Raw genomic sequence first — 144,179 nt, 5'->3', positions numbered from 1 at the left:
CATACGTGCTCCCACTTTGCCTTCTGCTCTGAGTAAAAGCTCCGTAAGCCCTCACCAAAAGCTTAGCAGATGCCAATGCCATGCTTCCTGTACAGCCTACAGAATGGCGAATCAATTGAATTTATTTTCTTTATAAATTACCCATATAAATTATGGACAGTTCTCAAAAGAAGACAGAAAAGTGATCAACAAACATATGACAAAATGCTCAACATCACTAATCATCAGAGATACAAATAAAAACCACATGGGCCAGAATGGTTTTTATTAAAAAGTCAAAAAATAACAGACATTGGCAAGATTGTGCAGAAAAGGGAATACTTATACAATGTTGGTGAAATTGAAAATTAGTTCAGCCCCTGTGGAAAGCAGTTTGGAGATTTCTCAAAAAATTAAAAATTGAATTTGACCCAGAAATCTCATTATGGGTATATACACAAAGAAAAATAAATCATTCAGCCAAAAAGATATCTGTCCTCCTATGTTTATCACCACACTATTCACAATAGCAAAAACAGAATCAACCGAGGTGCCCATTGAAGGTGGATTGGATTTTTTTAAATGCAATACATAGATACAGTGGAATATTATGCAATCATGAAAAAGAATGAAATAACACCCTTTGCATAAACATGGATGTGCTGAAGGCCATTACCCTAAGCAAATTAATGGAGAAACAAAACCAAATACCACATGTTCTCACTTACAAATGGGATCTAAACATTGGGTACACATAGACACAAAGAGGAGAACAATAAACACTGGGGATTTCAAAAGAAAAGAAGGGAGAGGAGAAAAGGTCAAACTATCAAGTACTATGTTCACTACGTGAAAGACAGAATCATTACAAAACCAAATATCAGGATCATGCAATATATCCATGTAACAAACCTGCATATGTACCTCCTGAATCTAAAATTTTAAAATTAATAATTTAAAAACTTTTAATATTGTTAAATAAAATTCTGTCAAAACAAAAAAATCTATTCTATGTCATAATTTCCAATTTAATGAGACTTGGGATGTAACTTTTTTTCTTCTTTTCCCCTATGATTTCCTCCAGGCACCAGAGACTACAATGTGCATTCCTCTTGTCTTTACTGAAGGACTACAGTGTGCATACTGTCCAATTTGAAAACATTTAAGAATACAGTATGTACTAAGAATATATAACTGAGAAATAATATTTTTCTTACCATTGTCTCCACTATTTTTACCCTTAACTTCAATGGGTTAAATCTAATTTCTCAATCATGCTGAACATTCATATGTGTTTGGCATATTAATTTTCAAATATACAAAATATCAGTAATAAAACAAATATGCTTTGCAAATTTGCAAAATATTAAGTATTGAAAGCATCAAAGAGGTAGCAATTTTGATTCTAAAGTTCTTGCATTTTCACTATGACACAGCTTCCATAAACACCATAATGCTTCTTTATATCCCTATGGGGTACCTTTCAATGAATGGTTCATTTATCAGCTTGTTTCCGAATACAAAAAATATTGCCATGTATAGTACTAAAAAATGTTATTGTGTCTTACAAATTGTGAGCATTTTTATAAAATAATATGTAAGACAGTGTATAATGAGTGCATGACTTATTCTTAAAATAGTGAACTGAGACTCAAAATGTCAACTTGTGTGAATGACAATTGTTTGGATGTGGAGTAAAATGTTCTCTCTACTTTAGTTTCACTTGGTTGCTCTGTACTAGAAAGTGCTGAAGGAATCCAGCAGTATGATTAAGAAGGCTGTCAGATGGAATGTCTTTAGAGGGAGCCTAAACTATTATTTAGGTTGAAACAATGGTATTAAAATCACAGTCATTAGGGACAAAGCAAAGAAAGAGTGAACGGCAAAATGTGCAAATCTGTATAAGGGATGTGAACGGAAAGATGTTTTCCTGGCTACTAATATCTCAATTCTAAGACTCTATAATTGATATACACTTGGAAAAGTGATGATGAGACATTTTCTAATAATGACATAATTCTCATCCATTAGGGCTGGGCATCCATCAAAGCTTTGTGATGCTTTGATTGATGAAATGAGAAGAAAGCAAGCATTCCCTGTTTTAGCTAAAGGACAGATTCATTTTAAAAATTGCACTCTGCTTTCAAGATTAAAATAAATATCTCTTAATCAAGTGGATGTCATCAAATAAATGGCTAACTAGTAACAGATCGTTAGATCTTGTGATAGCAATTAATACTACCATGAAAACAGGCACACATAAACACTACCATTAGATTGCAAGAGTTAGCCCTTCCTGTTGAAGCCGTCTTAACTTATGGGCCTCAATGCATTAGTGCCTGAGGTGCCTTGGATGCCTGACTGTGGGTCACTGTTGGGCAAAGAAGACATTCACAACCATGAGAGACAGAGTAGCATGTGCAGAAAAGTATCCTGAATAAAATTAGTGCCAGGAGCTCAGGTGGGGAAATAAGTGGATTAGAAGAGGCAAGCAAATCAAAGGCAAGGTTATTTAGGCTAATTTTGAAAAAGGCTGTGTGCAGTAGGACAGGGACAATACTCATGTGTATGGAAGTTCTACTTAAAGTAAGTAGGATGAAATGAATCATGTGTGGATGTTTACTGACTCAATATTGGGAATTTGAGGAGAAAAACAAACATATATTCCTAAGAAAGGTCAAATCCGTGAGAGAAATTTATCCACTTAAAGATAAGGTGAAATAGTTTCTGATGAAGTATAGTTATTCTTTTCAAACAATTTTAGAATAAATGAACACTGAAACTGGAATTGATAGGTAAACATTGTAATTTATAGAATCACAGACATTTTTCTACTTATTTTATTTAGAATTAGATTATATTAGTGGACACATAATGATAACTATATTTTAAAATAACAAATTATATTTAAATAGGTTCTTAAAATACATGATTGTGTCACCAAAATCAAATAAACATAATAGTCCAAAATAAAAAGACAGAACAAAATGCTAGGAAATATTTATTTTAATTACATGATCCTTTGTCAAAATTGAGAGTATAAAGGGTCAGGTTACTGAAGAGTGCGGAAGAGTTTCTTTGGAAAGTCTATTCCACATGTCTGATCTTTTAATCCAAGTGTACAGGGAGCGTTTGATGCATCCTCCACACTGGAGGAGTGGAAGTGGAGAATACCATGAGTTTGTATCTGTATCCACCACTACCTAAATGGCCAGAGATGAAGTGGCTTTGTGGGGAAGGCTGCATTCTCTGAGCATATAAAGGCAGAAGAAGAGTATGTCATTTGAAACTGATATAGGGAAGAGTAAGATCGAACTTGAGTAAAATTACCTCAAGTCCTGACCAAGCGGGTTACTTAGAAGAGCAAACTCAGCACAAACATGTTGAATTTGTATTGCCACTCCGATGGGTTGAGGAAGATAAATAAATGAGATAAGTGAATGGCCCAAATCAAGAATACTACAAGTGAGGGGTCCTTAAAAATTGGGGTAGGACAGAAGGCTGAGGAAAGAGAATTGCTTGAACCTGGGGGGCTGAGATTGCACCACTGCACTCCAGCCTGGGCAACAAGAGCAAAACTCCGTGTCTCTCTCTCTCTCTCTCTCTCTCTCTCTCTATATATATATATATATACACACACACACACACACACACACACACACACACACACACACATATATGTAGGATCAACAAATATGCTTGCACAAATTGAAGCTAGCTTTGAAAAGTGTCAAGGTCCAGAAAGTATAGAACCAGCTATGACAGTAACAATCAAATACAAACGTCCTTTCCTCTACTTAACTTTTCTCCCTTCTTATGCTCCAACTTGATTGAGAAACTATGGTTGGTGATATAGTGGAGGAACACAGAGAGAAGGAAAAAGCTGAATAGGACTTCTTCTTTTGTTCATTTATTTTTCTATCTGTAGACCCTAGCTGGGAGCAGAGTAGCTGTAACTTTGAATGAAAGTAGAAGCTTGGATTATTACACTAGTCTGGACATTCTAAATAATGAATCAAATCTATGTATTTGCTGCTTTACAGACACTTTGTGTTATCTAAGTTTTGAACACTAAGCTTTTACTAAGGGTAGAAAAATTTAGCTTCCCTGAATAAAGGTTAAAAAAAAAAAAAAACATGGAAGAAGAAAATACATTTGCTTTGGGATTGGATTCCACTAGCATGACTTGTTCAATATATTGATTGTGTTACATGCAGGGGCCATTCAGAATTTTTGTAGCAATCTCTATATGTTACCAAAAATGCATGCTGGATTTTCCTTAAAAAATCCTTATACACAAAAATGGAGCCAGGATGTCCAATGAAATTTACATGAAGACAGATTTTTAGTGATTATAGACATTCTAACATTCTGAGTCATGCTGTGCTTGGCAATTTAAAGTACCATGGCTGTTATCTAAGAGTCACCACATAAGCCCTGGCAGTGCCTAAATTTTCATTCAATAGCAGCAAAGAACTTACCTGAGTGGATGAAATTCAAAGAGAAATTTGGAGATAAAATGAAGTCTCTTCATGAGTGTACACATGTGTCATGGTATAAGAGGAAAATAACACACCAAGCAAGCAACCAACCAACAAAACAAACTCACCTCCTCAGAAGCTGAGTTTATATTCACCAGGTGATTTAGGCTCTGGGAGGTTATGTTCTTCCTTCCTACAAAAACTTGAATAAGCTTCTGGATGCAAAATTATGGTTATTTGATTAAAAAAATGTAATTCTGGTCAAAATCAAAATTACATAGAAAACTATGTTTTTCATGCTTGGGATTTTTCTTTATCTGTACCTCCAGGTGACAAGTCTATACTCAGTTCAATGCTATTTTAAATTTTGGGGGGAAATCATGGACCCCTTTTAAAGTCTGAGGAAAGCCTTTCCTTTTTTGCTCTTGCTCAAAAACATGCATATATGCACTTACGGCACATCTGTTGCTTTTGGTGGCCCGTATCACTCCCTCTTTATTATAGTAGATTTCCCCTCTTTTCTGTCGAGGAACACATTGAATTAGGGTGCATTTGGAGCTGACCTCACCCTCCAAATGGAAAGCACTAGACATGTTACCCAGGCCTGACTCTTTAGCTATGAACCTCCCTTACCATGGTGGTTCATTCAGGTATGGACACATGACCTAAGCTAGACCAGGTACAGCTCTCCATATAACTCTTTCCTGAAACTGTGGGGAGAGTGCCTTCTTTCCCTGGGGCTCTAAGGTGGTGGAATGTGAGACTTGGGCAGAGGGAAGACATCATTTCTGGCACATTTCAAGGGTCTGTCTTGATGGTAGGGAGAGATAAAGTCCCAATATCGTTTAAGCTTCTGGAACAAGAACTTCTTGAAGCAAATGGTATCTTGACTTTTGGGTAATATGAACTGAAAAATTCCCTTTCTCATTTAAACTAGTTCACATTAGGTTTCTATTTGCTGTAACATATGCCCCAAATTGCTAATGTTTTATTATAATTTTATGTGTTCCTGAATCCAATAGATCCATTAACCTCTCAACCCAAGTTAAGAAAGCCTCTTTTTGTGTGTCTTCTTGAAATAGACTGTTGAGAGTTAATGAGGGAAAGAGAAAACATTACCAAAGCAGAGAGAAAAAAAAAGACATGCATATCTCCTAATTCTTGAGTGTTTCCCAACTCCCTATTTCTTGTTTACCTCCATTACTTCTGGGAAAGAAGATACATGTCTCTTTTGAACAATAAAAATCCAATAACATGTTAATGTTTATGGGAGGTGGGATATGATGGTTAGTATAATGCAATCATTGAATTTGTTATAATTACAGGCAATTGTTCACTAGAATGTCAATTTATTTATATATCTGAAAGCATTTAGTACATAATAGGTGATCAAAAATAATTATAACGTGTGAATAAATTATCAGTTAAGGGTGGATAAAATTTGTAGGTAACTATGACTAGTCATGAATACCATGTGTATTTTTACAGATTTGATCCTAGTTCATTATTCTTAAAATGCCATGACATATTTATCTTCATAAGAATATGAAGTATTTTTCCTTGAAGACTAAAGTTATTGGCCATAATAATAAGAGTTTTGTGTGTATGTGTGTGTGTGCATTGTATAGTGTATGTATCTGTGTTTCTGTTTCTATTTGTGTGTTTATATTTATGCAGTAAAAGAAGAAGGTGATAAAGGGATTTTTTTTTTTAAGGAAAGAACTATGCCAAACGATGGAAGAGAAAAAAAAAATCTCATTTCTCCCTTAGTTGCAAAGAAATGTCACACACTGAGAAACAGCAGGTAAACAATGGCATAACAAAGAAAAGTTACATTCACACTATGATTGTTATCTTAGCTGAAGATTTTAAAATATTTTCTCTATAATTTAGAAATGACTTCTGTTTTTCCATGTTTGAATTGTTGAGTTATGGTAAGCTTTCCATTGAACACTTTTCCTTCCTTCTTGACTATTATGCTTCATATATTGTCTAATTAAAAGCACCATCATCTCTTTGCAGAGCTAATGCAATGGCCTCCTAAATTGATCTTTCTACTTCCACCCTTGCTTTCCAGTCTATTTTCCACCGATTAGGCAGAGTGGTCCTGTTAAAACGTAAATGAGACTGTCATACCTGTGCCCTATCTCTGAGAAAATTCAAACCTTTCTATTTCTCATAGGCTTTATATTACCCGGCTCCTTGCAAATTCTCTGACTTTATCTTCTGATATTCCCCTCTTTGCTCTTACTCTCGCCTAGGCTAAGAACAGTGGTTTCTTTTAAATTATGTTCTGCTTAGAACACTCTTCCTGCTAGATACCAATGATTCATGTTCTAACTTCCTTCAGGTCTCTGCTAAAATGTCATTTTTTCAGAGATACCACTCTGATCACTTTATATATAACAGCTACTTCCCACCATTATCATTTCTTATTCTTTTATCTTATTTTTTCTAAATCTGACATTATTTATTTATTTGTTTGTTTATTGTCTATCTGCCCTCTATTGAAAATAAACTCCGGGAGGACATGGATTTTTTTGTTCACAGCTGTATTTCTAGTTCTTGGAAGAGTGTGAAGCCATAATGAAAATCTGTTGAGTTTACAAATTTTCTTAATGAAGAAGTAACATGCACAGATTTCACAGTATGAATGCTGAGACAATCACAGGCAGATTAAAATAGTAATATCTAACTTTTATTAATGCACCTGAGACAGAGTTCAAGGGATATGCAGGATATTAAAAGATAGAACCAAGGCCAGAGACCCTGTCTTAGAAATTATTTCTTTTTCTGTTTTTCTTGCACCTTGTAAGAGAGAATCAGCTCGATATACTTCTAACACATAAATCAGTAAAGCTTCTGACACCTGACAAAAGGGTAGAGTGGCAAGTTGCCTTATTTATAAGAAGTTATGCTCAAAGAATAAAAATCCATGCGGCAGAGACTAACTGTGAGTCTAACGTAAGAAAGCTTGGGGGAGCTATCACAACAGTCAGAATCCAATCTTCAACTTCTTCTAGAATGTCATGAGGCATAATGCATTGCTAAAGAGCTGCCAGCTCCTTTCCAAGCCGGAGATGCCTTCTCTGTGACAAATGACGTAAATTTTCTCTGCTAATCTGTGAGGATTCTCCAGCCCTTGAGTTCTTGAGAGTATGAATGCAAGATATTGTGGGTGTGAAATGTTAAATTAAAAAAGAGATATTCATGTCATTCACAAGTAATTTGTTTTTGGGAAAGACCTGACTTCTTTTCTGAAGTGGTATATTAAGGTTTCAAATTAAATACTTATAGCAAGAAATATGTTATTTTGTATGCGTAGTTGTAGATTACCTTACTTCACAATTCTTTTATTATCATTCATTAAGAACGTTCAGTATGATTCTTTATAGCCTATATTTGAACACAGAAAAGGTGTTGAAGTGTATGTCACTCTAGGGTTCCCTCTGGCTATACCCACCCTCACCATTGTTTCATAGGGCCCAATTTACAGAGGAATATGGTAACGTACAGAGTCCAGTTTCCTTCTATTTTTGTCGTCACCTTTTATTTTTAAGCTCTATAAAATAGAAATAAAAACTATCTTTCAATTAAAAAGTTCAATTAGAAAAGTATTATTATTATTATTATTATTATTATTGTTATTTTTTGAGAAAGGTCTCTCTCTGTCACCCATGCTAGAGTGTAGTGGCGTGATCATGGCTCACTGCAGCCGTGACCTTCCTGGGCTCAGGTAGTCCTCTTATCTCAGCTTCCTGAATAGCTGGAACTCCAGGTGTTGCACCACCATGTCCCGCTAATTTTTCTATTCTTTGTAGAGACAAGATTTTGCCGTATAGCCCGGGTAGGTCTTGAACTCCTGGCCTCAAGTAATCCTCCCACTTCAGCCTCCCAAAGTGTTGGGATTATAGGTGTGAGTCACGGCGCCTGGCTAGGAAGTAATTTTATTTAAAGGAAGTTTAGCAAGATAAAAGGGAACAATAGAGAGAAAAAGAAAAGAGTGCAAGCATTGGAATTGGGAGAAGATTTATAGTGGATAAGGGGGATAGAATGGGAGAAAGAGAAAAGAAATGGGAGAGAGTAAAAAGAAGAGGAGAAATGTGTAGGTGAGGAATAAGGGATGTTTGCCATTCACCTTGCCAAGGAGCACTTGCTTGGGTAGACTTCTTCCCTTCCTGGGTGTTTTTTTTCTCTAAACACCCAGAGCTTCCTCTGTCTCCACAGGGCCCACCACCCTAGAACTGTATCAATGCAGTTTTGTTTTAGAAGGTGGAACACAATGAGAAGAAGCAACGTAAGAAAAATATGACGGAATATTTTCTCATTATTTAAGAAATTGTATGAGGTAATACCTGATATTGTTTTCTACTTGTGGGTTATGAAGTTATGACTGGTACTTTTAACTTGAATTATTTTTACCTTAAAGCAGTTCCCTTTTCTCTACTTTGTGTTATTAACTCACATCATTGAAGCATGTAGCTCTGTAACTCACCAATGCCTTTTTTTTTTTTTTTTTTTTTTTTGCTTTGAACGGCACCTGTGAGGGACCTGCCAACCTAAACTTCTGGCCTCCTTGTGCTTTCGTTTTATTGCAATGAGCATCAGTAGAACTGGTGAGGGGATGTTTGATAATTTCCTGCTCTGGGTTAACCCAGTATGGCTACTTTATATTTTTCTAGGACCTAATCATAGGGAAGGCATATAATGTTGACAAGACATGACAAGGCTTCTATGATGACAAAGTTTAAAATCTTGTAGAGGAGACAGACAAACAAGAAACTGTTTAAGTCAGATTTCTGTGGTAAAACAGAAATGCACAATATGTGTGTGTAAAAGACTAGGGGTCCTGAATAAGCGATGTTTAAAGAGAGATCTGAGAGTTATTAAGAGTTCACAACGAAGGACAGAGTGGGAGGAACATTCTAGGCAAAGCAGGCAAAACGCTGTGAGGGGAAAAATTATAATGTATTAAGGAATGAAGAAAAAGTTGCTGGAACAACAAGTAGGAGAGGGAGATGGCCTCTAATTCAGATGGGAGATGTGGGTAGAGGCCAGAATATCGAGGTCTTAGAGGGCATGGAAAAGATTTTGGATATTACCCTAATTGCAGTGCAAATTCACTGAAGTTATTCAGTAGATGGCTGGCATGACTAATTTAAATATTTTTAAAATTTCTCTATACAGAGTGTATCAGAGGAATTCAAAAAATAAATGTGGAAACCTAGTTAAAGGGTGATTGCAGATAATAGTCAATGGTGGCTTGAGCTGGTAGGTTCAAGTTGGTTTGGAGAGAAGTTGTTAGCTTCAATGGATGTTATAGAGTGACTTAAATACTAAGTAATTTAAATACCATTGGAAGAAAGGGTGGATCAGTGGCATAGCTGAATTATCTAAATTCAAAATTGAGATGTATTGCCTGATGATTCTCATAATATTTATGGGAAAAAAGATAGAATGCTTGAAATAGATGCTATATTTGGAATTAAGGTGTTCTATGTTCATCTCCTCCAAACTTCATGTTGCAATTTGATCCCCAATGTTAGAGGTGGGGCTTAATGGGAGGTCTTTGGGTCATGGGGGATGCAGATCCCTCATGAATTCATTAATGCCTCCCTTGGAGGTAAATTCTCACTCTATTAGCTCCTAAGAGGTGGTTGTTTACAAGAGCCTTTACCTCCCACCTCTCTTGCTTTGCCTGTTACCCTGTGATCTCTGCACCTATTGGCTCCCTTTCACTTTGAAAGGGAGTGGAAGAAGATTGGCCCTCTCCAAATGCAGATGCTCAACCTTAAACTTTCCAGTCATCAGAATTGTGAGCCAAATCATCCAGCCTTAGGTATTTCTTTATAGCAGCACAAAACAGATGAAGACATTAGGTGTATTTCAGAAAATTAGAGAGGTATGGTGACTATATATGTCTATATAAGGGTCCCAGGAGGTTACACTATTATAAAGAGAGTTTTCATGCCAACTTCTTACTCTGACATAATATTTATGTTTACATATTATGTTTAAATATTATGTTTATATCTCTAAACATAATAGTTACCAATCGTTTACTACTGGTCTAATAATTATTAACAGCTTCACTTATACCATCTTGATTATTCTTCCAATCCAAGTATTAAAATTTTTTCAGCATCAGTTCTTTTTCTAATATCAAATGATTTAAAGTTATTAAGTAATTGCCCTTTTCTGAAAAACAGGAATAGAAGGTAAACTATTTACATGTCTGTCATTTTTATAAATACATATAACATATCAGTCTAGATTTTGTTCTAATGCCTGCACATAGCAATAAAGTGGTCCAAAAAGAGAATTTTTGTAAAAAAGGTTGACGTTTTCTTCTATCATGATGATAACATTTTAAAACCATTTGAGTAGAGACTACTTAGTGGGAATTAAAATCATGTATTAAATAATTTTTAAAAAGTTATGGGCATTACTAAAATGAAATAGGATGTTGTAACTTAAAATTCAACAAATTAAAAACTGCCACTTTTAGTGAGTTATTTAATCTCATTAATGTATGGTAGTTAAATTCCATATTTCAAAAATATCCTTTTTTAGAAAACTTTTTAAGTTAACAACAAAGAAATGATTGGCAGCTTATTTATGACTAATAAAATGTTTTCTTCATAATTCACCTTCCAACATTCTAAACTAATTGCATCATTCAGATTAAGCACTTTTGGATTGGCTCTATTTAAAATCCCATTGCATTAATGCTTTACTATTAAAAAGTTCCAGTATTAGTTCAAGTACAGTGGGGAGGTTTTTTATATCATTTTCTTACCTGGTGTTTCCTTAAAGTGTCCTTGAATATTTTTAAAATTCTACTTTTACCCCAAATCTGCAATATCGATACAGGATATCCTTCATAAAATAGACACATAATTAGTGGGAGCAAATCATGAAGAGAAATACATTCATTTGTTCACACAGCTTTGTTTTCACTCACTTTACATCCTCCCACAGACTCATCTACTCAATATTTCCTTTGACCAACATTGAGTAAGCACACCATGTGAGTTTTAACATAGAGATAAACACACAGAAGTTGACCATAAGAAAAATAATGCAACATAGACATCTGTAGAGGGAACTGTGGGAGATAGAGAATCTCTCTCTCTTTTTTTATTTAAAGATAGGAGTTTTGCTATATTACCCAGGCTGGTCTCAAACTCCTGGCCTCAAGTTATCCTCCTGCCTGAGCCTCCAGAGTAGCTGTGAAAGACTGGCTAATTTATAATAAACAGAAATGTATTTGGCTTATGGTTCTGGAGGCTGGGAATTTCAAGAACATGGTCCTGGCATCCTCATGCGGTAGCAATCCATGGCAGAAAGAAGGAAGGCAAGAGAGAGTGACGTCTTATCTGGAAGCTGCTATCACCAGTTTCAGGTGTCTTCAATGTATTGGGAGATTGCCTTTCCTTGGTGCCAGTTGTGAACAATTACTATTTTAGAGAGACAGTTAATAACGGTCTGATCATCACGTGATGGTCATCTGACATTCTGGGGTGTGTGTGTGTGTGGAGTGGGGCCATTTCCTGCCCTGCTCATGCCTGAGTAGCTACCTACTATAACAAAGCCTTGAATCTACTTCAATGTTTTTATTATCATTTCAATGGAATGCAAAATAATGAATTAAATAAATAACATGCCAAGTATTTTAATGCTTCCATCAATTTATATGTTTTTGAGGTTTTGTAAGGATGATAGACTTATGGCTACTATATCAGTTATATGTTTTACCTATCATACTCTGTATAATCATTGCTGCGTTATAGTTTCTATCCGGTTTATTAAGCATGTGGCTAAGTGAGAAGGAAAGCTCTTAGATGAAATCCACTACTCTTTTCTGTCCATTTCTTTCATTAGGAGTAGATTAGAGCATGTTTTACTGGAAAACCATTGCTGTACTCAAGGGCAAAATTACTTGTGATATGATTTGGTTTCAATTAAACACATACTATAGCTTCTTTTTATATTTCTGATTTCTATGTCCTTTTTAATAACCTTTAAGCTTTATTTTATGAAATACAAATGCAGGTTTTTTACATAGGTAAACCCTCACGTGTCATGTGTTTCTTGTGATTATTTCAACACCCAGATATTAAGCTCTGTATCCATTGGCTATTTTTCTTGATCCTCTCCCTCCTCCACCCTCCACCTTCTGAAAGTCCCCATTGTGTGTTGCTCCCCTCTGTATGTCCATGTGTTCTCATCATTTAGCTCCCACTTATAAGTGAAAACATGTGGTATTTGGTTTTATAACTTCTTAAGACTGCTGATATTAACAAGACATTTTTATTTATATGTATGTGTGTGTGTGTGTGTATATATATATATATATATATGAAAAATATGTGCGGGTGATTTTCTGTGTGCCAATCATGAGACTGTCTATAGACAGCATGCACTGCTGCAAGTAGAAATTCAAATCACACTAAGAAAATATAAAAACCCTAACAGTCCTAAATTGTGCAATGTTATTGTTATTTCATAAGTATGCTTATATAAATAGAGAAATGATGGCATAAAACTGTATTTAAGAATTCTTAATTGTTTTTTTTTTTTTACCTGAGCCTATTTCTAAACTCTGTGTCTTCCAGTTTTAATAGTGAGGCATTTTCAATATGCACATTTCTGCATCACCTTCCATAGCCTTATTATTATCTGAGTTACTTTCCACTTGCCAAAGACATTCACTGTATTTTCTCTTTTAAAGTTCAGTACTTGATTCCTTTCTTTTCTCTATGGAAAATAGACTATCTATCATTTATTGAGCAAACATTATATTTCTAGTAGTGAACTAAATTACGTTATATTCAGTATGTCACTTAATCCCCAGAGCAACTCTGAGTTTGCTATTATTATTTTAACTAATTGACTTAGAAGATAAATGGTAACACAGTGAAGTGTCTGACTGTAAAGTAGGTGTCAGAACCAGGATTTGCATTCATATCTAGACTCATATGAATCCCAAGCATTTACACTTAACCTCTTCTAGACTATGCAACTTCAAACTGATGGGTCTTGACTCTTTATCCAATTTGCCAGTCTGTGTCTTTTAATTGGACCATTTAGTCCATTTACATTTAAGGTTAATATTGTTATGTGTGACCTTGATCCTGTCATTGTGATATTAGCTGGTTATTTTGCTCGTTAGTTGATGCGGTTTCTTCCTAGCATCGATCTCTTGACTGTCAAGGGTAAGGTTCTTAGATTGAGTCAATATTCTGTTCAACTTTGTATTCAGTGATACTTGGAGAATTAGAGAACGGGCCCATCAAAAATCTATTTATATAATACATCTTAGGTAATTAGTTATACTAAGGAAAAAGTCAAAATCCATGCGTCTGGCTACAGAGCAATAGGTATGTATAGAAAAAGTATTATCATTAAGATAGGCCTATAACTTGGTTCTATAAGAGCTCCTATAAACATATGGCAGCTTAAAGGTAAATGAACTTTTCTTCTCTATACACTGTGGTAGATAATGAAAACAGAATTCTCAAGTAGTTCTGGTACTGGTAACAACGGCTGGAGTCATTTTGGAAATGATATTGGCTATTGTATTTCCAAAGGATATCAAATATTTGGCAGGGGTAGCACTAGAAGTTGTCAGGCTAAGAACAGTAGGTGGCTAATGATAATGTCAGGCTAAGCTCTTGGTAGCTCATTTAGTATTTTTATCAGTAGACATTGGTATTCTTGGATGAACACTGCAGCGTGTGCTATTTGCAACTTCTATGGTAATTCTTGGAATTGCTGCCTCCTTTGCTAAGTTTGCTTATAACTGTCCTCCTATCTTTCTTGAATTTCTCTCTTTTTACTTCATTTATTTTCTTTCTTTTATTTCTATCCTTACTTGGGGAGGAAACAAGGAAAAATGTCATTCCTGATTTTAAGAACTTAGAGCCGAGAATATGCCAGAAGCCAAATTCAAAGCCATGATTTTAGCCCTATTAGCTAAACTCGACTCATTCTAAGATGTAGTACAGTGTCCCTATTGGGCAAAAGTTTACCCTACTGTTCAGTAAATATTAGGATCAATTTTAAATAATGCCAGGGAAACTCTCTCAATGCTACTTCCTTTTGATTGCAGCTCAGTTATTAACTTCTTCACCACAAAATTTGGGAAACATGCTATATGCATAATACTATGCAAGACCATATATCCCACAAGCACTACTGTTAATTTTTTGTTTGTTTTATTTTAAAAAATTCTCCTACTTCTGTCATCTAACTTCTGGATTATCACCATACATTTTAAACTAATCGTGTTCTGTCTAATGTCCCCGCACAAAAATTAAATCTGCAGAATTAAGCATGTTTAATCCTCTAAGGATCACTGCTTTTTTGGGCCATATTTCTGTATTCAAAAATCTTAAAGTTTACTTTTATCACACCATATTATCCATTTTGAAGATGAAGGCAAGGCTTCTAAAACTGGAATTGAAGGCACTTCACAACAGGTGACTGACGGCTGACTCTTTAAAAAACCCATTCTTTTCTATTATTTTTATTAACTTTCAAATAAGTAAGTTCTTAAAGCAGACTTGATAAATTGCCATCTCCAGTCCTTTGATGTTACTATTTTCTCATTAACTGGCCATTTTTCACTCATAATTCAAGATGCAGTCTAAGGTTGACCTCCTCTACAAAGTCTTTCTCTAGTCCACAGCGACCTTCCTCCTGCACCCCTGTAATTCTTTTCACATTTGATGTTATCTATCCTCTCAACACTTAAATAACCTGCAAGTGTCATATGTGTACTTCTCCATATTTCCTATAACACCTAAATAGTACTCACACACAGTAGATTTTCATTTTATGTTTATTGGTTGATTGACTAGTTGATTTACAGTAGCAACATGAGTACTATTTATTGATCTTTAAGACTAATTACACTATTGCATTTTTTTTTGCTGGATATTCATCAAGGGATATAGAAATATTCTTAAATCATGACTCACAGGGTGAGTCATGGTTAACATGAAGAATCTTTTTCCCCAAAAATGAAAGTGTTGTTGTATAGTATCCACCAGAGTTCTTTCTGCTTTCATACTAAGTTCTATAGAAATGCAGAGAAAGAATATATTAACCCAGAGAAAATGAAGCTTCTTTTAAGGTTTTGAAGAATTTAAAAGGTCACAGAAGAAAAAAGATGGGATTCTATGTGGTGAGATCCCCAAAATAAATAATTGAGCATAGTTCATGAATAGTCTATATTTAGGGTATTATAAGGAAAGTAACCTTGTGTTGATACAGGCTTTTTGAGTTGGCATGATGGGACAGAATCCTGGAGAAGTAAGGTTGGGACAGATCCATATACTGCTTCCATCAAAGACATGCAAAGGGGAACTACTTAAGGTGTAAAGCCGAAACAATTAAAAGGAAAGGTTGCTTCTAGGTCATAGTGCTGCTGACACTTTAAAAAAAAAAAAAAAGCTTCAGAAATCACTGTGTGGCTCTCTGCTTTGCAAGCCTGTTAAATGTGGCTTTTGTATGTGTCTGAATATAATTTTTAACAGTCAGGTTTCTTTTCTTTTTCTCTATTGAAGTTCTCCAACTTACTTTAAAAAAAGCTCACAAGTTATTTTAGAAAGTACACAATATATCAGAGGTTCCCAGAATTGACTTAAAGAAAGCTCTGAATATGACTTCAACTAAAAGAGAAAAATTTCAAATATTTTATAAATGCTTTCTATATTTCCTGTATCAGTAACACAGCTGGAGAGAATTACTGCAGAAACAGTGTAAGACCTGGTGGTACAGCGAATGGTCTAAAGCTGATCATCCAATAGTTCATGCAAGTCATATCATCTGTGCCAGGATGAACTTGCTCTGGTAAGAAGAATATTATTGAAAGCCAACAGACTTGTTATATCCATTTCTGTGAAAAATGGAATACTCAGATGTAGGGCCCATCAGGAATGGCTAAAAACTGAAACATAAAGTTTGCCTCCTGAAGCTGCTTACTGACTAAATATGAATAAAAATATTGAAAAGTTATCAGGCTTTACTGATGCCATATCTTAAACAGTGATATATCCAATTGGCAGAATTAATTATAGCATGTTCACAATTTTACTTCCATAGAAAGAAAGTTTTACATTTTCAGGTAATGAAATATTTGTTAATATTTGTTAAGTAAATATTTCTGTGCTCATGTAATGCCTGAGGAATAGCAGTGCTTTTTAGATTCCCTTAAGAAAATGCTTAAAAGAAAATTCTCTTTGAAAAAGAAGATGGAAATGTCCATTTAGTTTCTTTGCCTCAGCATGTCCCTCTTCAATTTACTCGCTTTCCCCGAGTGGTTGTTCATGGCATCCAAGCACAGTTAATCTCTCTGTTTAGTGGGCATGGCTATTTTTGCAGTGCCTTAAGAGTTTTGTTGGTTGCCAGATCATTAATGGGCTATGAATTATGCAATAAACTTCTACTGCACCAATAAAGAAGAGGCCAGCAGTGAAGTCTGGCCTGAGAATAGATGAAGTAGAACAATAAAAGCCATAAACACATTTTTTTCAATTGGAAGTACTATTAAGAATTAGAAATAATTCATGTTCAGATGGCTTTGTATGGCAGAGATGCTGCGATGAAAGAATTTGCAGGACTTTTACAAAATTAAAGAAGAAAAAGGAGAAGATCCTTGGACTTGAAACAGAGGTTGTGACTAGGAATTAGGGACACACTGTCCTTGTTTCCTTCTTCCTATTAAAGTTTCACGCTAGTAAAAGTTGCATTTATAATCACAAGATTATATGCAATTTATCAGGCAGTTATTTTTCTGGAAAAAAATCACAACTTTCTGTTTCGTGAAGTACTTTCATGTAATGTCATTTTAAATTAATGTTAAAGATCTAAAACTGTTTTTTATATTTGAAACTACTTCTCTTAATAATACAGTTCTTCCTAGGTCTGAGAGTAAAAGCATGAGAGGTGAATAGCATTTCTTCCTCAGAAAAATAACAATTAGGGATGCTTTAGCCAGGAGTTGCAGTTTGTTTTTAAGTGAGTCCGGCATTATGTGAAATTTGGTCATTTACTTTTGGGTTTCTATGTAGTGAAAAACGTACTTGAAATAACTATGTATAGTGTTTAGAAGCATGACATAAAATATGAAGGCATGGTTCAGGTACTCTGGTTGCTTTTTCTCTTACTAATTGAGCATGGGACAAATTAGTCTTTTTTTTTTTTTTTAATTTTTTTGGAATCCCCCTACTCTCCCAATATGGTTGGAATCTCCCTACTCTCCCAATCATATACTGTGGTTTTAACCCCCAGGACTACACAGTGTGACTTTAGAAACAGGGTTAGTAAAGATGTCAATAGTTAAGTGATTAGGGTGGGCCCTAATATGAATAATGCCCTTATAAAAAGGGGAAATTTGAATATAGACACACTGTTGGAAAACATAACTTAAAATACAATCTTCCAACTTGGAATACCTCTTCACAAAGGCAGTAGAGAAAGGAAACAGTTTTATTATTGAATAAGAATTTAGCCAGAATATGATGCACATAACAGGCAATCTGCTAATATATTTCAAAGACAGAAATAAATCTTACCCTTTTACATATATGTTCTTAAGGTAAACAGTAACTAGTGCTCAAGAGGACTTGACAACACCATTTGTCATATATAATTAATTCTACTTTACCTGGTAATTGGGATAACCATCTGTGTTAACTAATTGGTTTTATTTGTGGAAAAAACAAATTTCTCATGTCTTTATAGCAGAAGGTAGTTTTGCAACCTGGAGCAAGGTACTCAGTGAAGTCAAGTGCTTATCCTCTCACAGAAACTGGGAGATAGGGGTGCTATCTTCCTTTATATTTACATTTCAGAGGGATGGCTCTGATATCCTTAATAAAGATATTGCTGAATCAATAGAGCTGAGAAAATGCCTATATAGTTTTCAAAAGGATTTATATACACTTCAAAGAGAGGATAAATGAAAAGTTTTCTAAGGTCAATGCTCTAAGAAACAGGAAGGGAGGGAAATCTCTTACTTTATTTCAACAGAGAGAATAATTTTCTTATTTTAAATTTGTATTTTTCCTCACCACACCCAAACTGGAAGAACATCCTGTGAAGAAGAAGGCAGAGATTAGAATGATGCAGAAGAAGCCAAAGAGAGGCATAAAATTCCCCTTCATAGTCCTTGTAAGAAGACAACCCTGCTTCACCTTTATCTCAAATGTCCAGCTTCCAGAACTGCAAGACGGTACGTTTCTACTGTTTAAGACGCTCAGCTTTTGGTACTTTGGTAAAGCAGCCACAGCAAACTAATATATCCTTTATATCTCATTTTTCTCTTGGGGTGAGTGGCATTTGGGAAGGCATAAGAACCGTAAAAAGGATATAATAATGATATCTACTTCAGAGAGTTATTAAGATAATTAAATATGTTGACCGGGCAGGGTGGCTCAAGCCCGTAATCCCAGCACTTTGGGAGGCCGAGGCGGGCGGATCACAAGGTTAGGAGATGGAGACCATCCTGGCTAACACGGTGAAACCCTGTCTTTACTAAAAATACAAAAAAATTAGCCAGGCATGGTAGCAGGCACCTGTACTCCCAGCTACTTAGGAGGCTGAGGCAAGACAATGCGTGAAGCCGGGAGGCAGAGCTTGCAGTGAGCCAAGATTGCGCCACTGCTCTCCAGCCTGGGTGACAGAGCAAGACTCCATCTCAAAAAAATAAAATAAAATAAAAAATAAATAAGACAGTGGTCTCCAACCTTTTTGGCACCAGGGACTGGTTTAGTGAAATAAAATGCCTCCACAGACTGGCATGGGGAGTTGGTTTCAGAATGATTCAGTGCATTACACTTATTGTGCATTTATTATTGTTATTATACTGTAATATATAATGAAATAATTATACAACTCACTATAATGTAGAATCAATGGGATCCCTGAGCTTGTTTTCATGCAACTAGACAGTCCCATCTGGAGACAATGGAAGATAGTGACAGATCATCAGGCATTAGATTCTCATAAGGAGAGCACAACCTAGAGCTCTTGCATGTGCAGTTCACAATAGGGTTCGAGTTCCTATGAGAATCTAATGCTGCCACTGATCGGACTGGAGGTGGAGTTCAGAAGGTAATGCAAGAAGAAGTGGAGTTCAGATGGTAACACAAGCGGTAGGGAATGGTTGTAAATGCAAGTGAAGCTTGCCCAGCTCAATGGCCGCTTATCTCCTGCTGTGAGGCCCACTTCCTAATAAGCCACTGACCAATACCAGTCTGTGACTTGGGGGTTGGGGACTCCTGAGTTAAAGCACATAAAGTGCTTAGGAAAGTGCCTGGAGCATAGTACTCAATATGTCTTACTTGTTATTACCATTCTTTTTCCATTGAGCAATCTACATGGTATTTTTGGATGTAAAAGCAGAGGGTTAGGCAAGATTCTCCCACATCCTTTCTTTCTCAGAAATTCAATTATTCTATTTTTTATATTTTAAGAATATAAAAATCTTTTGTTCATGTCACTACAAATCGATGCATAAAATTATATTACCTTCCATTCAATTCAACAAAGCACAGGAGAGAGAGAAATCAAATCTAGAGAAAAGATGAATAAGTGAAGACTTCACAGACTGTATCATGGCTGGAGTAAAATTTGGAGGTTGAATTTATCACCCAGGAAAGAGTAGAGATAATCATTTCAGGGCTTGACAGTACCAGAGCCAAAAACTGGTTAACAAGATAGAATATTGCTTGTTGCTGCAAATGTTTCTGGAATCTAAAATTATAGGGCAAGCAAATGGAGATATAGATAACAGAAAAGTTATGGGACAGATTATGACAGAACAAAGGGAGACTGTTGAGTTAGAGGTGGAAGCTTCAAAGAAGAACAGAGAAAAGTGCATTATGTAATATCATGTTGAATTCTAATGATCTCTAACATGCAATGAGAGCTTACTGTATGCCAGGCCCAATTCTAAGTACTTTTACATATACTAACAAATTTAATCCTCATGGCAACACTGTTAGATGAATATTATTTTAGCTTCACTTTACAAGAATAGAAACTCTGGCCCCTGGAGCTCAAGTAAGATGTGAAAGATCATATAAACTAGTAACAAAGTTAGAGTTTGATATAGTTTTATGGCTTTATACAGTTTGGGTTCCAAAAAATAAGCATGTGTTTACATTCATTATGCTACCGCAAAGGTTATCAGGTGCTAAATGCAGACCAGGTTGAGGGAAGCATATCAGAGCAGACACTACTTATCATGTGGAAATCCTACACTGTGTGTTTTCATTTTGCAGTTCAAATGCCACATTTATTTTGAAAAATTTTTCCCAATACCCTCACCAGGAGTAATCTCCCATCTTGTATATATTCATTTACTACCTTTCTTGGTAAATAGTATATAGTTTATAACGTTTTTGAAATTTGTATCAAGGTGGACTTCACTACCTTAACTTTTTTATATGGGTTAACACTTTAACACTGAGACCTGTATATGAACAGTGTTTTGTACATAAGAAGTGCAAAATAAGAATCTAATGAATGATTAGACAGAAAGAAAAGAACGTAAGACAACAGTGATACATTTTTGGAAGTTAGTAGTCAACCAAAGAGATGATAACTGAGTGATCCGAAGCACTTTCTGAATAAGCAAAGAAAGGTGGAAAGTAAACTGGTTTCTAGAAAACAGTTTATAAAGATTTAGACACTGGTAGCCTTGGGTTTGTGGCTACAATAGGCAGGGAAGATGAGGGCCAGTAACTTAGGCCTGAAATCTTACTGTCTTTATGAGTCTGTTTTCATATTGCTCTACAGAAATACCTGAGATGGGGCAATTTATAAAGGAAAGGGGTTTAGTTGACTCACAGTTCCCCAGGCTGTATGGAAAGCAGTCTGGCCATCTGCTCGGCTTCTGAAAAGGCCTCAGGAGTCTCACAAACATGGAGGAAGGCGAAGGGGAAGCAGACTTGTCTTACATAGTGGGAGTAGGAGGAAGACAGAGGGGGAAGGTGCTACACAATTTTAAAACAGCACTGAGGGAATGGTGCTAACCCATTCATGAGACTTCTGCCCCCATGATCCAATCACCTCCCACCAGGCCCCACCTCCAACACTGGGGATTAAAACTCAACATGAGATTTGACACAACACCCAAACCATATTCCTGTCCATTCCTAGGAATCTAAATATCTCCTTTTGCTGGAAACCATGTGCTGACATTTCCTTAGCACATTTTTGGGTACCACATTGTTTAGCTTCATTCCAGGTTAACAATCCACTCTAAGCACTTAATGTGTGTAAAGTCCTCGCTCTAATTTCTTCTTGGTACACTGTCCTGTATTACCTCACTTGATCTTCCCTAGTACAATCGTTCCTGTTATCTGGCTGTTCTACAGAACTTGCCATGAATTGTAAAAACAAATTCTGTATGTGAGATGATACTGACCAAATTTGCTTCCTATGAAAAAAAACAGTTCAAGATGTTTACGTAACATGGGATTTCCACACACTGACCTTCCCCTTGTTTTCTAATTCAATTTAATGATATAAACTAGAAGTTCTTGAGAAAATCCATTGAGTGACTCTTTCCCAATTAAATGAAATAGGCTATCAGATCTACACCTTCAATGGTCAAATAAAACATATCCCTTCTTGAGAAAATCCATTGAGTGGCTCTTTCCCAATTAAACGAAATAGTCTATCAGGTCTGCATCCTCAATGGTCAAATAAAACATATCCCTGAATGAGGGGGTTTTATTCTTTAGCTATACTTAGAGGAATTTCCTGGTGTTCACACATTTCTTTTCTATGTTATATTTTTGAAGGCTTTTTTCTTGGCTCTTATTTGTTTTACTTGAAAAAATAATGAGAATGGAATTTAAGAAAAAGAAATTATATATTACATTTGAATTTAACCATTATTTTAATTTAAAACTTTTCAATATCAAAATAAACTTATACAAAGGAAAGGTATATAATTAATATTTTAAATAATTTATATACTAGCTTCTTTATGATTATTATCTAGTAAATCAGCATCTCTATGAGGTACTTTGTGTCTCTATTTACAGATAAGGAAGCTGAGAGTGATAGGGTTTAAGTCATGTATTCTGTTCAAAGTCATACAAGTAAGTGGCATGGGTATATTTTAGACTCAATTTTGTCTGACTTCAAAGCTATGTTTTTTGTTTTTGTTTAATAATATACCACCTTGCTTTTTGTTTTCATGAAGAGCGATGACCAGTGTTCACATGTACTGTTGTAAAAGGGAATTAGACAACTATTGTATCCAGAAGAATGTTAAGTTATTGAAAAGTCATGAAGTTAGAACATCTGGTTTGATATAATTTCCTTCTCCATTACCAACATTGATGTGACCTTGAACATTACATTTTGTTATGAAATAAAAATGGCATTAATACATGCCATCTTGATGTAAGAATTTAATAATGGGATGTATTTGAATGAATGTAATAAAAATAATTTTCATGAATAATAACGTTACACTTTAGCCACTGATAGATCCAGTTTTTCAGGAATAGGTGATGACCAATAAGTAACTCATAAACGATAAAGCATTGTGTCTTCTACACATAAGAATGATTTTAAATGAGCTTCTGTTGCACTGGCAGAGGAATCCTCACTGGAAATCATTTTCAAAGCAAAATGGGAAGGAAGTCAATGAAGAGGGTTGGGTCATGTTCAATGTAGTGTTTAAAACTATCAGAGACCCATAAAGATAATTCTTGTTTCAAGTATATATTTTTTGTTTTAATTAATGCTTTGTACCACAGGGAGCCACTCAAGTTTTATTGATAATTGATAGTATTTTTCAAATAAGCTCACTGTGATTTTATCATGCCAGCCCTTAGGCCCTCTGAGTTTGGCTTAAGCTTTTGGGTTTTCATTCCAGCACACAAAATAGTATGTGCTGGCACAGGCTTCCAATAGCTACTTCTACTCTGGGGTCACCAACACAATCTTTAAACTTTATCTTTAATTTCATTTAGACATATTTGACACTTTTGTTTGTAATGCAAAATATCTCCTTCAAAAAAAAAATGAAAAGCAAACAAAAATCATGAAAATGGGATTAGAAAAATATCTTTATGTAGCTTACCCTTTATTGGTATAAAACAATACATAGTAGTATAGAAAAAAATGACACTGGCTGAAACCACGCCTTTCTGAGACACTTACTTTTATATTAACTCATTTATGTTCATTTATGTTAATAGTGAATTATGAAGAATTAGAAGATCTTTCTGGGGAATCTAATTTCTTCCTTATTTTCTAACATATTTTTAAATCAGTATTAGGCCAGATTCAGAATAACTTGTTGGAAAAATGAGACTGGGAGAGTGGAAGTAATTATCTCCAAGGCCCCCTTTTGACTAGTTTGGGAAGATTGGTCAAAATAATAAATTTTATCGTATTGTTTTTAACTAACTCTAGAAACAATAGCATTTCCTGACATAGATGTTGTTATATTATTCTTTCAATCTGAAATTAATAGGTGAATTTAACTTGTTTTTTTTGTGATTACTGTACAATAAAGTTCAAAATTCTGCATAGATTTGGTGTGTTAACTATCGCTGTAATGATTCCGAATTGAGATATTTTGAGGCACAGTGAGACACCTGCCAACAGCTCCTATTTCCGCCTCATTGCCTCTCTTGGGTTTTATCCACATATCACAGTTGTGACTTTTGTATAATATCATAGAGCTTCTGTTTGCTAGAGTCCACTGGCACTGTGATATACAAAACCATTTTTAAAAAAAGTTAATAGAAGTAATCATCTGTGAGAGCCATCAAGTTCCAAATTTTGAATATTTTAAACTCTCATCTCATATCTTTTTTTGTTACCAAAAAAGTTTTTTCAACATGTGTAGTTCTTATTAGATGACTTCATAATATGATTTTTAGTTTAATCATTTAAGAAATTTAATCAGCTTATGAAATTTTCACAGCTCAGGAAGAGGCTTATATTTACATTTAATTTATTTATTCATTAATAATATGGTTAATACCATTTTACTATTAATCAATGTTGCTTGTTGTCTCTGTACAATATGCCATGTATTGAATCAGATATTGTATGTGCATTGCTCTTAATTCTTATGTCTGTACTGTGAGATAAGTATTACTATACTCTGTAACTCATATCACATATTAGATAACTGAGGCTGAGTGAGGAACAGGAACTTACATACTTAATTAATTTTCTGAGAATCTGGTAGGTATAAGAACTTGGGGATACATTTAATGCTTAAGTTATGCTACTACAAACAGGATGAGAAATCATGTCAGTATTCAAAGGTCTGAAGCTTTTGTTTTACTGTTCTTAAGGAGTGGCTAAGATGTTTGAATCTTTACTTTTATTACCCGCGTACATCTATGTTGTCTACTTTAAAACGTGTGTTAATTTCCTTTCAGTTCAAGTAACAGAAATCCAGCTCATTCTAGTTAAGGAAGAAAGAAAATAAATAAACTCCAGTTTCATTTGAAGAATCCTGGGACTGTTCAGATAATTGAAGGAAGAGCTGTAGAAACCTGGGAAAATGTGGGGCCAGAAGCTATTGGTAAGCAAGAGGTAGGCTTAAACCGACACACACGAGTCAGTAGTTAAGAGTATTCTTTGTGAATTCAGGATGCTTTCCGAACTCAGATGTAAGTCCTGCCAGAAAAGTTTCTTTTTTCCTGTATAATTAAATGGATTCAGTGATGAGAAATAGTAAAAAGGAAGCCACACAAAATATATATGTAACATGGTACATTATGATTGTGTCTCAAAAAAATAAATGAGCTCTCCACTCTGGCAGAATATGAAGTCACCTACAAAGGGAAAGACTTCAAATTAGCTTCAAGACTTCTATACAGCAACTGTCATATACTAGAATATGATTACCACCATATCTAAAAAAATGTTCAGGGAAAGAAAGTGTGGTATATTTAATAAAAGATAAGGAATGGGCCAGGCGTGGTGGCTCATGCCTGTAATCCCACCACTTTGAGAGGCTGAGGCGGGCAGATCACTTTGAGTTCAGGAGTTTGAGACCAGCCTGGGGCAACATGGTGAAACCCCGTCTCTACTGAAAATACAAAAATTAACTGGGCTTAGTGCTAAGCACATACCTGTAATCCCAGGTACTTGGGAGGCTGAGGCTGGATAATCACTTGACCTGGGAAGTGGAGGTTGCAGTGAGCTGAGATTGCACCACTGCACTCCAGCCTAGGTGAGAGAGCAAGACTCTGTCTCAGGAAAAAAAAAAAAAAAAAAAAAAAAAAAAAAGAAAAGAAAAGAAAAGAAAAAGAAAAAAAATAAATGCAAAAGTTATTTAAAAGCAGACATTCTAATACAAACCAAATAATCAGAACTTAGATGAAATACTTTATATCAGATAAGGAATGTTTTCCCCATTGCTTGTTTTTGTCAGGGTTGTTGAAGATCAGATGGTTGTAGGTGTGTGGTTGTATTTCTGGATTCTCTGTTCTGTTCTGTTGGTCTATCTATCTGTTCTTGTATGAATACCATGCTGTTTTGGCTACTGTAGCCCTGTCGTATAGTTTGAAGTTGGGTAACATGATGCTTCCAGCTTTGTTCTTTTTGTTTAGAATTGCCTTGGATATTTGGGCTCTTTTGTGATTCCATGTGAATTTTAAAATTGTTTTTCTAATTCTTCAAAGAATGTCAATGGTAATTTAATGAAATAACATTCAATCTATAAATTACTTTGGGCAGTATGGTCATTTTCACAATACTGATTCTTCTTTTCCATGAGCATGGAATGTTTATCCATTTGTTTGTGTCCTCTCTGATTTCTTTCAACAGTGGTTTGTAGTTCTTCTTGAAGAGGTCCTTCACTTCCTTTGTTTGCTGTATTTCTATGTATTTTATTCCTTTTGTGGCAATTGTGAATAGGAGTTTATTTGTGATTTGGCTCTCAGCTTGCCTGTTGTTGGTGTATAGGAATGCTAGTGATTTTTGCACATTGATTTTGTATACTGAGACTTTGCTGAAGTTGCTTATCAGCTTAAGAAGCTCTTGGACTGATGCAATGGATTTTCTTGATGTAGGATCATGTCATCTGTAAACAAAGATAGTTGACTTCCTCTCTTCCTATTTGAATACCCTTTATTTGTTTCTCTTGCCTGATTTCCCTGACCAGAAATTCCAATATTATGTTGAATAGGAGTGATGAGACAGGGCAACCTTGTCTTCTGTTAGTTTTCAAGGGAAATGCTTCCAGCTTTTGTCCATTCAGTATGATATTGGTTGTGGGTTTGTCATAGATGACTCATTATTTTGAGGTACTTTCCTTCCATACCTATGTGACTTCTTAACATGAAAGATTGTTGAATTTTATTGAAGGCCTTTTCTGTATCTATTGAGATAATCATGTGGTTTTTGTCTTTAGTCCTGTTTATGTAATGAATCACATTTATTGATTTGCATATGTTGAACCAACCTTGCCTCCAGGGGATGAAGCCTACTTGACCATGGTGGATAAGCTTTTTGATATGTTGCTGGATTTGGTTTGCCAGTATTTTTGTTGAGGATTTTTGCATTGACTTTCATTAAGGGTATTGGCCTAAAATTTTATTTTTTGGTTGCATCTCTGCCAGGTTTTGGTATCAGGATGATGCTGTCATTATAGAATGAGTGAAGGAGGAGTCTCTCCTTTTCAATTTTTTGGAAAAGTTTCAGGAGGAATGGTGCTAGCTCTTCGTGGTACCTCTGGCAGTATTCAGCTGTGAATCTGTCTAGTCATGGCCTTTTTTTGGTTGATAGGGTGTTTATTACTGCCTCAATTTTAGAACTCATTATTGGTCTATTCGAGGACTCAATTTCTTCCTGGTCCAGTGGTGGGAGCGTGTATGCGTTCAGGAATGCCATAGGTCCATAAGACATCTTTTCCCACTACTGCCACCACCAAAGGGACTGCTAGATTGTATAACTCAAGCAATAAAGCTGTTTGTAACACAGTCTGAATTTGTTGCACAGTCCTATCCTCTGGGACTGACTCAAAGTAGCCCAATACATGGTCACACTTAATATGTATAAATATAAAATCTGTTAACTTCAGAAGTCAAAGACTGTTATGCTTCCCTAATTGTGGTAGGGAATGAATGACACAGAAACTTTTCTTTTACTTTGGCATGCACCTGATTGAACCTCTAAAACCTTCACAGAAGTGGCAGGTCTTGAGCATTCATAAGATTTACCTTGTACTCTTCAGTGTGTTTGTCTTTTAAACTTGCAACATCCTCGATGCCTCTTCCTCATTTTATCTTTGAGTGTGATATCATTGATGCAACGAGTCAGAGTGATGTTTTCTTGAATGTTCCAATTATCTAGGTCTCTTCATAGTGTATTATGGCTACAGGACAGGAGACTTAAAAGCCCTAAGGCAAATCTGTAAATGAATATTGTGTGCTGACATATTAAATACAAAGTTTTTCAGACCCTCTCTTCTAATTGGAGTGGAAAAGAATGCATTCACTAAATCAGTGACCACATACCACTTATCTAAAGCCAAATGAGTCTGTTCTAGTGATGATACTACATTTAGCAAAGTAGCTATAATAGGGGCTACTGTGTGGTGCAGTCTGAGATAGTCTACAATCATTTTTCAGGATCCATTCAATTTGTTCTAGGGTCGGGCTTTTTCTCTACCATTTTCCAGGCCAATTCAAATATTCAAGGTTTTCTGAATGTTGCCTATCACTTTTTCGGTGTTTCTAAGAGTCATTCCAGCAGTGAGTTAGGCCCATCCCCTGATGTCTTTGCTGGGTTGTTAAATGCCATGTCCTAAGAAAATACCCCAATCATGAACCCTTATTCCATCTGATATTCCAAACAGCTTGATCAAGCACTCTAAAAGTTTACTCCTAAAAATACTTCCTTGGGTCCTGCTGGTACAAGCCACTTATTTCTTACAATTGTTTTTGATATATAGGCTGTTTACCTTCTTATCAGTCACAGAATACCCCCAGCCATTTTCTGCTGTTTTATTGTTTGTTTGTTTGTTTGTTTTGGCAGAATCTTGCTCTGTTGACCAGGCTGGAGTGCAGTGGCACCATCTCGGCTCACTACAAGCTCCGCCTCCCAGGTTCACGCCATTCTCCTGCCTCAGCCTCCTGAGTAGCTGGGCCTACAGGCACCCACCACCATGCCCGGCTAATTTTTTGTATTTTTAGTAGAGATGGGGTTTCACCGTGTTAGCCAGGATGGTCTCAATCTCCTGACCTCATGATTCGCCTGCCTCGGCCTCCCAAAGTGCTGGGATTACAGGCCTGAGCCACCACCCTTGGCCTTCTATTGGTATTCAATTATTGTTATTGGTCCGACAGCTAAGAAAGAAGGTAGAGGCAGCTTCTGAGGGGCCACCTGCAGCATTCTAGGAGAGAGGCCTCTGTAGTGACTTCCAGAACTGTGGAAATGCTATGCCTTACTAGGGAAGAGGTGCTAGCTCTGCAAGCCTCAAGAGTTTGAGACGTGACACTGCAGAGTCAATATCTAAAGGGAAATCCATGCAGATGACCTCTTCTCATGTTCAGGGTCCCGGGGTTTCTTCACCAGGGTCCCAACCTTTGTATAACAGGCCTGCCATGTTTGAGCATGTAAGTGTCTGGAGCGTCGGGATGCTAACAAATAGATTGTTGGCCTGTGACTCAACTGAGTCTGTCTTTCTAACTGAGGAGATAAAGGCCTCTGTAAAAGCTACAAAAGAGACCCTCTGGCTGTTGGCTGGAGAGAATGCTTCATCAGTTTTGACACCTATAGGAGTGGAATGGTGGATCCACAAGAATTGCAGAAGGCCCTGACAACAATGGGATTTAGGTTGAGTCCCCAGACCATGAATTCAATTGGAAAATGATATACAACCAATGGAAAGATCACCTTCAATGACTACATCACTTGCTGTGTCAAACTTAGGGCTCTGACAGACAACTTTTGAAGAGGGCATACTGCTCAGCAAGGCATTGTGAATTTCCCATGTGATGTGTAACGAGTGTTTAATTCAAGAGTAAGCTGCATGAACGTAATCGACATTCCAACTGGAGCTCTCCTTTGCTTTTCCTCTTTGCCTGCAGTAATGTCTGTAAATTTGCATCATCACTTTCCCTCAACAGCTATTGTAAAGGTTTATTACTTTATGTACAACTGGAGTTTTGTTTTTATTTTTGATAATAAATTCTTTGGAACTTTAATAAAAAATATATTCACTGCTAGAAATACTTCCTTGAGTCCTGATGGTACATGCCACTTAATTATTAATTAGTGGCTCACACTTAGCCCCTAATTACATGTTATAGTTTATTGGCCCCTGTGGGTCGGTCCAAAATCCCCATCTAACTGCTTGTTTTCTCTGACCTCTTTGGGTACACATTACAGTTGAAGTCTTTTGAGGAGTAGACAAGATAACATCGGACATGGAAGTGATTTATTAAGGGAAATGACCATGAAAGAGAATGAGAAGTGAGACAAGGGAAGCTGGTAGAGCCATCAGACTGTCATGTGTGTCGGATCCTTAGGAAGGGGAGAAGGAAGGAAAAAACTGTTGAGGGGATGAGTCGTAAATTTCAGCACAATTCTAAGGAAATTCAGTAAGGCCCATGGGGAGTCTAAGTGAAAATCATTCTATTTAGATCACACTCAATTATTAGATGGTGGCAGCCCATAAGATGCTTGGCACTGGAGCAAATGATGGATGTGTGAATGTAGCAATGGGGGTCATGAGTTAATTACAATCCTAATATCAAAGATTTCAGAGACACATTTTCAAGACTGGAACAGTATCGGCATGTATTTATATCTACACAGATACAAACATCCTCCCATATAAACAACTATGGAGCAATTGCACTTAAGAAAATTTCTTTAATAAAATATGAGCTGGTTACGGTGGTTAAAGAGTGTAATCCTAGCACTCTGGGAGGCTTCTGCAGGTGGATCATTTGAGCCCAGGAATTTGAGACTCTGTTCGCTACTAAAAACACAAAAATTAGCTGGGCATGGTGGCAGTGTGCACCTGTTGTCCCAGCTATTTGGAGGGCTGAGGCAGGAGGATCACCACCTGAGCCTCTGGATGTTGAGGCTGCAGTGAGCCATGATCATGCCACTGCACTCCAGCCTGGGTGACAGAGTAATACCCTGTCTCAAAAACTAAACAAAACAGAACCATTCACTCATGTACTCATGTTACTATGGTATACCAATATACACTGTACAATAATACTGGATAATATTATGATATACAACATTAGTAATTATTGTTTAAACAGGCATGTAATTATGTTTTAATAACAGAAAATCTGTTAATCATGATATTAAATCAAATTAAAAAATCATATGATTGCCAGGAATGCTAAACTTACATTTGGTAAATATTTTTAGCTATTTTAGATACATATAGACTTTAAAGCTATTTTAGATTAAAAAATCCTTAGTAAAGAGGAATATATGGATAGCTTTTTAATGTGATTACACATATATTTAGCATTAGATCTTGTAATAAAATACCAGCATTTCATAATCAAGATGAGCAAACGTTTAATTTAATTTTAGTTTAATTAATTAATTTAAAATTGTTCTAGAGTTACTAGTGCTACAAGCTGTGAAAAAATAATAAAATATGAAAATAAACAAAGGAGAAAATAAAAATTTATCATTGCAGATGACATAATCATACAACTCAAGACAATGGAATGGAATATTATTATTGCTAATAGGAACATTCAGTAATGTAGCTGCATCCATTATTTACATGTAAAAGTATTTCTCTTCTAATATACCAAAAATTTCAATGAGAAAATCAAATGAAAGAACACAACTCATTTGCATTAGGCATAATGTGCAAAATACTTAGAAATAAACTTAACACAAAGTGTGGAAGATCCATGTGAGAAAACAAATTGTAAAGTGATGTAGGGTTGTAGAAGAGGGCTTTAAATAATAGAAACATAATTTGCTATGAAATTGGGCAGCTAGATATAAATATGTCACCTCTCTCAAAATAATATGTTATTTTAACTGCATACCCTCCAGATACTGTCTTATTTTTGTCAGATTATCTCACTTTTAAAGTCTTATTAAAAAATGAGAACAACTGCGCATATAACCAACGAATTTCTGAAAATGGAGAGTAGTGCGGATAATATATAACAGCTGTTATAGCTTGTCCGAGAGCTGATTAGCATAACTTCCAGTGACAAAATTGACCCTTGTTCCATTCCTACAATTATAAGGCCAGCCAAGCTGAGTTATCTGAAGACATTGAGGGAGATGCATAAAGAGTTGTTTCCAGTTGAAGTATATTGTGTGCTTTATCCTAGAATTCTATCTATGTATTCTTCTTTCAGCAATTGTTTATTATATTCCTATTCTATGTCAGGCTCAACTCTTAAACCTAGGACTATAGAACAATTGCTCTATATTCCCAGGATTCACCTCATGCCATGCACATTCTAGTTGGAGTTATGCAGTGTACTGTGTAAGTGTAAGGTTAGGTTAAGACGTACCCCAGTCCAGTGGGAGTGGTCTCCAGGAAGTGTCCAGGCAGGACTACAGTCAGTGGGAGTGGTCTCCAGGAAGTGTCCAGGCAGGACTACAGTGCTATCATGTCATACTTTTTAAGTATGCATGCACCTAGAAAGAGGACAGTTGAGCTTCCCATGAAGTTCTGACTTGGCTCTCCCTGACTCACATTTATAGTCTACCACTGTGTGTTTGTTCTGGAGACCAAGAAGATAATGCTTCATCAATTTCTTGAGAATGTTTCTGATTTCTCTACTGCCAAAATTACTGAGCTGACATCTGCATCTTTGGTAAAACTTGTCTGATATGCCCATGTATCTCATTTCTCTTTTGAACTGGACTCATGATCATCATTTGTCAATTAAATGATTTAGGTAGAAAACTATTCTTAATAAATGTTAAAATAAATTATAAAGTTATAATGCCTAAAATGCTATAATGCTGATATGGTTTGTCTGTGTCCCCACCCAAATGTCATCTTGAATTGCAGCTCCCATAATTTCCACATGTTGTGGGAGGGACCCGGTAGGAGATAATTAAATCATAGGGGCAGTTTCCCTTGTATTGTTCTTGTGGTATTGAATGAGTCTCGGGAGATCTGATGGTTTTATAAGAAAAACCCCTTTCACTTGGCCCTCATTCTCTCTTGCCTGCTGCCATGTAAGACATGGCTTTTGCCTTTTGCCATGATTGTGAAGCCTCCCCAGACACGTGGAACTGTGAGTCCATTAAATCTTTTTTTCTTTATAAATTATACAGTCTTGGATATGTCTTTATTAGCAGCATGAGAACAGACTAACACAACTGCTGATTCAAAAATTAAAAGTCACCTCAAAGAAACACAATAGAGTTTAACATCTGTTTATATAAATATAAGAATTAGTATCTAATACAAGTGCCATTGATTATAGTGGGTCATTTAATTAGAGTTACTGAACAAAATAAAAATAGCACACAGGAAAACAAAACAAAATTTGGTTTTCATGTTGATTATTATCCTAATAGGTTTTCAATGGGCCAAATATCTTAATATAAAATAAGAATCATTTTTTAGGAGAAATCGTGAGAAGAAAACATGGGAGACTTTATTTGCACTTATTTTTAAGCATTTCACAAAATTTTCATGCAACACTAGAGATCATTGTTGAATTCAACTGAACCATAAAATGTCTCCATAGAAAATATGTTGTTAAATAAAATCAAAATAGAAACAAAAGAAAAGAATCAAAATATTCACAACTCATATCATAGAAAAGATACTAAAAAAAAAAGACACTGTGACTGTTATTTCATTTTCCTTACTGTCTTTTTATTTTTACATCTAATGGTTGTCCTTTAGAGAGTTTAAGCATATTTTACTATTATGTTTACTTTGATACTTTAAAAAATGACATACTGGTATAAAATGAATATTTGCTCCTTCCTTTTAAGTAATTTAATGACAGTAAATTCAACTTTGGTTAATGTGACATAAGCCTTTAAATTTTTATAGAAGTTTAATTTAAAAGGCTAAGTAAAATGCCACTATTGCATATCTAAAGAAATAATCTATCAGTAATACATTAATATGTGAATCTACACAATATTTAATCATACTCAGGAGAAGATAAATCTTTAGTGAGAAACATTATGCAAAGTTATGATATATTTAAATGTCAATTTTGTATCCAAAATGTGTTTAGATTATTTTGAAAACTGAGATATGGTACATGATGTATTTCACTCTCCTTTTCTTCCAGTCAATACTGAATCAAAATGTTCTTTTTTTTTTAACATCACCTAAATATTTTATACATTTCTGATTTTATGTCAAAATTCCAAGGTAAGAAGGAAAACTGGGAAATTATGCAGCAATAAGTAAAGGAATATTTAATTAAAACCAAAATAATATACCCATTTTTCCAATCTGAAAACAAAGTTACTGGTATCATTGGCTTGCCAAAACTAACATGTTCTGGCCAGATACAATACATTTTTGATTAGGTAAGATTATGACAGCTTCTAAGACTTTCTTGCATCTCCCTTCTTAGATAACTATATTGTCACTGCTAGGAAATGACTTTTGATACACCTGAATGCCTGGCTATTGCTTTATTTTTGTCACAAATTGCATTGCATTGTTAATAATCATAGACATATCTAACCTGTCCCCAAATAGTTAATGGTATTACAATGTAGAAAAATGTATGGGTTTTTTTCTTGTAAATTTGTTTGAGTTCTTTGTAGGTTCTGGATATTAGCCCTTTGTCAGATGAGTAGATTGCAAAAATTTTCTCCCATTCTGTAGGTTGCCTGTTCACTCTGATGGTAGTTTCTTTTGCTGTGCAGAAGCTCTTTAGTTTAATGAGATCCCATTTGTCAATTTTGGCTTTTGCTGCCGTTGCTTTTGGTGTTTTAGACATGAAGTCTTTGCCCATGCCTATGTCCTGAATGGTACTACCTAGGTTTTCCTCTAGGATTTTTATGGTATTAGGTCTAACATTTAAGTCTCTAATCCATCTTGAATCAAACAACCCCATCAAAAAGTGGGCAAAGGATATGAACAGACATTTCTCAAAAGAAGACATTCATACAGCCAACAGACACATGAAAAAATGCTCATCATCACTGGCCATCAGAGAAATGCAAATCAAAACCACAATGAGATACCATCTCACACCAGTTAGAATGGCAATCATTAAAAAGTCAGGAAACAACAGCTGCTGGAGAGGATGTGGAGAAATAGGAACACTTTTACACTGTTGGTGGGATTGTAAACTAGTTCAACCATTATGGAAAACAGTATGGCGATTCCTCAAGGATCTAGAACTAGATGTACCATATGACCCAGCCATCCCATTACTGGGTATATACCCAAAGGATTATAAGTCATGCTGCTATAAAGACACATGCACACATATGTTTATTGCGGCACTATTCACAATAGCAAAGACTTGGAATCAACCCAAATGTCCATCAGTGACAGATTGGATTAAGAAAATGTGGCACATATACACCATGGAATACTATGCAGCCATCAAAAAGGATGAGTTTGTGTCCTTTGTAGGGACATGGATGTAGCTGGAAACCATCATTCTTAGCAAACTATCACAAGAACAGAAAACCAAACACCGCATGTTCTCACTCATAGGTGGGAACTGAACAATGAGATCACTCGGACTCAGGAAGGGGAACATCACACACCGGGGCCTATCATGGGGAGGGGGGAGGGGGGAGGGGGGAGGGGGGAGGGATTGCATTGGGAGTTATACCTGATATAAATGACGAGTTGATGGGTGCAGCACACCAACAAGGCACAAGTATACATATGTAACAAACCTGCACGTTATGCACATGTACCCTACAACTTAAAGTATAATAATAATAATTAAAAAAAAAAAAAAAAAAATAAATAAATAAAAAAAAAAGAAAATGCTAAAGGTTAAAAGGAGAAAAAATATCCATTAAAAAAAAAAAAAAAAAGAAAAGAAAAATGTATGGGTTAATTTTAAAAATAGAAAATCTACCTTCTTTTTTTGTAGCTCAGAAAAATAGGTTCAACTCATTTTAGTTATCTTGTTATAGAGAAAGCATGTTGACATATTCTGAGTGTCAACACGTTTATGCTGAAAGACTCTGTACAATGTATATAATAGGTTTAATTAGTAATTTTCTTACCTGTGTCAGCTGAGCTTTCAGGCTGATCTTTCCAAAATGTTAAGCAGATCATGTTTTACTTGTGTTTAAAACTTCCTACTCTTGTTCAGACAAAATTTCAATTATTTAACCTGACTTAAAAAGCTCTTACTATCTGACTTCTCCTTACCTCTCCAGTCTTGGCAGTTAATGCTTTCTCTATTTTACTCTCTCAACTCCTAACTTCTTAACTTCTAATTATATTGGTCTTTGTATTTTAAATTCTTTTAACTGGTTGTAGATTGTTTCACCTTAGGATACTCACAAATCTTTTCTTTAGAGAAAAATGTCTAAAATAAGCCCTACTCCTGATTTTTGATAAGTAATCTTATGATTGTCTCTTTGGTCCCACAGATTTGAAAACTTTGAGTTTAAGTCTTCCAGTTCTCTGCCTTCCTTGAAAATTCCCAATCCTATCCCGCTCTAACTGCTTTCTCTTAATCATCTTTTTACCTTTGTCACCACGATCCTCACCCGGTCCAAGGGCATGTCTTCCTTAATTATCTGAACAGCCTTCTACCTAGAATCCTGGCCTTGGAGACTCTCCCATTCCTTTCCATCCTACATGTCCAGCAAGATTATTTTTCTCCCACTTCACTACTTTGACTATTTTAATCACTTGTTCAAAAGTCTTTAAGATTCCACAAAACCCTTTGAATTTAAACTATTCTTTTTCAAAACATTATTAAACTCCCTATCTCCCACTACTTCCTTAAACAAATTGTTCTACATCTGACCATTCCCTCAATTATTGTTCTTTACTTTTACTCATACCATACACAGCTCCAAGAATACCTACCTTCCTCCATCCTTCACATCCTTAATTATAGTCCTTCCCAATTCAGATACTGCAAGTTCAACATTATGCTGCTACACTGAAAACCGTGAGTGATGTCTAATCACAATCTGTGATAGGTATTTGTTTTAAGGATCATCTAATAACATGACAGTCATTTTCATTTCATATAACCTTTATTAATGCTGGTTTCCTGCTAAGATGACTCCTTCCCTATAAGCCAACTGCAAATACTATAGTTAGAATTTACAGGTACTTCCCATTGTGGTTGTTCGCCTTATTTGTGTCAGTTTTTCTCCTTCTTTATTCATACATTTTTTCTATGTGAATTTGCATTTCTTCGGGGTTGGAGTCAAGTATATATTTATCCATTTTGCCTTTGACTCTGAGGTTGGCCAAAGGAATAAGGTGGATGTGACAAGGTACTATTTCTGAGCCAAGCCCTTAGAGGCCTTCCATGTTTCCACCTGTTCTTTTGCACATGCGATGTTGCTGTCAAAATAACACACAATGGGTAGCTAGCAGCCAGTGCACCTGCAGTGAGAACCAGAGCCACCCAGCTGCTGCAGCCTGAGACCAAGCTGCTCAGCTGAGCATAGCTTAGATCACCACTGAGTTCTGAGGTGGTTTGTTATACAGCAATGGCAATCAGATATTTCCATACAAATATAATTTTAGTTTATATTTCTGTTACTGCAGTTCTCACCTTATTCTGAGGATATTTGACAAAATAATTCTTTCAAAAATATTGAGGCTGTGCTAGATTACTAATTTGAATGAATTATTAGACAAATACTTCATATATATCTTATTATGTGGGTTTATACATTATTTATCTTATTGATTTAACTTCAAAAGCAAACTTTAGTTTAGCTCTTGGGCCCTATCTGGGAAAGGGTTATCTTTTAATCATCATTAAATCACTTAAGTCACCGATTTATTCAAAGTACTCTGCACAAAATAAGCATTCTTTAGTGGTTGTGAAATAAATAGACTTTAAACTTATCATTAATATTCCCAATGGTACAATGGGGGAGGCAAAATTTTCTACTTCTTAATGTTTTTTTGGCTAGGGCTAAGGATTAAACTGTCATATGACAGATTAGCAAGAGGAAAACATACAAATTTATTCAATACATGTTTTATGTGGCACAGGAGCCCTCATAAAGAAATAAAAATCTCCAAACACAGTTAGAGCTGAATGTTTATATACTAAGTTGCACAAAACATTTATATACTATGTGGACAAAGAGTACTAAATTGTGAAAATGTGACAAAGCAAGGGGGCTTAGACTGGAGTAGTTAATTATCAAGAAGTGACAAAAAAATAAGGGTTAGTTAATAAAGTTTGTCTAAGCAGATTTCTCCCAGCTTTAGCTCTCCATCTCTGGTTATCAGAATGCATTCCTTCCTTCAGACTCAGTGAGCACATCTTCCACGCGGAAGATATTTTTCCCCAGATTTTAGGAAATCCAGAGAACCCTTCTTGTATCTGCTGGGTTTTTTTTGTTTTTTTGTTTTTTTGTTTTTAAGTGTCTTTAACTCAAAACAATTTATATGTCAGGTTGACATATTTTGGGGTAATATGTTCTGAATTTCTTCAGTACATATGTATATAAACTAAAGCAAACATTTTTTTATGATAAACTGACATAACAGTTTTATAACTTAATCGCTGATTTAAAAATTTAATTAAAACTATTTTTGATATTTTGTGTAACAGTTTTTGAGGAGTATCTTTTGTGCTTAATGAGTGGGAGATGACACCCATGTTCTTAGCAGCATCACAGCTGAGGATTGATTGAAGAATGGATAAGCAAAGTGAGGTATATACATATAAGGGAATATGCTTCACCCTTAAAAAGGAAAGGAATTCTGACATATGCTACAACAAGGTGGAACCTTAAGGACATTATGCTAAATGAAATAAAGCAGTCTCGAAAAGACAAATACTATGTGATTCCAGTTATACAAGGCACCTAGAGTTGTCAAATTGATAGAGACAGAAAGTAGAAGGAGTGATTGCCAGGGGTTGTGAGAGGAAAGAAGAGAGGGTTGTTTAGTGGACAGAGTTTCAGTTTTGCAAGATATAAGAGGTGGACGGAGATAGTTGGGAGTGAATGTTGCACAAGAATACAAATGTTCTTAATGCCACTAAGTTGTATACTAAAAAATGATTGAAATGGAAATTTTTATGTTACATGTATCTTACCATAATAAAAATTGTAGAAAAGGTGTGGATGCAATACATTTCACTAGCTCTTTCTAATGTGTAAATCATAGAATATGAAAAGGTTTTATTAGATATTTGAATCTCAACATAAGTCTTATGGCATTGTTACTATTTGTTAAAGAGCCTACGTGGTGAATGAGTAAAAAGAAGCCGTATATTTCCTTCCAGCAACACTCCCTGTCTATGGTTTAGATGGCAGTCTATGGTTGGCATATATCTAAGTGTGTTGATCACTAAATAAGCATTTTAGCAGGATCATTAAGACACAGATACAGTAGTTAGAGTGCAGGGATTCTGATCCCAATTAGAATATGTATCAGCTGCAAGAAGTTGAGGAAATTATTTACTCTCAGTTTCCTCATCTGTGCATGAATCAATATACACAAAGTGCTCAGAATACTGCCTGGCACATTGCCAGTTTTACAATGTTAGCTTTCACTATTCTACTGAGAAATCTTGAGATGAAAATCTAAATTCTATCACCTTTTGGGAAAGCCTGACAATAAGAATATTTTAGTAAACGACCTAATACTAACATTACACTCTCAGGAATATGTGGACTCTAAGAAAACAGATATTTTACAGAAGATAGGCAGAATCTCCCTCTATTTGACTTAATTGAATACTCTACCTAGGTAACTGGTTCTTCTAAGTGCTTATTCAGTCGAGCCTGTGGAAAGCAAAGGTACAAGAATTTATAGCTCAGGGCTCCTTGGTTTCTATATTGACTGCACGTATATAAGTGAGTAAAGGGGAATAGAACCTATTATTACCACGGTAGAGGTATTTTGGCCTCATTCTTTCTTTTTAAGTGCACTTCCAGTAGGCACCTCTCCTCCTTGTTCATTTAAATAATCAGCAATTGGTGCAGTCTTAGCAGAAGGTAGGAGCTTATTTATGTCTGCTATTAGTCCATAAAGAGAAGAATCAGATCAAGGAGTACTTTATTATAATTTCTCTAGAGAAACCAATAAGTTTCCTCCCTCTATGCTCATATTTCTTGTGTTGTGAAGCACTAATGAAGACACTAACTGGTCATTTCAAGGCCTGGAATTCCCTTGGATATTTTCAAGGCTGTCTTAGACTGTTTCCTGTTGCTGTAACAGAATACCACAGAGTGGAAAATGTATAAGGAAAATATACTTGTTTCTACAGTTCTGGAGACTGGGGTGTTCAATATCAAGTTGTTGGCATCTGGCAAAGGCCTTCCTGATGCACTATCTTATGGCGGAAGGCAGAAAGGCAAGAGAGTCCAAGAGAGTGAGAACATTGTTGAAGTTCAGCTGAAGATGGGGTCCTTGTTCCACAGCCATGAAAATTTAGGTTCGCAGATGATTTGAAGAGTGAGTAAAAAAGGGTTTTATTGGGTGAAAAGGAAAATGGGGGAACAGGGACTTTCTGCAAGGCCAGAGTTCCTTTAGTGTGCTTCCCGCCTCACAGCTTGAATTCCAGGTTCCATCCCAGAAGAGAAGGAACCAGACTCCTACTCACTGCAAATGGCCCCAACTTCTGTGGCTCCACCCCAGCGTGCGCTCCTCCCAGTGCACAGGTCGGTTGGAGGCTCCAGCAGGCAGCCCTTCTCACCTGACTGTCTCAGAATGGGGACTGAATTAATCCCTTTGTCAGGAACTCACTCTAGTGATAAATAAGCGCCCCCCCCCCCCCAGTCATTACAGCATTAATCCCTTATGACCTAATCACCACTTATAAATGCCACATGGACGTTGGTGGATAAATTCAAACCATAGCAAAGACCCACTTCTTTCCATTTGGCATACACTTCTCTTGTATGTATCCTGTTGCTCATTCCTAAATTCTGTCTGTGAGATGAAAGAGAAAACCAAAGGAGGAGAATTCTCTCTTTTCTTTTCAGATTCATTGTGTCTAACAGCTTATACTGAATGTGTGTCAAAGAAAATTTACTCCAGTCAGACAAACACTAAATTGGCAACACATCAGATAAAAACAAAGTAGCACTGAATACAATAAAACACAAAGATTAGAAGTTCAAATCTTGTTCTGATATTTGTTCTGGCTAGTATGTTTGTGCTTCTCATTAGCATATTGCAATACTGAAAGCAGAAAGTGATATGACAAAGAAAGTTTTCTCTAGTGGTTAGTAGCAAACCTATGATTCCCGATAGCTTTAACTTCATGCTCATTCTAACTTTCAATTGCATTAGATATAGCATGGGTTTCATTAGATTCCCTGATTTCATTTATTAGAAACTATTTACAATGTTTCCACCATTCAATATAATTGTGTAAATGTCACAGTAGGTGAAAGTTTATCAAAGTCATCAAACTAAATGATAAATCTGTTCAATGAAAAAATTATCAGAAATTATTTTGGATGACTAGATAAGTGGATCCAATCTGGCAATGAGAATATTGAGATATAAAGACCTACACAAGTACAGTTTGAGAACATTCTAGGATTTTATCCTACTCCGTACCCATTTTGAGTCAATAATATGGTCAGTAACCAAACAAATATTAAACAAATAGTAAAATAAAAGCAAAAATCAGCTGGGCCTTAAGATGCAATCACAGATTTATAGAAGAATATGCTTTAAGGAAGCATTAACAGATTAGAAAGTATTCATAGAAGAACAATGAGTGAGGAATTTGACTAACAGCTTGAAGAGAGGAACTGTTTAGCATGAAAAACTGAAGGCTTACTTTAACAGTCATTTTTCAGTATTGGAATTATTCTTCATGATCCCAGAGATTATCTATCAATTTTTTTAGTCATGCATTAATTTATAATTTTGTTTATTCAGAAGTATTTACTGGGCATATATAAGAGTCCACACACTTTCTGTATAATATGAATGCAATGATGAACAAAAGAGAAATGACCCCTTGTGTATTCAAGGTTATAGAATACAAGGGGAAAGATCATTTGCCAATGGAAAGTCAATACAAAGTGATTTTAGATCAATACAGAGAAACATTTCTCTTAAACAAAAATGCTCACAAATGGAATTAATTCCTTAAAGCTGATGTGTTTTTGTTATTGGAGGTATAATACAGACCAAATAGCCATGTGTTTGGAAATTTAAGGACTGAGCAAAGTCCTAAACAAGTCACTCTCTCCTTAATGTCTTATCAATATGTCTCTATTTTAGTTTCTTCATTTGAGGACAAGATAATATTTAGTCAGGTACAATGCAAAGGAAATGTTATGACAATAATATAAGCAAACACAAAGTATTTTTATGCAAAAGCTTAGACTAAATGCAATCAACATGAAATCCTCAATTTCAGGTTTCATATTATTCACTGTAACTTATAGCAAATTATGTCAGAGGTCTTGGAAAAATTATAAAGCTTCCAAATTATAGTGAATATTATTGGGTTTGTTGCTGTAGAATGGAGGAGTATGAAGATGGGACAGAAGATTCATGTTCTACAGTAGATAGAGCTTATAAGAATTGGTTATTCAAGTGCAAGTTATAGAAACCTAACTCAAATTTATTTAAGACATAGATGATGTATTTATATACAACCATGTGGAAGTCCAATAGTGGACAATTGCTTCAATAACAGATGTTTGCACTCCTCCGACTGTGTCATTAAATATCTGCCCATTTCTTTCTCCATCTTTCAGCTTTGTTTTCCACTGTGGTGACTTTAATCTTAGCTTCTGTCTATATGCAATGATGAGATCCAGCAGTTGATCTAAGTTGTCAGTGTTCATGGGATTTGCAATATTGAAGGAATGCTTCTTCCATCTCATGCCTTTATTGGTTTTCCTGCCATGCTTCTGATTGGCCTTCCTTGAATCATGTGTACACTTACATAGGCCACCTTATGTATGATGAAGATTATAGTAAAAGGTGGGAGTATGATTAATAATCTTACACTGTAAGGGGGAATAATTATCCCAATAAATTAATTTCTGGATAGATAAAATATGCCAGAGGACCATTAGAAATACTATAATGCTAGCTTTGTTAATTTTGGAGTTTGTATATTACAACTGGATACAGATAAAATTGACAGCAAATTTTCATCATGGGTGAAAAAAAGTTACATGGCATTAATGCAAGCTTTATACCTATCTCCAAGATCCAAAAATAGTTAAGAACTCAGAGGCTTCCCAGAATTACTAAGCTAATAAGACAGGTGCAGTCAAATCACAAAAATTTTATCTTACAACTTTCTTCTATGCATTTTTATCCACCCTAACAAATTTTCATATATCTTAATTAGGCCTTAATTATATCACTTGCAGCTCTGTGCTTAACCTATCTAGGTATTGAATGAGAATACTTCATATTTATTAAGCTTTTTTTGATGTAGAGATGGTATATAATCTTCATGGCATCCTCTTGAAGATAACAGACATTATCCATATTCTCTAGAAGGAGAATTGGAAAGCTTTCAAATGACTCGAAATTACTTGCTGGTTGAGAGCTAAGTACAGTAATTCTAACTAGCACTTCACTGTTCTATCTGCCAAACCCAGAAGGCAAAATGTTATGAAAGTTTCTTCTTTGATTCGTTTCAATTCAGTTCAGCTCAATTTGATTCACTAAGCAGTAGTAAGAACGCATAATGTGCTCCATGCCATCCTAAATACACGGGGCAATGAAAAATACGAGTAAGGCAAAATCCCTTAACCTTAAGTATTACATAATTTAATTGAAAGCACAACCCATAAACTTAAGAAATAGCAGCATAAAATTTGAGTTAATATACGCTATGCTATAAATTCTTAACTGCAAAAGGAGTGATAGAGATAATACGCGCAATCATAGTTAAGATATATAACGAAGCTTGGCGTGGAGTCTCTCACATACTGACAGTTTTCTATAACAAAATTTCCAAATATATTTTTAGAATTTATCCACTCCACATTAGTTTTTGTATACTACAGTAAGCCAGCTAGGGTCTTTAGTGCTGCAGGCGCAGTGGTAACTAAAAAAGTGCCAATCTGGTCCTTATGGAATTATATTTTAAAGAGGAAGGATACTAAACAAACATGCATACCAACCCGTAACATAACTTGTTATATGTGCTTTAAAGGGAAAGTACAACATGCTAGAGAAAATGTGACAGCAAAATGAATTTGGGTTTCGATAAGGGGATTAGGATGCTTAAGGCTGAAGCATTGAGGCTGAGACCTGAAAAGGAGGAAAGGATAGTCAAATAAGGATTCAGGTGAAGATCATCCCTGAAAGCAGAAAGAGCATAGAGACATGTCATCTTTGATGGGTGCTGACGAGTTGATGGGTGCAGCACACCAACATGGCACAAGTATACATATGTAACAAACCTGCACGTTATGCACATGTACCCTAGAACTTAAAGTATAATAATAATTAAAAAAAATCTAAAAAAAAGAAAGTAACATTAAATGATAAATATTTCTGTCTAAATAGTCCAAAATAACTCTTTAATAAATATCAAATGCCAATACATTAAAAAAAAAAACAACTCAGAATAGGTAAATAAAACAAGGGAATATATGTAGGTACATAACAGTCTGATTTCCCTTAACTTGTTTTTTATATTTCTGGGGTAAATGAAAATTTGGCAGTTATATCTGTTTAGAAAATTAGTGTATGTTCAGGGACTAACAACTGTAAGAGAAAGCTCAAAGAGAGAAAACAGATGACCTTATGAACATTGCCTTTAACAAGAATGCTTGGCCAGGTTTGAGAGAGGGCTCCAGAAATCAGAATAAATGAATTAATGTTATCTGTAAAGGTTGTGCCCCAGTGAAAAGCTTTAAGGTAACATGTGAATATTTTAGATTCAATCCACTGGATAATAGGAATGCATTACAGGGTGTTTAAATATCTTTCCATTTGCTGGTATGCTATGTCACTAGCAATTTAAACTTAAAAACAAATCTTTATCATTTTGTGTTTTTCCAGCAGTATTTAGAATACTGTCTTGTACAAAATGAGTGTTCAGGAACATTTTATGGATCTACTGAAATAATAATTTCAAAATATCAGTTTAATAAAATTAATCAAGATAATTACGATGTTTGGAGTAGGTACACGATTGTATGAAGATGGTGCAATGTTTTCCCATTAATTGCTCTTTCTTTTACCTCAACAGCAACTTTTGTATTACAGCACTCAACCCTCTGCAGCAAAGTATATATACACACACATATATATACACACATATATATAGTATTCATAAATATATAAATATATATTATAAGTATGTATTTTCATACATATTTTCATATATATATATATAGGTAAAGGGGTATCCATTTATTTTTAACATATTTTTGACCTTTTATTCAATATATCTGTGTAAACTGCCTTAAATGCTTTACAGAATAAGGTGGGGTACAGAGTAACAAATATGAATACAGAACTTCACATTATATATCACACACTTAGATACATATATTCTATATACATATATAATACAATAGATATTACATATTCATTGTAATAGATATTACAAACTCATATTACATTTTGCATCTAGAATTACTGGTAAGCTTAATACATGTATTATCTTTATATCCTTGTTCTCTCTCCCTGAGATCAATTTTGGATATTGGTTTGAAATCAGTATCCCGTAGTCCTAGACACCCAACTAGCTTACCAAAGGTAAAGCCTTCTTCACAAGCATACACGCTAAAGATTCCAGCACAACGTGTGCCTTGAATACTGCAGACAAAATTGAGCCCTTTCCGGACATATATGTCATTATTTAAACCACCAGAGTAGGTGGTGCCTTCTTTGGCACATGCAAGGAAGGTAAAGGATGGTCTGAAGATCCCCTGTTTTGCCCAATATCCCACTTTGTGCAGTCGGGGCATTTCCACACAGTGTCAGTCATTGCCCTTGTATTGTGAGCCCAGACAGAAGCTATGTTTGGTTTATTTTTATTCCCAGTAACTACAAGGCATGTGGCATGAAACAAGTGCTTCATATTTTTTAAAAGGCAGAATGAGCAGATAAATGAAGTGAACAAATGAATGAAGAAATGAAGTGATCCTGTCATTTTGGATTATTATTTAATTACAACTGATGCAGTAGAAGGGAAGGACAGGGGAGACACACACGTGCAATAGATATTAGTCACTTAACAAGCGTGTGCTGCTGGGCATGTTGGTATGCACCTATAGTCCCAGGTACTTGAGAGGCTGAAGCAGGAGATTAATTGAACCCAGGAATTCAAGACCAGTTTGGGCAATATAGGGAGACTGTCTCAGAAAAATAATGTGTGTGCTGAACGGATAAAGTGACAGTGAAAAAAAATACTGATAACATTTGACAATGTACTAGGTATGTGAAAAACAGTGATGAGCTGAAATATACACATTTATACTTTCAATGGTTTTTGAACTTGAATTACTTGAGGTATTCTTTTTTTTTACAAGTACAGATATACTGAGGCCAATCCTAAAGGTCCAATTCAATAGATTTAACAAAACTAGCAACACTTGTATTGCCGGTGGACCAAGACAATGCACAGAGAAATTCTGTATTAGATATAAATGGGAATATTTTTCACTGTGTTTAAAAAATTGAAAGAAGAGTATTTTTTTTTTCCACTTTGGGTTGCTAAAGTGCAATTCTAAGCAACTCAAATTTGCTTCATTATAACAGCAATTTGTGGAAAAAAAAAAAAAAAAGAAATAGCATATGCTGCTAATTTCTCCCTTTGACTCCTGACCCGAGGAAAAGCAGGGTGCATTGTAAATTGTCCATCAGCACTATGCATCACTTAAACACATTTACCCAGGCAGTTTAGGTAAGTTGAGCAGGTTAAAAAACTAATGCTCACTACCAAATTCTGCTGGGAGCTTTCCCCATCGCTATGGCTTCAAAACTGCTATGATGTTCAAACTAAGCAGGGAGGAGCTGTCCAATCAGAAAGCAAGCTGTGGAACCACTATAAGCAGCAAGGCTAAATGTATATCTAGCATGGCCATTTGTTAATAGTTTCCAGGGGGGGTCCTATTCTCCTTTGAAATAAAATAGGGGATAGAGCCATATGAATAAAGGATTGTGGATCTGCTTGACACTCATCTCCATCTCTTCTAGAAGAGCCATTTCACTCCAACCATGTGGTTTTAGGGGGCTTCCATGTTCTCATAGGACCCTGGGATTCGGCAACTTTTCATTTCAATGACAATGAGTGCACAAATTAGCTCAGATGTTCAGAGCATGATATGGGGCTTTCAAACTAGAGAATAGAGAGATGTGTTCCTATCCCACAGCTAGTGGTGAGATGGGTGTGGTGCAGCAGTTGTTTTCTGCATTGGAAACTAGGTTAGACAAAGAAAACCAAGACAGCAGCATGCATATCTGGAAGGCGGAGTGTGGACAGAAGTAAAGAGGGAGACAAGAGATAGAGATGGAGTGTTGGCAGGGGAGAGGAAGAGAGTTTGGTAAACAGTCCTGCCCCTTGTTCCTGGTGTCACTGAGACCATTTGCCTTTTTTTTTTTTTTTTTTTTTTTTGAGACAGGGTCTCATTCTGTCACCTAGGTTGGAGTGCAGTGGTATAATCTCGGCTCACTGCAGCCTTGACTACCTGGGCTCAAGCCATCCTTCTGTTTCAGCCCCTCGAGTAGCTGGGACTACAGAAGCATGCCAGCACGCCTGGATAATTTTTATATTTTTTGTAGAGATGGGGTTTCACAATGTTTCCCACAACTCCTGGCCTCAAGTGATCCTCCTGTCTCAACTTCCCAAAGTGCTGGGATTACAAGCGTGAGCCACCATGCCTGACTACCATTGCCTTTATCTTGGCTATATGCACTCTGCAATTACTCTGCTAATTTGTCTAAATCAATTTGAGTTGGATTTTTGACATTACAAACAAGAATTTTTAACAAATTTGGGTGTGGGAGTTTTCAGCTTTAATTCTGTTAAATTGGACCTACTGGGTGAATTGTGGAGAGTCAGCCCTTTGCAGGACGACTTTCTCATATTGTGAAACTAATTTAAAATTTCACACAACTGTGCAATACATTATGAGAAACTCCTTGAATGAAGAAACAAAAACACAACCAAAAAATTTTCCTCTGCTACCTACACATACCTCTCTCTCACAGGTAAACATTCAGGAAAGATATTTACAGAAGTCTTGGATATGGGAGACAACATATCATTGTATAGTATCATTTAAGAAAATATGTGTCTATTACACTTCACTGATCAAAAATTACGCTTTTAGTTCTGATGCTTCTTGACCAAGGTCTATTTAAAATGTCTGCCTTATGTGGCAGATAAATTTTGCTCAAATATTGTTTGGATTATATATATTTCTGTCTTTCATGTTTTCCTGCCTCAGTAACAAATGGTCCAATTTTTTTCTAATAAACCTTCATAAATAATCTGTTGACTAAATGCCCAAACTTTTGCAAAATTCAATCCCTCATATCTCATTGTCTTAAATTTAAAACTCACCCATGCAATTATCTGAAGTCTATACATCATCTTTGATTTTGTTCTGGTTCCCCTGCCACTTGGTGAATGATGATTATCAACTTTCCAGAGTCTTTCTTCTTTTCCTGTTGTTTCAAGGTTTTTTACTTCAGATTTGAGGTTACTGTTTTCTTGTAAATTCCTACCTATAGTTCCTTAATATTTTCTTAGTTTTGAATCCTGGACCACTGTTACAATGTGCTTTTTTGCTTTAACGACTTAAAGTTACTTACAATTTTCAAAGTTTAGGGACAAAGGATATGCCAGAAAACTTTATATTATGCAAACTCAATAGAAAAAACAGATTAGATTACCCCCAATATTCTACTGAATAAAAACCTTCATTTATCTGTAGACTTCATGCAATAAACATGCAATACAAAATCACTGGAGATAATGAGGACAATTCTTACAGAAAAGTTTGATAAAGAATAGAGAATTTGGCTTTGCATCTATCCTCCCAGAATTTGGAAATTGATGGAAATAGGGTGGTGGAGGAAATGAAACAGTAGCTTCAAATGCCATGTAAGCCTAACAGGTAAAATTTCAAGATCCATCAATTTTTTTTTCTTTTTCTTTTTTTACTGTCCTATATGAAACACATGGCTGTTTTGCAGAAAGGTTCATTTAATCCTCTTAAAATGAAAACATGAGATATATCTGACACAATTTCCTATCATTCACAATGCTAGGAAAGGGTCAAAAGGGAGAGCTATTTTCTTATGTAAAGCTCATTACATGTGACTTGTTTTATCTTTAGAATTAAAAATAAAATAAAATAAAGGCTTTCATCATTACTTTCCAGATGCTATGCCTGTCAGCTACTCATTTGTTTTGGTCTCTAGGTATTCTCCTGTCCAATTCCAGAACACCAGAATTCTCACAAGTTTGTCCTACAAGTTATTTAAGATTCTAGGAAAGAGCAGATTTCCACAATTTATTGAGTTTTAGCTGCCGGTTATTGAGCATTCTCTAAGTGAAGACTTGCTGCATAATATTTTTATAAACTTTACAATAGGAATCTATAATTATCCTCATTTTTTATAATACTTTTGATACTTTGGAAGGTTACATAAGTTGTTCTAGGATTTGAAATTTTTGAACACGGGAAGCTTACTGGAACACAAGTTTCTCTATTAGCTCATAAGCATCTCAAAGGCAGATTCTAAATCTTACATCTGCAGGCAGTTGAATGTAGTGGGCCCTCATTTGTTGAATGTATGGACAGGCAAAAGTAACTATGACAACCAGCATCACTTTTCCTTGACATACAGCCTTTCTATTTTCCTAAGATTATAGGTCAATTATTAGAAGGAATTTTCCAGAAGTATATATACCAGATGACAGTTGAAGTGGTATTTCATTAAAATTAAATCTATTTTGAATGCATTTGTGTATATAAAGCATTTAGGACAATTCTGGATCAGTTTAAAAATTTTTTTCTGTTGCTATTATTATTATTATAAAGTATCTATGTATGTTTCACATTCATATAAATGCTGCTAATATACTCAGTAGAGAAGGAAAAGCAAAAATTAAAAAAAAGAATTAAACCAGTTGCTTAACTCCAAAAGCCAGTTTTCTCTTGAAAGAGCACACTTTGTAATTCATATTATAGATTATGAATTTATTCACGCCTATTTGATTAAAGAAACATCACTTTCTGTTTTTGAACATGATAAATGGTTCCTGCTCACTTGAAAGGTGACAATGGAACATTAGTTTGATTTTTTTGTGTAGGGCTGTAATGGTCTTTGCTAATGGCCTAAAGCAATAGATTCAGATGAAAAATTAAAATGTTTACTATCTTTTCTCTGTATTATGTAAGAAGAGTCCCTCAGAGAACATTGTTTTCATTATCAAGGATGATTTATCCTTTGTAATTTATTTTGCTGTGAAATTTGGAGGGCAGACACATTTCTGACTTTATACAGTTTCATCTCTTCATGAGGTAGCAAGAAGTGAAATAACCTCTCAGGAAATGTTGAAAGCAGACACTTACTATATAAAACAGTTTGAACTATTTAATATCCACAGCTAATTTTGCCCTCCTTTGCTAAAACAGTGCAGCATTTAAACACTGAAGAAGCAATATACTGATAATGAAACCATTTCCAGGCAAAGAACTTAAAACAGGTATTTAGTCTGGATAGTTTCAGTATAAATGCCTATGCATCCTCAAACAGTTTAGGCTAATGCAAGACAAACAATTGCATTTTGTGGTAAAGGTATATATCTGTTTTAATCAGAACTTACTATTGGAAGAATCTTTTTAAATGAAGATGCCCTTCAGTGGCAAAACAACCCTTTGTTGGATTATGAACACGCATATAATTAATTCAACTGTCGGTGTTATTCACGTATTCAAATATGTTTTCAAATTGTATTTATATATGTTTATTTGCCCCTCTACAAGAAAAATTAAAATGTGAATTTCTGATGATAGCTGAGTATTTTTACTGACTACGACAAAAATGAGTGTGTTATTTAGAACACATTCTTGTTTCTTTTGTTTGTTTTGTTATGTGTGGGTTTTCCACATGCCTAATAGAAATACCATATGCACACTACAGGGCTGCAGTAACCAAAACAGTGTGGTACTGGTACAAAAATAGAAACATAGACCAATGGAACAGAATAGAGAGCCCGGAAATAATGCTACGTATCTACAACCACCTGATCTTTGACAAAATCAACAAAAGCAAGCGATAAGGAAAGGACTCACTATTCAATAAATAGTGTTGGGATAACTGGCCAGCCATATTCAGAAGACAGAAACTGGACCCCTTTCTTACATGTTATACAGAAAGCAACTCAAGATGGATTAAAGACTTAAATGTAAAACCTCAAACCATAAAAACCCTGGAAGATAACCTAGAAAATACTATTCTGGATATAGGACCTGGCAAAGATTTCATGACAAAGATGCCAAAAATAATTGCAACAAAATTTGACAAATGGAACGTAATTAAACTGCAGAGCTTCTGCAGAGCAAAAGAAACTACTAACAGAGTAAACAGACAACCTACAGAATGGGAGAAAAGTTTCACATGCATTCGACAAAGGTCTAATATCCAGAATTCATAAAGAACTTAATGTACAAGAAAAAGGCAAATGTTCCCATTAAAAAGTGGGCAAAGGGCATGAGAACTTTTCAAAAGAAGACATACACATTGTCAAAAAAAGGGCTAGAAAAGGCTCATCTGTATTCATTAGAGAAATGAAGATGGAAAACACAGTGAGACATCATCTCACACCAGTTAGAATGGCCATTATTAAAAAGTAAAATAATAATAATTATAATGTTCTAGTGAGGCTGCAGATAAAAGGGAATGCTTATACACTGCTGGTGGGAATGTATATTAGTTCAAGCATTATGGAAAGCAGTTTGGTGATTTCTCAAATAACCCAAGATAGTATTACCATTTGACCTAGCAATACCATTATTAGGTATATACCCAAAGGAATATAAATGGTTCTACTATAAAGACACATGCATGCATATATTCCTTGCAGCACTATTCACAATAGCAAAGAGATGCTATCAACCTAAATGCACATCAATGGTAGACTGGATGAAGAAAACGTGGTACATATACACTGTTCAATACTATGCAGGTATACAAGAAAAATGAGACTGTGTCCTTTGCAGGAACATAAATGGAGCTAAATGCCATTATCCTAAGCCAGCACACACAGGAACAGAAAATCAAATACCCCATGTGCTCACCTGTAAGTGGGAAATAAACACTGAGTACATATGGACACAAAGAAGGGAACAACAGGCACGGAGGTCTACTTGCGGGTGGAGGGTGGGAGGAGAGGAAGGATGGAAGACTACCTATCAGGTACTGTGCTGACTACCTGGGTGAGCAAATAATCTGTACACCAAGCCCTGGAGACACACAGTTTACCTATATAGCCAACCTGCAAATGTATCCATGAATCTAAAAAAATTAAAAGATAAAGAAATACAATATGCTACTAGTTAGAAATGAAGAAAGGTGGCCAGGCGCAGTGGCTCAAGCCTGTAATCCCAGCACTTCGGGAGGCCGAGACGGGCGGATCACGAGGTCAGGAGATCGAGACCATCCTGGCTAACATGGTGAAACCCCGTCTCTACTAAAAATACAAAAAACTAGCCGGGCGCGGTGGCGGGCGCCTGTGGTCCCAGCTACTCGGGAGGCTGAGGCAGGAGAATGGCGTAAACCCGGGAGGCGGAGCTTGCAGTGAGCTGAGATCCGGCCACTGCACTCCAGCCTGGGCGACAAAGCGAGACTCTGTCTCAAAAAAAAAAAAAAAAAAAAAAAAAAAAAAAAAAAAAAAAAAAAGATTTAAAGAAAGGTAAAAGGAAATAGTTCATTTAAAATGAATAAACTCTCACTAGTTTGGTGGTAGAAGGCAGTTGGCAGAACTGTAACTAAATCAAGAAGAAAACATTAGATTATAGGTTTTAAAAATATGTTTATATTTTATAATAAATTTTTGCCCTCTCTTCCCTTTCTGGTTTTGGTAACCAAGTTAGAAAAAAAAAAAAAAAAAAAAAACAGTGATTATTTTAGTAGAGTTTACCAGTTTTTCTTCTTTGCCTTAAATCTTTAGGTTGGCAAATAAAATCACACGAATCTCCTCCTAGTTCTGCTACTTAATAGCAATGGGACCAGGGGCAAGTTATTTAAAAATTCTAAGCTTTGCTTTTCTCATCTGTACACAGGGATAATCTAACTATCTCTCTTATATTGTGAGAATTCAGTAGGACAATGTACATAAACTCTTAGTACAATGTAAGTATTCAATATATATTATCTAATGAAAATCTTTGATTTGCAAGTTGTTCAGGCTCGAACTGAAGTTTAGGAAAAGGCAGTTTTCACAGGTGTTACACTGGCTGTATCAGCTCTATTAATCATCAAATGCCTTTGAAGTCTGTCCTTAAGGAAGTTACATTTTATTTTTTAAACAAAGTACCAATGGGCAATTGTAGGCAAAGACAGGGAGAAAGGCTACTTTTACTCAGTCATGGATTCTCAAGAATTTTTACCCAGGGATCTACCACATTGTTTTCCCAGGAATGGGAGATGGGCTTGTGAAGTATTGAGCTCTTCACCAGAGATGTTCCATTTATTAACTACAATTAAGGTTGTTGAGACAGAAATAATTTGATAAAGGTTTAATTGGATGCCAAATGTGAGACACACCAACAACGTTGGTAGTGTTTCAGGGTCTGTTACAAATCAAAAGGCTTTTATCAGAATGTTTAGGAGAAGGGAGGGTGGCTTCTCATACTACAGTTGTCCTTTTTCACTGGAGAGTGCAATACAGAGGTTGCAATCATTGCATACACATTGCAGCATCCAGACTAAAATGTCTATGTGCAGGATAATCAGGAAAACTTCCTAATTTAGAAACAGATCAGCAAAACTTCATGATTCAGAAACAAATCGGCATCCTTTTCGGTGTCAGTGGGTTACACAGTAATCAGTACGTCAATAATTTTAAAGAAATCATGCTAACATTCTTTACTCAGGGTCAAGATGCCGCCATGAATCACAGGACCTCCACCAGGTGGGTTAATTTGGAAGCCTGCCAAAGATGACCTGCAGATTTTCAACTTCTTAAGATGGTGGGGTGAGATTTTTACCTCTCAAGTGCATGTCCATTTGGCAAAGTTTGCTTAGGGCATTAGGGAGTGAGAAATAACTGGGGAAGACAAAAGACTATAGTTTCATTCACTTCTCCTGAGCATTCTTAGTCAAAAGTGGAGAAAATTTGAAATGGATGCCTGAGAGCTACATTTTTAAGTAATTTCCCTTCTATAAATATATATGATGGAGACATGATAAAAGTAAAAGTTTTTGTTTCAACTTAGTAAAAGTATCACATATTTTTCTATTTTTATGCCAGATTAGCTTCAAGACTGTTCACAAAATATTAGTAAAACAAAAAAATTACATCTGTAACTCGACAATTTTTTTAAATATTGGGGATGTCTACTGAGCAAGTTACCAGGGATAAACTCTACTATGGGTGGAGAAGCATTTGGTTTTTCTTAAATATTTTCCCCTGAATGTTTTTATAACTGCCTCAGAACCTGGTTTTGGGAATTCCCTTTAGACAAGTGTTTGAGTCCTTGAACTCACAATTTACGGAGATGGTCAGACTGCATATGTTTTTCTTTACAAATTCCACAATAGGAATTGTTTATTTCTGTAAATACCTGATCACTATTTGCATATAAGTTAAGGAAGATTTTGACACATATATGAGTTTATTGTTAATGGATCCTATGTCCTCAGAGTTCAGGGACTCTGAAAAATAGTGAGCTTCATTATATATGTCAAAGAAGTATATCAGAGCCTTCACTCAGATTTGTGCTAGATTGCAAACACATAATCAAGATTATGAGGAATACTGTCTGGTTTGTGGAGTTCTTTCAGTCATATCTTAAGAAAATAAAATTAGTTTGCCTTTATCATATTTGACCAGAAAATAACTTTATGAATATAAACAATACTATTTATTTTGGTCAAGTACTAGGATCCAAAGGCTGAATTAAAATTCTTAGGAAAAACTGGGTATTTGAACACTAGTGCTCATTTGATATATTAAATTACTGTTTAAGCTGGTGCATGCACCAAATAAGGTAAGATAGCGTCTGAGCTATAATGTAAGTTGTACTTTCATCTGCTACATTTGTTTCCTCATGTACCATAATGTGCTGTTTCTAGTTTGACAGGATGACATATTGCTTCTAGTATGACAGGATGGTGCTACCCATCGTCGGTAATTCCAAAGTCCTTATTTTCACCTGATTTACCAGAGCCTAAGCTATGCTTGCTGCAGTTAAACTCTGCTGGTCTGGGCATATGTGACATGCCCATGAATGAACAACTGTCAATAAAAGTGCTTTAAAACTGGGTATGTGAGCGGGGAGATCTAAAACAATTTAACCCTTCCAAAATGTCTACCAGTCCATAACTTATGTACTGTTCATCAAAGTATAGTATATAGTATAATAAGTATTTTATATACCATATAACTATGAAATGGTAGAAATTTTATGAGAATTAAATTGTTCTAGATTTTTCTGTGATTGAGATACATGTATTCAATAAATATATTTCAATATACATATAGAGAGACATATAAATACTCATAAATTCCTATCTATATCTATTTATATATATGCCTCTATATCTATTCCTCCTGTATCTCTCGCTATATATAGATATTCCTCCCTCTCTTTCCTCTCAAAAGAGAGAGAAATATCTATATATATTCCTTTCTGAGTAATTTGTGTGTGAGCATGGGATATGGAGATATTACAGACACTTGCAAATGCAAAGTTAATCATGCAAATTGTTTAGTGGGTTGCAAAACTGAATCCCAGCTGCAATACAATAGTACAGAGAAAATATAATTTCTTTATTTGGGGTATAAGCAATCTGTTCTTCCTTTTTTAAAACCCCTTTTGCTCATTAACTGGAAAAGCAAAACTTAAATTTCTAATCCTGTTTAAACCTTAGTCCACTTCAATCATTTACAAATACCGTCAAGTAATGTTAGACACTTGAAAAGTTTCATAGGTATGTCTTAGATTTTGTTTAGGGTGGTGATAATCTTGTCATGAAAGCGATAGGTTAGTGGGTACTTGGACTCCTAGTTCTTCTGATCTCCAGGAGCTATTTCTCATCCACTTCATGGCTAGGTAGACTGCTGGCCCCTGAAGCCAGAAACTACACTTGGTCAGTCGGTTTTGTTTGCTTGATTACAATCCTGCAGCATTGTCTGACTCATCACGTTTCATTTTATCTCTGGCTGGGGCTAGAGACTCCTTGAATTTGTTTGGCAGTGAGTTTCATTTAGTCCTGGTGTGGGCGATCGGTTCTGTAGCTTGGAATACTCAGCTATCTGCTCCTCTAGTAAGTCTTCCATCTGAACTTTCCACTTTTTCTGGACACAATCTAGTCCTAGAGGTCCAGTGGTGACCCAGAAAGGTAAAAACTCAGTGTTCATCTGAATGTAATGACAAGACAGAAATAGCTAAATTGATAAGTCTGTGCCTCACCTGAGTGAAGAGGTTGTCTGCCACAAAATCTGTTGGAGGTTATAGGGGGGTGACAATAGATACAGGTAAGGTGGGGATGACAAAAGAGCTTATCATCTTTGTTCTTGGAATTACCACACTTATCCAATACAACTTACTATCACTTAGCCAAAGCCCTGAAATGGGAAAATGGGGATACATATGAGTAACTGTTTAACCTTCTTCTTAGAAAACGCAAAGTTTGAAGTGGACATGCCAAAGGCGCATCTTTATCTTGGGGGTTTTCTTTAGAGAAAACTCTATAGTCGTATATTTTTCAGGCTTCCTTATTTAGATATTGGTGAGGAAATAAAGGAATTTAGACAATTTTCTTTCTAGACAGTAGCCTGCCATGCGTAGTATGTGCTGTAATGAGCACTGGTGAAGCAACGCTGAACAAGTGCCTCGCCCTGCTGATTGTTCTCGTCCTCACACTTCGTATGAGTTGACCAGAGGCCTATTAAATAATTTGGTAAGGAGCTGGAGTTAAATTTTTTCACATCTTAATATTAGTTGCCAGAATACCTTACAATGAATCAGAAGTCACATTCATAAATGGAAACTAATTTTCCTCATCTTAAATCTTGGAGGCACATGTGAACATTAACTACAATATTTCATTTTATCTCATGCCTATTTGCCCTTTATCTTATTTGTGCATCATAAAGAAAAAAAAAGTATTGCAGATACAATGACTTTTGACATTAATTACCCAATCTTGGGACAAATTTCACATGCGAAGGGCACAGTTTTCCACAAGACTGGCCTTACTACAGACAGTGGCCACAAGTTCATCAGTTCCCAGGTTGCCCCTTACTTCTGACCAGTTGGCTTCAAATTTGTGGGTTCCCAGAAACTTCCTGGTTTGATAATTTGTGAGAAATATGCACAGAGCTCATGACAGCACTAAACTTAGAGTTGTGAATAAACTTACACTAAACTTATCATCGTGAAGGGGTACAAATCAAAAACAACCGGAAAGAGACACATTAGAGCAAGATCTGGAATTGATCCAAATATAAAGCTTTTGGTCTTCCTCTCCCTGTGGTTTTCTGGACAGCATTACCTCCTTCCACCTATGTTGTGTGACAGTACTCAAAAAATACTGTGAACTGGGGAAGCTCACTCAAGCCTTTGATGTAAAAACTTTTTATTACAGTTTAACCACATGGTGTTCACATGTGGCTGACTTTTAGTTTTTAGCCCCTTCTAGGGGTTTGTTCTCCCGTTCCTCTGAAGATCGTAACTGATATGTCATGTTCCAAAGGCCACATTATAAGGTGCATTGTAAGACTATCCACTGACCAAAACACCTGGGCAAACAAAGATACTTTTTCAGATAGGTTATTTCAGGGGCCTAGAGACCACCTCCCAGTAGCTTAAGGCAAATGCCATATCTCCCTTTGGATACAGTCAATTCTTTAACACACAGCAGAATCATTTTACAAACCCAGGTACTTGTATACATGCTTGTACTTGTACATAGTCCTGAACTTGAACCCAAGCCTATAATTGTAAACACACCTGAACTTGTGCATGAGTCTGCACTAGCCTTCAAGAATTTCAAGTAAGTTTGTAGTTAACATGTATCTGTTTATTTTACTTTTACTTCTCTGTGAAGAGATTATTTCTTTACACAGTTTGTTTGGAAAAGTCCATTTTATTAATCTGACAACATCATTTGTGAAATATGTTTTAATTTCAATTGACAAATATAATTGTCAATTGACAAATATAATTAAGCACAGACAGCTTTTTTTTTTTAGATGAAGTTTCATTCTTGTTGCCCACATTGGAGTGCAATGGCATGACCTTGGCTTACTGCAATCTCCGCCTCCTGGGTTCAAGCGATTCTCCTGCCTCAGCCTCCTGAGTAGCTGGGATTGCAGGTGCCTGCCAACACATCCATCTAATTTTTTGTACTTTTAGTAGGGACAGGATTTCAGCATGTTGGCCAGGCTGGTCTTGAACTCCTGACCTCAGGTGATCCACTCCCTCAGCCTCCCAAAGTGCTGGGATTACAGGTGTGAGCCACCGTACCTGGCCAAGCACAGGCATCTTTCAAGTAGTTTAAGTATGTTTTACGAATATAGTTTCTTTAAAAATTATAAGCTATTTGAGGATAGGAATTACATGTCTTTTCATTTTTGATTCCTAAGATCATCAAGAATATGTGTTTCGTATTATTGCTATTAGTAAATAAGGGTTTGCGTGAGTGTACGCGAATGCAGCCAATCAGCAGGAGGGTCACATTACAGCCTATAAAGGCATTGAAATGTAAAACAATGTTTAAAGAACACTAATGGTTCAAATGAACCAAATTATTATAGTGACCACAAGTCATAACAGAATGAAAATTCAACTGCAGATATAAACAGTGACAATTCTTATCACCATAAAGGCATCACTGGCATTCAAAATATAACAACACTTAATGTTATTTATATGTTGTACTATGATCACTTAGAAAGCTAGAAAATAGGCCGGGCGCGGTGGCTCAAGCCTGTAATCCCAGCACTTTGGGAGGCCGAGACGGGCGGATCACGAGGTCAGGAGATCGAGACCATCCTGGTTAACACGGTGAAACCCCGTCTCTACTAAAAAATACAAAAAACTAGCCGGCCGAGGTGGCGGACGCCTGTAGTCCCAGCTACTCGGGAGGCGGAGGCAGGAGAATGGCGTGAACCCGGGAGGCGGAGCTTGCAGTGAGCTGAGATCCGGCCACTGCACTCCAGCCTGGGTGACAGCGCGGGACTCTGTCTCAAAAAAAAAAAAAAAAAAAAAAAAAAAAAGCTAGAAAATATTCCAGTATGTCCTTTGTCATCTTTTTCTGATATATTCTTCATATAGTGAAACTTTTAGCTTTAGTCCAAACTATTCTCAACATATCAGACACATATTGGTATTTCCAGGAATTAAATTCGCATGAGGAGATTTGAATGAAAGGCTTATACATATCCGAGGAAGGGGCATTTGGGAGCTGCATGGAGAAATTTGTCTCCAGACTCCAGCCTTGCAAAGAGAACTGTAGTAGACAGAAGCTGAAAGACCTCTTCTCCAGGGAACCTTGTGTTGTTTGTAGCATAAGAAGCCCTGCTTTATGTAATGATGTGTGAATCAATGAGGAGCAGAAATGGATTTCCACCCCTTATTTCCCCACCACCATTTTGTGAAGATGAAACATGGCCTCTCTGCATCAGGAAATGCAGGGCGACTTAAGGACATCAAGGGTCTGCTACAGCAACAACGACAGCAGCAGGAGGCTAGGAATGCTTTAAAAGAAGTCATCAGAGTCTGCCAAGAGATGGCTGAGGAGTGGATGCTCAAGAGAGCAAGAGAGAACCCTGCCCCTGCTTTACGGCAGTGGAGGATGTGGAAATAAGAAAGAAGTACCATGGCTGATGCTTTTGTGATAGAGAGAGCTTGTGTTCAGCAACTCTGATGCATGGCTTAGGGAGTCTTGGCAACTCTTGTTAGTGAAGGATTGAAGGCCCCGCATTGCCTGGTGTAGAAAAGAACTAGGGAAAATGCAGCTCCTATTAGTAAGACATTCCTAATTTACTCTTTTGATGAAATCTTTGGAAATATTGGTTATTTTTGCTAGCTTGTATTATCTGTAAAAAAAATGATATAGATATAGTCTATTTTGAAAATTATACCAGGTTAATGGTTGTTTTTATGCTTTAGTCATCACCTAGAAATCATCGTTGTGCTAGGTACCTCACTGCCACTGCCAGTCTACAACTTTCCCGGATGAGCCTCAACCACTGCTTTAAAACCTCATTCACCCAAGGTTTGTGATGTTTAACTTTCCCTTCAGAAAGGTCTGTGCTCTCTGAAGTCAGGAATAATGGGAGGTGAAAAGGCAAGAAGTGCAGAGAGCAAAGGAAGAGGCAGGCGAGGAAGATTTTTGAATTGTGAATTTTCCCTTTGGTCCACATGGTGACAGCTCACAGTGAATTTTAAGTACAGGAACTATGGGGATGAGCTCTGGGTCCATATTCTGGGCTTAAGTGGAAGGTGATGGTAAGGGAGGTTTTGACAAAAAGCACAAGGTGACAGAGGAATTGGTGTTGTCACATACTGAGGCACTTGGAGGATCTGTAATGGCGTCATGATGAGGTCACCAGAGATAGCTTCTTATGCCATTTTCCCCAAACTTTCTCGATCCTCTACCCAATTCTGATCTTTCAGTTCAAGGATTTAGAGTTTTCGATTTTTGTACCAGTTGTTCAAAGTAAATTCTGCAAACATCCTTTGTTACTAGATTTTACCTATTTAGTCATGTAGTGCATTTTTGTAGTTGCGGTACATTATTATTTAAAGAAATTTTGTGAATTAATCTATGGGCATAGATAGCATACATGACACCATTCCCATGGAGATATGCATTTTGAAATCCAATCAAATAACAGCTATGCAATTATGCTTCTCTGAGGTTTACAAAATAGAGCATTTTAGGCCAGGCACAGGGACTCACACCTGTAATCCCAGCACTTTGGGAGTTCAAAGTAGGTGGATCTCTTTAGGCCAAGAGTTCGAGACCAGCCTGGTCAACATGACAAAACTCCATCTCTACTAAAAATACAAAAATTAGCTGGATGTGGTGGCAGGCACCTGTAGTTTCAGCTACTCAGGAGGCTGAAGCAGGAGAATTGACAGAACCCAGAGAGGGAGGTTGCAGTGAGCCAAGATTGCACCATTGCACTCCAGCCTGAATGACAAAGTAAGACTCTGTCTCAAACAAAACAAAAAACAAAATGAAACAAAAAAAAACAACTGTTTTTTCACCCGGGTACTGTCCACTGACCTATACAGGTGCATGCCTACAAATACATGCATATACATACACATCCTACTATTTTGTGACTCTGTTTAGGCACAGAGCTAAGGGTTTAATGACTGTTCTCTCATTTAATCATCATCCAACACTATTTCAGGAAAGGACTAGTGCTGCTCTTCAGAGATAAAGCAAGTTATAAAAGTGGTGATTTTTTAAAGATTATACAGCTAGTAAGTGAAGAAACTGAACTAATGAGGCCTGTTTGGCTCCAAAGCATGCCTTCTCTGCTGCCACACAATGCATTCAAAACTAAAACTGCTATGCAGGGTGTTATTTGTGCTTTATTTAAATCCATTATGTAAACCAGAATAGTATAAATCATGAAAGATGCACAAAGTGATAAAATTAAGTGATGTAAACACAATAAATAAAGATCCTCATGGCACAGTGATTTTCTGAGCTCAAAAGATTCTATTATAATCTTAAGGTGACTTTTTATAGAAAAAAAGAATCTGCTCTCTTTCTAGAAGGGAATTGCCAAAGCGTTACATTCTTACACATCATCTTGATATATGCAATCTTGGATATAAGAAACATTGTGAGATTTTGGATATGCTTATGAGGAGCTGTATCTCAATTGCAGATTAATGTAATTTTTAATGCTTGTCATATGCTCCTTTCCCAAGACTGTCAGCTCCACATCTGATTTCAGTTCATTCCCACAATTCACACGGACGGGCCTACTGGGCACAGAGTTTGTGTTCCACTTGAGATTTTGTACCCACGCCTTCTGAGATAAAGTATTAGAAAACAGGATGCCCAGCTAAGATTTGTGGACATTGAGTGTCAAGAGAGAGGCACCAAAACTAAAATAATTATAAAATAAAAACAGAACAATTATAGTGGGTATGAGGTTGTGTGTATGTGTGTGAGTGTGTGTGTGTGTATGTGTATCTTCCTGATCCTTATCCTAGGCTGCAGAACAGCATGATGAGAAAGATTACAAAGGCAAAGAATTGGGACACATGACTGAAAACCTGAAATATGAGACCCTTGTTAATACTCGTAAAAACACTTCCCTTCCAAACCCACATGAGAAAGAAAAATTGAGACATTATCATTCTATAAATTAGTCATTTTGAGAACTACCTAGTTCTTTGATTGCCCTTCTTGTAATAGAATGTTTTGCTAGTACCTAATAAATCTTTATTTTAAGGCAAAACAATGTCCAACTTGAGATTTCTGCTGTCAAGAAAAAAAAAAACATCCTATCAATTCAACATATCCAAGCATTGTGGCAACTCAATCTGAAGAGAATATAGTTTAACCCAGTGGAGTGCATATAGCATCTTTTTTTTTTTTTTTTTTTGAAGTTGATTAAGGTAGACCAGTTGGTACCTGTGGGGTGCCAAGCATGAGCTAGACATTGAACAACACGGGTCTGCAAGATTGCTTCTTGCCCCATGGGCTAATCTTTCAGCGCACACTGATGTGACTGGGGGCTGATGAATGAATAAGTTACAAAAAAGATAAAAGAGCCTTTGTCATAAATGTAAAAGACTTTTTTCTCCTTTGAGGTTTAATTATATTTTGCTTCGTAAAATCCCTCAGAATAGTACACTTGGAAATTTATACTCCAGTGAATTTTATCAGGGTAGTTGTCAAAGAATAAACATGAGAAACAGTGTCTAGAGGAAAGCAAAAACATTATGATTAAGAAAATATACTCAAATACAAACATATCTCCAAGGTCTGGGATTTATTGTTCTTTAAATTTTCAGAAACAATAATCATTTCTACAATAATAATTTCTAACAGAGGTATTTCAAGAGTTTTGCAAATCATGTTAAGAAAATAGAAATAAAAGCTTGAAGAAAAGTGAAATCAGTATCAGGAAATACAGGCTTGGTCAGGGCCTACTTCAGTTGTATACAATTTGAACTTTTTCTAGAAAGAATTTCTTGTGACTGGTGAATATTTTGCTCTTCTCATTTCTGTGGGTTCATTTGTATTAATTTATCTCAAGCTCTGTGGATTTAGTGCTTTATCTGATTCATCTTTCATCCCTCAAATGTATTAGTGCAATGTAGACACGTAGTAGGTACAGAATGTTAATAACTATTTTCTTGCAATAATAAAAGAGTGAGGAAAGGCTTGGACAAAGTAGCTCCTTAGCTCCAAAGACCAAAAACTGAAAGCCTATTTATGGGTTTAAGTATTCTCTTATTATAAAAGTCATTTGTATTATGAAATAATTTAAAAAGTTTTGATGACATTTAAACGAAATGGAACAAAGTTGCTTTTAAACTTCCACATATTGAGGTTTGCAATGTGACCTACTCCCTGGCAGTATTTTTATGTACACTTCCCATTCATTTCTAATGTCTACTGACATTGTTCTCTGTGTTGTGTCTGCCCGAATGGATTGAGGCCATCCAGAGAGAGACAGATATTAGAATCAGCAGAAAGTGATTATAGGTGGCATCTGGCAGAGGTCATTTTCTCTTAAGGCTTTGACGTATCACTCCTGGTAAATCGGTTCTATTAGCTATCTAAAGGAACCAGATGTACCATAGGAGATTATGCCAATAAATCTTTTGTGAATTATATATAGTTTTTACTATTGCTGATCCATTGCCATTCAAGTAAGCTCAACCATGTTTGTCTACGAATGGATTCCAATTTAAGCTTCTTAGGTGCTTCCTTACTGAAAAAGTGTTTCTGAAAGTTGTTGCATGATATGACCTAATACCAGAGATAAACTCTTTTAGCAGATATTGGTTTATTGATAAGTTATTTTATGTGTTTGACTTCAGATTTTTCAGTAGATTATTATCTTGGTGAATTCACTAGATACTGCAAATATATTTTAAGTGAAATATTTTCTGTAAGATATAGCAGTCATTAATTTCATCTGTGTAAAATGGTGATTGCTGGATAGTGCAAAATATGTAACAAAGTGTATGTCTCAAAGATAATATTTAGCAAAGATGATTTGATGATAGATGTGAATTTATTGAAGTCAGGTTTTTAGATAGTTCTGCATACACTTTTTTGGACTGCCTTTCTTCACTTTATGAAAACTGGCCACAATTAACCTCCTTCGTAAACAAGATTCTTATTCCTTATAGCCATGTGTAGTTTCTACCTCTATGCTTATTTAAATTGTACACATCCTTCTGAGTTCAGTTTATGTTTGATCTTTGAAAATTTTTATTAATTTTTGGTAATTGTTAATACATTCTCTATCTTAATATCTTAATATCTACTGCAACACATAGAACCAGAAATAACTATCACACTTTTTTTTTTTTTTCCTCCCAAATAATGGTTGAATTTCTATTCACATCTCAATATCCATATCAAGTATATCCACTCTGATCCATCTGAGAAAATTGATCACTGCTTCCTGCCACTCTGATGCCTGGCATATAACATTATCTTTGTATATGTCACACTCTATTGCTGTTTTCTATTTTTTATTTTGGTGTCACCTACCCTTCTTTTCTGAACTCTTTTTGTTTTTGCTTCTCACTATAAAATATAACAGAAGCAAAATTAAAAGAAAATGTAAAGGGAAGGTGAGCTTTTCTCTATCTTTGCCTATCTTTGCTTTTTATTGTATCTAGTAAGACTAAAATCTATTAATACATTAATGTGCTTTAAACATTTGCTCTGCTCTTAAGCAATTCAATCACTGAGTTTTCACTGGTTTTACAAGTATTTACGGAATAGCTACCACTGGGCTCATTTCTGTGTTTGGTGCAATGGGGGAACACATAGTATTAAACAGAGTATTTATCTCAAAATAGTTTATTTCTCTTTAGGGAAACAAAATATAGATGCCTGAAAAACATCAACACTACACTATACAGAATCTGAGATTTCTGGAAGTGAAGAAGTAAATGTAAGGGCAAACATAATGAACTGAGTGGGGATATGTGATATGCAAAGCTGTCTTACATGTAGGTGTCTTCATGCAAAATAATGGACAGGCTTCAGAGATCTAAAGTTAGCATTTTAGATACCTTTTATACCAGTATCAATTCCTTTGCACAACATCCTTAGCAAGTGGCCTTTGCCTGAAAATTCTTGCCTTTCAGTTTTCCCACTGGAGTTGAAAATAGATTCTTCCATGAAAAATGAGGAGTAGAGAATTGGACGTAATAAAACATCCTTATGGAATATTTCGGCCATGCCACTATTCATCTCTAGCTTTTGGTCAGTCTGTGACATTTAATACTCAAGAACCAGTGGATCCACTTACTGAAAGTTGTCTCACCTGCAGTGAAGTCATCATTTTTAAGTCTGATTTGCTTTTCCAAGGAAAGGACAGGTAAAACAAAGCCAAAAACCAAAAACCAAAACCTTGTATCAAGGCTCTCCTCAAATTTTTTACTTAATAGGATCAAAGGTCTGTCTCATATTTTTTTATTGTGAGGTGCTGATGCATGAATAAAGTGGTTGATCATGGTTTTATGATGTCAGAGAAACTTCCATAAATACTAGATCCGACACTATGAATTTCTCTCCTATAATTGTGTCAATAGCATTTTGTAATTTAATATTAAATCATTTTTTATAAATAACAGATTGGGCATCAGTCTGCCTTATTCTGATGTCTGTGGGAGGCAAGCCAAGGATACAGCTGATGAAATACAACCTTAGACAAGCTCCATCTGTCCCATTTAGACGATATCCAGTGTCAGATCTCAGTGGTGGAAGTAATAACTGCAAGCTGCTCTCCAGGGCAGACAGCAAGAGAGGGCTACTGATCACACTGATTAACATAAACAAACCCTTTGGTTGGGTTGTAGTAAGTATAAACTTGAACTAGATAACTACTTTCAAACAGATTTCTGCATTTAGGGCCAGTGTCATGTGGATAAATGAGGCCAGCTCATTTCAAATATATGTAATTTTTATTTGGCCATTACGAAAATATTTTGGAAGAAACATTGCTTTCCCTCTTTTAGAAAGTATCATTGAAAGGACACAGACCTGTACAAAATGTTTCCCAAAATTATCAGGACTCAGGGGTATCTTTAAGCTGGGTCAGGAGCCTATAATTCAGTTAGGCTTTCCGGAGAAGTTTCCAAAAATAAGGTCGGCAAAGGAAGCATGTGTTTTTTCTGGGGTCTAATGGAAGCCTATCATTCCACTCTGAGTTTTAATAGGAGTCTCAATTATCACATAAAAACCATTAATGCAGATGGACCTCCTGGAAGCAGAAAATTTCTAAAAATCCTAAAACACATTGAATGATGGGGGAATTCTCTCAGAAAAGGTTTCCATTTGAGGTTAATAAGTAAGTATGTAGAAATATTTCAAGGTTAAACTTTGTGCTATTGCTTATTTCTAATACATATTAAACTCGTTCATACACTAGTCATCTAGTCAGCCCTTACAAGCAAAATTTGAAGCAGTTTTGAGAACACTGAAAATGGAGCAAAGGTGATTAAGTCTAAACAGGAGTGAATTTTTTTTTTTTTTTTTGTAGTCACAAAATGAAGCTTGATTGTCCAAATGTGTATAATTGACTTCTATGATCAAAGTTTATTTTAGTCTACCCTTTTTATATTTCACTGCAAATTTGGTGAAGAAGAACATAAGATTATTTTTTAACTCAATGGCAATAGTTCATTTTTATAATTATTGAGCAATATTTACTGAAGCACAGTATATATTTTGTCTTGAATATTTTGTCTTGAACTCCAATGGGAATGTTATTATGTAGAAGTGAAGCAATCTTTTTTTCTGAAACAGGAAGCTATCCACTAAATTGAATTGTGGTTACACAAGATGCTAACATAACTCTAGAAATGGAAAGCATTTTCATAAAGCATCAAGCAGATATCTAGGTTGGCAAATCAACATTTTAAATATCATGCTTCCTTAATCATCAAATAAGAAGGTCAAGTTACATGATTTCTAAAATTTTTACTGCTTCGTCCTCTTTGATTGATGAATTATATTTATAAATCAAAATAGCACAAACTCACTGTCACCCATATGTACAGCACGTAATATTTTAGACATCTTTGAGTGTCTTCTAGGTCAGAGTTTTTCAACCTCAGCACTATTGAAATTTGTGGCCAGATAATTCTTTGTTGTGGAGCTGTCCTGCCCTTTACAGAATATTTAGCAACATCTCTGTCTTCTAACTACTAGAAACAATCAACAACCTATCCACTTTCAGTTGTAATTAGGGAAATACAAGTTAAAAAAAAAAATGAGATACTGTTATACATCCAATTAATATGGTTAAAATTTTAAAAGCTAGATATTATCAAGTTAGCAAGAATATCAAGTGCTGAACAACAGAAATTCTGTTAAACATATTGGTGAAATAGAAGTCAATTACTTCGAACCAGTTTGATGTCACCTGCCAATGTGGAAGATAGTCTTAGCCTTTGACTAGTAGTTTTTCTCATTCTATACATTCCAGAAATGAGTATTTAGTTCCACTAGAATGCATGTAGAAGAATGTTTATAGCACCTTTTTCTGTAGTAGCCCCATACTGGAAATGTTTTATATCATGGGAGAATGGTTTAAAAATAAGATATATTTATAAATCAGAACACAGATACGAAAATGAGTTTAAAATAGATACACAATAATGACACGGATAGGTATTAAAAACAACTTCCAGCAAAATAATTTATACACAAAAGGAAACATACTCTATGATTTGATTCACGTAAAGTTCAAAACAGGCAAAAAGAAACCATATTATTTAGGGATATACCATTGAGGGTTAAAAGTATAAAGACAAATATAGGTTAACCCTGGGAGGGAGAAAGCGTATTGTCACTGGTAAGGGGCATTTGGGAACCTTTTAAGGGACTAGTAATAGTTCTTCTCTTTCCTGGCTATCAGATATATAAGTGTTCACCATATAGTAACTCATTACATTGTACATTTATATTTTAGCATTTTTCTGCAGTGTGCTATGTTTCCAGAAACATAAAAACTGAAAGTTATTTACTTGCACTGAAACCATGAAACTGACATACTGGCAAAATGTTTTGAATTTTTTTACAGTCTTCAAATAGAAGAAAACCCTTCAAATGAAGGATCCAGCTGGAAAGCATCTCTGAATTTTAAACGTTTTTAGTGGATTCAATAGACATTTTGAAGAAAGAGGCATTCATTTAAAACAAAGAATAGATTAAGAGACAGTGTAACATAACCAATTACAATTTCAGACCTTTCAAAAGGAATCCAAGGTCTTCATACTATACATCTAAGTGTCTTTGAAATATTTCTACTTCTTCTTTCACATTAGCTTTTGAGTTGCTCTTTTTGACAAATATCGAGGATGAAATAATGTAAGTCCAGTTACAAGTATTTCACAGGTAGGTGGGCCACTACCCTTTCTTCTTATCCTAGTCATCTCATTATATAACCAAAGTCAATTTTATCCTTTAAAAATAGCATTCCTTATCAAAGGTTCTCTTTTTCAATAATTTCCAGCATCAGAGAACACCTTTTTCTTCCTCCTTTAATCAAATCTGTCAGCTAAAACCTGTATCTCTTACCATTTTCCGTGCGTTCTTTCCTGTTCCAACGGAAGAAATTACCCTGTTGCTATCAAATCAGAATCTTTATATCCCTCATGCTTTTATTGTCTCTCTTCTTTCTGAAAATATTTCTTCCTCCTGATTTCCAATATTTTTCCCCAGAAATCAATAGTATTTTCTTTTTATCAGCATAAAATGTATAGTAGTATTTCCCATCTTAAAAACAAACAAACAAACAAAAATTCCTTTACAGTCCCCTTCAGTCATAAACCTGTTTCTGTGCATCCCTTCACAATAAACTTTTCAAACATGTTATTTACACTGATATGTCTATATTTCTTCAAAATTATTTTTGTCTCATATTTGCTTCTGGACATTCAAGATAAATCTATCCGCTCATGGTTGTCATCTGTATATTCCTCTGAATCTCTGAATCTACTTCTGTCAGAGCACCAAAACCACCTAGTTTTAAAAAATATAATGAACTCCTCAACATCCTTATCCTTCTCAACATCTAAGCAGCTTTCAAATTTGACCAGCCTTTCTTGAAACATTCTCTTTACTTGGCTTTTTTTTTTTTTTTAAACTAATTGACGCTCCTTATTTAGATAAGCTTGCCCAGTGCCAAGGCTCGAATGTCGATCTATATGCTGATGTCGCCCAATTTTATATCTTATCTGAAATTCTCTCATGATATTCAAATTTTTGTTTTCAAATGACTACTTGATGTTTCCACTGGGATTTTGGTGGAGCCATCTTAAATTTAGTTGGCCTAAATATGGAGTTCTCAATTCTTTCATCTCCATCTCTCTACCTTCCCTGTTCTTTCCCATTATATCAGTAATTATTAAATTAAAAATCTAGTTAATTCCTCTGCTCATCTCCCTACCCATATTCCAAATATGGGTTTAACTCCCAAAATATTCTTCATTTATCCACTTGTCTCCACTACTACCACAGAATTTCCAAGCCACCATCATTTCTTGCCTAGATTTATTTGCCAGTATCTGATTTATTTTTCCTAATTTTATTCTTACTTATTTTCCAATATGTTTTAGCCAAAAAGGAATCCGTTTTTAAATTAATTTTTAATTTAATAACATCACATCTTACTTAAAACCTCAGTGGCTTACTTGCTTTTGGAAATAAGTTAAAATTCCTCACCAGATCTCATGAACCTACATAACCCAAATTCTGCTTTCCTTTCCAACTTCACGTTTTGCTACCCAGTGAGCTTCATGAGCAATGATTATTTTCTCTCACCTTCTTGAACACCCCAAGTACTTTCCTACTCAGAGCCTCTGCACCTGCTCTGCCTTATGCTTGGTTCTTTCCCCAACTCTTCCTGACAGCTTATTTTTATTTTCGAAACTTCAACTCTTTAAAAAAGCTTCCAAATATGCACAAATATTTCAGTTACTTTCTTCGATAGTACACAGTTCATATTCTTTATAGAAACAATCACAAACTGTAATTCTCTTATTTGATCATGTATTAGTTTAATATACATTTACCTAGTGATGTAAGCTCTAAGAGACAAGGTCTTTACCTGCCACTGTACCAATACCTAGGAACTGCCATGCACCTACCAGATTCTAAGTAAATACCCATTGCAACTGTAACAGCATGGTTGATTGAAATAATTAACTAAGTACCCAATTAAATAATGAGTGTGATAAACAAAGTAGTTGTTTCTAGAAACATGGTATCTATTAGTTTTGAAAAAGTGTCATTGGATACAATTTTTAAGAAGATAGATCCTAGGAAGAAGTTGATCTAGGAACTTCCTGATCCAAGTTTTATGTTTTTGTCTATTTTGGATACAGATAGTTAGCTTTGAGAGAAGAGTGGGAAAGATGAGACTTTTTGTTTTCAAGATGTTATTAAAAGCAGTTAAAAGAGAGGTGTGATTTAGGGAATTTTTCTGAAAAAAAAAATGATTATTGTATATTTAATGAAATAGTTTGTTCAACAATAATTGAAGTGAAATGTTGATGGTCATATCTTTTTGATACAGTCATTTTTTTTCCACTTAAGATGGGTTCTGATTTCACACATAACTAAGGCTGTTAGAGCATTGATTTCCTGTGAATCAAATCAATTTTATTTTTAAAAATTATTTTGGTCTCATATTTGTTTCTGGACATTGAAAATAAAAAAAGAAAAATAGTTTGTTTTAAATAACTTTTTGAGTGAATAATGTAAAGCCTGCATATTAAAGGTACATAGAAAATATTTTTAATAAAAAAGAATTATACATCTGGTAATTGATTGTTTCTTTCCTGGTGAATTCCCCCACCTTACTAGACTTTTTTTTTTTTAATTTTATCATATTTATTTGCTAAACAAAGTCAGAAAACTTTGAAATTTTCTCTGTAAACATAAATCGATTTTTATCCCTCAACTGTAACAGATTTCTGACATTTCTGCACAAGGTTGTCAGTTTATGGAATCAAAGAGACTTACGAATTTTGAAAATAAACCTGAGAGATGCTATAGCTATTCCTATTTCACCAATGTGGAAACTGAGGTACAGAGAAATTAATTTACTTGCCTACAGTCACAAAGATTGTAAGTGACCAAACCACGCTTGAAAGCTCTGTAGTCTGACTCCACAATTTGCCTGTTAAACTCTATACTACAACACTATTTATTGGTGCCCAGTTTGTTTTTCTGAGTGAATTTAATATAATAATACAGTAAGATTTAGTGATACATTTCATATAATTGAATTTTGCAAATTTAGTGTTTTGAAGTTTTTCTTATCACTCAAATGAATCAGTGTGTATAATGTGAGATTTTGATTCTGATTTTTTTTAGTATAAAATGAGAATAATAACAATACTCTTAGTACCGAGTAGGATATTGTAGACATTTAAAAATGTAAGATTTACTCCACCCCCTTGAATCAGAGATATGAATTTTATATTCTATAATAAAAATATGAGGTGGGATACAAGTGTTAGTGACTGAAGATGTCCTTCAGAAGAAAGCGACTGGAGGAAGCAAAATAGATTAAGGGAAGAAGCTAAGCAAAAATATAAGTTTAACCTTATCTTGATTGCATTGGGAGCTCTAGAGCACCAATTACACTGGAGATTTTTTCCTTGATACAAAGGGAACAGTCATTTTAATCTGTCTGTCACTGGCTACTGAGTATGAGGAAAGAGGGATGGGGATGAGGAATAGTGTGCATATTCCACAAGACAAATAGCTCCTATTTAGTCAATGGCAGCTCTCTAGAGAAGAGGTAGCTGTGACCCTTAATCAACCAACTTATAGCAGATGAGGGATGCCTGCACCTGCCCTGGTAGAGGGATTTGGGTGAGGGCCCAACGGTACCTACTACATTAATGGTGTCCAGAATTTGAGATCTCAGTTTACATGTGTTATAGGCCTCCTTAAGTCATGAATAATATGATTGAGATGTTAAATTAACCACTGACTGAGTGCATTTGTCCCTCAGCCTGGTGATACTGCTAAGATTTACAGAGCTTAATTCAAAAGTGGATGAGATTTTCTAAAAAAATTAAAACTTGGAGCTTTGAGGCCTGACCTTTATTTTTGCACTCAGTGAATTATAAAATAATTAGCAAAATATTTCCATGTCACCATGACACAAGTTGCTGGTACTATTATCAGCATAACATGCTGTAGAATTAACACGAAATATACTTCAAGAAGTCACAAAATTATACGAAAATCAAAACATAGGTGTAATAATGGGAGTGAGTCAAATTTTTATAAAATTTTATATTGCTTACATATTTTTTCAATCACTAATCCTTAAACATAAATGAGCCTGTCCCATGATGGAATAATTAATCTCTGAGGTCCTCCTTTATTCAGTCTGACTTTCTGGCACATTTTCCACTTCCCATGATCCTCACATGTTCTCCCTTCTGCCATTCCTCAGTTCAGTCTTGCCAGAAAGCTCTTTGAGAATGCAGTGAGCATATTCTCCCATCTCTCTGACACACATTTCATAGCATCTTTTGATAGAAATGTATGTTTTGCTGTTGTTATATGACATGTTCTGGACGTCTGTTATGTCAAGTTCACTTATGGTGTCATTCCATCCTCCTGTTTCCCCATTGATCTTCTGCCTATTTGTTCTATAATTCTGTCAGTTTTTACTACATATGTCTACAATTCTGTCAGTTTTTACTTCATATGTTTTTGGGCTCTGTTGTTAGATTCACATATGTTTAGAATTGTTATCCTTTTCTAATAATTTCCTCTATAATTATGGAATGTCTTATTTTTCAGTAACAAATTTTGTTTCAAAGTATCTTTTGTCTGTTTTGATTAGCATTTGCATGACATATAATTTTCTGTTCTTTTATTTCACTTGAATATAAGTTTGGTCTTTTGTAGAGTTGGAACATTTTTCCTATCAAGTGCACATGGAGGATTCTTCAGGATAAAACATATGTTAGGCAATAAACAGTGCCTCAACACATTTGAAATAATTAAACTCATACAAAGTGTGCCCTTCAACTACAGTGGAATTAAACCAGAAATCAGTAAAAGTAAGAAAATGTGAAAATTCACAAATATGTGGAAATTAAATGACACGCGTCTAAATAACCAATAGGTCACAGTGAATAAATCACAAAAAATTTAGAAAATATTTTGAGATAAATGAAAATAATACAACATATCAACACTTATAGAATGCAGCTATAGAGGAACTTAGAGAAAGTTTCATACATATAAATGTTTATGTTAAAAAACAAGAAAAATTTCAAATCAATAACCTAACATTTCAACTAGAAAAATTAAACTAAACCCCAATAAAGTGCGAGGTAGGAAATAATAAAAATTAGGAAAAAATAAAGCAGACAACATAGAAGCAATAAAGAAAATACTTAAAACCTGAAGTTTTTTGTTTGAAAGAATCAATGACATTAACAAACCTTTAGCTAAAGTGAAGAAAATAAAAGGAGAGAGGATGTAAACTAATAATAGAAACGAAAGAAGGGGATTACTATTGACTTTAGGGAAATAAAGATGTAAGGTAAACTATTGGGTAATTATATGAACAATTATATGCAACAAATCAGATAACCTAGATTAAATAGAAATATTTATAGAAAGACACAAACTATCAGAATTGTCTCAAGAATAAAATTTTAAAATACGACCTATAACAAGTAAAGACATTGAATTTGTATTTACAAACCTCTCAATGAAAAGTCCAGACCTAGTTGGCTTAAATGGTTAATTCTACCAAACGTGTAAAGAAGAATTCATATCATTCTTTTAAAATGTCCTGTAAAAATACAGGAGGAAGGAGCACTTCCCAACTCATCCTATAAGGCAAGTATTAATTACCCTGATACTAAATCCAGCCAAACACAACACAAAAGGGTAATCATTGCCCAAAACCTTATTTATATAGTTGTAAAAGTGCTCAAGAAAAAAAAAAATGTTAGAAAACAAAATCCAGTAACATATAAAAAGACTTATATACCATGATTGAGTGGGATTTATCTTGGGAATGGTCGGTTTGTTTAACATCTGAAAAATCCATTAATGTAATATTTCTTATCAATAGAATACATAACAAAAATTGCATGATCACCTGAATAGAAACAGAAAAAGCATTTGACAAGTTCCAACACCACTTCATTATAAAAATGGTAAACAAACTAGAAATAGAAAGTAATTTCTTTAACATGATAAAGGGCACCTATAAAAAGCCCTCAGATAACATCAAGCTTAATGGCAAAAGACTGGATGTTTGTTTCGCAAAGATCAGGAGCATGTCAAGGATGTCTGCTGCTGCTCTGTCTATCCAACATTATACTAGTGGTTCTAGACAAGTCAATTCATCAAGAAAAATAAATAAAAGGTATCCAGATTGGAAATGAGGAAAGTAAAATCATGTACATGAAATGTCAGATGAAATGGTCTTGCACAGAAATATCCAAAGGAATCCACTACAAATCTACTAGACACTATCAATGACTTCAGCAAGGTTGCAAGATACAAGATCAATATACAAAAATCTATTGTATTTTTATACACTTGTAATTACTAATGCAAAAATAAAATTAAAATCCCACTTGCAATAGCATCACAAATAATAAAATATTTTAGAATAAATTTAGCAAAATAAGTATAAAATTTGTACTTTAAAACTATGTAATATTTTAAAGAAAGAAATTTTAAAAGACCTGAATAAATAGAAAGACATATTGTGTCCATGGATTGAAAGACAAGGTTGTTAAGATAGCAATAGTCCCCAAATCAATCTATAGATTTCCTATAATCTCTATTAGACTCTCAGCTGATTTTTTTGCAAAAAATAATTCAAAAATTTATATGTGACCTAGGAGACAAGGGACTTAGAAGAGTCAAAAAAGTACGGAAAATGAACAAAGTTAGAGGACCTCATGATTTTAAAACTTGTTGCAGTTATAGTAATTAAGAACAGCATGCTACTGGCAAAGGGATAGACATATAAATCAATGGACAATAATTAAGAGTCCAGAAATAATCCCATATGTCAACTGATTTTTGACAAAGATGCAGAGACCATACAAAGGGGGATTCTTTTAAACAAATGGATAGACATATGCAAATGAATGAAATTGTATAAGTACCTTACACCATATACAAAAATTAATTCAAACTGGATAAACACTTATATGTAAGAGCTGAAACTATAAAAATCTTGGAAGACAACATATGGATACGTGTTTATGTTCTTGGCTTTGAAAAAGGATTTTTAAATATGACACCAAAAGTACAGGCAACAGAAGAATGTGAACAAATTAAACTTTACCAAAATTTTAAAATCTTGTGCATCAAAAAATGCCATCAAGAGGCCGGGTGTAGTGGCACACGCCTGTAATCACAGCACTATGGGAGGCCAAGGCGGGCAGATCACGAGGTCAGGAGATCAAAACCATCCTGGTTAACACGACGAAATCCCATCTCTACTAAAAATACAAAAAATTAGCCAGGCATGGTTGCCGGCGCCTGTAGTCTCAGCTACTTGGGAGGCTGAGGCAGAAGAGTGACGTGAACCTGGGAGGTAGAGCTTGCAGGGAGCCGAGATTGTGCCACTGCACTCCAGCCTGAGCGACAGAGCAAGATTCCATCTCAAAAAACAAACAAACAAAACAACAACAACAACAACAAACCATCAAGAAAGTAAAAAGGCAACCCACAGACCCATGGAATAGGGAAAAATTTTGTCAAATATGTATTTGATAAGGGATTTGTATTTAGAATATGTATAGAAATAACTATTTGAAATGAAATAGCAAAGGAAAAAGATAAAAAATTACAAGTGTTGATGATGGTATGGTAAAATTGAAACTCACATGCATTGTGGGTTGGAATATAAAATGACTCAGCCAGTTTGGAAAATGGCGTGACAGTTCCTCAAAATTAAATATGGACATGTTGCTGGCAAGATAGCCAAACAGGAAGAGCTCCGGTCTGCAGCTGCCAGTGAGATCAATGCAGTAGGTGACTGATTTCTGCATTTCCAACTGAGGTACCTGGTTCATCTCACTGGGACTGGTTGGACAGTGGATGCAGCCCAAGGAGGGTGAGTTGAATTAGGTTGGGGTATTGCTTCACCCAGAAAGTGCAAGGGGTCAGGGAACTACCTTTCCCAGCCAAGGAAAGTCATTAGCAACTGTACCATGCACCCTGGCCCAGATACTGCACTTTTCCCATAGTCTTTGCAACCTGAAGACCAGGAGATTCCTTCCAATGCCTACCCCACCAGGGCCCAGGGTTTCCAGCACAAAACTGGGCGGCCATTTGGGCAGACACTGAGCTAGCCACAGGAGTTTCTTTTTCATACCCCAGTGGCACCTGGAATGCTAACAGGACAGAACTATTCACTCCCATGCAAATGGTGCTGAAGCCAGGGAGCCAGGTAGTCTGGCTCAGTGGGTCTCACCCCTACAGAGCCCAGCAAGCTAAGATCCACTGGCTTGAAATTTTCATGCAAATTGCAGTCTGAGCTTGACCTGGTACACTTGAGCTTTGTGGGGGAATGGGGCATCCACCATTGCTGAGGGTTGTGTAGGCGGTTTTACTGTCACAGTGTACACAAAGCTGCCAGAAAGTTCAAACTGGGCACAAACCAACCCAACTCAGCAAGGTGCTGTGGCCAGACTGCCTCCTTTCTGAGCAGGGCATCTCTGATAAAAAGGCAGCAGCCCCAATCAGGAACTTCCACCACCCTGGGACAGAGAACCCTGGGGAAGGGGCGGTTGTGGGCACAGCTTCAGCAGACTTAAACGTCCCTACCTGGCAGCTCTGAAGAGAGCAGCAAATCTACCAGCACAGTATTCGAACTCTGATAAGGGACAGACTGCCTCTTCAAGTGGATCCCTGACCCCCATGTATCCTGACTAGGAGACACCTCCCAGTAGGGGTCGACAGATACCTCACAGAGGAGAGCTCTGGCTGGCATCTGGCAGGTGCCCCTCTGGGATGAATCTTCCAGAGGAAGGAATAGGCAGCAATCTTTGCTGGTCTGCAGCCTCCACCGGTGATACCTAGGCAAGTAGGGTCTGGAGCTGACCTCCAGGCAAACTCCAGCAGATCTGCAACAGAGGGGCCTGACTGTTAGAAGGAAAACTAACAAACAGAAAAGAATAGTATCAACATCAACAAAAAGGATGTCCACTCAGAGGCCCCATCCAAAGGTCGCTGACTTCAAAGACCAAAGATAGATAAATCAATGAAGACGGGGAGAAATCAGCATAAAAAGGTTGAAAATTCCAAAAAACAGAACATCTCTATTCCTCCAAAGGACCACAACTCCTTGCCAGCAAGGGAACAAAACTGGGTGGAGAATGAGTTTGATGAATTGACAGAAGTAGGCTTTATAAGGTGGGTAATAACAAACTCCACTGAACTAAAGGACCATGTTCTAACCCAATGCAAGGAAGCTAAGAACCTTGAAAAAAAGTTAGACGAATTGCTAACTAAAATAAACAGTTTAAAGAAGAACATAAATGACCTGATGGAGCTGAATAACACAGCATGAGAACTTCATGAAGCATACAGACGTATCAATAGCTGAATGGATCAAACAGAAGAAAGGATATGAGACACTGAAGATCAACTCAATGAAATAAAGTGAGAAAACGAAATTTGAGAAAAAAAGAGTGAAAAGAAATACACAAAGCTTCCAAGAAGCATGGGGCTATGTGAAAAGACCAAACCTAAACTTGAATGGTATACCTGAAAGTGATGGGGAGAATTGAACCAAGTTGGAAAACACTCTTCAGGATATTATCCAGGAGAACTTCCTCAACCTAGCAAGGCAGGCCAACATTCAAATACAGGAAATATAGAGAACGCGACAGAGACAGTCATCAAGAAGAGCAACCCCAAGACTTACAATCATCAGATTCATCAAAGTTGATTTGAAGGAAAAAACGTTAAGGGCAACCAGAGAGAAAGGTTGGCTTAGCCACAAAGGGAAGCCCATCAGACTAACAGTAGATCACTCAGCAGAATCCCTACAAGAGAGAAGAGAGTGGGGGCCAATATTCAACATTCTTAAAGAAAAGAATTTTCAACCCAGAATTTCATATCCAGTCAAACTAAGCTTCATAAGCGAAAGAGAAATACAATCCTTTACAGACAAATAAATGCTGAGGTATTTTGTCACCACCAAGCCTGCCCTACAACAGTTCCTGAAGGAAGCACTAAACATGGAAAGGAACAACCAGTACCAGCCACTGCAAAAACCTACCAAATTGGAAAGACCATCAACACTATGAAGAAACTGCATCAACTAATGGATAAAATAACCAACTAGTATCATAATGTCTGGGTCAAATTCACACATAACAATATTAATCTTAAATGTAAAAGGGCTAAATGCCTCAATTAAATGACACAGACTGGCAAATTGGATAAACAGTCAAGCCCGATTCATGTGCTGTATTCAGGAGACCCATCTCACATGTAAAGACACACATAGGGTCAAAATAAAGGGATGGAGGAATATTTACCAAGCAAATGGGAAGCAAAAAAAAAAAAAAGCAGGGGTTGCAGTCCTAGTCTCTGATAAAATAGACTTTAAACCAACAAAGATCAAAAGAGACAAAGAAGAACATTACATAATGGTAAAGGGATCAGCAACAATAAGAGCTAACTATCCTAAATATACATGCACCCAATACAGGATCACCCAGATTCATAAAGCAAGTTCTTAGTGACATACAATGAGACTTAGACTCCCAGACAATGATAGTGGGAGACTTTAACATCCTAGTGTCAACATTAGACAGATCAGTAAGAAAGAAGATTAACAAGGATATCCAGGACTTGAACTCAACTCTGGACCAAGTGGCCTTAATAGACATCTACAGAACTCTCTACCCAAAATCAACAGAATATACATTCTTCTCAGCACCACATGACACATTCTAAAATTGGCCACATAATTGGAAGTAAAACAATTCTCATCAAATGCAAAAGAACAAAAATCATAACAGTCTCTCAGACAACAGTGCAATCAAATTAGAACTCAAGATTAAGAAACAATCAAAACCGTGAAACTACATGGAAACTGAACAACCTGCTCCTGAATGATTACTGGGTAAATAATGAAATGAAGGCAGAAATAAAGATGTTCTTTGAAACCAGTGAGAACAAAGACACAATATACCAGAATCTCTGGGACACATTCAAAGCAGTGTGTAGAGGGGAATATATAGCACTAAATGCCCACAAGAGAAAGCAGGAAAGATCTCAAATTGACACTCTAACCTCAAAAATAAAAGACCTAAAGAAGTAAGGTCAAACAAATTCAAAAGCTAGCAGAAGACAAGAAATAACTAAGATCAGAGCAGAACTGAAAGAGATAGAGACATAAAAAACCCTTCAAAAATCAATGAAACCAGGAGGTAGTTTTTGTAAAAGATCAACAAAATAGACCACTAGAAAATATATATACATATAAAATATTCTCTATATATTCCTTATATATAATATATATAATGTATTTATATATAGAATATATATATAGATATATATATATATAAAGATATAAGAGAGAAGAATCAAATAGATGCAATAAAAATGATAAGGGTGATATCACCACAGATCCCACAGAAATACAAATTACCATCAGAGAATGCTATAAACAACTCTACACAAATAAAGTAGAAAATCTAGAGGAAATGGACAAATTCCTGGACACATACACTCTTCCAAGACTAAAGCAGGAAGAAATCGAATCCCTGAATAGACCGATAACAAGTTCTGAAACTGAGGCAGCAATTAATAGCACACCAACCAAAAAAAGTACAGGACAAGATGGATTCACAGCCAAATTCTACCAGAGGTACAAAGAGGAGCTAGTACCATTCCTTCTGAAACTATTCTAAAAAATAGAAAAAGAGAATCCTCCCTAACTCATTTTATGAGTCCAGCATTAACCTGATACCAAAAGCTGGCAGAGACACAAGAAAAAAAGAAAATTTCAGGCCAATATCCCCGATGAACATCGATGCAAAAATCCTCAATAAAATACTGGCAAAAACGAATCCAGCAGCACATCAAAAAGTTTATCCACCACATTCAAGTCAGCTTCCTCTCTGGGATGCAAGTTGGGTTCAACATATGCAAATCAATAAACTTAATCCATCACATAAACAGAACCAAAGACAAAACCACATGATTATCTCCATAGATGCAGAAAAGGCCTTCGACAAAATTCAACAGCCATTCATGCTAAAAAACTCTCAATAAAATAGGTATTGATGGAATGTATCTCAAAATAATAAGAGCTATTTATGACAAACCCACAGCCAATATCATACTGAATGGACAAAAACTGGAAGCATTCCCTTTGAAAACTGGCATAAGACAAGGATGCCCTCTCTCTCCACACCTATTCAACATAATATTGGAAGTTCTGGCCAGGGCAATCAGGCAAGAGAAAGAAATAAAAGGTATTCAGTTAAGACAAGAGAAATTCAAATTGTCTCTCTTTGCAGAAGACATGTTTGTATATTTAGAAAACCCCATCATCTCCACCCAAAATCTCCTTAAGCTGATAAGCAACTTCAGCAAAGTCTCAAGATACAAAATCAATGTGCAAACATCACAAGCATTCGTATACAGCAATAACACACAGAGAGCCAAATCATGAGTGAACTGCCATTCACAATTGCTACTAAGAGAATAAAATACCGATAAATACAACTTATAAGAGATGTGAAGGAACTCTTCAAGGAGAAATACAAACCACTGCTCAAGGAAATAAGAGAGGACACAAACAAACGGAAAAACATTCCATGCTCATGGATAGGAAGAATCAATATTGTGAAAATGGCCATATGCCCAAAGTAATTTATAGATTCAATGCTATCCCCATCAAGCTACCATTGACTTTCTTCACAGAATTGGAAAAAAACTACTTTAAATTTCATATGGAACCAAAAGAGACCCTGCATAGCCAAGAAAATCCTAAGCAAAAAGAGCAAAGCTGGAGGCCTCACACTACCTGACTTCAAACTATATTAGAAGGCTACAGTAACCAAAACAGCATGGTACTGGTACCAAAACAGATACAAAGACCAATATAACAGAACAGAGGCCTCATAAATAACACCACACATCTACAACTATCTGATGTTTGACAAACCTGACAAGAACAAGCAAAGGGGTAAGGATTTCCTATTTAATAAATGGTGTTGGGAAAACTGGCTAGCCATATGCAGAAAGATGAAACTGGATCCCTTCCTTACATCTTATACAACAATTAACTCAAGATGGATTAAATATTTAAATGTAAGACCTAAAACCATAAAAACCCTAGAAGAAAACCTAGGCAATACCATTCAGAATATAGGCATGGGCAAAGACTTCATGACTAAAGCACCAAAAGCAATGGTGAAAAAGTCAAAATAGACAAATGGGATCTGATTAAACCAAAGAACTTCTGCACAGCAAAGAATCTATCACTGGAGTGAATAGGCAACCTACATAATGGAAGAAAATTTTTGCAATCTATCCATCTGACAAAGGACTAATATCCGGAATCTACAAAGACCTTAAACAGATTTACAAGAAGAAAGCTAATATCTAGAATCTACAAAGAACTTCAACAGATTTATAAGAAAAAAAAAAAAACCTTATCAAAAATGGGGGAAGGATATGAACAGACACTTCTAAAAGAAGACATTTATGCAGCCAACAAACATGAAAAAAAGCTCATCATCACTGATCATTAGAGAAATGCGAATCAAAACCATAATGAGATACCATCTCATGTCAGTTAGAATGGTGATCATTAAAAAGTCAGGAAACAACAGATGCTGGAGAGGATCTGGAGAAATAGGAACACTTTTAGACTGTGTAAATTAGTTTACACTTTTAGAAAGTGTAAATTAGTTCAACCATTGTGGAAGACAGTGTAGTTATTCCTCAGGGATCTAGAACCAGAAATACCATTTTATCCAGCAATCTCATTACTGGGTATATACCCAAAGGATTATAAATCCTTGTACTATAAAGACACATGCACCATATGTTTATTGTGGCAGTGTTCACAATAGCAAAGACTTGGAACCAACCCAAATGTCCATCAATGACAGACCAGATAAAGAAAATGCGGCACATATACACCATGGAATACTATGCAGCCATAAAAAAAAATGAGTTCATGTCCTTTGCAGGGACATGGATGAAACTGGAAACCATCATTTTCAGCAAACTAACACAGGAACAGAAAACCAAACACCACATATTCTCATCTGTAAGTGGGAGCTGAACAATGAGAACACATGGACACAGAGAGGGAACATCACAAACCAGGGCTTGTCTGGGGATGAGGGACTAGGGGAGGGATAGCATTAGGAGAAATACCTAATGTAGATGATGGGTTGACAGGTGCAGCAAACCACCGTGGCACATGTATACCTATGTAACAAACCTGCATGTTCTGCACATGTTATCTCAGAACTTAAAGTATAATAATAAAAAAAAAATGTAAGTACCTTTACCCATACTTCCATCTTGATGTCTAAATCATATGTGTACTGACTTTAGAGAGAAGAAAAATCCTTTCTCTACTCCAGTTCAAAATAGATGTACTGACTGATTCAGGATGATTCAGAAGGTAAACATTCAGTCTAAAAAATTAACATACAGGGGAGAGGGAATGATACTGTCAATATCCGCACCAACATCAGAAGTTTGTAATTGTGGTACGTTTGCCATTCAGGTGATTTTCTCAAACTTTTCCAAAGATAAAGTAGTATTTCCCGATTCTGGAGCAAGATGGCCGAATAGGAACAGCTCCAGTCTCCAACTCCCAGCGCGAGCAACACAGAAGACCGGTGATTTCTGCATTTTCAACTGAGGTACTGGGTTCATCTCACTGGGGAGTAACGGACGTTCGGTGCTGGTCAGCTGCTGCAGCCCGACCAGCGAGAGCTGAAGCAGGGTGAGGCATTGCCTCACCTGGGAAGCGCAAGGGGGAAGGGAATCCCTTTTCCTAGCCAGGGGAACTGAGACACACAACACCTGGAAAATCGGGTAACTCCCACCCCAATACTGCGCTTTAAGCAAACAGGCACACCAGGAGATCATATCCCACACCTGGCCGGGAGGGTCCCACACCCACGGAGCCTCCCTCATTGCTAGCACAGCAGTCTGTGATCTACCGGCAAGGCAGCAGCAAGGCTGGGGGAGGGGCGCCCGCCATTGCTGAGGCTTAAGTAGGTAAACAAAGCTGCTGGGAAGCTCGAACTGGGTGGAGCTCACAGCAGCTCAAGGAAACCTGCCTGTCTCTGTAGACTCCACCTCTGGGGACAGGGCAATAACAAACACAGCCGAAACCTCTGCAGACGCAAACGACTCTGTCTGACAGCTTTGAAGAGAGCAGTGGATCTCCCAACACGGAGGTTGAGATCTGAGAAGGGACAGACTCCCTGCTCAAGTGGGTCCCTGACCCCTGAGTAGCCTAACTGGGAGACATCCCCCACTAGGGGCAGTCTGACACCCCACACCTCACAGGGTGGAGTACACCCCTGAGAGGAAGCTTCCAAAGCAAGAATCAGACAGGTACACTCGCTGTTCAGAAATATTCTATCTTCTGCAGCCTCTGCTGCTGATACCCAGGCAAACAGGGTCTGGAGTGGACCTCAAGCAATCTCCAACAGACCTACAGCTGAGGGTCCTGACTGTTAGAAGGAAAACTATCAAACAGGAAGGACACCTACACCAAAACCCCATCAGTACATCACCATCATCAAAGACCAGAGGCAGATAAAACCACAAAGATGGGGAAAAAGCAGGGCAGAAAAGCTGGAAATTCAAAAAATAAGAGCGCATCTCCCCCGGCAAAGGAGCGCAGCTCATCGCCAGCAACGGATCAAAGCTGGATGGAGAATGACTTTGACGAGATGAGAGAAGAAGGCTTCAGTCCATCAAATTTCTCAGAGCTAAAGGAGGAATTACGTACCCAGCGCAAAGAAACTAAAAATCTTGAAAAAAAAGTGAAACAATTGATGGCTAGAGAAATTAATGCAGAGAAGGTCATAAACGAAATGAAAGAGATGAAAACCATGACACGAGAAATATGTGACAAATGCACAAGCTTCAGTAACTGACTCGATCAACTGGAAGAAAGAGTATCTGCGATTGAGGATCAAATGAATGAAATGAAGCGAGAAGAGAAACCAAAAGAACAAAGAAGAAAAAGAAATGAACAAAGCCTGCAAGAAGTATGGGATTATGTAAAAAGACCAAATCTATGTCTGATTGGGGTGCCTGAAAGTGAGGGGGAAAATGGAACCAAGTTGGAAAACACTCTTCAGGATATCATCCAGGAGAACTTCCCCAACCTAGTAGGGCAGGCCAACATTCAAATCCAGGAAATACAGAGAACGCCACAAAGATACTCCTCCAGAAGAGCAACTCCAAGACACATAATTGCCAGATTCACCAAAGTTGGAATGAAGGAAAAAATCTTAAGGGCAGCCAGAGAGAAAGGTCGGGTTACCCACAAAGGGAAGCCCATCAGACTAACAGCAGATCTCTCGGCAGAAACTCTCCAAGCCAGAAGAGAGTGGGGGCCAATATTCAACATTCTTAAAGAAAAGAATTTTAAACCCAGAATTTCATATCCAGCCAAACTAAGTTTCATAATTGAAGGAGAAATAAAATCCTTTACAGATAAGCAAATACTTAGAGATTTTGTCACCACTAGGCCTGCCTTACAAGAGACCCTGAAGGAAGCACTAAACATGGAAAGGAACAACCGGTACCAGCCATTGCAAAAACATGCCAAAATGTAAAGACCATCGAGGCTAGGAAGAAACTGCATCAACTAACGAGCAAAATAACCAGTTAATATCATAATGGCAGGATCAAGTTCACACATAACAATCTTAACCTTAAATGTAAATGGACTAAATGCTCCAATTAAAAGACACAGACTGGCAAACTGGATAAAGAGTCAAGACCCATCAGTCTGCTGTATTCAGGAGACCCATCTCACATGCAGAGACATACATAGGCTCAAAATAAAGGGATGGAGGAAGATTTACCAAGCAAATGGAGAACAAAAAAAAGTGGGGGTTGCAATACTAGTCTCTGATAAAACAGACTGTAAACCATCAAAGATCAAAAGAGACAAAGAAGGCCATTACATAATGGTAAAGGGATCAATTCAACAGGAAGAGCTAACTATCCTAAATATATATGCACCCAATACAGGAGCACCCAGATTCATAAAGCAAGTCCTTAGAGACTTACAAAGAGACTTAGACTCCCATACAATAATAATGGGAGACTTCAACACTCCACTGTCAACATTAGACAGATCAACGAGACAGAAAGTTAACAAGGATATCCAGGAATTGAACTCATCTCTGCAGCAAGCAGACCTAATAGACATCTACAGAACTCTCCACCCCAAATCAACAGAATATACATTCTTCTCAGCACCACATCGTACTTACTCCAAAATCGACCATGTAATTGGAAGTAAAGCACTCCTCAGCAAATGTAAAAGAACAGAAATTATAACAAACTGTCTCTCAGACCACACTGCAATCAAACTAGAACTCAGGACTAAGAAACTCAATCAAAACCGCTCAACTACATGGAAACTGAACAACCTGCTCCTGAATGACTACTGGGTACATAACGAAATGAAGGCAGAAATAAAGATGTTCTTTGAAACCAATGAGAACAAAGATACAACATACCAGAATCTCTGGGACACATTTAAAGCAGTGTATAGAGGGAAATTTATAGCACTAAATGCCCACAAGAGAAAGCAGGAAAGATCTAAAATTGACACTCTAACATCGCAATTAAAAGAACTAGAGAAGCAAGAGCAAATACATTCGAAAGCTAGCAGAAGGCTAGGAATAACTAAGATCAGAGCAGAACTGAAGGAGATAGAGACACAAAAAACTCTCCAAAAAATCAATGAATCCAGGAGATGGTTTTTTGAAAAGATCAACAAAATTGACAGACCACTAGCAAGACTAATAAAGAAGAAAAGAGAGAAGAATCAAATTGACGCAATTAAAAATGATAAAGGGGATATCACCACCGACCCCACAGAAATACAAACTACCATCAGAGAATACTATAAACACCTCTACACAAATAAACTGGAAAATCTAGAAGAAATGGATAATTTCCTGGACACTTACACTCTTCCAAGACTAAACCAGGAAGAAGTTGAATCCCTGAATAGACCAATAGCAGGCTCTGAAATTGATGCAATAATTAATAGCCTACCAACCAAAAGAAGTCCAGGACCAGATGGATTCACAGCTGAATTCTACCAGAGGTACAAGGAGGAGTTGGTACCATTCCTTCTGAAACTATTCCAATCAATAGAAAAAGAGGGAATCCTCCCTAACTCATTTTATGAGGCCAACATCATCCTGATACCAAAGCCTGGCAGAGACACAACAAAAAAAGAGAATTTTAGACCAATATCCCTGATGAACATCGATGCAAAAATCCTCAATAAAATACTGGCAAACCGGATTCAGCAACACATCAAAAAGCTTATCCACCATGATCAAGTGGGCTTCATCCCTGGGATGCAAGGCTGGTTCAACATTCGCAAATCAATAAACATAATCCAGCATATAAACAGAACCAAAGACAAGAACCACATCATTATCTCAATTGATGCAGAAAAGGCGTTTGACAAAATTCAACAGCCCTTCATGCTAAAAACACTCAATAAATTCGGTATTGATGGAACATACCTCAAAATAATAAGAGCTATTTATGACAAACCCACAGCCAATATCATACTGAATGGGCAAAAACTGGAAACATTCCCTTTGAAAACTGGCACAAGACAGGGATGCCCTCTCTCACCACTCCTATTCAACATAGTGTTGGAAGTTCTGGCTAGGGCAATTAGGCAAGAGAAAGAAATCAAGGGTATTCAGTTAGGAAAAGAAGAAGTCAAACTGTCCCTGTTTGCAGATGACATGATTGTATATTTAGAAAACCCCATTGTCTCAGCCCAAAATCTCCTTAAGCTGATAAGCAACTTCAGCAAAGTCTCAGGATACAAAATTAATGTGCAAAAATCACAAGCATTTTTATACACCAGTAACAGACAAACAGAGAGCCAAATCAGGAATGAACTTCCATTCACAATTGCTTCAAAGAGAATCAAATACCTAGGAATCCAACTTACAAGGGATGTAAAGGACCTCTTCAAGGAGAACTACAAACCACTGCTCAGTGAAATAAAAGAGGACACAAACAAATGGAAGAACATACCATGCTCATGGATAGGAAGAATCAATATCGTGAAAATGGCCATACTGCCCAAGGTAATTTATAGATTCAATGCCATCCCCATCAAGCTACCAATGAGTTTCTTCACAGAATTGGAAAAAACTGCTTTAAAGTTCATATGGAACCAAAAAAGAGCCCGCATCTCCAAGACAATCCTAAGTCAAAAGAACAAAGCTGGAGGCATCACGCTACCTGACTTCAAACTATACTACAAGGCTACAGTAACCAAAACAGCATGGTACTGGTACCAAAACAGAGATATAGACCAATGGAACAGAACAGAGTCCTCAGAAATAATACCACACATTTACAGCCATCTGATCTTTGACAAACCTGAGAGAAACAAGAAATGGGGAAAGGATTCCCTATTTAATAAATGGTGCTGGGAAAATTGGCTAGCCATAAGTAGAAAGCTGAAACTGGATCCTTTCCTTACTCCTTATATGAAAATTAATTCAAGATGGATTAGAGACTTAAATGTTAGACCTAATACCATAAAAATCCTAGAAGAAAACCTAGGTAGTACCATTTAGGACATAGGCATGGGCAAAGACTTCATGTCTAAAACACCAAAAGCAACGGCAGCAAAAGCCAAAATTGACAAATGGGATCTCATTAAACTAAAGAGCTTCTGCACAGCAAAAGAAACTACCATCAGAGTGAACAGGCAACCTACAGAATGGGAGAAAATTTTTGCATTCTACTCATCGGACAAAGGGCTAATATCCAGAACCTACAAAGAACTCAAACAAATTTACAAGAAAAAAACAAACAACCCCATCAAAAAGTGGGCAAAGGATATGAACAGACATTTCTCAAAAGAAGACATTCATACAGCCAACAGACACATGAAAAAATGCTCATCATCACTGGCCATCAGAGAAATGCAAATCAAAACCACAATGAGATACCATCTCACACCAGTTAGAATGGCGATCATTAAAAAGTCAGGAAACAACAGGTGCTGGAGAGGATGTGGAGAAATAGGAACACTTTTACACTGTTGGTGGGATTGTAAACTAGTTCAACCATTATGGAAAACAGTATGGCGATTCCTCAAGGATCTAGAACTAGATGTACCATATGACCCAGCCATCCCATTACTGGGTATATACCCAAAGGATTATAAATTATGCTGCTATAAAGACACATGCACTCGTATGTTTATTGCAGCACTATTCACAATAGCAAAGACTTGGAATCAACCCAAATGTCCATCAGTGACAGATTGGATTAAGAAAATGTGGCACATATACACCATGGAATACTATGCAGCCATCAAAAAGGATGAGTTTGTGTCCTTTGTAGGGACATGGATGCAGCTGGAAACCATCATTCTTAGCAATCTATCACAAGAACAGAAAACCAAACACCACATGTTCTCACTCATAGGTGGGAACTGAACAATGAGATCACTTGGACTCAGGAAGGGGAACATCACACACAGGGGCCTGTCATGGGGAGGGGGGAGGGATTGCATTGGGAGTTATACCTGATGTAAATGACAAGTTGATGGGTGCAGCACACCAACATGGCACAAGTATACATATGTAACAAACCTGCACGTTATGCACATGTACCCTACAACTTAAAGTATAATAATAATAAATAAATTTAAAAAAAAAAGGTAGTATTTCCATGACCAGAGATGGAAACTACTGATAACTTGTAAATCAAATTTATTTTTTCTTAAATTAAGTTAAATAATTAAGCCAAGCTAGGTGTTCCTTTTTTTTTCTCTCTCTTTTGTTTTTCTTCTTTAGCAATGAGGTCTCATTGTTAAATGAGTTTTGTAGTACAATTACAGCTCACTGCAGCCTTGAACTCCTGGGCTCAAAGGATACTCCTTCCTCAGCCTCCAAAGTAGCTGGGACTGCAGGTACAAGCCATCATGCCTGTGTAATTGTTTTACTCTTAGTTTTTGTAGAGGTAGAGTCTGAATGTGTTGCCTAGGCTAGTGTCAAATTACTGGGCTCAAGTAATCCTCCAGCCTGAGCTTCCCAAGTAGCTGGGATTATAGGCACAAGCCTCTGCAATCAGCATCCCAGTTTTTGATTTATGTATTTTATATATATATATATGTATTTGACTTTTACTTAGTGAAGCTCCAACTACAAACCATGACAACAATTTAAATATAATTCTTTTAAAACTTTTTCCCTTCAAGAAATCAAACCCTCTAACTACAATCTCATCTATTTCTATCTCCTCTATCCTCTCTCTTCTACTAAATTAATTTATTATTTTTAGTCATGATGACCTCAGTCTTTCCAATTCGTTTAGCTAATCATTTCATTTCTTCACTTCAGGCTGCCCCTGTAATCCCTTGAGTCTGGTGTCTGTCTTTACCACTCAACTGAAATGTTGTTTTGAATATATTCAATCCTTTCCTAGCCTTCTTTCAGGTCAGGAGTATATTTAAAACTCAATATTCACACCAAAGAAAACAATCATGAAGCACCCTAGTGCTAAGCTATGTGTTTCCCTTCCTTCTTTCTCCTTGTGCTCCACTCCATTTGCATAAGGAGTCCAACGTCAGGTTCCTTGTCTCTGTCCACCACCACTACAAACCTCAAAAGGTCAAGAGATAAAGGAACCTGGTGTCCAGATTACAGGGGGCCAGAGTGCACATCATCCACCAAGTGACTATGAAGAAGAAGCCAACCATGCTTTATAAGCCAACATAAAACTTCTTCTAGTCATCTTTACTCTCCCATATTTTCACCCCTATAGTCTGCTTTTTTTCATTCCAACTTTTTGTTTTAGGTTCAGAGTTTACATGTACAGGTTTGTAACACGGGCAAGTTGCACATCAAGGGGGTTTGCTGTACAGATTATTTCATCCCTCAGGTAAGGAGCCTGATAGGTAGTTTTTTCATCCTCATCTTCCTTTCATCACCCACCCTCAGGTAGGTACCAGAGTTTATTGTCCCCTTCTTAATGTTCATGTCAAACATACAGCTCAAACTTAAAATTCTTTTCTTCATCCTAGACCCCTTTACTAAACCTGGTCCTTCTGAAACTCTCTCTCTCTCAGTCTCTCTCTCTCTCGCTATATATATATATATACACACACACACACACACACATATATGTGTATATATGTATACATGCACACACCCACATTGTATATATGCATGAGTGTATGTTTCTTTTTAATAAAACTCTCCTAAATTATTCAGATCTTTGCTGAATGCTCCTTTTGCTTGTGGAGGCTAATGTAGCCTGTGTGTTTCCTGAGAATTCTACTTCTCAGATAGTTCTCTGATGATGTGGTTTGATATGGTTTGGCTCTGTGTCCCCACCCAAATTTCACCTTGAATTGTAATAATCCCCATATGTTGTGGGAGGAACCCAGTGAGAAGTAATTGAATCATGGGGTTGGGTTTTTCCCATGCTATTCTCATGATAGTGAGTAAGTGTCAAGAGATCTGATGGTTTTATCAAGGGGAGTTCCCCTGAACACTCTCTCTTTCCCATACCATGTAAGACATGACTTTGCTTCTCCTTTGCCTTCTGCCATGATTGTGAGGTCTCCCCAGCCATGTGGAACTGTGAGTAAATTAAACGTCTTCCCTTTATAAATTACCCAGTCTTGGGTATGTCTTTATCAGCAGTGAGAGAATAGACTAATACATGGTGTCTGGCCTATCTTCCCTCAGCTTGTACCTCAGGACCAGGAAGTAGAATAGAGTCTTCATTTTACTTTCATTTGACTTCTAGACATTTTGTGTGTGTATAAGGAGGAGAATGGTTTCCTGCTATGGGCAGAGACTTCTACAAGCCTAGCATTCCTGATCTGTCTCTATTATCTCACTTAATTCTCCCCAAGGGGAGGAGATACAACTTATTTCTGAATTAGTCGTAGAAATGGACCCTTCCCTCTTCTACCTCCAGGAAGCCAGTGTGCAGGCAGGAAGTATACATTCTTGTTTCCACTTCCATTTTAATTACTTTACTCAAGAAAGTCCTCAATTGTAGAAGAAGCCTGAGGCAGTTCAGTGCTATCTGTAGTTGAGTGAGTGAATCTAGTTTCAGGTTAATTTTTGGAAGCCCATTGTTGTACACTTAGGTCACATTTTCCAAAGACAACCAGACTCAAACAATTTTAATCTTGAACATGTTATTAACTAGCAAATGCTGGCTGGTATTAAAAACTACTTGGAATTTTTTATCTTCTTATGAGCTTTAATCTATTTACTTATATCTTAAATGTTTCATTTAGAGAAGAGGAGGTGGATTTATTTCATCTCTCCAAAAACCCCAACACAGGTCATATTACCCCACTCTATTATTAAATTAATGAAACAAACATCCTTTGAAGGTCATGCTATTTGACAGTCTCATCCTCAATTTTTTCTTGTCCCTACCAGCCTCTGGTTTTCTGGATAGTCCTGCTGCTTCCAGTCAACTCTTCTTGGTCTTTTGCCAGAATTTGAAATGGCACATCAGACTCTCATTTTCCAGGCACAGAATTTCTGATCATTTTCTAAAATGCTATAACTTTCCTGATTGTTCTATATGATTTGTTCATTTGTGTCTATTTCAACTGTCTAAAGATTATGTCAATACTTGCCAAAGTGAGTTATCTGGCTCAGAAAATATAATTTCCTTTATTTGTCTACTTAATGTTAGTGGCTATGCCTCTTAAGACAGGTAGGCATATACTGTTTTCTTTTCTTGGACTGCCTCCTTCATTGTTGTACCAAATTTCAAAACTTACTTCTAAAAGGAAGCCTCTCCAAATGAACCCACCCACTTCTAATTCCTCTTTAACTCAAATTTTAGTTTCTACAGTATTTCATTATGCATATTTCAATTTGTCATTTTAGTTTATTGTCTTACAGTTGCTTCCAATTTTTATGAGGAATGCTTTCTCAATAATTAAACAAATAATAATATTGTAAAAAGCAATGAAAGTTTTTTCACTTTTTTCCTCCCCACATCTTCAGAGAAGTTACTTTCTCTTTTTAAAATAGTGGATGTTCAATAAATTCTATTATCTGACATGTATAAATGTGTGACAGCATCTTATTTCTTTTAACTTTGAATTATTGAAAATGAATTGTTCAGTTATATTTTACAAAGATTAGTTTTTGATATTTTGTGTGTGTGTGTGTGTGTGTGTGTGTGTGTGTGTGTGTGTGTGTGTATTCTCACCCCCTACTGAGTAAAGATTTAGATATGTTATCATGGCTTTTACCAAGACCTAAGGAATAGAGCTCCCTCTAACAATGTATATCATAATTTGTTTTACAAGAAGAGGAGCTTTTCAGATGCAAAAGCAACACTTCTACTATTCATCAACATACTTTTCTAAACAGGACTATATGGAGAATTACACTGGACAGAATTTTAATGTTTTAAAAGTTTATGTTGTTTTTAAACAGTACAAGCTCAATTTGAATTTGATCATTCTAACTGCACTATTGAATTAGGGAGGTGAATAACAACATTTTTTCATTAGCTTCTCCCTAAGTCCCCATTGGCTATAATCTGCAATTCAGAGCTTTCTCTTCCATTGATTTTAGTACCAAACCATGCTAGCAGGTGAGAAAATCAAAGTAACGGTAAACTTGAAACCTATCTGTGATAGTGTAGCTGAAATAGTTCTGTTTGAATGATTCTGTTAGTCAGTCATCTGTTAGACAGGTTGTTTCAAATGTATCCTTCTAAAAGTCATACTCTGAACTCCATGGTCTGCTGTGTCTTACTGTCAAATTTCAGGAGTACTGTTTGACTTTATGGTAATATGTAATTACACAGAACATTTCTTCTTGGTTATAATGCTTTATTGCTATTATTGCAATATTGCTAATATTGCTAATATCTCCTTACTATGTTATTCTTCCAGTTCATTAAGAGGGAAAAAAATGTATTTTTCTGCCCACCTGAAATCTATCTATCTATCTATCCTGTTATTAATTAAATAAAAGGGATTCTAGGATTTTTTTAAAGAGTCATAGACTCATTAGGTTTTGTTCACTTCTTTAACCCCTTTAATAATTGTACCTCCCTTTAGTGTATCATAATAGATATCACGAAGAGTCTCCAAGTCCTCCAACAGATTCCAGAATTCTAGTAACACCCAAATAGTTTTAGATTTTTTTTTCACTGATCATCCAAGGTTGTCCATAGTCTCAGACTTTGCTTCCTATGTTTCTCTGGACTAGGAGCCTTTTGCTCCAGCTGTTCTTCCGTACTGTGTCTGCATGCCAAAAAGCCAGTCAACACACACCCAGAAAGGTGACGCCACTTACCATACATTGGAGCCAGTCGGGGACTCAGAAACCTACCACTAATAATCACCTTTCTAATAAGCCTTTTCTAGGTGTATCTTCTAGAAAGCAAAAGTGAATGTGTTTCCACTCTATTTTACACTCCTAGTTGGTGCCCCATGACTTGCACTATAAGATCCACACTGCAGTCAAAATAAACTCTGAATATCCCAACTGACCACTTCCTTCTCTCCTGTTCAATCACGTGCAATTGCTTACCCTTGTCCTTGGAATCAAATCTGAATTTTTGTCCAATTCAGGTTTATTTACCCTTATTTTTAGTACATGGAACTTTAGCATGCTTCAAAAGACAAAACTACAACAATGTGACAATCAGAGATGTCTCATCCTTCTTCTATGGAATTCATGCCATTTCCAACCCACTTTTCTCCTTACAAGTCACCAATTTTATAGATTCTAGTCCATATTTTCTATGTTTCTTTTTGTGAAACTAAATATATATACATGTTTTGCTATTTTTCTTCTTTCTTACATAAATTGTAGCAAATTACATGTAAACTTTAAGCTTTACTATTTTTACAGTATTTCCCAGAAATGACTCTGTAGGAGTCCTCCCTGTCATAAATGTTATGACTGATGCTCCTATAGCAAGAGACAAGTTAAGAAGAGAAAAGCCCAGCAGATGTATTTAATTAAAGTTTTACATGCCATAGGAGCCTTCAGAAATGAAGACTCAAAGAGTCAGGGAAAATTGTCCATTTTTATGCTTGGGTTCAATGAAGAATGGACAGCTGTGTGAAAATATGATTAGATGAAAAGGGAATGATCTAACTGTAATAGAATTAGTGGGTAAACCCAGCAAGGCATGTCCGTTCAGATTCTTCTTGGTCTCTCTGTGTGGAATTCCTTCTTCCCAGGCATGGGGCAGGATCCTTTCTGGAATGAGGGTCTTATGACAAGGTAGGTCAGAGAATTTCTTTGTGGCCAGCTCCTACACAGTAAAGCTGGGGAAGTTTAGAGTAATATTTCTAGTTTCTATGACCTTTCTTTGGGAAGAAGAATTCTAGTTTCTATAGCGTGTCTTGGGGAGAAAGGGAAGCAGGAGAAAAAAAGGCAGGAGAAGGTCAGAAACAGACTTTATTTCTGAGGCCCTTCCAATGGCCTGTAGTTCAAAGTACTCAGCAAGCCAAAGTGCCATACAGTGGGGCAACATTTTCTGAGTCCCAACTACTCCACATTACTTAAATGTAATTTGTTGAAATTTTTTCTGTTCCTAAGTATCTTTGGACAGAGATCTGAATTGAGGAACATTCTCTTTGACTGAATAATAAAATTCACATTTTCTAATAGCTGACACTAGTGGTGGTGGTACAGACAGAGCTCGTCATGTCTTGTTCTCTTTCATTTTTACATGTGATTTTTTTCCTTTCCCTTCTTTTTTCCCCTTCACCTTCACATCTTCTCTGCTATATTTATCTCATTCTCCCCAGAGAAATGCAGCTCCAACTCTTCAGGGGTTTTTTTTTTTTCATATTTTCTCTCAAGTCTTATTCTATGGTTTGTGCTGTGAACAACTCAGTCTGAGATCTGTGTTCAGTATTTTAGTACTTAGTGTTGGACTTTTTTTCAGAGCGTTTCTTTTTAGTGCTACATCTAAGGTTTCTACTCTACTCTACTCTACTCTTCTCTTTTCTTAGTCTCTTAAATCCTCCTTCGCCCACTCTCCACACACACACACATGAGCTTGCAGTCATGGTTCATGCACCAGCATTAGCTCTGTCAGGATTTGGAGTTTATTTCCTTACGTAAAAGTACCTTGAAATCTGTGAAATTTCTCATATTCTAATGATGTGGAAGGCATGGGTTATGTGTGATTTTCTTTGCATTTGCTGCTGATTATATGTATAGTTTGGAAAGAGTTGTGCAAAAAGGGTCAGATGTAGGATTTTGTCCTTATCCTCCAAACAAGCAATGCTTAATATTTGAACTTTTAACATGATCTGCACAGTGTTTCATAGTCCAGCCCTGTCTCAACTTCATCCTGAGACCCTTTGTTTGTTTGCTCTTTCTGCTCTGGTAATGCTCAAGTTCTTTACATTTAGGCTGTCCACTGCCTTTTAGCCTTCGAACATCCTTTATATTACAATCTAAACTTTGCTTCCTTAGATAAGACTCTCATTACCCTCAAATATAATTTGGTTCCCCTTTCTATATGGTTTCATAGTAACTGACATTTTCTCTTAACCTTATTTAGAACACTTGTACATTTTTTAACTTACCATTCAAACTTATTAGGTTAATGTCTCTCTCACCTGCTTTTCATTAAGCTTAGTTTGGTTTACCACTGTTTCCCTAGTGTCTAGGAGAGTAGTACATTTTTAATTTGTGTTCCCAGAAACAGGTTCTACTAAAGGCTTTGAATGCAAACTGTTTATTTGAAGTCGGATCCCAGGAAATGTTGGAAGGGGACTGAGGAAGTGAAGCAGAAAAGAGCAAGCAGCCAATAAGTGATTATTAAGTGGTTTAGCATTTCAGACAACTGAAACTTACTCCCACTAAGGAAATCTTGGAATCATCACAGAACATGTGGCTCAGTGGGGTGAAGGAACTGGGGATTTTTGCACTAGTTCCTGTCAGTCATCTACTGATGATTGCTCCTGGGAATGTGGTAATTCTCTGGCACTCCTGGCCTGCTATATAAGTGAACAGAGGAAGATCCAATGGCCAGAAAGAAGCCGAGGCGAAAATGAGAAAGAGCTGCAAGTAGAAGCTTGTGCCTGCATGTCAACACTGTACTAGGAAGTTTTCGTGTAACATTTTATTTAAATCTAAAAATAAACTCATAGAAAAAATAATTTTATTCTTATTTTAGAAGAAATCTTAGGCAATTCTTGCCCAAGCAATAATGCCATGACCGTTCTTCGCTCAAACTCATAGTTTATGAAATGAGAATGTCTCAAACCTTTATTGTAAACTTTAAATAAATTGATCCATAAAGATTGTATAACACTGTTCCAGGCAAATTATACATATATTTCAAAGGCTTTGACGTGAAATTTATTAAACTAAGAATATGAGAAGATAAGATTCGAATAAATAATTAAAATGCATTACATATGCCTATAAAAATAATGTTACTTTAATCTTTATTTTGATATTGCTGGCTGATGCTCTCTTTAAGGGAAGTAGAATTAATTCATTCTCCCTTGTACCATGGTTATTACTTCTTCTCTCAAGAAAATATATGCTGCATTTCCCTTCCTTAAATATCTATTCATGATTTCCTACCATTTACTTATATGATGTTAATTATATGCTAATCATGAATTTTCTGATGTCTGAAATACCAGTACCAAACTAATAATTTTGAAAACATATAACTAAATATATATATTTTTAATTTGAGAAAGCAAATTTTCTTTTTTTCCCACTGAATTTTAATTTCTACTCAATGAAAAAATGGCAGAATTAAAAAGTCAATGTTTTTTATGTTGGTAATACATCTGTGGCTTAGAAGAACCAGCATTTATATAATACAGTAATAAGAATAATTATTCAGTCTCTTTAAAAAAAAAGTTAAAAACATGGAAATTGGATTGGCTGTGCTAACACCATAATTCATTGGTCAGAATACAGTAGATACATTGCCATTATTTATATCAATAGACTCATTAAGGAGCTAATGATTTTTCTCCTTGAGTTATTGTGCTCCTCTGAATAGTCAATGGAGCCTTGGGCAATTCTCTTGATCCAAACAATCTGCCTTGGCTTCTCTGAAGGAGCATTAGACAAATTATCTGAGAGAAATTATACATACTGAAAAAGAAGCTTTCATACTCTTTAATATAATCACTTCTGAATTACTTACTATGGAATTTTGTATAATATTATTGGTAAGCAGAGTTTTAAAATTAAAGAGACCCAGGTTCAAATTCAAACCCACTTCATATTCACCAGAGTATGTATGTTCATATATTAAAAAGTTATTAAGTCTCTGTAATTTTCAGTTGATATACTGTATGATAAAGAAAATAACATCTGTCTTGTAAGGGCATTATGGGAAATGGTGAATTTTTTGGGGCGGGGGAATGGTAAATTAATGTATACCAAGCTACTCCTAAAGTAACTGAAAACTCATTGAGACTTAACAAAAACGCTATTGATATTCTTCAAATTTCTTTTAAATTGGAGTGCAAATTAAGGTGGCTGTTTAGAGGCAACGTAATTTGAAGTTGTTTAATCTTTGTACCATACTGCTCCTTAAAAACTTCTCTGTATGGGTAGCAGAATTGAAAAGGAGTTTTATAATTCATCTGTAAATGTGGCTGTTTTAAAGTAGTTTAATTAAGTATACGATAGAAGGAACTTTTGCTGGTTGGGCAACTTCAAGTATTAATTTGCAAGTGTGTCTTCTCAGGCCCCTCATGAGACACAGTGGCTCAGAGAAAGCAACTACTCAATCCTGAGAGATGTAAATCAGAGTTCTAAGTGACTTCACATTGAACATTTCATTAATGTGTGTCTGCTACTGTCCTAAGCACTTTTAAATACAATAATTCATTTAATTTTCACAGTAATTTTCTGAGGTAGCATAGTAGAAAATATCGGTGGCTTGATTGATCACCTTTATCTGGCTGTGCCTTTACACTCTAGCTGCTGTGAATTTTGAGTGCCAACTGTTCACAGAGGCCTTCATCACTGGAGAATTACTTTTCTTCTCACTAAGGCATCTTGCTAGAGAGATTAGCAAGGTATAAAAGGTGTTTCCTTGCCACAAGGAGAGGCCAACTCTGTTTTCTCCCCCACAGATTCATTCTGAAATAGGCTCCCTGGTGAACACACTTGTTTTGGCATTTGCCTATTAGTGAGGCCCCCTTTTGTATTGAATTTGGGATAACCCTATGTAACCAATAGAATGTGATAAAAGTTATACTGCACGATGATTGGTTATAAGAGGCTTGGAAGCACCTGCAATTGTCTCTTGGAATATTTGTTCTGAGGAAGGCAAGGCAGGACACAACAAAGCCTGCCTATTCTTTGGGGGCCATGCTATGAAGAGCTCAAGTCAGCCACAGAGGGAGTCTGTGTAGACAGACAGAGGCTAGCTGGCCCTCAGATGTTCCAGCCCCCCCAGGCCAAGTGTCAGACACGTGAGTGAAGAAATCATCTGGGCCACTGCATCCCCAGTAAATGTCACATGGAACTTAAGCCTCCAGTTGTGCTGTCTCAGCCACCTCCAGCTGTTTCAGCCACTTTATCTCACACGGTGGAGCACTGACAAACTTCACTGTACCCTGCCCGAACTCCTGAACCACAAGAATCATGAGACAGTATAAGGATTGTTGTTTTCCTCCATGAATCTTTGGGTCAGTCTGAAGTAATTGATGATGAGACACGAGGAGGGCTCATGTGCATGCTCCACTTTCCCCCCGGTCTATCCTGTTCCTCACTTCTCCCCGTTTTCCTCAGCACAGCCCTTCAACAATTTACCTCCACAAGAAGCTACTTCTTAGCTCTTCTTCTAGATCACTATGCCTAAAGCAGGTAGGTTCCATTAGTTTCACATTTCAAAGATGCTCAAACTGAGGCACAGATGAGTAAAGCCAATTACTCAAAGTTACACAGGGAGGAATTTTGAGAGCTGGAATTTGAACCTGGTCCTCCTGCCTTTTTTCTTTACCAGAATGTTCTACTGCTCCTGACCAGAGTTACTGCTGCTTACTATGGCCAGGAAATTGTGTTGGGCGATTGTGCTAAACCTTCAAGTCAGAGAAGCCTTAAATATAAAGAGCAATCATTAACTCACTTTCTGATTTATTTTTCCTATTCTGAGGGTCTGTGTCTTCCACTGTGAGACAGAATCCACTGCCTTGTTTAGCACGTGAGCCTTCTGTGCAACGGCAGGAGGACAGCTCATGGGGCTGGCTGGCTGGTAGCCAAGTGCACCGGTGTTCTGTTTGCACCATGCCTATCCTTTTGTCACTTGTTAAAAATTCAGTGTTATCTCCTCTCCTAAACATTGCTACCATCTGCCTACACAGGAATTTGACAATGATTTTGTAGTAATTGCAGCTGTGTGTTGGATACCAATTGTTATTATATAGACTGGCCAATACAAATTCACTTTTAAGCATCTATTTATTTTTTTTTAAACTCTATCCTTCTAATCTTCCCCACCTCCCTGTCTCCCCTAAACAGCTTGTTGAATCTTTTGAAAGTTTGTGATGGTCTGTCTTGAAAACTATTGATGTTTTTTGCTTCAATAAAGAATAAAAAGTTTCATACAATTTTTTTCTATGCATCCATCCAACACATTAAAATAGCTCTAGGGGCTAATTTTTTAGGATCACAATAGAGTTACGATGTGGACTGGCAAAAGTGTTCATTTAAATTTGTTAAATGAGACCAAGATAACTCGTTAGTTTTACAGTAGCATTTTCCCAAATGTGTACTTATAAATCAGTTAGTCCTTGCATTTATGGATCTAAAGCTCCTTTTTAAAGTTCTTAGAAAATAATACATAATTTACTAGTGGTGTCTGAAAGGTTTGCTAGTTTCTCTTCAAAAAAAAACTTTCTGAAATAGCAAAAAATTTTTTAACATCATGATTTTGCAATGTCATTAAGTGCATTGTTCATCTCCATCTCCCCACCACCTTAGCTGTAAATATCAGTTAATATTTGTCACCTTTTTAGAGTCATAATAAAAATTATTCATATATGCACTTTTCAAACAACAATCTTTCATGTGAAATAGCTGGCAGGTTTCTTAAGGGAAAACCATGACTGGTATAAAGCTGCTCACAGCTAGAGGCAGGAGAGTCTCATAAATGTAAGAATGCAACCAAGAAAATAAGACTTACCTTGAAAGGAAAGCAAAGCCGTAAATACTGGTATAAAAATCTCTTGGAAGTTTTGGCAATTAATTTCCAGGTTCCATTTAGTGAGAATCCTGTGTCACAAACTTGAAGAAGAGTGTACAGGGGAAAAATAATAACTCCCATAGCATTTTCATTAGAATGGACCTTTGTTACAAAAGGCAGATTAACAAGAGAAAAACAAGCAGAAGCTTATCAACATGTATATTTCATATATACATGTGAGACACCTAGAATGTGAGTATTGCCCCATGAGGTAGCTTTGAATTTCAGACTGTATAGTATTTTTAAATTAAAAACAGTATCTTTTTAGAGATATAACAAGTCATAGAGAAAAGTCCTCGAATCTATGGGCAGGAACTTTGGGGGAAGACAAACAAATGCCAGATAAAGGTGAGATAATAAACTTGTTAATATAAATTCTTCTGGTATCATCTCAAGGTTGATGATGGTCTAAAGCTGTCTTCAGTATTTAACCTTTGTTCTCTCTGGTTGATATGTTTTCGGGTTGTGGGGGCAGTATTTGGAGGGAACGGGATAGCTTTTGTCTCTGTAAATCTATATTCTACTTTTAGGCAAATAGAGAAAGGGCAGAGAGCACTCCTGTGTCTGCTTTATCCCAATTACTTCAACTCAACAATTCTTCATATTTTGGGGAGGCATATTCTGGACTCCCAAAAGTGTTAAAAGTCAAAACACAAAGGAAGTAAATAGTCAATGCAAGAAGTACTATAATAGTCAGTATTACCATTAGTAATAATAATAATGCTATTATGAATACCTTTTTTTAACCAACAAACAAAATTCTTAGATATCACTCTCCCTGAAAATCCTAGCTGGTACCAGAGTTGGATGAGTTTCAGTCAGTTTTAGTGATCATGCCTCTGCTTCTGCCTTAAACTGTTCTGTCATCAGCATCTGACTCACTACCACTCATTCTTCCTATTAGACCTTACTTCTTCTGAACCCCTCCAATCTCAATACGAAGTCCTTAGTTTTTCCATAATGCCATGTTCTTCTATCCTAACACTTGTTTTCCTATAATTAGCTACTTGTTAGTTTTACTCACAATTGTATGCCCAATGCCTAAAATTAAACATTAGGAACATAGTAAGTAGTGTGATAAACATTACTTCATTTCAATTTTTATTGAGCAGCTACTGCATTTTGGGAGCTATGTTATGTACTAAAAATACAAAGGAAAGCCAAGCACTGTTCCTGACATCGTGGATCCTCCATTCAAATGTAGGACATACACAGTAGACACTGTTGCTTTTGGATCACTTAATTTCATAGTTTTAAAAACTTCAGTAATTGTTATATCTCACCAAGAATCCATTCATTCTTCCACATCTTTCCCATTTATTAATCTCCTTTTGTTTTTCCCTTCTTCTTACCCTGCTTAGATTTCATAATCCATTATTGTAGTCATCCCTTGCCTACATTCTCTACTCCTTTTCCCTTCTGTAACACTTGCTTGGTAAACATATTCTCCACCTACTACTTTCCTCTAGTGCTTCTACACAGCTAAGTATGGCTACAGAATAAAATACAGGCCTGCTGGCTAAACCTATTTTATTTATGAGTACAAATTTCAAGCTGCTCAAGAATTCTACTCTATTTACCGAATCAATTCACCCTCTTACCTCTTCATATCTCCCCATCCCATCTCTCTCACATTATCCTGATTTACCTTTCTGCTAGCTTCATTACATCATCACACAAACATGATGTAACATCCACCATCTTAAAACAGACACACACACATACACACAGAGACAAGAAAACCATTTACTCTGCTGCTAATTCTCCCATAATCAGCCAACTTTTCTAGTAAAATTCTGCCAAAGAATTCTTTAAACACACTGTCTTTACTTCCTGTCTTTCCCTTCTCTCTTAATCCCACTACACAGAGCCTTTCCTCTGTCTTGTCAGGATCACCAATTACCATCATGTTACTAAATCAAGCTGACTCTTCTATGTCTTGAAATTACTCAAATGCTCGATAGCACTTGGTACTTTATCATTCCTTCTGCAATGGCACCCTCCCCTGGTTTTCTTACTTTCTCACATTCCAGCACCCTTGTCCGGCCCGTCTTCTTTGATTCTTTAAACTTGGTAGTGTCCTTTGCAGCTCTCATTCCTCATCCCTCTTCTTCAAACACACTTCCTGGGTGACATCACCTAGGTTAAAAGTTTTATTATATGCTGATGATTCTCAGATTCACATTTCTTTTCCAAACCTTTTCCATGGGCTCCAGATTCATGCATACAACTACACATTAATGTTTCCACTTGGAGTTTCTAGGCCTCATACATATAGGCCACTCAAACTCTTAATCCACAGAATGAGATGCTCTCTCTTCATCTCTTCTAACATTTTTCTTCATGTCATTCAAATCAGACTTAAATAATTTTTCAGAAAATCCCGTTGTAACCACCCAGACAAACCCTCCCAATTGTATATTCCTTTACTCTGCTATATTTTCCTTTGGAGGGCTTACCTGTTTATTTTCCATCTCTCCCATTAGAAAGTAAGATTCATGTGATATACATTGCTGTATCTTTAGAACCTAGAATTCAAAATTTTTGATAAGTGAATAAATAAAATAAGAAAATAAAGTAATTATAGCTATATATGCTCTGAATGAAAAAAGATTGTTGTGTTTAAAACAAAGTAACAGTGGAGGTGTGAACAGGACTATCAGAGATGATCTCTCTCTCAGATTTTGGCAAGTACTTAAACAATGAAAAGGAATCTGCAATGCATAAAGCCAGGAAAAACACATTCATCAAAGAGGGAACAGGAAATAAAAGGACCTACAATGTAAGAAAGCTTACCAAATTCTAGGAATTATTGAAAGACTTTGTGAGTAGAGTACAATGAGTGAATGAGGGAGTGGCTTGAGATGAGGATGGAGAGATGAGCAAAAACCAGGTCACAAAAGTTTTTGAAGACCACGATAAGGGGCTTTAGTATTACTCTTAGTGAAAAAAAAAAAATGCTGCAGCGTTTTATGCAAGAAGGTGAAATGATATCGTTCTACTCAGTGAATAATGGATGAACAGAGAGTAATATAGTAGTAAAAGCAATAGGAAAAGCAGTTGTGGCTATGACAATAGTCCACAAAAGAGATTGCTGCTGCCTGGTCCGGGGCTGTGATGACGACATGAAGAAAACGACACAGATTTGAGGTTTATTTTCAAGGTAAAATGGATAAATCTTACTTGTAGACTGAATCAGGGAAGGGATAAGAGAAATAACAAAATTAAATATGATTTTCTGTTTGCTGGCTGAATGATATATGTGAGAACAGAAAGCCTTGCCAATTTCTGATACAAGAAGACTTGGCAGGATAACGTTCATGGAGGAAAAGTCAGACTCATTTTGTTTAGAGTAAATCTGAGGTGCCTATGAGATATGCCAGTGGATATGTCTGGACTTCAACAAAGTTCACGTAATGGAACTTCTTAGGTAGTTTTACCATATTCCCCATTTTATAAATAAGTTTACTGGGGTATAGAGAAGTTAATTAGTTTTTCCAAATTCCTTCAGCAGAAATGGAAAAGTGAAATTTATACGAAGTCCATCTCATTCTGAAATTGTGTATATAACTCATTAAGGTTAGAACATTTGGGAATAATTCTGGTCAAGAAAATACAGATTCGGGAGTTGTCGGCATGATGGTATTCTAAGTTCACAGGTGTGACTTCTTTGGAAGAGGAGAAGGTTGAGACCTGAGGTGTATCAACATGTAGAGGCATGCAAAGAAGCAAAGGACACCAAGATGGTACAACTAGTTAGGTAAGAGGAAAATCAGGAAAAAGGTTTTGTGGCAACAGAGAACATAGTGTTACTAAGAGGATGGAAGAGGAATTGAGTTGAATTTTTGAGTATCCAAGTAAAATGAGTATCAGAATGACCACAAATGTTTAATAAACAAATAAATATATGATTAAGTACCTTCAAAATCTATTTCCCCTCAAAAACCCATCAGTCTCTTTTTTCCTTCAAGTTTTTTTTGTTTGCTTGTTTTTTTGAGTTTTTTTTTTTTTTTTTTTTTGAGACAGAGTCTCGCTCTATCACCCAGGCTGGAGTGCAGTGGTGCAATCTTGGTGCACTACAAGCTCTGCCTCCCAGGTTCACACCATTCTCCTGTCTCACCCTCCCAGGTAGCTGGGACAACAGGCATCCACCACCACGCCTGGCTAATTTTTTATATTTTTAGTAGAGGCGGTGTTTCACATGTAGCCAGGATGGTCTAGATCTCCTGCCCTCATGATCCTCCCGCCTCAGCCTCCCAAAGTGCTGGAATTAGAGGCATGAGTCACCACTCCCGGCCGTCCTTCCAGTTTTAAAAACTATAATCAGACTGAGATCACAACAAAACAATAAAGAACAGAAAAAAAATGAAACTAGAATAAAAACAATTTGGCATGTGACTTTGGACTAGTCAGTTGCCTTTTATGAGATTCTAAGTTCTTGCTGTAAAATAAGAGAGGTTAAGTCTATTCTGTTTTCCTCATAAGTTTCTTGGAAATAAAATGTGGTGATGTAGTGTTAAAATACTATGGAAACTGTTAAAGTGTTAAGAAATCTTGGTTCCTATTATACATATGTGAACATTTACATTTGCCCTTATTCTAGTTCTTCCTTGAATAGTTAACTTAACAGACTTCAACTTATACTATTTCATTGATTTGGTTTGGCCTAGTACTGTATCGTGTGTTTTACAGGATATAAAACATGTCAGATCAGACGCTGCCTTCCAGGTGCTCTCATATATTTTGTAATAATAATATTTATTATTATTATTCATCCTACAAACATTGATCAGTGGTCATTGCAGTCCATTTTCCAGATTATTTTCTTCTGGAGATGTCAATAACACTTTTCTAAATGTTTAGGTTTACGTTTATTCTGTTGTAATTCACATAGGACAGACGCAGTAAGGTTGTGAGAGATAATCTCAAAGTTGAGGGCTTTCTTGGTCCTACTCCATAATTGCCAATTTAAAATTTTAAAAAAAGGAAAACAAGAAAGAATACCAGAGAATCATTTTGAGTTTCCTTGTAGAAATCTGTGTGTATAAACATCTTTCTAGCTCCTATATGTTTTGCAGCCATTACAAGGAGCCCACAGATACCATGATTTGAGAGAAAAACAAAAAGAATAACAATACTAACAATGATAACACAGATTTTAAAGTTTAATTGGACAGGGTAAGCACAAAGGCAGCCTGAAAATGTCAGCAACAGCACATCTGAAGAGGCAGTGTCAGTATAGAAGGTAATAGCGGATCATCAAAGAAAACACGGGGCTGAAAAAATTGCCATTGATAATAGAGAGCAAAAAAATTACTACCTTTATTATATACTAGCTAATTAGTTATAAATGTAAACTTTATAATCAGTAGATGTTATTACTGGACCAGAACCACCTTTCACAGTAGCCATGGCTATTTGGTGCCTTACAATAACTTTACAAAAGCAAATGCTGGCCTGGAATTTTTATAAGCCAATTTGGTCTTTTCTAGCAAAGCTTCAAAATGATCTTTCTGAACAAGGTTTACAAAGAAGACCATTATAAATCTCTTATATGCTCTTACTGCAATATGACAGCAGCCACTACCATTTTCAGCTCCCTCTCCACATTCAAACGACCTACATTCTGTGGTGGAAAATGGAGAAAACACTATCAGGAGACACTAGAGAAAGCAATTTGGTTTTGTGACGTCTAATTTGGAATGAGCGTACTGAGTTCTTCCTACCTACCATGGACGAGGGGGACTTGAATTATGAGCCCTAAAGAGTTCAGACTCTACTTATGTTCCTATTGGTAGTTGCCTTTGGCTTTCTTCTTCAGAGGAATAGATTAAGTAAAACTCAAAATTACAGAGATACCTAATAAGTAAAGACAAATTGTAAGGCTTTTAAGGGTTTTAGTCCATAATTGCAGGAAATACTAATTAATAGATGTGGAATGCAGACATTTAGAATCACAATGGGAAAAATCCTTCACGTTGTAAAACTGGGATTCTGGAACCATTCAACTTAAACAGAATCCATAATAAGCGGCCACACCACCTCAATTCAGAGTAATTCAACCTTTAGCCAATTTATAATTTACATTCTAAAATTTAAGAAATGCTTAAAATAATTTGCTAAAAATTTATATTCCAACTCTTTTGTACCTAAAGATCATTAGAAAGGGACAGCTTTTCAAGGGCCCTGTAAAAGAAAAATGGCATGGACAGAGTTAAACAGGCAGGGAAAACTGTATTCAAGACTATTGCAATAGGGTAGAGAGGTTGAACTCAACTTCACTGAAATAAAAGATTTTAGGTGCCAAGGTGAGCTAGTGGAAAAGTACTGGAGGATGTTAGTAGCAAAATTAATTAATTTGACTAGGTCATCTGTATTTGCTAATTGCCACTTGTCAAAGTTAGGTTCCTACCTTCTCACAGAGACTAGGAGATAGAGGTGCTAACATCTTTTTAAAAACTTCTATTTTAAGTTCGAGGTATGAGTGTAGGTTTGTTACATAGGTAAAATTGTGTCATGGAGATTTGTTTTACAGATTAATTTATCACCCAGGATTTAAGCCTAGTACCCATTAGTTATTTTTCCTGATCCTCTCCCTTCTCCTACCCTCTGGTACTATCATTTTTGATGAATACATTTCTTGGAGAAGATTTTGTATTTCAAAGAAGCACAGACATCATTTACAATTTCAAGTTTTCTAAGTAACTGCTCTAGGGAAAGGTCATGGGTCTATAGTCAGGAAGGAAGCTGTCTATCACTTATTAAAGCATAGGGGAATACTAAAATTGTCTTTGACAACAGTTATAGAAATGACATTCAATATAGACACTGCCAAAATTGTCTTTAATGATGTACAAACATAAAGCCTGTATATTATTCAAAGAAATACGCAGAGATTTCTGGGAAATTCAGATGAAAATTTATGAACTTTAAGTTCTATGTTATGGCTCTACCCCTCACCTGCTAAGACAGGTGACATTGTGAAAAAACCCTCAGTTTTACAGTACAGACACAGAATCAAAGGATGCTGTGCTAAGGCACAAATGTTATTTGCCTCTTCTTCAGCCAGCAGGCAATCCCTGGAGAGGGTGTTGTAAGTAAGAAGGCTAGATAGAGGTGATGTTGAAGGGAAAAGCAATTGCTTCTGACTGCTAATGTTTAATCTGTCCCCTACAGAAATGAAAGCAGCCTTTTATCTTTGAGTAGAATAAGGTGATTTAGAAGGGGAACAAGATGACACCACAGCAGTTGATGCTGATGCCTTGGCAGTAAATTCAATTCGGCGCATGACTTATGCGAATTTCAAGACTGAGATAAACTTTACTAATGTAATGGCTTTTGGGGAATAGTTCAGAATTCTTCTAAGTCTCTTAAACTGTTGCTGCTTTGCCTTTTTGACTCACATACTAGAGGTAGTGTTTGATCTGTTGCATTTAATGACTTACCATCATTTCTAGTATCTTCATAGAAGTATGCTCCCGGCTGAAACCTGACTCACAAGTTGAAGGGAAGTCATAATGTATTTTTTCCCCAAATGTGGGAACTTCATAATTCAATATAAAACAAAAGAGTAACACATACAGTGTAAACACTTTCATAAATGTCTGCTTCATAATCCATTTGTTTATTCATTTTATTATTCAAAAATTAATTTAATGTCTGTAAAATCTGGAGACTGTCTTGAATTTTAGTCAATTTGTATTGAATAATACAAACATAAGTATTCTAGTATGTTTAAAATACATTTGTTTTTATCTCATGACAGTACCACTGTGTATTTATGATTTTAATGCTCTTTTCCACAGTCCATTAACATGGAATCTTATGAAAAAATAATACTTACAACTTTAAATAGCAAAATTGTCCTAAAACAGTTTCACCACAGTCTAACCGAAATTTAATAAACTGCACATATTTAAAATATACAATTTGATGAGTTATGACAAATATATATGATATAATTTTGCTGTCTCCCACACAAAATCTCATCTTGAATTGCAACGACCATAACCCCATAATCCCCACATGTCAAGGGCTATACCAGGTGGAGGTAATTGAAGCATGGGGGTGGTTTCTCCCATGCTGTTCTCCTGATAGTGAGTGAGTTCTCATGAGATCTGATGGTTTTATACGTATGTATCTCGCATTCCCCTGGCTTGCTCTTCTCCTTCCTCCCGCCTTGTGAAGAAGGTGCTTTGCTTCCCATTTGCCTTCAATCATGATTGCTTATCCTCCGCCTTCTGCCTGAGGCATCCCCAGCCATGATGAATTGTGAGTCAATTAAATCTCTTTACTTTATAAATGACCTAATCTAGGGCTTTTCTTTATAGCAGAATGAGAATGGACTAATAAAATATACAAACATGAAAATGTCACCATAATCACGAAAATGAGCATCATCCATCACATCAAATTTTCTTATTTCCAATATTCTCTGTTCTTTCTACTTCTAATCTTAAGAATGCTCTGCTCCTAATCTTGAGACCAAAATCAACCTCTCATCTACTTTCTGTTATTATGTATTAGTTTGACTTTTTAAGGATTTTATATCGATGGAATTATATACTATGTGCTTTCTTATTCTGCCTTTTATTCATTCGTTTTGAGATTCGTCTTTTTAAAATGTATATGAAGAGTTCATTCTTTTTTAATTGTCTAGACATATTCTATTGCGGGTTATTCCAGTTTGCTTATGCATTCACCTGTTAATAGACATCTGGGCTATTTCCAACTTTTGTATATCACAAATAAGCTGCTACAAACATTTGTGTAAAAGTATTTAAGGTCATATTTTTTTCACTTCTGTTAGCTTAATACCCAGCAGTAAAATGATCGGATTATAGAGATATAATCCAATATGTGTATGTTTAACTTTTTAAGAAATTTACAAAATGTGTTTTACAGTGCTCATACCAACTTTCATTCCTACTGGTAGTGTATGAGAGTTCCAGTTCTTCCATATCCTTACCAATGACTGAGATGGACAGACTTTTAAATTTCAGTCATTGTAAAACAGGTATTAAGTGATATCTCCTTGTGGTTTAATTTTTATATCCCTAATAAATAATGATGCTGAGCATCTATGTATGGGCAATGCTTGTGTTATATGTATGTCTTCATTGGTGAAGTGTCTGTTCAAACCTTTTGCTAGGTCTACATTGAGGAAGCATATGTTCAAATTTTTATTTTGTGTGGTTTGATTTGGTATTATTGGGTTTTTGAGAGTTCTTTGCAAATTTTAGATGAAAGCTTTAATATTGTTTTTAGTATACAATATCTTAGTGTGTGGCTTTTTATTATTTTAACAGTATCATTTTAAACAGATGTCTTTAGTTTTAATGAAGTTCACTTTGGCAATTTGTTTTTTTAATGGATCATGTTTTTGGCTAACCCAAGGTAATACAATTTTCTTGTAAGTTTTCTTTTAAAATGTTTGTGACTTTGTATTTTATATTTAAAACTCTAGTCCATTTGCATTAAAATTTAATGTCTTTTGTATACAAAGATTTTTATTTTTGTTTATGTTTTTCCAATTGCTCCAGCACCATATGATGAAAATAATATCCTTTTCCCATGATATTGCTTTTATACCTTTGTTGAAAATTAGCCATGAGTTTGTGATCTATCCTTGGACTCTCTATTCTGTTCACATGATTGATTTGTCCATCTTTATGATAATATTATACTGTCTTGATTACTATTGCTTTATTATAAATATTGAAATCAGGTAGTGCTAATATTCCAATTTTGTCCTTTTCAAAATTATTTTGGCTATTCTAGGTCTTTGCATTTTTGTATAAATTTTAAAATCACTTTTTCAATTTCTGTAAAAATAACTAGTAGGATTTTATTGGGAATACATTGACTTTAAAGACCAACTTAGATAGAATTGACACTGGTATGGTTGGGCTCTATGTCCCCACCCAAATCTCATGTTAAATTATAATCCGCAGTATTGGAGGAGGGACATGGCAGGAGGTGATTGAATCATGGGGGCCAACTTCCCCATTGCTGTACTTGTGATACAGAGTGACAGAGCGAGTTCTCATGAGATCTGGTTGTTTAAAAGTGTGTAGCACTTCCTCCTTTTTTTTCTTCTGAGATGGAGTCCCACTCTGTCGCCAGGCTGGAGTGCAGTGGTGGAATCTGGGCTCACTGAAACCTCTGCTTCCCGGGTTCAATAAATTCTCCTGCCTCAGTCTTCTGAGTAGCTGGGTTACAGATATGTACCACCATGCCCAGCTAATTTTTGTATTTTCAGTAGAGATGGGGTTTCACCATATTGGCCAGGATAGTCTCGATCTCTTGACCATGTGATCCACCCACCTCGGCTTCCCAAAGTGCTGGGATTACAGGCATGAGCCACCGTGCCCAGCCTAAAAGAGTATAGCACTTCCCTCTTACTTCTTTCTTTCTCCTGCTCCAGCCATGTAAGACATGTCTCCTTCCTCTTTGCCCTCCATCATTACTGTAAGTTTCCTGAGGACTCCACAGCCATGCTTCTTCTACAGTCTGTGGAACTGGGAGCCAATGAAACCTCTTTTCTTTATAAATTACCCCGTCTCAGATAGTTCTTTATAGTAGTATGAGAACAGACTAACACAGACATTGTAACAAAATTGAGTCTTCCAATGTGGGAGCAAATTATATCTCCCTATTTATGTAGGAGTCTTTTAATTATCTCACCAATGTTTTCAATGTAAAGCTATTTTGTAAAAATTGTAAAAATCTATTCCCAAGAATTTAATATTTTGAATGCTATTTTAAATGATGTGTTGATTTTATATATATATATATACACACACACACACACACACACACACACACACATATATTATATATATATATTTATATATATATATATATATATTTTTTTGAGTGTCTCATTCTGTGGCCTGGACTGGAGTTCAGTGGCATGATTGACTCTGGCTCACTGCAACCTCCACCTCTTGGATTCAAGCAATTCTGTCTCAGCCTCTCAAGTAGCTGGGATTACAGGTGCCTGCCACCACGCCCGTCTAATTTTGTATTTTGTATTGGAGACAGGATTTCACCATGTTGGCTGGGCTGTTCTCAAACTCCAGACCTCAAACGATCCACCTGCATCGGCCTCTCAAAGTGCTGGGATTACAGGCATGAACCATTGTGCCCAGCCAAAATTTTAGTTTTTAATTGTTCATTGCTATCTATAAAAATGCAATTTATTTTTGTATATTGGTATTATATATTGTGATTTTATTAGTCATAGCTTTTTAAAGTAAATTCTATTGCATCTTTTACACAAAAAAATGATGTCTGTGAATAAAGGCACTTTGTTTCTTCCTTTCTGAGCCAGATGCCTTTAATATTATGCATTTTATTACTTATTTTGCCTTAATAAATTGATTAAAAGTCCTGATGTTACGTTGAAGAAGTGGTGACAAAAATATATTTTTCTTGTGTCTGATCTTTAGGAGAATGCATTCATTATTTTAATCATTTTGTGTGAAATTAGTTATAGGTTTCCTTAGATGCCATTCATCAGGGTAAGTTTACTTTCTAGTTTGCTAACATTTTCTTTTTTTAATTGAGAAGGAATGTTAGAATCTGTTAAGTGCTTTTTTCCATGTGTACTAAAGTATTCAAAGTATCTCTTTTTTAGTTTTTCAATGTGGCAAATTACATTGATTTTCAAATGTTAAAGTAACCTTGTGGGTTTGTTTGTTTGTTTGCTTTTTGAAGCAGAGTCTCACTCTTCTCGCCCAGGCTGGAGTGCAGTGCCCCAATCTTGGCTCACTGCGAACTCCGCCTCCCAGGTTCAAGCAATTCTCCGGCCTCAGCCTCCTGAGTAGCTGGGATTACAGGCCACCACACCTAGCTAATTTTTGTACTTTTAGTAGAGATAGGATTTTGCAATGTTGGCCAGGCTGGTCTCGAACCCTACCCTCAGGTGGTCCACCTGCCTCAGCCTCCCAAAGTACTGGGATTACAGGCATGAGTACTGGGATTACAGGCATGAGTCACCACACCCAGCCGTAACCTTGTGTTTTTAAGATAAATCCTTAGATTTGGGCATGATGTTTTCTTGCTTTTTGTTTCCATTTATGTTTTTGCATCCATGTTCATGAGAGATTTGTACTACTTCCTTTATGAATTTGGGAATCGATTGTATGGTGTTGATATTTTATTTTTCTCTAAAAGTTTAATGAGATTTACTAGTAAAACCATCTAGACCTGTAGTTTTCATTTTTTAGAAAGATTTTATGTAGAAATTCAATGTTTTCAGTATATGTATTCAGATTAGCTATTTCTTCTTGATCAAATTTTGGTAGTGTATAACCTTCAATGGATTGGCACATTTTCTCTGTGTTGTTGAATTTGTTGGCATAAATTTTTTCATAACATTGTCTATTATCATGTCAGTATACAAAGAATCTGTATTAAAGTCATCTTTCCTTATTGAGATTGAAATTTGTATATTATTTATTCATGATCAATCTTGCTAGAGGTTCACTAATTCTGCTTATCTTCTCCAATAGTATTTTTTTCACTAATTTTTCTATTTTTTCTTTTCTATTTCATTATTTCTAGCTTTCATTTTTTAATATTTTCAATTTACTTATTTAACATCTAATTTTTTTTCTTTTTCTAGTTTCTCAGGTAGAATTTATTAATTTTATGCCTTTCTTATTTTCGACATAGTCCTTAAGTACCATAAATTTTTTCTCTAAGCATCGCTTTTGTGTCATCTCACAAGTTTTGCCGTTTTTCATTTTTGTTCAGTGAAAACTACTAATTTGCTCTTTGATTTCTTCTTTGATCCTTAGGTTATTTAGAAGTATCTGAGAAATTTCCATAAATGATTACTTTTTTATTTCTAATTTAACTCGACGTGTTCAAAGAATATGCGTTGTATGATTTGGGTCTTTGAAATTTATTAAGATTTATACTGTGGCCCAGAATATGGTATATTTTATGTGTGTCTGAAAGGAATGTATATTCTGTTACTGTTAAATGGAATACTCTGTCAATTAAAACAATTTGGCTGATAGTGTTGACCAAATTGTAAATATCCTTACTGATTGTCTCTCTACTTGTTGTGTTAATTATGAATAAAGGGGCATTAAAGCACCTAAATATAATTGTAGATTTGTCTTTTTCTCCTTGAAATTCTGTAAGTTTTGCTTTATGTGTTTTGAAGGTCTGTTATGTGAATAAACATTTTGATAAAATGATCTCCTTTATTCTTGGCAATTTTTTTTTTTCTGAAATCTACTTACTGTTCTGAAAATATAGCCACTCAAGATTTCTTAAGATTAAGTTTAGCATGTTTTTCTCTTTTCATAATTTTACTTTTAACCTATTTGTGTTTTACATTTGAAGTTATTTTCAAGTTTGTTTTTGATGAACTGCACACATACAGGGTTTGCTTTTTTTAACCAGTCTGACAATCTGTCTGCATTTTTTTTTTTTTTAGACGGAGTTTTATTCTTGTTGCCGAGGCTGGAGTAGAGTGGCACAATCTTGGCTCACTGCAACCTCTGCCTCACAGGTTCAAGTGATTCTCCTCCCTCAGCCTCCCAAGTAGCTGGGATTATAGACACCTACCACCACGCCTGGCTAATTTGTGTATTTTTAGTACAGATGGGGTTTCACCATGTTGGCCAGGCTGGTCTCAAACTCCTGACCTCATGATCATCCTGCCTCCGCCTCCCAAAGTGCTGGGATTACAGGTGTAAGCCACCGCACCCAGCTGACAATCTCTGCTTTTACAGTCATGTGACAATTAATGACGGGAATACATTCTGAGAAATGCATCACCAGGCAACTTTATTATTGTGCAAAAATCATAAAGTATACTAACCTAACCCCAGATGATATAGCTTAGTACATGCCTAAATGATATGGTACAGCCTATTGCTCCTAGCTTACAAACCTGTATAGCATGCTACTCTACTGAATGCTGTAGGCAACTGTGACACTATAGTAAGTATCTGTGTATCTAAAACTATCTAATCATAGAAAAGGTATAGGAAAATTTGTTATTATGATCTTATGGGACCACCATCACATACACAATCCATTCTTTACCTTGTGTGAAGCTTTGTTTTGTGGCACAGGACTGTATTTGTGTTTAGTCATTTAATTTATTTCAATTATTCATATGACTGGGTTTAAATCTATCTTCTTGCTGTCCCCTTTTTACTTTGTTGCCCCTTTTCTTTTTTTCTGCTTTATTTTGGATTAGTAAATATAGCCAGTCAGTTGCAAAGACTTCTTAATTCTGTACATGCAGTGCCTCTCATACAATCCCACTGGCTCTATTTCTATAGCTTTCCATACAAATTATCTTTCTCTTGATTAACTTTATTGAGGTTTTTGGGCTTTCTGATTAAAAATTTTCTTTCCAGTGTACTTTCCTTTTTCTTCTTTCAAGAAGAATAATTTCAAATAATATATCAGTCTTTTGTGTTATAATATTTATTACTCAAATTTGCTAGTTTGTAATTCACTATAATTTATCAAACTTATATTGAACTTTATTCTATTATTTTCTTTCTCATGGTTGCTTCTGAATCTTAGCTTACTGTGTTTACTTGGCTGTTTTAAATTATGTAATTTCTTTCCCTTCATTTCATCTATACTACCACTGCCTTCCCTACCAACATGTCTAAAAATTTCCTGGAGCCTTATTGATTGTGCTATCTTGAATAAATATTTCCACATCCTAAGTTATGATCATGCTTAATATTACATTTTGTTTTTATATTTTATATTTCCTATTAGACTGCAGGGTAATATTATTCTTCAATGCTTTTTACTAAGTACTTACTAAAGGATTTACATATAGTAGTCTCTCAATGAAAATGTAAAAATAAATTGGATAAATAAGTTAATCAGTGATATGGTGTAAGAGCCACCCCATTCCATATATAACAAACACACTCACATAAGCATTCTCATTACATTTTAGGATACCTCTGCTTGGATACTTCCGGTGATGGAATAAGTTCATCTAGGTAATTTTCCATTCTGTTGCTGGACTATCCTACTTACCTAAATTTTTTTATTTTAATAATCTAAAATCTGGCCTTTAAAACTTCATTACTAAAAATTATAAGACTGGTAGTAACAATTGTTTCAGAATTTTGTATTAAATTGTAGCTTATAAAATATTTTTACATAAATAAATTTCAATAATTTCCCTGAAGATACACAGAATGAATATACCTTTTACTCTGTTTTTCTGTCTCATATATTACCACTCTTGCCTAATTATCAACCATGAGCAAAGCTCTTCTAATTACTTTTTTTCTAAACTTAGCATTAAAACCTGTTTTGGATATGTCAGAGAAGGGGTTAACATTGGTTAGCTAGAAATAGCTCATATAAGTGGAATTTCAGTAAGCACTGTTATTCTAAAAACAGGAAAAAGACAAAATCAATTGAAAAATTAAATAAGATAGTTCACATAAATCTCTTAGTAGAATATCACATATCTTTTTAAGGAGAAGATCCATGAGATAAATTATTATTATTATTGTTAACACAAATATTAATAAATATTTATGGTGTGTATAGGAAAAATTGTCAGCACCTCTGACAACCAAATATAGTTAAAACAATGTATGTATATGAAAATATTCTATAATAATTATAAAAATTGCCAAGAACCTCATAACAGAGGGATAGAAAATATACTATATTTGTTTTTAAAATCATGTATATGTTTTCTTTTATAATTTGAAACGATTTTTATTTGACTGTTAAATATCTATTTTGGTTATCTTTCATTTTACACATATCAATTTATTCTGAGCCTAAGCCTTCCTGGCCCTCTTCTTTCAGATTCACAAATCTTGCTATTTTTGTCCTTTAACAGGACTTTAGTTCATATACTATATTAGCCTATGCCATATCCAATCTAATTAGTGACCTTCTTGTGCATTTATATTAATTTATATGACTACATTTATTCTTACTTTCAAGTAAAAAAAAATTCAAGATTATTTTTGGAATAAAATTATTGGATCATTTATTCTTAACGATTTCTGTTCTTAAACATCCTTACCCCTTTGATAACCAGTCCCACCAATAGCAATTACTTACTGACAGTACCACAAGCTAGGGATAATGTAATCTGTGTATGTAATATATAATAGTCTGTGTCTTTGTCTGTGTCTGTGTGTGTGGGTGGGGAGGGGGGGTGCTTAAAATAATCCCACAAGTAATTTTGATAAACTTACCTTCAACCCCCATTGAGACTGCTTCTTAAGAACGCCCATCTATCGGAAACATTTAATTTGCAGGTATTGGCTGTGGAACACTAGAGAGGTGGAAATGGTCCTGGACTTATCAAATGAGCTAGGTTAGAGGCCTTGCTCCATCATTTACAAATCTTGTGATCCAAGACAGTCACTTAGGCTTTCTCACTTCCCTTCCTTGATTTTAAAAGACAGATAAAATATCTCATAACAACCTTGCCAGGATAAAATGAGTTAATACCAAGACCTCTATAAGATAAAAAGAGTTATATAATCACAGGCATGGGTATTACTCTTATTTCTTTTAACTTTGAAGTGTGCTTACTTAACATTAAGAGCTCCTTCACACTAGGCTCTCTCAGCTCTTTCGTTATTTTGAAATGTAATGTTACAGGCTCTTTTTCAGATTTTTTCACATTATTGATTAGTTCCAATTGGGTCTTCCTCATTGGTCAAAGATCAAGTCTGCATTCATGTTTGTGTCTAAAGATTGATGCACAATGGAAAAGTTTGTAGAATGTAGGCTAATCCCTATTGTGATAAAAGTCAGGTCACCAAAGAATGCATTTGGAAGGAGTTCAAAAGTTATTTTCTCAGCCGGAAGCAGTAGCTCATGCCTGCAATCTCAACAATTTGGGAGGCTGAGGTGGGTGTATTGCTTGAGCCCAGAAATTTGAGGCCAGCCTGTACAACATGGTGATACCCCATTTCTTCAAAAACAAAAACAAAAACAAAAACAAAAAAACAAAAATTACCTGGGCATGGTGGTGCACTCCTGTAAGCCCAACTACTCCAAAGCTGAGGCAGGAGAATTGTTTGAGCCCAGGAGGCAGAGGCTGCAGTAAGCTGAGATCACATCACTGCACTCCAGCCTGGGGGAGAGAGCGAGACTCTCTCTCTCTCTCTCTTTGACTCTCTCTCTCTCTCTCACACACACACACACACACACACACACACAAACACACACACAAAAGAAAGGAAGAAAGGAAGAAAGGAAGGAAGGAAGGAAGGAAGGAAGGAAGGAAGGAAGGAAGGAAGAAGGAAGGAAGGAAGGAAGGAAGGAAGGAAGGAAAGAAAGAAAGAAAGAAAGAAAGAAAGAAAGAAAGAAAGAAAGAGAAAGAAAGACAGACAGACACGAAAGAAGGAAGGGAGGAAGGAAGGAAGGAAGGAAGGAAGGAAGGAAGGAAGGAAGGAAGGAAGGAAGGAAGGAAGGAAGGAAGGGAGGGAAAGAAGGAAGGAAGGAAGGGAGGAAGGAAGGAAGGATGGAGGGAAGGGAGGGAGGAAGGAAGGATGGAAGGAAGGAAGGAAGGGAGGGAAAGAAGGAAGGAAGGAAGAAGAAAAAAAGAAAGAGAAAGAAGAAATAAAAAGAAAGAAGAAAGAGAAAGAAAGAAAGAGAAAGAAGAAAGAAAAAGAAAGAAAGAGAAAGAAAGAAGGAAAGAAAAAAAGGAAAGAAAGAAAGAAAGAAAAAGAAGGAAAGAAAGAATGAAAGAAAAGTATTTTGTCACGACTTTGAAGGATACTATAGGTAAAGGCATCCCTAGAGAATATGACAGACATGATTTTTTAAAAAATGATCATTAAGTGCCCTCAAAAATCCTCTACATTATCTTAAGCATATGAAAATTATTGAAATAACAGGTGTTGTGATAGGAGTAGAGACTCCAAGAAACATAGAAAGTACAAATTAAAAGCATATTAAAATTAAATGTGGTAAATAAAAATAGGTCAATATACAATAAGGTTATTTAATATAAACTTACAAGCAGAATGATTTTTAAAAATACATAACATAATAGTGCTGGTTAAAATTCCTCAATGGCTTCCACTGCATTTAGAATCTAGTTCCAATAGTTGGACTCTTTGTTGTTTAAAATGATTCCGTGTGTGTGTGTGTGTGTGTGTGTGTGTGTGTGTGTGAGAAAGACTGTGTGTATGTATATATTCTATGAGTTCTCTACTTTATTTTCATAATTAGAAAAGATATTTAATAGTTTAAGTCAATAAGCATTCAATAAATGTCTATTATTTGTATTTTTCATTTCAATAGTTTTGGGGAAACAAGTGTTTTGGATTTTATGGAAAAGTTCTTTAGTGGTGATTTCTGAGATTTTGGTGCACCTATTATCCAAGCAGTGTACACTGTACCCAAAGTTATTCTTTTGTCTCCCCACTCCCAATCCTTCCCCTGAGTCCCCAAGATCCATTAATAAATGTCTTTTTTTAATTGATAAACTCATAATGGGCCTTTGACATTTTAGAGACTTAAAAATAATTATTAACTATTGTTCTTTTAAGTATAGTTTATTTTTTAGTTAAAAAATAAAGTCTGTCAATAACCAAATTAAATTTGATAATGGAAATGACATTAATTTTTTATGCTTAAAATGCTATTTCTTTGATGGAATACAAACATGTACATGTAGACATATATGTACTTACATGCATATATAAATCCTCAGCAATTAAAAAGCTATTTTGGAAGTCTAATATCTAGTAACTTCTCCATGCATTCTTGTTTCTTTATTTCTGTTTTCTTCATCTTTCTTCAAAATAGCATGACTTTGTGATAATTGTAAAAATGTCCCAGTTAGGAATTCTAGAAATTGCATTTCAATATTACATTTTTCATGGATAAGTGTAGGAAACTGTTTCCCATCTCCAATTAGTAGATGATTATTTGAAAAATCAGTAGGATTTAAATTTTAATAATGGTTGTAATAGATGCAGAGTTCTCAGAAATAATGATAATATGACAACTTGCTATGCTCAAGTCCTGTGTTATCTAATGAATGCATGTGAAGAGCTTTCTGGCCCTTCTACACTCTGTTGTTAATAAGAATATCTAGGGAACTAAGCAAAACTAATAAATCTTATATTTATTGTTTTTTGTCTTTAAAAAAATAAAATTAATTAGAAGAAACTGAGGGATAAGACTTAAGGAAAACATATGAATATAACAAAGTCGGAATAAAGAATCCATGCTAGCAGATGAAAGCACTCAAGGAGTTAAAAATAATTAAAAGTGACAAATCTTAAAGCTGTGGCCTTTCACCCAGGGCTTAAGCCTAATTATACTTCGTAATCTATTTTAATAATGACTAACCCATGTTTTCAAAAATATCACAAGTAGTTTTTCGTAAACATGAAGCCCTGGTTGTAATGTGGTTTCTAATTCATCTACTAATTAACAGAAAATATTGATATAAGAAACCCAAAAGCTCAAATCATTCTTAGTTATAATTGCCTATCACATGAATATAGTTCAAATGTAATGGATGAGAAAGGATTATAACTATTATTAATATGATTGTTATTTGGACGGCATAATTATAATAACTTTACCTTTACTCTCAAATTAGCTATTTATGAGAAGTGTAGAGAATGGTTCTCACAACTAGAAATATTTCTTAAGATAGAGAATTTAGAGAAAATATTTATTTTTTTCTCTATTTTTCATCTCCCTTTTGCTGCTAAATTACCAAGCATGTTAAAATCTTATCTTCTCTGACTCTTGTTTTAAAGCAAACTCTTCACTATTTTAAAAGATTAACAATGTCCCAGATAGATTTATTATTCCTTCAATATAGAGCATCACTCTGTTGCCATGTTTTACACTTCCAATTTCAATTTATTTCCTCACCTCAGGGTAACCTCAGATCTTAGATTAATGTCATTTGATAACAGAGTACAATTCTGCATGACATATTCTCAGTTGCCATAGACAATGCTTTGATGAACGCCTTTAAAGTAGAATAAATCTCTAATGCTATAAAACAAATGGCCTTGTATACTTTTGCAACAATAATGAATACTTTTCAGGGGTAAAAATGTCAACAAAAATTTCCAAAGGCAATGAAAATAGGACAGTGGTAGTGTTTTTCTCTGTATTAGATGCATCAGGACTATTGTAACTTGTTCCCACTGATGCCATCTTTCTTGGAGATAACAGAGATGAAGGTGCAAATGATGAATGCATGTGCACATATTCAAGTCCATTTTTCAGTCATCAATCCTGCAAGAATACTGGGCATTCCTTAATTAGGTAGATTTTACTTCTGAGGATTAGAAAAAAATCCCAGTAATTTACACCATTAAGTTAGAGTTCTATTATATTTTGAGCCAATTATGATAAAGTAATATTCTTTATGAGAGTTGTTCATCAAAATGAAATTTTAAATAACAACAATACTGATTTTCCACTGTAGTAATTGAAATTATTTTTATGTTGACATGTTTAAGTGATATTCAAATGATCAAGAAAACAACCTTAATTGCATGTCACTCTAATTTTGATATCATAGCCATGCTCTGTGAAATTCTGTTTTTTCAAAGAAGAGATACAATGTTCTCAAATAGTACAAAACTTAATAGTTTAAATCAAAGGAAGAATGGTTTAATTCAAAATAAAAATTTAAAATCAGAATAGTACTAAAGAGCAAGATTCTAATTCAAGGTATTTCAAATCCTAACAAGATACTGTGTTGGTGATATGCATGTAATTCACGTTTGTGTTAGTAAGACCTAACAGTGCTGGACAAGAACAGATGTACGATATTTATGTTTGTTTGGGTCCATCTATCTTTCTAGCTTTATTTCTGGAAATAATTTTTAATAATTTTTTTTATTAAACATTGTCATGGTATCACTATTAAGTTTCCTCATCAATTTTTAGGTATAAAGTTTCTTTGTAGTTATTGATTGGCATATACACACACATATACATATAAATATATATATTTATATAGACACTTACATGAACCCAAACAATCTGTATGTCAGCTTGGAACTCCTCAGAGGATACTTCAAAAGCATATGTAGTAGAACCTTCAGTCTCATCTGGTTGACCTCTCCTGTCTAGGCATATAGAAGACCGTCCTTCCCAGACTACTTGTAGTTAGATAGTGAGAGGTGAAGCCAGTTGGGCTTCTGGGACAGGTGGAGACTTGGAGAACTTTTGTATCTAGCGAAAGCATTGTAAACGCACCAATCAGCACTCTGTGTCTAGCTAAAGGTTTGTAAATGCACCAATTAGCACTCTGTCAAAACCGACCAATCAGCTCTCTATAAAATGGACGAATCAGCTCTCTGTAAAATGGACCAATCAGCAAGATGTGGGTGGAGCCATATAAGGGAATAAAAGCAGGCCACCTGAGCCAGTAGTGGCAACCCGCTTGGGTCCCCTTCCATGCTGTGGAAGTTCGTTCTTTCGTTCTTCACAATAAATCTTGCTGCTGCTCACTCTTCGGTTCTGTGTTGCCTTTAAGAGCTGTAACACTCACCATGAAGGTTTGCAGTTTCACTCCTGAAGCCAGTGAGACTATCAACCCACCAACAGGAATCAACAACTCCAGACAGGAGGAACAAACAACTCTGGACACACCACCTTTATGAACTGTAACACTCACTGCAAAGGTCTGCAGCTTCACTCATGAAGCCAGTGAGACTACGAACCCACTGAGAGGAACAAACAACTCCAGACGTGCCACCTTTAAGAGTTGCAGCACTCTCTGTGAAGGTCTATGGCTTCACTCCGGAAGTCAACGAGACCAAGGACCCACCAGAAGAAAGAAACTGTGGACTTGTTCGAACATCAGAAGGAACAAACTCTGGACACACCATCTTTAAGAACTGTAGCACTCACCATGAGTGTCCATGGCTTCATTCTTGAATTCAGCGAGACCAAGAACCCAGCAATTCCAGACACATTTGGGTGACCATGAAGGGACTATCGCCTATGGCCAAGCAGTGAGACTATCACCTATCACCAAGTGTTGAGTACCACTGAACCCCTTTCACTTGCTATTCTGTCCTATTTTTCCTTAGAATTCAGGGGCTAAATACTAGGCATCTGTTGGCCAGTTAAAAGTGACTAGCATGGCCGCTGGACTAAAGACATAGGTGTCAGGTTTTCTGGGGAAGGGCTCTCTAACAACCCCCAGCTCATCGGAGTGGGGAGCGTTGGTTTGCCTGGAACCAGTTTCCACTTTTCCTGTACTTCTGGGCTGAGCCGAGCGTTGACAGAGGAAAGCCATTCAGCTCCGGGGTCCCAACAACAAGTTGGTTGACCCTGCTTCCATAAGCAGAACTCTCAAAGTCATGTCACCCAAGCGAGACTTGCCCACCTATCCTACCTATCCTGACCCTTGCGCACTGGGTCCTAACCCCTGCCAGACAAACTTCCTCTTGCCTGTCTTCTCCAAGGCTAGCCTCGCTTCTAGAAACCACTCCCTGTCTCTGGTGCTTTTCTAGTTTCTCCTATAAGAATGATTTCTAGTTTAAACTTCAGGACTCTGTTACCTTCTTTAGGCACCCAGGCTCACCAATCAGAAAGACATAATTTTTGCCCAAAGCCCCATCATCGAGGACACTATCTGGAATTTTAGAATCCCTCCTTAGACAAGCAGGACTAACAAAAGCTATTCCTGAAGCTAGGATATGGGGAGCCTCAGAAATTGTATCCTTCCTATTTATATAAGTGAGGACAAAAGATGTCACTCTTCCAACCCTGGAGATTCCTTCCCTCCCTCAGGGAATGGCCCTCCACTTCATTATGGGGGCATACCATCTTTATAGGACATGGGTAAGGTCCCAATACTAAAAGGAGAATGTTTAGGACTCTAACAGGTTTTTGAGAATGCGTCAGTAAGGGCCACTAAATCCGACCTTCCTCAGTCCTCCCTGTGGTCTGGGAGGAAAACTAGTGTTTCTACTGCTGCGTTGGTGAGCGCAACTATTCCAGTCAGCAGGGTTGTGGGTTCTTGGGCAGGGGTTGTTTCTGCTGCTGCATCAGTGAGTGCAACTATTCTGATTAGCAGGGTCCAGGGACCTTTGTGGGTTCTTGGGCAGGGGGAGAAACAAAACAAACCAAAACCATGGGCAGTTTTGTCTTTCAAATGGGAAACACTCAGGCATCAACAGGTTCACCCTTGAAATGCATCCTAAGCCATTGAGACCAATTTGACCCACAAACCCTGAAAAAAAGGTGGCTCATTTTTTTTTCTGCACTATGGCCTGGCCCCAATATTCTCTCTCTGATGGAGAAAATGGCCATCTGAGGGAAGTATAAATTAAAATACTATCCTGCAGCTTGACCTTTTCTGTAAGAGGGAAGGCAAATGGAGTGAAGTGCCTTATGTCCAAATTTCTTTTCATTGAGGGAGAATACACAACTATGTAAAGCTTGCAATTTATATCCCACAGGAGGACCTCTCAGCTTACCCCCATATCCTAGACACCTGATAGCTCCCCTTCCTATTAATTATAATCTAATCCTCCTTTAATATCTCCTGCCCAGAAGGAAATAAGCAAATAAATCTCCAAAGGACCACAAAAACCAACAGGCTATCAGTTATATCCCCTTCAAGCTGTAGGGGGAGGGGAATTTGGCCCAACCCAGGTACATGCCCCCTTCTCCCTCTCTGATTGAAAGCAGATCAAGGTAGACCTGGGGAAGTTTTCAGATGATGATGATAGGTACATCGATGTCCTACAGGTTCTAGGGCAAACCTTTGATCTCACTTGGAGAGATGCCATGCTATTGTTAGATCAAACCCTGTCCTTTAATGAAAAGAATTCAGCTTTAGTTGCAGCCCAAGAGTTTGGAGATAGTTGATATCTTAGTCAAGTAAATGATAGAATAACAGCTGAAGAAAGGGACAAATTCCCTACCGGTCAACAAGCCGTCCCCAGTATGGATTCCCACTGAGACCTTGACTCAGATCATGGGGACTAGAGTCGTAAACATCGTTTGACCTGTGTTCTAGAAGGACTAAGGAGAATTAGAAAGAAGCCCATGAATTAGTCAATGATGTCCACCATAACTCACGCAAAGGAAGAAAATCCTTCTGCCTTCCTCGAGCAACTAAAATTGCTCCCCTGTCACCCGAGTCACTCAAGGGTCAGTTGATTCTAAAAGATAAGTTTATTACCCAATCAGCTGCAGATATCAGGAGAAAGGGCCAAAAGCAAGCCCTGGGCCCTGAACAAAATCTGAAGGCATTCTTAAACATTGCAACCTCAGTGTTCTATAATAGGGATCAAGAGGAACAGGCCCAAAAGGAAAAGTTAGATCAGAGAAAGGCCACAGCCTTAGTTATGAACCTCAGACAAACAAACCTTGGTGATTCAGAGAGGGCAGAAAATGGAGCAGGCCAATCACTCTCTAGGACTTGTTATCAGTGTGGTTTACAAGGAAACTTTTAAAAAAATTGTTCAATGAGAAACAAGCTGTCCCCTCATCCATGTCTGCTATGCCGAGGCAATCCCTGGAAGGTGCACTGCCCTCAGGACAAAGATTCTCTGGGCCAGAAGCCCCCAACCAGATGATCCAACAACGGGAATGAGGATGCTTGGGGAAGTGCCAGCTCATGTCATCACACTCACTGAGCCCCGGGTATGTTTAACCATTGAGGATGAGGAAATTGACTTCCTCCTGGTCACTGGTACAGCCTTCTCAGTGTTAATCTCCTGTCCTGGAAGACTGTCCTCAAGGTCCATTACCATCCGAGGAATCCTGGGACAGCCTGTAACCAGTTATTTCTCCCACCTCCTCAGTCATAATTTGGAGACTTTACTCTTTTCACATGCCTTTCTTGTTATGCCTGAAAAGTTCCACAGCCTTGTTAGGGAGGGATATATTAGCCAAAGCTGGAACTATTATCTACATGAATATGGGGAAAAGTTATCCATTTGTTGTTCCCTAACTAAAGAGGGAATCAACCCTGAAGTTTGGGCATTAGAAGGGCAATTTGGAAGGGCAAAAAATGCACCCCTCCCCCAGTCCAAATCAGGTGAAAAGAACCCACCCCTTTTCCTTATCAAAGGCGATATCCCTTAAGGTCTGAAGCTCATAAAGGATTACAGGATATTGTTAAACATTTAAAAGCTCAAGGCTTAGTAAGGAAATGCAGCAGTCCCTACAACACCCCAATTCTAGAAGTACAAAAACCGAACACTCAGTGGAGACTAGTGCAAGATCTTAACCCATCAATGAGGCAGTAATTCCTCTATATCCAGTTGTACCCAAAACCTATACCCTGCTCTCTCAAATACCAGAGGAAGCAGAATGGTTCATAATTCTGGACCTCAAGGATGACTTCTTCTGTATTCCCCAACACTATGACTCCCAGTTTCTCTGTGCTTTTGAGGATCTCACAGACCACACATCCCAACTTACGTGGACCGTTTTGCCCCAGGGGTTTAGAGATATCCCTCATCTCTTTGGTCAGGCAATGGCCCAAGATCCAGGCCACTTCTCAAGCCCAGGCACTCTGGTCCTTCAGTATATGGATGATTTACTTTTGGCTACCAGTTCGGAAGCCTCATGTCAGGAGGATACTCTAGATCTCTTGAACTTCCTAGCTAATCAAGGGTACAAGGTGTCTAGGTCGAAGGCTCAGCTTTGTCTACAACAGGTCAAATATCTAAGCCTAACCTCAGAGGGACCAGGGCCCTCATCAAGGAATGAATACAGCCTATACTGGCTTATCATCACCCTAAGACATTTAAAACAGTTGTGGGGGTTCCTTGGAATCACTGGCTTTTGCTGACTATGGATCTCCGGATACAGCGAGATAGCCAGCCCCTCTATACTCTAATCAAGGAGACCCAGAGGGCAAATACTCATCTAGTAAAATGGGAACCAGGGACAGAAACAACCTTCAACACCTTAAAGTAGGCCCTCGTACAAGTTCTAGCTTTAAGCCTTCCCACAGGACGAAACTTATCTTTATACATCACAGAGAGAACAGGGATAGCTCTTGGAGTCCTTACTCAGACTCGTAGGACAACCCCACAACCAGTGGAATACCTAAGTAAGGAAATTGATGTAGTAGCATAAAGCAGAAGGAAAGCATCGGGCAGATGCTGAGGCCAAAATTGCTGCCATGCGGAACCTCCCATTAGAAATACTTATGAAAGGACCCTTGGTATGGAACGACCCCCTCCAAGAGATTAAGCCCCAGTATTCCCCAACTGAAACAGAATGGGGACTTTCACAGGGGCATAGTTTTCTCTCCTTGGAGTGGTTGGCGACAGAAGAAGGAAAGGTACTTATACCCAAAGTCAGTCAGTGAAAAATACTTAAACCCTCCACCAAACTTTTCATATGGGTATTGAAAACGCTCATCAAATGGCCAAATCCCTATTTACAGGGCCAAATCTCCTCTGGACCATCTGGCAGGTAGTCAAAGCCTATGAGGTGTGCCAAAGGAATAATCCCTTAGTCCATCATAAGGCTCCTTTGGGGGAACAAAGAATAGTTCACTATCCTGGAGAGGACTGGCAGTTAGACTTTACCCATATGCCTAAGTCAAAGGGATTTCAGTACTTGTTGGTCTGTGTCGATACCTTTACAAATTGGATAGAAGCTTTCCCCTGCAGGACAGAGAGGCTTAGGAAGTGATTAAAGTCCTAATTCATGAAATAATTCCTAGATTTGGGCTTCCCCAAAGTTTACAGAGAAACAATGGTCCGGCTTTTAAAGCCACAATAACTCAGGGAATTTCCAGGGCGCTAAGGATATGATATCACCTTCACTGAGCCTGCAGGCCACAATCCTCAGGGAAGATCCAGAAGGCAAATGAAACACTCAAGAGGCACTTAAGGACACTAACACAAGAAACTCATCCCCCATGGCCTACTCTTTTGCCCATGGCCTTGTTGAGAATCCAGAAATCTCCCCCAAAATGGGGCTCAGTCCGTATGAAATGTTGTATGGACGACCTTTTCTCACCTCCTACTTGATCAGGAAATGGCCAACTTGGTGAAAGATATAACTTCTTCGGCAAAATATCAACAAAACTTTAAAACCTAACTGAAGGATGTCACAGAGAAAAGGGAACAGAGTTGTTTCAACCAGGAGGTCTAGTGTTGTTCAAATCTGTCCCCTCTACCTCCCCATCTATGGACTCTTTGTGGGAAGGAGCATACTCGGTAATCCTCTCTACCACCACTGCAGTTAAGGTGGCAGGAGTGGAATCTGGAAATCCCCTGAGGAACCTGTGGGACTGTCAGCTCAGGAGTCCTAACATCAGCCAGACCAGCCTTGATTACCTGCGAACTGTTGGAGGACTTGCATCTCCTATTTCGGAAGGAAACATCCCACACTAAAAAGGCTCCTATCACTGATCCTGAAGAAAAACCCCTTCTTCCTTAAAAAAGGTAAGTGAAAACCTACATAATCTTTATCTTTAACACCTCTCCTTACCCCTTTAATGGAACCCTAATCACATCAACCTTCTTTGTATCTTCCTTTCTTTTGACAGCAATTTACTCCTACCTTTAACTCAGAGTGGATAAAATGATCTCATCTTCCAGAGCACCCTCTTTACCTTCCTATTTACTCTTTGCCTATGTATCCCTCCTGCTTCCTTGGATACCTCATACAATCACCCCTCTCCTTCCACTAGCTCCTAATTACCTCTACCAGACTCTCAACTTAACGCACTCTCTATTGAACCAGTCCAATCCTTTCCGGGCAAATGACTGTTGGCTTTGTATCTCTCTATCAACCTATGCTGACATTGCCACTCTCATTCCTGCAAAAAACTGGGTCTTTACCAACTTAACCTACCACCCTCATTAGGGAGGAAAAGACATTTTCCGACTTCTAAATATGCAATCATTAGCTGACTTCCCCATCTCTGATAGGACCAAGTATACCCTAACAGGATGTGCAATCCAACTTTTACGTTCTTACATTTCCGATCTCATCTATTACACAAGCAATGAAAAGCCCATACATGGCCTTGTAATTATGAATACCATCTTAACTTTCCAAACCCCTTTATGCATCCAATGCAACCTGTTATCAGGTCTGCCCTGGGGCACCTACTACCCCATCAGTGTAATTACACCCTAAAACTTCAAGCCCCAACTGATCATAGTAACTTTTGAGTCACCCAAACAGCTCCATTCAGACAGCTTGTCTGCTTCTTAGAGCCCCCCAAAATAATCACCTCCTCCCTGCTTAACAAACAGTCCAGGTTTTATAATGGCAAATATACTCCCTGCATGACCATTCATCCCTAGAACCCTTGCAGCAGCGACTCCACCACTAGTGAATGCCTTCTCATCCCCTCTTTCAATCACTGTCTCGAATGGTTCCTAGTAGATACAAAATGTTTTTTTCTCCAATGGGAAAATAGTTCTATTTTCAGGAAGCCACTCAGTTGACTCCCAACACCCCTTTCCAGTCTCTCACTGGAGCTACCTTGCAGGTACTCTAAGAGTATGGGAAAATGAAAACAACAAATTCACACACCTTTTTAACATACACAACCAGTTATGTCTACTCAGTCAAGGTATATTCTTCTTATGTGGAACATTGACCTATATCTCCCTCCCCACTAACTGGACAGGCACCTGCACCTTAGGCTTTCTAAGTCCCAACATTAACATTGCCCCAGGAAATCAGACCTTATCAGTACTCCACGAAGCTCAAGTCCATCAATGCAGAGCCATACAACTAATACCTGCTAGGAACCAGAATAGCCAGGTTATCTACTTCATTATCCTACTACCACACACTCTCCAAGGGTTACTCAGACATTTCCCACGAAATAACAAAATCTATCCTTACTTTGCTATCCTAAATAGACTATTTGGCAGCAGTGACTCTCCAAAACCACCGAGACCTAGACCTCTTCACTGCTGAGAAAGGAGGACTCTGCACCTTCTTAGGGGAAGAGTCTTGTTTTTGCACTAACCAGTCAGGGGTAGTATGAGATGCCACCCAGCGTTTACAGGAAAAGCTCCTGAAATCAGACAATGCCTTTCAAACTCTTATACCAACCTCTGGAGTTGGGCAACATGACTTCTCCCCTTTCTGGGTCCCGTGGTAGTCATCTTGTTGTTACTCGCCTTTGCACCCTGTATTTTTAACCTGCTTGTCAAATTTGTTTCCTCTAGAATCGAGGCCATCAAGCCACAGATCGTCTTACAATTGGAACCCCAAATGAGCTGAACTAACAATTTCTACCAAGGACTGACCTGCTGGCCCTCCCACTGGCCTAAAAAGTTCCCCTCTGGAGGACAATACAACTGCAGGGCTCCTTCTTCACTCTTATCCAGGAGGAAGTAACTAGAATGGTCATTGGCCAAATTCCCAACAGCAGTTGGGGTGTCCTGTTAGAGGGGGGATTGAGAGGTGAAACCAACTGGGCTTCTGGGATGAGTGGGGACTTGGAGAACTTTTATGTCTAGCTAAAGGATTGTAAATACGCCAATCAGCACTCTGTGTCTAGCTAAAGGTTTGTAAACACTAATCAGCATTCTGTCAAAATGAACCAATCAGCTCTCTGTAAAATGGACCAATCAGTTCTCTGTAAAATGGACCAATCAGCAGGATGTGGGTGGGGCAAGATAAGGGAATAAAACAGACCACCCAAGCCAGCAGCGGCAACCTGCTTGGGTCCCCTTCCACTCTGTTCCTTCGCTCTTCACAATAAATCTTGCTGCTGCTCACTCTTTGGGTCTGTGTCGCATTTAAGAGCCATAACACTCACTGTGAAGGTCTGCAGCTTCACTCCTGAAGTCAGTGAGACTGTGAACCCACCAGCAGGAATGAACATCTCCGGACGGGAGGAACAAACAACTCTGGATGCACCACCTTTATGAACTGTAACACTCACCACAAAGGTCTGCAGTTTTACTCCTGAAACCAGCGAGACCATGAACCCACTGGGAGGAATGAACAACTCCGGATGTTCCGGCTTTAAGAGCTGTAAAACACACTGAGAAGGTCTGCGGCTTCACTCCAGAAGTCAGCGAGACCATGAGCCCACCAGAAGGAAGAAACTCCAGACTTGCCCAAACATCAGAAGGAATAAACTCTGGACACACCATCTTTAAGAACTGTAACACTAACCACAAGGGTCTGCGGCTTCGTTCTTCAAATCAGTGAGACCAAGAACCCACCAATTCTGGACACAATAGGGTCATATGACTCATTGTGATCAATAGACATGAGTGGAAGGGAAGGGATTATATTAGGACTGAGGTTGTGTAAAATCTTTCCACAACCCTCTAGCTTTCTCATTTCTTTTTCCAATGCTCAGGAAGTAACATTTTTATGATGAAAAAAAAAAATCCCAATATGAAAACCAACCAGATATCCCAAGACATGACTTAGAAAACTTTCAGATTTATTGAAACCGTGCAGATTTTGCATTAACAAGATATTAACTTCTATTTTATTAAATCACTTAGATTTCAGGATAATTTCTTATTTAATCACAGACTAGTCTTCATATAAATGAAAATTATGCTTATTCTGTCTTGAAGTTCAAGGTGTGTTGAGTTGGATATTAAAGCATATGATGTGCACCCTGGAATGTTCTTATTGATTCGCATAATACTTATTAACTTTTTATCTTGCAATTACATTCTGCCAGGCACTAACAATACAAATTTCCATATGATATCACAATCTAATAATAAAAAGAATATGAAAAAGTAGTTAAAATTCTGCAATATTATTAGTGCCATTGATGCTCTATTAAGAGATAGAAACCAAGAGTTAAAGAATATTTGAGAGAGAGATAGAGGGAAAATGGCTGATAGGAGGCAGGACTAGATTGCAGCTCCCACTTGGACAGACAGAGCAGCATGTGGACACTCACATGATTATCTTTTGCTCCAGAACTACTGCAGGAATATACCAGGAAAGGTGAGAGAATCCACAGACTTTCTGAAGGAAGTAGATTGCTCCTGAAGGACCCAGGAGACATCCCAAATGCTGTGAGTGCCCAAGCTGTGTAAGTGGGAAAGGGGGACCCCGGAACACAGACCCTTACTGAGGAACCTGAAGGTAGAGATCATGGGAGAAGAATTTGACCTTACTTGGACTTGAGTCAAATTAGAGTCAAGGGAAATAAAGGTGTAGAGAAAGCAGCAGGAAAAGCCCCATGGGCTCTCTCGATCCCCAGGGAAGCAATTTCTGCCTTGTCTCACAGGGGCCCTTGGGGAGGGCTGCCAGAGGAACAGAGAAAAGACCACATGAAGAAATAAACCTCCAGCTAAACTTTAATAACAATTCCAACCAAACACAGCATCTCCTGGCCAGAACTTGGGGGAATGTGTGAACCCAGCGTTCAGACTTAACAGGCAGGAGGCACGAAAGCTCTGTTTGCTTTCTCAGCTGGGAGGCTGGTAGCCTGGGGCAAGTTCTCTGCCCAGCTTACCCACTGCCTGGAAGCAAACTCAGTGCGGTTGGCAGAGGCACAGTGGGAGTGAGGCCAGCCTTTTGCGTTGCATGGGAGCTGCGTGGGACCTGTAAGTGCTGTTTTCCTCACTTCCCTGACAATCTGCATGACACAGGGAAAGCACCCATAATCCTCCTAGGAACGTAACTCCATTGACCTGGAAACCACACCCCCATCCCCAACAGCAGCCGCAGCAAGTCTCACCCAAGAAGAGTCCAAGCTCAGACATTCCTAACTCTGTCCCCACCTGATGGTCCATCCTGATCCTCTCTGTTAGCTGAAGACAAAAGGCGTATTCTCTTTGGAGTTCTAGGGCTCCACCCACTGCCTGCTCCTCCCTATACTACCACAGCTGATGTCTTCTTGAAAGTGCTACCGGCTGGCAGGAGGTCAACCAGCACAAAAATAGTGCATTAAATAACCAAAACTAAGGACCCTCACAGAGTCCATTCCACTGGTCTGCCTCCTCCACTGGAGCAGGTCCTGGTATCCACGGCTGAGAGACCTAAGACAGTTCACATTGCAGGATTCTGTACAGACAACTCCCAGTACCAGCTCAGAGCCCGGTAGCCCTGCTGCAGGGCTAGATACAGAAAAGAAATAACAATCACTACAGCTTGGCTCTCAGGAAGCCACATCCCTAGGAAAATGAGGAGAGTTTTACATTAAGGGAACACTCCATGGGACAAAAGAATCTGGACAGCAGCCATGAGCCCCAGATCCTACCCAAATGAGAAGGAATGAGAAAAACAATTCTGGTGATATGACAAAAAAAAGTTCCTTAACACCCCCCCCAAAAAAAAAATCACACTAGCTCACCAGCAAAGGATCCAAACAAAGGAGAAATCTTTCATTTTCCTGAAAAATAATTCAGAAGCTAATCAAGGATGCACCAGAAAAAGTGAAGTCCAATTTAAAGATGAAAAACAAAAACAAAAAACCTGATACAAAAAATTAGGTGAGAAATCTTAAGTGAAATAGATAGCATAAATGAAAAACAATCACAACTTCATTCAATAAAGGGCACACTTAGACAAATGCAAAATGTTCTGGGAAGTCTCAGCAATAAAATCAAACAAGTAAAAGAAAAAGCCCCAGAGCTCAAAGACAAGATTTTTAGATTACCTGATCCAGCAAAGACGGAGAAAAAAGAATTTTAAGAAATGAACAAAATCTCCAAGAGGTTTGGAATTATGTTAAACAACCAAACCTAAGAATAATTGGCATTCCTGAGGAAGAAAATAAATTGAAAAATTTGGAAAACATATTTGGTGGAATAATCAAGGAAAACTTCCTTGGTCTTGCTGGAGACCTAGAGATTCAAATACAAGAAGCAAAGAACATCTGGGAAATTCATCACAAAAAGACCATCACCTGGGCACATTGCCATCAAGTTATATAAAATGAAAACGAAAGAAATAATCTTAAGAGCTGCAAGCCAAAAGCACCAGGTAACTTATAAAGGAAAACATATTAGATTAACAGCAGATTTCTCAGCACAAACCCTACAAGCTAGAGGGGATGGGCCCCTATCTTTAGCCTTAAAAAAAAAACAATTATCACGCAAGGATTTTTTAACCAGAGAAACTAAACTTGATAAAGGAAGGAAAGATACAGTCTTTTTCAGACAAACAAATGCTGAGAATATTCACCACTGCCAAGCCAGCATTACAAAAACTGATAAAAGGAGATCTAGATATTGAAACAAACTCTGGAAACACATCAAAACAGAACCTTCTTAAAACATAAATATCACAAGACTTGTAAAACACAAATACAATTTAAAAAAAGTATATGGCTAACAAATGGCAAAATGAATGGAATAATACCTCACATCTCAATACTAACATTGAATGTAAATAGCCTAAATGCTGCACTTAAAACATACAATATTGCAGAATGGATAAGAATTCACCAACCAAGTATCTGTTGCCTCAAGAGACTCCCCTAACATGTAAGGACTGGCATAAACTTAAGGTAAAGGCATACAGAAAAACATTCCATGCAAATGGACACCAAAAGCAAGCAGGAGTAGCTACTCTTATATCAGATAAACAAAATTCTAAATCAACAGCAGTTAAAAAAGACAAAGAGGGATATTATATAGTGATAAAAGGCCTTGTCCAACAAGAAATTTCACAATTCTAAATATACGAAAACAAAGATAAATAGGTGGGACTTAATTAAACTAAAGAGTTAAAAGGAACAGTTGGCAGAGTAAACAGACAACCCACAAAGTGGGAGAAAATCTTCACAATCTATACATCTAACAAAGGAATAATATCCAGAATCGACAAGAAACTCAAATAAATTAGCAAGAAGAGAGCAAACAATCCCATCAAAAAGTGGGCTAAGGACATGAATAGATGATTCTCAAAAGAAGATACAGAAATGGCCAACAAACATATGGAAAAATGCTCAACATCACTAACGATCAGGGAAATCTGAAAAATGCAATACCACCTTACTTCCGCAAGAGTGACCATTATCAAAAAATAATTTTAAAAAAGATGTTGGCATGGATACAGTGAAAAGGGAACACTTCTGCACTGCTGGTGGGAATGTAAACTAGTACAACCACTATGGAAAGCAGTGTGGAGATTTCTTAAAGAACTAAAAGTGGAACTACCATTTGATCCAGCAATCCCACTACAGGGTATCTACCCAGAGGAAAAGAAGTCATTTTACGAAAAAGATACTTGCATACACATGTTTATGATAGCACAATTCACAATTGAAAAAATATGGAACCAGTCCAAATGTCCATCAATTAACAAGTCAATAAAGAAACGGTGAGATATATATATATATATATGTGTGTGTGTGTGTGTGTGTGAATTAATGGCATTCACAGCAACTTAGATGGTATTGGAGACTTTTATTCTAAGTGAAGTAACTCAGGAATGGAAAACCAAATATTGCATGTTCTCACTTATAAGCGGGAGCTAAGTTATTAGGATACAAAGGCATTAGAATAATACAACGAACTTTGAGGACTAGGGGGAAGGGTGGGAAGGAGGGATAAAAACTACACATTGAGTTCAGTTTACACTGCTCAGGTGATGCAGGCACCAAAGTCTCACAAATCCCCACTAAAGCACTCACTCATATAACCAAACACCACCTGTCCCCCAAAAACCCATGGTAATAAAAAACAAACAAACAAACAAAAATTGAAAGATACTGCATGTTCAATAACACAGGACACACATTTCATACAGAGTAAACAGAGACTAGTTGCCAGTGTTTAGGTCAAAGAGTGAATAGGGAAAAGTAGTGGAAGATGGTACCATGGATGTAGTTTAGTTGCATCCTGTCAACATTGAAGAAACACTGACAGAGGAGAGGACATGGAGACAACTGAAAATGCATTTGGTTATTGAAATAGTAAAGGTAAAAATAATTTGGATCTCTACAGTAGTGGCAATAAACGTGGAGAAAGCAATGTAAATTTTAGAGTCCTTGGTAGAGACAAGGGCTTGTCATCTTGTGGGATATGAGTGTTACAGGAAGAGGGATGGGTAGAGATAATAGTGAAGCTTCTAGTTATAAGACTAGAAAGCGATGTTTTAATGCCAAGAGGATCCAAAAGGAGGGAAATGTGACATGCTGAATAATGACCTCATAACATTTCCAGATTCTAGTTTTTGGAACCTGTAAATGTCATGTTAGGATTGAGACAGCCAGGTGGGAAGTGTTCCCCAGAAAAACTCCACTAGGCCTGCTCCGTGGGAGGAGTTCACACTGGGGTGGAGCCACAGAAGTTCCTACCATTTGCAGTGGGGAGGACCCTGGCCCTTCCTCTTCCTGGGTGGAACCTAGGATTCAATTTTGAGACAGGAAGCACACTAGCAGGGACTCTGGCCTTGGGGAGAGTCCCTGTTTCCCTCTTCTTCTTTTCACCCAATAAACCCTGTCCTCCCTACCTTTCAAATTGTCTGCAAGCCTAATTTTTCATGGCCATGTGATAAGGGCCCACATCTTTAGCTGAACTAAGGAAAGAGTCCTACAACAAGATCATGAGAAGGGAAAATTATCCTGGATTATCCAGGTTGACCTTCAGAGCAATCACAGGTATTCTTATAAGATGGAGGCAGAGGGAAATTTCAAACAAGGAGAGGGCAATATGATTGTAGATTGGTGTGATGCCACCATAATTCCAGCAGAACGATTCCAGCAGAAGCTGGAAGAGGCAAGGAAGTGATTCTCCCCTGTTATCTCCTGAGTGAGCACAACTCTAACATGTTGATATTAGCCCAGTGAAACTTATTTAGGACTTCTGGTTTCTGAAACCATATGAAAAGAAATTTTGTTGCATTAAGACACTGAATAAATTTGTGAGAATTTTTTACAACAGGAATATGAAATAAATACATAAGATTAACCTATAGTTTCTAGCTAGGACCATATATGTATGTGTGTGTATATATATATATGCATGTGTGCTTGTGAATTTTGTGTATGTGTGTGTATGTAGGTATATTCACATGTGAATTGATGAAAATATAGAAGAAAGGAAAGGCTAAAACTGAAATAAAATTAAAAAAGCAACGTGGAACGCCATGTGGTTCTCACTTCTCTCCATTAATATTGCAGCCGAGATACTAGATATGAACATATCAAAGGAAGTTAAGAGAGAAAGGTTGTAGACATGCCAAGAAAATTATCCCAGCTGGTAGATAAAGTGCTGTCAGGAGGGCTAATATAGACTTTATGATTCCCTGTCTAGTGCTGTAAAGTTTAAACTCAGCACATCACCATATCTTGTATGCCTGTATACCAGGTCTACCTCTTCCACCATCCTTCCATTAATGATTTTCAAGAAAAAGATGCTAAAATAATTTCATAAAAATCACTTAAGACCTCCAGATAGAAAATGGTTGGTGATAAAAATGATATTTATAACAACCATAAGCCAGTGCCCCAACACCCTCCCTGTACATATAGCCATGTGGAATTAGTAGAATTACGAAAATCATACAGGACAATGCTTCTCTGAATTGAGCAGAAAAAACTCTGAAAGCCCAGGGATACTTTCTGAATCCCCTTTTGTATGAGTTTCTGTAATGAACAAATGATAATTAAATATCAACTAAGTCAGACACTGTTTCAAGTGACTTTTCGTGTGTCCTCTATTTGTTTCTCACAATGCCACCATGATATACTTTTTATGTGTCTGATTATCTCTCTTGCATAGACTGGAAAAAGGAGTCCCAGAGAGCTTGATTCCTAGTCATTAAGCAATAGAGTCAGGAGTCAAACTGAGTTCATATTCTTAACCAATGTGCTGCAGATTCTACTGAAAGTCATGTGTCATTCAGATTCATTTTTTAGGTCTTCTATTCAAACTTTCTGATTTTAAGAGAGCAGCTGTAGTGCTGCTCGGTGCTCTACAGATCACTATAGGTGATCTTTGATATATGTGTTAGATGCAGCAGCAGCAACAATAACAGTGTGGAGTCAACCAGGTTTGGAGGGCCTCCTAAAAATCTCAGGGTTTACTCATGCTTCTGGAGCTCTGGCTCTTTTGGAATTAAATTACTGAAACAGATATTCTGTACTTCTTCCTCTTCCACTTTCTTTTTCTTTTTTTTTTCCTCCTGGCAACAGATCCTAATAATTGTTAAGATATCTGCTAAAACTTTCATTCTGATAGACCTAATTAGAGCAAGTTTCTGATTAAGATGTGAATATATAGATAATAATTAATTGGATAGACTGCAAAACAAAACTTGTTGAAAATTATCATTACCTATACAAGACATTTCTCTTTTTGATGAAAAGCTATTATATTTTTCATGGCCATCATTTAAAATTGGGAGTCACATTAAACATGAATGTTGATAAATAAAATATAGAGACTCACACTAAATGTATAATAATCCCACCATGTAAACTGAATTTACCTTTGTAATTTTTAATTACCATAAATAGCTTTTTTTGTAATTCATATTTTATTTCTCTAAATGCAAAAGATAAAAATTAACTCACATCATTTATTAATTGAGCTTATTAATAAGTAGATTTTTAAATTAACTTACATTTAGGCTTCCATTGTAATTTTTCCATGTAGCCCATGAATGTTGAAAAAACAGTTATATGGCAAAAGTAAATTCTTTTAATAATGGGAAAACAAACTTTCTTAAAAAACCATTCATTTTCATTTTTATTGTTATAAAATTAGGACATGCAAAGGTATACATTTCACTTTCTGAAAGACGTTCAGTGACAGTCCCTGTGCAGAATATTTGTCCACTCGAACTCTTTCAGTGTAGTTTTTTACTGTTTCTGATTTCAGTGTTTCTGTTGGTTATCTGCATTATATTAATTATAAGCTTATGCCACTATTTCTTGTTTGATCAACTATGGAGCATTAGCTACTGACTTCATTTACTCAAGATTAATTATGATTAACTTCAATTAATCTCCTTTCCCCTTTTCTCCGTGTTTTATAATAAATATTAATTATGTTGGTTGCTTATATAATTGAAGAGAATACAGTTAAAACGTTTTTTTTTTTTTTTCTTTTTTCTTTTCTTTTTTTTTTTTTTTTTTTTTTTTTTTTTTTAATGCGGAGTCTCGCTCTGTCTTCCAGGCTGCAGACTGGAGTGCAGTGGCGCCATCTCTGCTCACTGCAAGCTCCGCCTCCTGGGTTCAAGCCATTCTCCTGCCTCAGCCTCCCGAGTAGCTGGGACTACAGGCCCCTGCCACCACGCCCGGCTAATTTTGTTTTTGTATTTTTAGTAGAGACGGGGTTTCAGTGTGTTAGCCAAGATGGTCTGGATTTCCTGACCTCGTGATCTGCCCGCCTCGGCCTCCCAAAGTGATGGAAGATTACAGGCATGAGCCACCGTGCTGGGCCTTAAAACTCTATTTCTTGATTCATTAACCTCGGTACCTCAACTTACTCCATCCTGTTCCCACTCTACCTCCCATGTCTGTCAGCATTCCTCAAAAATTTCCTCAAAAAATTCTGTCATTTGCATTCTGGTCTGTAATTATTACAGATTTCCATGATTTCACTACAGATTGACTGTGAAACTTAAAAGCTGAAACTTAGTGTTGGCCATATTAAGATTATGGAAATACCATTTATTTCAAAACCAGGTGGATCCTCAGAGGAAATACGGATCCATGCCACTGAACTTTTACAACTAAAGAAAAAACTTTTGAGGATCCAAAACGATTCTCCCTTTTATACTTTATCCATCATTCAAAATCATTTTATATTTTAATTTGCTTTGCACTGTCTTTCTTACTTAGAGCTCTGCATGTTCCCTTGGATTTTCTACTTGTATTTCTGTTTTTGACCCAAGAATTATATGCCTTATTAAAATCAGTTAAGGTTGATCAATAATGGTTCCTTGAATGCTCTGATAGTGACTCCTCCTTAGACTTGCTAAATAGGTTTCACTCTGGGAATATCATATGTACTCCTTTCTAAAGTGCATGTCTAAAACTTCCATGGATAATTTATTTTTCCTGCAGTTTATATTATTTTTTCCAAAAAAAAAAAAAAAAAAACCATATGGGAGGTAAATTTTCTTCATCTTATTTGCTCACTCTCCACAGATAGGATATAACATCATTTAGTGTCCAATGGAGGCGACAAGAAACCAAATGTTCATTGTGGTTCTCTTTTCCTTGTAGGGCACTTGCTATTTGTCTCTGGAAACTTTTAGGGGATTTTCCCCTTTCTCCCCACCTTATATATTTTTATCTGATATCTCTGGGTAGGAATAGGCTTTTAAAAATTCAACCTTCTTGACACAAGGTGGGCATTTCTAATCTGAAGACATAAATTTCTATTTTCCACTCTAAAAATTTTCCTTCTGTTATTTCCTCGGTAATTTCTTCCCCTCCTGTTTTTTCATTCTTCCCATACTTAAATATTTTATGATTATTCTTCCATATTGCTAATCTTTTTGTGCCACTTTTCATCTATTTGTATTTTTAGTTCTATGTTCTAAAATAGTTCTTTACTTCCTATTCCAAACATTTTATTAGATTAAATATTCATTAAGCATATTTTAAATTTTACATAACTGTTACCTAAATTCCCAGCAGACAGTTATATATTTCATTGAAACCATCTTATCGGAACTGTCTGAATATTTTAATTAAAAGTAGTTTATTATTTATTTGTTTATATCCTATTCTCTAACCTTAATTCTATTGCTTTACCTTCAGGATTAGCTGTTTCATTTTTTAGTATTTACACTTTTTTGATCTTAATTGGTCATTAATAAACATGAATAAAGGACCAGGTAAATTATTTTAGGTGTGTTGCAGAAATTTTTTTCTGCTGTTACTGGATTATTTCTTGAATGAGAGGGATGTTTGCTTTCTTTGTGTGTGTGATGTTTTAAGGGTTTACTGTGAAATATCCAGGAGTGTGTTATATGTATAGAACAGGTCAACACATGAGTTAAGACCCATTCAAATACCAAAACAAGGCCAGTCTGACTAATGACAATACACCCTCACTCACTCTGGGAGCCATGGATTCTCCTCAACATACCCATCAACATATATCTGACCTTAAACACTGCTTCCTGATGCACAACAGTGGGAGGAACCTGAACATGCATGTCTTTCATATTGACTCTCCCTTGGTCATCATCATTTCTGAGCCACCTCTCATACCTGCTGTCTTTAGCTCTTGACTCTAGGAATCTGTGCTGTGTAAACACTCCTAGCTTCACTGCAGCATTTTTGCTGTTGAATATACTGAGAGATGGCTCCTTCTTTTGTAATATATCCATCTAGGTATTCCCATCAGTCTTCTGTCTTTCAAAAATTTATTCTAATCTGTTGACTGCTGGTGTTTCTCTGCTGTCATTCTCAGAAGCTCTTTGGATTTATTTACTTTTGTGTTTCTTCACAGAACACGCAACACATTTTTGAGATAGAGATAATTTAATGAGATTTCTGACTGTAATAATTTGAATCTTGAGAAGTTTTAAATGTTATCTTATAAAGGAAAGCAATTTGCTTGTTTTAAGTCAATGTCAAAGGAATATTCCCATATATATATATATACATGTGTATGCATATATACTGAAACTTCCATGGATAACTTATTTCTCTTGCAGTTCGTATTAATTGTTTTCCAGAAAAAAAATACGTGGGAGGTAAATTTTCTGCATTTTATTTGCTTAATCTCGATAGACGGAATATACATATTTGTGTATATATGTATGTATAAAAAAGTCATATTCTCCGTTCAATAGTATTAACACAAATCTCCAAAAGTACCCTAAATGAGTGAGAAATAATTCAAGGAAAACCATTCTAAAGATTTGAAAATAAAAAATCTTTAAATAATATTGCATTTAAAAATATATATTAAAATGTAAATGACAGGCAGAAAACACAATTTCAATGTGGATAGCTTAAAAAGAGTTGATAACTTTATCATATATATCATCCTTAAAAAACACTTACATTAAATTGAGGAAAATATTAAACTTTACAACTGGAAAAAAGGGTACAGGATATGAAGAGGTAATTTTAAAAAATGAAATAATAAATGTTAAACATTTTAAATTATGAGTAAAAATTTAAATTTTTAGCAGATAGTATGACAGTTCTGATGTTAGTGTCAAAAATATAATTTGAAAAGAAATTTAAGCTAAAAGAGTATGTTGAAGGGATAGTGATTTTTTTACTGAGTCAAAGAAGAGGTGCAGGCCCCAGTATGCATCTGGGGATCTAAGTGACCCAGTGACTCCAAAGTATTTACTCCATCTGAGTGACCCTCATATATCCAACCTTACCTGATTTACAAAAGCAAACATGGCAATTGATTCTGACAGTTACATTCACTTTATCTAGAGACCCCGGAGAAGAGCCACTGTTCAGTAGGAAGGATTCTGACCAACGTTTACACACGTATCGGATATGAACAAGTGAGTATAGCCAGAGACACTGGGCTCTGTGATTGAACCAGCCTGGTTCACAGGCTAAGCCCTCTGATTAGGGGGTGGTGACGGAATTGGTTACCAACAAATAAAGATAGAAATATTTCGTTGACCAAATGAAATAAGAGCTATACAGCTGTGTAATGAGTTGAGGAAGTTTTGTTAAAATAAAGATGTTGCAAAACTATGGAGCAAAATGTCCCTGAAATCATTCTTCATGGTCATCTCTATCCATAAGTATTTGTAGAATGTTCACTTTCTAGGAAAAGCAGCAAATAAGAAATAAATACCATTTTGCTGAGGGTTTGCTGAGCCCTTGTGGACCAAGATTTACTGGAAAAAGATTGAAACACTTGACGTTACCTAAAGACCAATAAGTAACTGAATTTTTATGGAATTCCAGTTTCATTATCACCGAAGTCCCATGTGGTGAAATTGGACAAGCATTTGAGTGGTCCTGTGAGAATAATAAAAAGAGAAGAAAATCAGTTAAATTGGATCCAAGGGGTCCTGACTCACTTCCCTCATCTTAACACATGGAAACAATAGAAGAATAATGGGTCCACATCGATTCGTATTACTAATGTGGCCCAACGAGTGAACTGAATTTTGTCCTATTAGAAAACAAATGACTTAGAGGAGGAAGCAAAGAAGTAGAGGCGAGAAAAGAATGGGCACTCCTTTGCTCCGTTATGCAGTTAATCTAAACTGAAGTTTCTGAAACCCATATGAGCACCTAAAACTCAGTCATGAATTTTCTCTTCTCTTTAGGAAAGACTGGCCTTAATTCATAGAGCTTAAGAGCTGGAGAAGAATTTAGAACTAAGTCCAGCTGCATTATTTTATAGCAAGCTGATACTCTGAGTAGATATATAACTTTTTGAGATCAGGTTTCCTAAGGTACAGCTGTGTCAGCTTTCTAATATACATGGCTGTCCTTCTACCATTAGGAAGCTTTGTTCTTTATTGAAAAAATCTATTTGTCTATCTCTACATAATCTATCATCTATCCATGTGATCTTAAGAAAAGTTATTTACTCTATAAGATGTTCTTTAGAATTTAATTTCCATCCATAAGTTAAAACTCAATAAATTTATATCCAACCTCTTTTTGTTAAATATATATTTATTTCCTGAATATCCCCCCTTCATGTGCAAGTTCACTTCAAAGTTTTATATACTATCTTTCAGGGAAATGTTTCTTTATGTTAGTGAATATCTTTACTTTTTAATTAATTAATTTCCTACTTTCTTATGTAGTTTTCATATCAGGTAGACTTAACAGAACTGACAGACACAAAAATACATAAACACACGTACACGTACACATATTCTACAGAAGCCTTGCTAGTAGGGAATTTTACGTTTGTAGTTTTTAGTGTGGGAGTGGTGAAATAGGCATTGATTTTCTATAGATCACCCTGAAATTTGCCTCAGAGTGATATATGATATTATGCTATAATTGCCTCTTTCTTGTCTAATGACAAGAAAATATATAAATTAAAAAAACCTCATGTTTGAACAATGGCACATCTCATCAATTTAGTTCAGTATCACATAATATAAGTAGTAAACTTTAGCTATACACAGTGACATATCAATTTACCTTTATTACTTAGTTTTCGTGCACACGTAGTATCAAACTTAGTCTTGTATGTAATTTGTGGGTTCAAGATTTTTGTGATACATACTGCAGGTGCCATATAATTAAACAATAAAATTTATAATAAAACCAATATGGATCTAGTAACCTCTATTATACCACTCTTTAAACTTTAATATTAGCAGCAACAAACTTTATTAAAAATTCTTGGGAAAAATATTTAAAATATGTTTTTTAACTTGATAAATTTAGAACAATTTAGTAGTCAGTATATTTTTTGATTAGCTATTAATAATTTATGTCATTCTACCTTGGGGTAAGTTAAGCATATCAGAATTAACTACTGAATTATTACACTTGTCGTTGCATAGAGGATAAAGATAGAAGCAAGCATAAAATAATGCATTTCTAAAAAAGAAAATATCACACTTGATATATAAAGAAAATAGGAAAACATGTAACTAATAATGATTTATGTAAGTCAATTTACATATGCAAAAGAAATTGTCTAGAAATAAATATTTGTCTTAGTAACATAATGCTAAACAAACTTCATAGGGAATATTCAAGAAAAATGCAGTTTTAATTTTAATATGCACATGAGATCAATTAATGTATTCACATAGGCAAATATGAAGGCAATGACCCTGATTCTGAAGCTTGTTATTTCTGGAGTTGGCATATGGCTCTTTCTAACAGCAGACATAATGATTTCAATAAATTAGCTGCTAATGCCATG

The sequence above is a fragment of the Macaca fascicularis genome, chromosome 5 (assembly GCF_037993035.2).
Source record: "Macaca fascicularis isolate 582-1 chromosome 5, T2T-MFA8v1.1".
Classification (NCBI taxonomy): Eukaryota; Metazoa; Chordata; class Mammalia; order Primates; family Cercopithecidae; genus Macaca; species Macaca fascicularis.
This window is presented reverse-complemented; position numbering follows the sequence as displayed.